The following is a 121,896-nucleotide window of genomic DNA, read 5'->3' as shown; positions in this document are numbered from 1 at the left end:
AAGGTAAAAGAATTCAGTAAAATGTTCATAAATTATGAGCTCCTAACCATCTATCTATGACATTTGTTTTCTTCCATGTATTTGTTTACATTTGACATGTTTACTTTCATGTTGTCGATAATTCTTTAAAGATCTCTTCTTAAAAGTGGAGGAAAAAGTTTTTATAGCAAAAAATATTTTCAAAATAATTTGAAAATTATAGCAAACTACATTTAGTTTAACACTTAAAATCTTTATAGAAGATATTCTACATTTTCCTTTAGTTTATAATAGTAAAATCACTTGCTGGGAGGACTTGATACAGAATTCCCTGAAACTTCTCTATGCTAAACCAAGTATCCAAAAGTGCATATCATATCAACACATGACAATTTCAAACCCATTACTGGGACAGCTTTTAATTACTATTCATTGTGACTAATTTTAAAAGAGAATGTGCACATTTTAATTGGGGTCTCTAGCATACCAGAAATAGGTGGTTTCAGAATAAAAGCTACAACATCACAAAGTTTAAAGAGCAGCACTGTAGCCTGAAGGCACTAAACTTCCATCTCCTTCCCACACATTCACAACGGACTGAAAATAAATAACATCTCATGAGTAACAATGGACAAAAATATATGCATTGATACATTTTGCCCAGAGTGATTAAGGAAAAATACAGGATTCTTTTTGCTTTATTATTTGATAAATTGCTCAGAAAGTTCCTATTAGAAGTTCTTCACACATTACACCAGGTTGTCTTGGTCTTAATCATATATACATTATATATATAATATATATAATATATACATATATATAGACACACACATACACACACGCTTCTTTGTTCAAGTAAAGAAATGTTTAACAGATGTAAACTATTTATTGAATATTTGCCACCAAATATTGTTAAATACATTATCTTGCAGCATATCGCTTTCAAGTTAAAATGTCAGAAACAAACACCAATATTTACAATTCTTTTAAGGAATGTTATATAATGACACATTAAGGCGTAAATTCTTTTGGCTTATAATTCTTCAAAGAATGATAATAGCAAAAGTGATGCAAAATCTTCAGTGTGAGATTATGATTAAGCTACATTTTACAAAAATATGGTGGAAGATGGCAATAATCCCATTCAACATCCTGGATTAGATCCCTTCAGGAGGGACTGATAATTTATACAGTCAAACTTTAAAATTTACAGATAAAGGCAGTTTAACACTGCCACCGAGAAGTACATCTCTTAACATATACAACTTTCAGGCCACAGTTTTGAAGGTCTGAAGTATCAAGTTGGTTTGATGAATTAGTCGGTTGGCACTTATGAAGACATTTATTGCCCTGTTTAAAAAGAGAATAGAACACGCATTACTTTCAATCCAAAAATTCTCTTTTAAAATATTTATACTCATGTCATCTGCCAATAACAGCAATGAAATAAATAAACAGTGAAAACCAGACAAGTTAGTATAAAGAATTACGAATTTAATTCCAGTTTGGGATTTAATGGCATTACTGTCTTTCAAACAGTATCTAGGTATTACTGCCCCCTGGTGGTTGTGGTTGGAAATTAGGTGCTGGAGGGTTGGCTAATGACCCTCAACCACCATACTTATTTATGGGTCAAACAAATAACTGAACAAAGAAGATGATTCAGATACAGTCTCCAGCTGTGGTTGCACTGAACTTAAAATGAAATCAGCTATGTGCTTCAAAGACTTTAACAAAATAAATACTCATATGTCCCCAAAAGAGGTCTGACATGTGGTCGTGGTGGTTTCACAGAAAACCTTCAAGTATTATTCTGTCTCAAGATCTGTACAAAAATAGCATGATCAATACTTAACTGTATCTTGTATATACAGTTTTCTAATTTGGGAAGGGAAAGGATAATAACAAAATGCTGAAACAAGGATACAGGTTGACCCATTGTAACAATGAGATGTACAAGACACTATGTTGAAAATGAACTTTACAACTTGCGGGGGAGTAGGGAGTTGAGGAGGTGGAGAGGAAAGGGATGGAAGGGGAAATACAATGGAAGGGGTAACAATGATTGATAGGAAATGTACTCATTACCTTACTCATGTAACTGTAACCCATCTGTACAGTATCTTTACAATAAAAAATATACAATATACAAAACACGTTTAAGAGGTCAGTCTGTGTTTCTCAGTGCTGTAGCTAAATCTGTCTTCAATCTTGACAATCCTTAGGACTGGGACTGGGACTAGGACTGGGAGTGATTTAGCTGAATCACTGTAAAATCATCATCTCCTTGACGTAAGATCAGGTTCCACTAATGTTTTCCACTTTCATTCAGTAAACAGGCAAAAAAATTCATAGCACATTATTTAAACCCAAGACACTGGGATATAAAGAAGCCACCAAACGAGAAAAACTAGCAGCAGGGAGCCTGAATAATTCATACATGTACACAGAGCAAACAATTTCAGATTATGGAGATTCTAAATTAATTTCTACCTTTCAATGTGCTTATTCCAATGATTTTAATTAGTTAAAATCAGAAGCAATGATACCATCATGTAAATTATACATTTAATGTGTGTGGTTATTCAGGCTGTGCCGGGTGATAAAGAGCACTCTCTCTCAGAACACCCCTGCTGGCTATTTCCCCCAGATGCCAGCAGCAGCACATGAAACAAGAGGAGCCTGTTAGCAGAATTCAGGATCTTTAATTCAGAATTTAAATTCAAATATATTAAACTGTTTGACTATTCAAGTTGTGAAAATTACCACTCTCAGGCGTTCTTTCATACTTTTTTATAATACCATCATAGTACTGGACTGGTGATGAATGTAATATTCTACTGGGGTGATGTAAAGAAATATCTTAAAATGGGAGGCAGAGGTAGAAGAATCACTGTCCAGGACAGCCCTGGGCGAAGGGAGAGACCCTGTCTGAGAAAGAGGCGGGGCATGGGTCAAGGAGAGGAACACTTGCTGGGGAGCACAAGGCACTGACTTCATGCCCAGGCACTGCCAAAAAATATATATATATGTATATCTTAATCTCTGTAGAAATGACCTAGCAATGTCTATGAAACAATAATGCAGAAGACACAAGCTCTGCATCAGCTGATACACATGCACGAGTACGCATGTAAGAACACAAAGAATGTCTAGGTTTTCTATCGTGCTTTATGTGCAGCTGTATGGAAACCTGAGGTTCAATTTCCATATTCTGTCTACTTTTTTTGTTTCCATTACATTTTATTGAAAGATCACAAAAATTTAACAATTAAGAATTTGCTGTTAATGTTATCTCATATATCCTTCCACCGTTAATCATATGAATACAAATCTTAGGAAATTTCCCATTAATTTATATTATTTTTCTAAATTCTTTGTTACTTTTTTTCGTTTGTGAAATTACTTTTATATACAGAACACAAAATATTTTTTGAACAATACAACTGGATGCTATGATTGCATGGAGTTATTGGAAAACTGTTTTTTCTTTGGTGATAATTAGATATTGAAGTGCCCTGTCACTTGAACCCCAAAACTCTAATGCTTTGCTTATAGTCTGTTTTTCAGATAATGTCTCTCAATTTTGCCCTAGGCTTGCCTTAGACTTTCATCCACCTACCTCTGCTTCTTTAGTAACTGGCACTAGCTTACTTTTTTTTTTTTCACCTTTTCCTCTGATTCTGTGCCTCCCCTCCTAACCTCCCTCTTACGTGCACATGTACATACCATATGTGGAGTCAAGAACAAAGAGTCATCTAAAAACGATGCAACAAATTAAGAAGAGGTCTAGTCTACTTATTTCACAGAGTGCCTAACTAGGAAAGCCTATTAAAAGCCTCCCTTCCTCACTCCTAGGAGGTCGCAGGCCCAGCAATATGTCTGCCAGAAGAGGCCCTGGCTCCACACCAGGCAAGTGGAGCCTTGGCAGTGGGCTTTTTCCCCACTGGCCCAGGTGACTGCGGCTCTCAGGACAGAGCAGCACTGCTCTGACCTCCGTGCGCTGGTCTCCTAACACCTCCAGCTGACTTCACATGGAAAGTTCTTACAAATTTTGGCCCACGTGCCAGGTGAAAGCAATAGGCTAGTGGAGGTGGAGAACTGATTTAGCAGTGGGTCCTCATCAGTAAGGAAAGTAAAACGCTTTTACATTTCCAAACAGTTAAACAAGATTAACGAAAGAAAGGTACTGTAATGTGACCGGAGGAAATGGTACAGAATTCAGGCTTTAGTTGATGAAACCCAGCCACACCCAGAAGTTTCCATCCCGTCTGTGGAAACCCCACAGAGGATGGAGGGTGTGGGCAGCAGCCACAGGCTACACGGTCGCCATCTGGTCCTTTCACCTAGCCCTGACAACTGTCCTAGACTGCAGCAGCTGCTGCTGCGGGAGGAACCACTCACGTCCTGCTGTCTGCCTCTGCGCCGGTGGTGGCCTTGTGTATCAGCACAACAGGAAATGGAGGAACGCATGCTTTTGGGACCCTGTCAAAGCCATCTAATTTTAAAATAAAGGCTAACTACAGTACTTACTTGCCATCTTTAAAATATGTTTTCAGGGTATCACTGAAACTTTTGGAGTACTTTACAAATTCTTTCTTTTGGTGTTCGAGTGCCTATATTTATAAAAGGAAAGAAAAAAAAAAAGCAAAATAAGAAATAATACAAAAGACAAACTCAAAGACCACAGAGTGCACAGAATCCAGAATGGACTTGAAATGGTGAGCATTTTTAGGAGTTGGCTATCCAAATATATATAACATCGTATTTATATCTGAGGACAAGCCTGATGATTAATGACACAATTTCCAATGATCAAGCTGCTGTTTTCAAGGAGTGGCAACTAGCAAAGCTTCTAGGAAACTTACCCTGCGGTTCTGGTACTGGTATTTCTTGAAGACATTATTCACTGTATCAAGTAGTTCTTTTATTGCACTAGCTATGTCCCTGTTGGGGAAGGAAAAAACAATCACTGAAACCAAGTACTCTTGAAAGTGTATGCAAGTATACATTATGTATGTGTAATTACCCTCTTTTTCTGTACTGGGGTTGGAAGGTAGGGCTTTACATGTCCTCTGCAAACAGAGTAAATGCTAGCTCAAGCTGCCACTTCCAATTTTTGCTTTTGTTATTTCTTGTTTTTGCTTAAGCCGGACTAAACTGAAATCCTCTTATTGACATTTCCTGGAATGCTAGGCTGTTAGGAGTGCACCAACAGTTCAATTTATTTGCTGAGATGGGGTATCACTACTTTCTTTTGCCCACATTGACTTCCACTGTGATGCTTTCTGCCTCCAGAGTAGCTGGCATTACAGCCATGGGTCATGAGTTCAGCTTAAAGTGTGCTGTAGGTTAAAACAAAGTATACAAATGGCCAATAGGCATAAGGAAAAATGCCCAACACCAGCCCAACTCTGGTGACCAGTATTCAAAGTTCTAGTTTATAACCATAGCTACTTGGCAGGCATAACTGAGAAGATGTTATTTAAAGACCAGCAGGCAACTCTATCTCAACCAATAGCAGGACACACCCAGCTATACAGGAAGCTAACATTGGAGGCAGAAATACGGAAGACCACAATTTCCAGGCCAGTCTTATGAGAACCCAACTCAACACAAAAGGCTGGGTTTGGTGGCATGCATCTGTTATGCAGTTATGGCAGAAAATGTAAATAAAAGAATCAAGATCCAGGCCATCAATGAGACCCTGGTGTCAAAAATAACTAGAGCAAAAGGGCTAGAGGTATGTCTCAAGTGGTGGAGCATTTTTGTAGCAAGTACAAGGACTTGAGTTCAAAACGCAGTAGAGCTAAACTTAAAAACAGCTCAATAGTAATCACTAGTTACCAGGAAATTGCAAATCAAAACCACAATAATCATCTCACCCCAGTAAGAACCATGATTATTAAAATGAGTGAAGACAACATGTGCTGGCAAGGTTCTAGAGACAAGAAACCCTCACACGTTGTAGGCGGAAATGTATGTTAGTACAGCCATTCTGGAAACCAATATGGAGATTTCTTAACAAATTAAAAATTCTCTATAGCCTGAAACTGACACCCCAAGTGGCCATTACTGATGATTATATAATATTATATAATTAACTGATATGGTATATACAACTAATGGAATATTCTTCAGTCATAAAAAACAATGAAATAGTATCATTCAATATGTTAAGTGAAATAAGAAACACAAAAGAAAATACCACATCATCTCCAGGCTTCTGTGGAATCTAAAAAAGTTCCTAACATAGAAATAGAGCTGACTGATTAGCAGCGACTGGGAACAGGGTGTGAAGTTACAGTTAGATAGACACAAACCATTCTGGGGTAATATGGCCATGTCTGTATCTACATCTGTCAATTGTGATGATAGTGACACGGTAGCTAGAGTGACTAACGATAACAAATATGACCACACATTGCAAAAAGATCAAAAGATGTTGAAAGCGTCTACCACAAAAAAATGTTTGAAGAGATCAATGTGTCTAAACAACCACTCGATGCACATGGGTAGCAGCATCACGAGGTAAGGTACCCCATCAGAATGTACTTACATGTTTTTGTGCTGGACTTAAAAAGATGAGAGTCTGTCTATGGTTTTAACAGTGGGAAAGGAAGAAACAAGCCAACAAAACCTCTCCCCAGTTGACTGTACTGACGAATACACTTAAACATCACAGTTGCCTGGCAGCAGCAGGCACAGCTGGCTCAGCTTTCATAAAGAACTCTACCCACTGCGCCTATTTGTCCGTAAGCTTTGTCTTCTTTTTGGACAACAGGCAAATGGCTGCTAATGATATATCAAATTGTTTTTTTAAAAAAAGTTCGCTAAATGTAATCTGAAATAATTGTCAGATGTTACCACATTTGAAAAGCTCTTTCTTTTATAACACCAAGATTTGCACCAGATTAAGCTAAATTACATTAATAATTATCTAAGAATCTGTTTCTTCTAAGAGCAAAAAACCAATACAAAACACACATCTGACAATTAACCAGAAAAAGAACTGGGTTAAAAAGACTATCATGTAATTAAGAGTTTGAAGCAGATGGATTCTGCAGACAGTGTGAGCAGAATAGGAAGGAATTAGGCAAGTTTTAATGAACATGCTTTGGAGAAAATTCCGTGAGCATGAAATGAAATGGTAAATGTGTTAAACGCTAAACCCATACCAAAAACTAGTATGGAGAGGTAGACTTGTAGATTAGCATCATCTATGTTTATGTAAACATAAAGGAAGGAATCCTTGCACTGCATGCTCAGTGCGGTCTAGACTAGACAGCGCTGGAAAAGCTTTTCTGCAGTCCTCATGAAACTCCTAGCTGAAAACAAACCCTCTCTGATGATTTTAGCCCAAGAACATAACAAATGTGCATTCAGTTGTTTCAGATACACTCCTAGAAGCAGAACTGAAATACCAGTGTTCTCACCAAACCTTTCTGTCTAGACCTCTGTCTAGCATGATGGATAAAACTTGTAGTACTTCACCCTCCTAGTGACTACAGAGCCCCACCCCTCAGGGTTCCCAAGTGGGGGGACAGGTATCAGGCCAACAGGATGAGGCCTCCCAACCACATTTCCACCCCAGGCTCCACCACAGCAGCCAGAGTGCTCTCTAGTCCACACAGGCATTCTACGTGCAATGCTCTTGATCACATTTCTTTCATCAAACAGTTGAAACATACCAATCATCAGGTTAGAGCAACTGATTATTGTTGCTGATACTGATTAAATAAATTCTACTTCAGTGATAAGAAGTTGAATCTCGTGTGTGTGTGTGTGTGTGTGTGTATAAATGTATTTTTTTGGGGGGAGGAGAATCATAGGGCTTGTACTCAGGGCGGTCCCTAGTTCAAGGCTAGCACTACACTTTGAGCCATGGCACCACTCACTTCCAATTTTCTAGACTTTGCTGCCAAGGCTAGTTTCCAACAGGGATCCTCAGATCTCAGTTTTCTGAGTAGCTAGGAGATTACAAGTGTGAGCCAGTGATGCCCAGCTTGGAAATACTATTTTAAATGTCAAATCTTAATATAGATAGAATCACTATCAGTTATACACATTAATTTTAACTATATCAAATTAAAAGTTAAACTCCATCAACAGGTAATGGTCTTCTCCTTTCATATAGTTAAGTAGTCTTAGCTCCACCCTCCTCCGGACAAAGATGCGTGCCAATCTCTCCTGACTCTCAATCTCTACCTATGGTTTCATCAAAACACTGCACCGACTAGGGACATTATAGTCATCCCAGCTTGCCTTATTTCCAAACCACTGAAGCTGAAGACAGAGATCAGATACTAGTGTTAACATGCGTATTTCCTATCTATGTTTGGAATTTCACCTTCATCCTTCTACCCATCCCTGTTCCCCTGGGCACTGAAGAGTGCATGACCAGTCTGAGGAACTGCTCCAGAACAATCCACATAGCAGCTCACCAGCCAGCCTCCAACCCCCACACAACGAAGTATTGGTTAAGTGTATTCTAAAAGAAGAGGTCAGAGGGGCTGGGAAGGTGGCTCAGTGGTAGAGCGCTTGCCTTGCATGCTCGAGGCCCTGGGTTTGATTCCTCAGCACCACATAAGCAAAAAGAAAAAAGCTGGAAGTGGCGCTGTGGCTCAAGTGAGCGCTAGCCCTGAGCTGAAGAACTGAGAGACAGCGCCCAGGCCCAGAGTTCAGGCCCCACGGCCGGACCCAAAAAAAAAAAAAAAAAAAGAAGAGGTTAGAGACTCCATTTTGTCATTATTAGAAAATACTATTGGTATCTATGAGCATGACTTATCTAATGGCCTATTTTGGTAATAAAGTTTTTGTATCTCTTATTGGTAACTGATGTTCTTCATTCCTTTTAATCAGTCATTCACATTTTCCATTACTTAAATTTACAAATTTCAGTTTATGCACATTTCTTTTGTTTTAAAATAAAACATTCTAAAAAGAAGTAGTATACTCTGAAACCATTAAGTTAATAAAAATGTAGCATTCAAAAATTTTTACTGCAAATCAGTAATTTAACTTGTGGAGGGCAAATGGTTCCTATGAAGCGATTTTAAAAGATCCAAAACAAAGTCAAACAAGAGCGTCACTTACTTGATTGTCTGTAGAAACCTCACTCTGTCATTGATCTCATCTGGGATCTTACTAAGAATCTGTTTAAGTGCTCGTGCCTTTTCATTTAGGTCCTGGAATTCTGGCTCTGGTCGTTCGATCATATACTCTGATAAAACAAATGCAGAATGAAAAACATGCAACTCCCCAGTAAGTTCAAGCATTTATTATTCTAATAGTTCCCAATGATGTCAAAGGAGGTGGGAGAGGGAGAAGGCCAGACCTTTAGAAAAGAAAATTCTCTCAAGTTCAACTTAATCCAGAAGTAATGTAAGAGCTCTCTCCAGGTAAAATACTACAGGATAAAAGACTAAACAGGCTCAAGTAGGAATAAGTGGCAATACATCATAAGAACTTAAAAGTGAATTCATTAACAGGGAGGTGGCATAATCAAGTCCACCATTTCCCTAAAGCTACATTTTACAGGAAAACCTTAATGGTAAGCTTTATTAACCTTTATACTAACAATTAATTCTTACCAAACCTTATTATTACTAATCCTTAATTAACAATCAAACCTTAATAAATACATGAAAAATAAAAAGGCAACAAGAAGCTATCCATAGGAAAAGTGTTTAACAGTTCAACATACCCATATTGAATATGCCATGACTTACTGTATTAAAACCCCAAATACTCCAGAAACACTTTCAGCGCCACCAAAACAAGGGTTGGGATCACAAAACATTCTAGAAGGGAAGTTCAAGCAGACCTGGTAGGGACAGTCAGCTTTCTCCAGGCTCAATACAGACCTGGAGGCCCTGTAGTGTCAGCAATTCTGTGTTACAAAAACGGATGAGAGCTTCCTTGAAGTCATGGGATGAGTTGAACCACCAATGCTTAATAAATAAGAAATTAGCCTTATACTTTTTTTTTTCTGATTAGCAGACAATGGCTATTTAGTTTCACTGAGACACATTACTAAGAATTTTTTAAAATTATTATACAGAAAGAAAAGAGGAAGAAGAGGTAAAGTAGATTATGTAGCCCAGAACAAATGTTCTTTTCCAAATTTAAAACAAGGTATAAGAACTGTTCTACAACAGTGAAACTGAAACGTGGCATGCCTTTTATTAATGGAAAAAAATTAAAGCATATGGCATCAGCAAACATTTTGCATAATTAAGTCGGACAAAAATATGAACTCGTCCTTTTTTATAGATTATTTCCACTGTCACCATCCTAAGAGTGGGGAAGGAGGAGAGGAGGCAGGAAGGGGAGGACAGAAGCCTCTGGAATGACAATGACTGAGGCAAGTGCTTTTAACAACTAAATAAGGCTCTTCTTTCTGATACCTTCTACATCATCAGCTGCCATACGAAGAAGGGACTCCGTGAAGTTTACTTCTACACTTTTTTTCTCTAAAATTTTCATAATGATGTCTTGTGTGAGACCTGGATTTTCTTTTTCAGCCTGTAAGAAAAAAAATGAGAAATTTGAAATATAGAAATGGATCAACACTTTGAAGTCAATAATTCCTTGTTGATGACTTACTGAATAGCAGAGATGGATCACTCATGAGGACAGTAATCTTTGCTAAAACAAGGTGGCAGTTAGAGATTCTGCATGATTAACTTTGCATTATGTTCCTCAATTTGTCATGTGAACATTAAAAACCTGAAGTATTTCCTACTTGTTCATACATTTTCTTATAAACAAAGCAATATATGCGTATGTATATATATACATACATGTATGTATATATGTACACATACAGATATAAACACATTCTTTTCATCTTTTTCACTAATTAAATCCACTAGTACATTTTAACACTGCAACTCAAGTATCAAGTAATAACTCACTTTGCCAGAGTTTGACAAATTTACTGCATTTAAATTAACAACAAGTCAGAGACACCCAAAGTAAAACACCAGGACTTCTTTCACAGGTTTTGTGAAGGCTATAAAACCCCTAACTACTTTCCTGTACAATGATTTTCATTTCCCATTTTATTTTTGTGACAAGAATGCTTCCTTCACTATCTTCAGATCATCACTGGTCCTTTCCCTACCTTAAAGCTTGTTACACTAATGAACTTGAACTGGTCTGTGTTATGTGGACTATTCAGGGCATTAAATCTACCTACAACAGGAAGGAAGAGTTCAGAGTGTATCAAAGTTGATTTTCAGACTTCACTTTTCCCCAGGAATTTTAAACTATTTCACATTCAAAGCCTGCTTCCTTTTCTTTTCTTCCTTAACATTACAGCAATCAAAAACATGCTTTATGATTCCTCCATCCTTGTGTGGCATGCACTTGGCCTCTACCTTTTCCACACCACTCTGTCACCAAAGCTAGAGCTTCTATTTGTTCCTGCATGTCTTTCCATTATGCTGCTTGTTTCTTTCTTTCTTTCTTTTTTTGTCGGTTGTGGGGCTTGAACTCTGGGCTTGGGCACTGTCCTTGAGCTCTTCAGCTCAAGGCGAGCCCTCTACCGCTTGAGCCACAGTGCCACTTCCAGTTTTCAAGTGGTTTATTGGAGATAAGTCTCACAGACTTTCCTGCCCAGGCTGGCTTTGAACCGCAATCCTCAGATCTCAGCTTCCTGAGTAGCTAGGATTAAAGGCATGAGCCACCGGTGCCCGACTGCTGCTTGTTTCTTATTAGCTCTTAATTTTCAAAAAAAAAAAGGTTGTAGAATGGGAAAGAAAAACATGCATTTTATCTCAGTTCTGAGTTCATTTTAACCCTTGTCAAATGGCATTCAAAGAAATCATTTTGATAGGCGATTAATAATACTGTACTCCATCTCTCATATGACTTATTTTAATTTTTCCTTCTATGGATTATGTTTTAAGTTATAATTTAGTTTTGAAAATTCATTTCAAAAGAAAACTATCCAAATTTGGCTTAATGTGATGTTTATTAATCTCATTAATGCAGTATTTGGTTTAGAGTGGTTTATATTTCCTTCTTTAAGAAGCATTATATCTACTGACATAATTATCCTGTAGGCATGGGAACTATCTCTTACATGTTTGCAGGAAATGTCAGCAGTTAGACATCTAAACGAGGTGCTGAAAGAGTCAAAATGCTTTAAGTCTAAACAAAGTTTTCAATACTAACATTGGGGACTTGTACTGCATTGTCTCACACAGGTCCCGAACGTTCTCAAATCATAGTGTCAAAAGAAATACCTAACACTAACACTGCTATTTATTAAGCAGTTAATTAGTATCCCCTTACAACTTAGAAACCTTAAAAGAATACTGCACATGTAATGAAGAAGATACATTATTATTATTATTATTATTATTATTTACTATTATTATTGCCAGTACTGGGACTTAAACTTAATAGTGGGGCTTGGGTGCTGTCCACTAACTTTTCTGCTCAAGGGTGATACTCTACCACTTGAGCCCAGATTTTGGTTAACTGGAACTAAAATTCTCACTGCCTGGGCTGGATTCAAACTGCGATCCTCAGATCTCAGCCTCCTGAGTAGCTAGAATTATAGATGTGAGCCACCAGTGCCGGGCAGAATTTTATTCCTAACATTAAGTATTTATAATGGGGATGTTTAAACCCAGGGTGCAGTGGACAATTTCTTAAATGTTGGATTCTAGTAGACTTGCCCCCTAGCTTCCTCTTGCGCACTGACTTTCTTGCTTATTATCACAACAGAGACCAACCGTCCAGCTTCAGAAAGATGTGACCTCATTCTGAGGAATGCAGACTAGTCTAGTATGTTGAAACTGCAAATACTGACTCCAGGGTAAATTCACACAGCAACAAGCAGCAGTTGAGTATGACTGTCTGCAGTGCTGAGAACTGGTAAAGTAATTCACAGTACCCCTCTGGGTTGGCTGTGGGGCTTCAGGGTGCCTGGGCACATTGTTTGGGAACAGTAGTCTTCTGGCTAAAGTCCTATTAAACTACTTACTTTAATAGTTTAAATGCATCCAATGCCACTGACTGACAAGTATGTCTGCTCTTAATCCAGAGGCTCTATTCATACCTGGATTTTCTCTCAGATTTCAAACCTGAACTTTGTGGGTACCTATAGTTTTTATAAATCTAGAATGAAAAAAACTGTATTCCAAAGGGTAAAGTCATAGACCTCCGTGGATCAGTCTTCTCAACCTGGAAGACAGGAGAAGTGCCAGAGAGAACAGAGCTACAGGTAATCATGTTGAGCTATATAAAAGATAACATTCAATAGTTTTTCCCCTTGGGGGGAGGGGTGCTATTGTAATCCTCCTTTGCTCCAAATAAAAAGTTAATAAAGTCTGATGAAAATCACTGTTGTGATCTGCTCATTGCAAACACAGATCTAAAAGATTGGCTAAATAAGGTGTTGCAGAAAAAAAAAGACCTCTCACAAAATCTCTGTGTGTTCAATAATGCATATTCCCTCCTTTAATTTCACTTGAAATTTAAGAAACCAAACATAATTAAAAAATGAATCAATGCAGTATTGTCTAATTTGTCTTCCCTCAGAGTAAGTGTCACTATTCTCAATTAGGAATCAATGTTGTGCTGGGCAAGGCGGCTCACGACTGCTATCCTGACTACTTAAGAGCCCAGAATGTCTGTGAGACACTGCCTCCGATGACAGAGCAAAACAGTGGAAATGCAGGTGTGGATTATAGCTGTGAACCACTAACACACAGATTGTGATTTGTTTTGAGTGGCTTAATTATATATGCTCAAAATAATCTTTATTGTATCATGAGTTACCTATTATGCTCAATAATTACACAATGTGAAGGGTACCCATTCAAACTGTAACTGTACAAATCAAACAATAGAAAATAAAAACATAAAAATATACTCTAAAGTGAAAAAATAAACCATCTTTTAAAAAGTCACTATCAAAACCACAGATATGAGAAGGTGTTGTAACTCACCTTTTGAAGGATTTACCACTTTACAGAACATACAACAGGTCTAAAATGCCATAGTTTTCCCTAAAAGAACATTACCTGGCCTGGCCACGATTACACAGTATGCAGATTTACATACGACACACATCTTAAGCATAATAAAGTATTTGTACCTCACCTTAATGAATGCGGCTCTCAGTGTCTGAGCTGCTGACAGATTTACTCGCTCTAGCTGCAATGAAAATGTAAAATCATTAATGACATCAGTTTTCTCATGTTAAATTAAAAAGCACATTTCTGATACCTCATTCTGTGATATCTATACTGATACTCCCATCATTTATTAAGTAAAAATACTTGCTATTTAAGGCAGATGAGCATAATTCTTTACATACACTATCTAAAATTTTCAATGGAAATCTCAGCAAATATAGTTTGTTTCTTTATGACTTTTTTTGCCACCTGGGCCTGGGTACTTCCCCTGAGCCTCTTTGTGCTCACGGCTAGTGCGCTACCATTTGAGTGACAGAGCCGGCTGCAGTTTTTGAGTAGTTTATTGGGGATAAAAGTCTCACAGGGATTTTTCTACTTGGGCTTGCATCAAACCTCCACTCACAGATCTCAGCCTCCTGAATAGCTAGGATTACAAGTATGAGCCACTGGTGCCTGCTCTTAATAACTTTTTAAAAAATAAAATGCACTCTATTTAAAAACTAAATTTGTGAAACAAATAGAATACAAATCAGACAGTACCATGACAAAAAATAAACTTAAAAACTTGAAACTTTAGGGTAAACTCTGGGTGCCTCAAGGCAAATGCATAGCAAGTATTTATATGTCTGACGGATATAAAATGACCAATACAAGGAAACTTGTTCAGAGTCTTTCCCATCTTATTGTAATTTTTTCAGCCCCCCTGGTCTGGAATTAAACTGAGAAAGATCTACTTCATCCTTTAGTACACTGCAGGTCTGAGGTTCACTATTCAAACTGAATAGTGGACCATCAGGATTTCAGACATATTCTATGTCTTCTATTACAACAACATTAAAAAAATGACCACCTAAAATAACAAAGCGAAGCTCAATACAAATGCTTTTCTATAACACATTTTTATATCAAATGTGAGGTTTATAATTTCAAAAGATATACATTCATATGTGTTTCATATAGTTCAGTTTTCGGCGAGCCTTCCAGGACACATGTTTCACTTGTTGAAGAGTTAACTGCCAAGCTTGAAGTAGCCAGCTTCAATGAAATTTGTATTTCTTTACTCCTTAGAGACTAAACCAGCTAACTCAATAAAACTCAACTCAATGTATATGTAGGACAGTATTGGATGTTAGGAAGCAACACAACCATAACAGATTTTCACGCAAGTATTTCTAAAACAAATTTTGTTCCACTTTATAAATAACCTATTTCTACACACACACCTAGAGGATCTCCAATACTTCAATTTTATAAGCAAGATAGAAATGGCAATCTTCTCCAAAACAGTGAACCATTTAGCTTAGCTTAATCAGGCTTTCCAAAGCCGTGCAATGTTATATTATCTTAGTAGGTGACAGAGAAGCAGATATGGGAATTAACTTGAAGCGGTTTTTGAAAAATAAACAAAGGTATGTTTCCAACAATGAAATACTTCCACATTACTCCTATAATTGTAAGTTAATACTTGTTAAACTTGAAAGAACAATTCAGCTCACTGATGAAGAGTTGTGCAGGGGAGGTTAGAACAGACAAACAGACGGAAAGAATGTTTCCATCCTGATAGGAGCCCATTTCCTTTTTTGGGTTTATATATCATCATCTTTTAACAAGGCCTTGACCAGGTTTGAGTCAGATATGTGCCTCAAATATCAGCATTAAACTATTCTGCACCAACCCCACTGGCAAGCAAAAGAAATCCAGAACAGCTAGTCACTTCCAGATTTCTAGAATCCCAGATGAAGTTTTACTAAGAGGTGTACTCATAGGTAGTAGACATCCTTTACTAAATTGCAATGTCGGTGAGCTGTCAAATACCTCAGCAGAGCGTGGTGGGGAGTCATGTGGGGTACACAGAGACCCTGCATCCTGCAATAAATCAGGAGGCATTCATACTGCTTGACTATCAGTAAATTTATCTAAATTTTTGTAAAATCTGTAACCTCACTACTATCAACCCAGTAAGAAGTGCTTCTGTTTGGCCTTTTACTTGTGATATAATTTGACAAAGCTATGATCATCTTACCAGTTCTGCTGACAGTAGTAGTTCTAGTAACATTCTATATTCCATTAACAGCTCCTATTTACTGAACACTTATTATGGGCTTATAAATAAGTACCTATTTACGAGCAGAATAAATCTACTGCTAATAATAAATCTGAAACTAGCTAACATCATGCTCATTTACAGAGGAAGAAATTCAGTCTGTGTAAAGGTAATCATTATTAATTATCTAGTAAGTATAGAACCAGAATTTATACAGATCTGCCTGACTTGTAAACCTGTGAAGAAATTAAAAAAAAAAAAAACTACCCAGATTCTCTGCACTCACTCTTTCCAGACTGAAGTTTAACCATCATCAGATCTCTCAACTGTTGGTTCTTGAGTTTCCTCCATGTACAAGAAGTCAATGTGAGGGGACAGGACAGAATGTGGGATGGAGAGACTGCCGACCCACACCTCCACAGCTACGTGAGAGTGATGGGATTGCCAGCAGCTAAAACTGGAGAGGACATTGAGGATTCCTGGCCTAGCATCTTAAAATCCTCTTTCTTGGAAGTTACGCCACTCAGGGCTTTCTTCAGGTAACACATGACATGATGACTTCATGTAAATTTAAGACAGACTAAAAAAAACTAACCCTGCACTCTGTAAGCTATGTCTTTGATTAGAGTGTCTTTAAAGTGCCCTGGCCTATTTAAAGACTGAAAACAACTGAGTAGAGTTCATAGCACACTCATCACATCTGAGGTCTAATGAAAAAGACATCAATGGGACCAGAGCAAGAAAAAGCACCGCATAGGCCTCAGCTGTACCTGACTCCTGCACCACTAGTGAAGGGTAGAATTTCAAGACAAACCAGAATGAGAGAAGAAGGGTACACAGGTTCTGACTTCAACTGTAAGAAGGCCACATGCCCACTGGAATCACCTGGATGCAATGGCTAAGCAAGGAGTACAACATTGGGCATCAACAAAAACCTACCTTCTCTCTACATCAAGTTTTATGAACTTCTGTAACTTACTCTGGGCAGCTTCTGTGAGAACTTACGAACACGGCTGCACCTGTCCAAGTTAAACTCTTTGGTTCACTTTATAAAACTATTTTAAAAGCTGACATGTAATTTCTACTCCACAAAGAACTCATTTATTACAGTCTTCCCTCTAGAAGGATCTTATTTATACTCCCATATTCTTTTAGCATGGAGTTAGGTTTCAAAACTCATCATTCAAAAAAATCCAATTAGCCCTTCCTTTGGTTGCTCAAGTTTTCAAGAGACTTGCATAGTCTTGCGAAGGCTGTTTTTTAAAAGGTCAAAATAATTAGGTTAATTGGTTCCAAATTGTCTACCAATCTACTTGGTTCCTTAAAATCAAGCAAGATTAGCTTTTCCTATGAGGCACTCCTTTTGGCTATGCCTCCTCCCCTCAAATTATTGATCCTATTTTTTTGTAAGAAATTAAAATGGGTCAAGTTACAAGAATAGAAACTACAGGTAAATCTCTTGCCATTTAAGTGAGAATAAGGTGAGTCTGTTTCATCAAACAACAGGCACATACTGCCAAGGGACAGGAGCTGATGCCTATAATCCCAACTACTAAGGAGGCTGAGAGCTGAAAAGCCAGGCTCAAAGCCACACCAGGCAGACAATCCTGAGAGACTCTCATTTCTGATTAACTCACAAAATAGCTGGGGGTAGAGGTGTGGATCAAGTGGTAGAGCACCAGCCATGATGAGAGGGAGGCCTTGGGCTTAAGCCAAGTATAGAACAAAAGAAAAACCACAACAAAAGTAAACAACAAAAAACTAAACAAACCAGAAGAATACAAAGAGATGGAAGAAGTCATCTATTCGCTTTTGAGCTACCACTGTGAATTTAAGCACAACAGCATTGTTTGGTTCAAGAAAGTTCTATAAACACTCCTTTAAAAAAGTAAGTTTCTAAGTTGTTAATATAAATGACAAAAAAAAAAAAAAGGTAAGACAGGCCATATAACAGACAATCAGAACAAAAATATTCTACTAAAACACTGCCAGACAGAATACAAAACAAAATGGAGGCAAGACTCAGGTAATCAAGAGTTTAGTTAAACACACACACAGACACACACACACAACCTAAGCAAGAGAGTGAGGCCCTGAGTTCATGATTATCAGTACTAATGAATACAAATGAATACAAAACTAATGTATGATGCTAGTTTTGTCAAAAAATCATATATGAAAGATTCCTTACTAATAATGTTGGATGCTAGGTACTATTCTAAACACCTTACAGTTCCTTATTTCATTTATTTTACAGACATTCTGAAAATTAAGTGTATTATTTAATCCTGACTTTAAAATAAACAAATTGAGATAACATTATAATCATGTAATCTCCCTAAGTTTTTAGCAGCTTATTAATTCAAACCAAAAATACTAACATTGCCTCTGTACGGTAACCCTGCAGGTAAAATCCTTATCTAATTGTGATGAAGTAATGCTCACTATGCTCAAAATTTGAGGTCTGGGTAATGTTTCCTCCAATGGAAGAAAATCAAATTGAAGCAGGTAAATTAGAGAAATATTCCCAAATGACTAGGCCAGCCGATAGCCAAAAATTGGCAGAAATAGCTGACTCAGATACTTCTGAATGGAATATTATTTATTCAGAAGACCATTCTTGTGATTTAGTAAGAAACAAATCTCTGATGATCTAATATTTATATTTAGGTGCAAAATTGTTGATTTCATATGCCATATACTATGTCAGGAATTATTTCTTAAGACAATTTCTCTGCACATACACACTCCTTTTTCCTCAAGTAAAACAATAAATTACCTCTTTTTTCCATATACAAAGAATCAAAAGAATAAATAGGTGAAAGCCTGGTATGAGGTTTCTAAGCATTGATTATTCCATTAAGCAATGAGGAAGCCTGTTTCACAGAACATTTATAATATATGCAATATACTTACACTCTGAACTCTGCTGCAGCTGGTTAAACAAGAATATTCCTCAGCTGTCTAGACATAACTTTAATAAGTTTACTAAGCTTCAAGCTCCCAGAAGGCCATAAATAACTTTGCATTGGAAGCAAGAGTAACAATACTAAAATTTCTCCAGCTATACGGATGTCCCAGTAGATAACAACCTTTTTAAAAATTATATTCTATCCATCATTGCAGCTACTATAGATGAAATGTTAAAGTGGAAATAAGTAACTCTTATGATGCACGTTAAATACAACTTAGTGAATCAATTTGCTTCACAGTATAATACTCAACCCTACTGTGCTATTATCTTCTTCTGATTGGTTAGTATGAAGCCATTTTACCTTTAAATCCACACAGAACAGAAAAACAGAACCAAGAACCAGGATAAACTAGATTTCCCCATCAACAGACTTAGAAAAATTGATGCCAGAACTATATTTAAATATTAATGTTTGATTTGTTACATTTCTTATTTACCTGTTACATTCATGTAGTAGAATACCACACAATAATGCTAACATTGAATAAAATACTTCAGCAAACACTTCCCATTGGAGGACACACTAATTTTTTGTTCTGTTCCTAAATCAAGCCTTAAATTTCAACTGTCAAGAGGAAGTTAACAGAATCCTTAAAACCTTGTAGTTTTGAATGTGGTTTATTTTTTCAGTGGTACGGGGAAGAACCTAGGGCCTCCGGCATCTTAGATAAACAATTCTACTACTAAGCCTACCGCCCCCTGCCCCCAACCTTTAAATGTCTGACTACATGACAGAAGCAATTTGTTTTTTCTTTTTGGAGTTTACTTATATCCTTATGCTTATGAGGCAAGTGCTCTACCACTTGATCTAGGCCTCCAGAGTCCCCCCTCCCCCTTTTTTTTTGCTGGTCCTGGGGCTTGAACTCAGAGCCTGGGCACTCCCTGAGCCACAGTGCTGCTTCAGGTTTTTTCGGAATAGTTTATTGGAGATAAGAGTCTCAGGGACTTTCCTGCCCCAGCTGACTTCGAACTACCAACAGTGTCCAGCACAGTGTTGTTGTTTTTTTTTTGTTGTTGGTCATGGGGCCTGAACTCTGGGCCTGGGTGCTGTCCCTCAGCTCTTCAGCTCAAGGAAAGCACTCTACTGCTGGAGGCACAGTGCCATATCCGGTTTTCTAGTGGTTTATTGGAGATAATAGTCTCACGGACTTTCCTGTCCGGGCTGGTTTTGAACCCTGATCCTCATATCTCAGCCTCCTGAGTAGCTAGGATTACAGGCGTGAGCCACCAGCGCTGGCAGTGGCTATTTTTGGAGGTAGGATCTTGCTCTATGCCCAGGCTATGGTCCTACTTGTCTTTCTCTATGTACTATACCCAGCCATTGGTTAAAATAAGTTCTTTCAATTTTTATGCTAGGGCTTGTATCAATCCATGATCCCCTTGATTTCTAGTAGCTAGACTCTAGGTTTGAGCCGCTGTGCTCAGCAGAAATGATTTCATTTGATTAAGTTTCATATTACAATGTTCAATCAGCAAATTCAAATTGAGAATTAGATCATGACAATTTGCTGTAGGATCTTTCAACCTGTTACATTCAGCAATTTGCAAATTTTACTGCTAACAATTCATTCTTTGGACCCTGTATGAATCACAAAACAATGTATTCTAGCCACATATTTTCAGATCTTATCTGGAGAAAATCACTACCTTTATTTATTGGGCCCTGTTAGCATGCCCTCCGTCTCAGTCCTCAGCACCTCCCACAAAACCAGTTGATCTGGACAGATCTGGCTGTAGCTGGCCGTTGGCCCTGGCCATTCCTCCCACTTCACTTCCCAGAGCCGTGTTTTACCCCTGGCCCCCAGCTGCATCCTCAGGGGAATGCTGACTAACTATACGTGTTACAATCAGAAAACCCCACCCTGGCCATATGCTATGTGCCATCTTTAGCAAGGACTTCATCTACTTCCCATCCCTAGCCCCTGACTATAAATTTGACCCTGAAGAAGGGACAGATGTCATTTCTCCCTCTCCTGAGGTAGCCTTGTCAGGCCTGCTGACAATAAAACACATGCGACTGCGTCTGTGTGGTCTTCTTGGACGGTGGCTTTCAGGCCACACATGCTTTCTTTCTCAAGTTATTTGTTTATTTAGAGTCTTTTCTTTTTTGGTAATACTGGGATTTACATTCAGGACCTCATCCTTTGTCACTTATGTATAACAGTTTCCCACAGTTGTTGTTCATCGAGGGTCTCCCTTTTTTCTGCTAAGGTAAGCTGAACCATGATCCTCCTACTTACATCTCCTGTGTGGCTGGGACGGCAGGTGACACCACCACAGCCAGCCAGCCACCTCCTTGCCTTTCAAGTTAATTTCTTTCATAGGCTCAGACAAAATCTATAGTATTAGTTCAAGCAGTTCATTTTACCAGAAACCCCACTCCTTTGCAGAGTCAAGGTTCAAACATGTATTTTTCATAAGTAGGAAGAAGATCATTCAAACTGCTAAACAAAAGTTCAAAGTAGCTAGATTTGGTTTAGTTCTAGGCAATCTGAGAATAGTGGTTTCACAAGTTAGGGACTTCACTCACCACCAGAAAGGTGATTAGCCAATCTCTGAGACACTTCAAAACTAGAACTCTCTATCTACAAGAGCCTATTAATATTAACAACATACTTAACATTAAATATGAGGTAATTCCTCAAATTAAAAAAACAGCAACCATACCCTCTATAGACACAATAAATGCCATCTTTTAAATATCAACTTTAGAAAAGTGCTTTGCCACCACTTACAATAGCTCACTGCAATCTCTGTGCCTGGTGCTCTAGCTACCCTGACGGAGCACTGCCTCTCCAACTGCAGCTCTTATTTATCTCTTGATCCTTGTACAGACATCTGGTTTGGTCCTGACCCCCACCTGCCATTTTCTTTCTCAATGAATGTTTTTGACTTGATAGCATTGGACAATTGTTATTGGAACTGTATTTAATCTATCTCTCCCACTGAAGGTAAACCTTCAGATGAGGGGTGGAATATCTATTTGGCCATGTTTTCATTATTGTAAGTGCTGACACAATGCCTAACACAGACAAGAGTACATTTCATACAAGAATGCATGACAAGAACACAAACGAAAAAAATGAAGCAGATGGTAAGCTGGTAAGAAAATATTACACACTTGCCTCATTAAACACAGGATACATGACTGCATAGAGGGGCATAGAAACCATGGAAGTGGTCTCAGCTTCATTCTTCATCTCTTCCATTGTCATCCTCATTCAAAAGCCAACTACAGTAGAAAAAGCAGTGCTAAAATGCAAAAGAATCTTCATTCACTGCAGTATTTCTTCTCTTTTTTTGTGTTAAAGAATGGGGCACAAAACAGACGCGGACCTGGTGGATAGAAAAGAGAAATTCACCTTAAAAGAAGCCAAAAACCAAGGATACAGGTGGACCCGTTGCAACAATGAGAAGTACAAGTTGTCATGTCGAAAATGAATTTTACAACTTTGGTGGAGGGGGAGAGGGGGAGGATGGGGGGGGTGGGGGGAGGCTGGGAAGGGGAAACAAAGGAGGAGGCTACAATACTTGATAAGAAATGTACTCATTATCTTGCCCATGTAACTGTAACCCCTCTGTACAGTATTTTCACAATAAAAAGTAAATAAAAATTAAAAAAAAAAGAAACCAAAAACCATCAGTCACGTTCCTTCCCAAAATACAGAGCTCCTACCTTATGAAAAGCTAAATTGGTAAGCCACCGTTTGCTTTTCAGCTTAGTAATTTGCCATTTCACACTGCTGTCCTCATTATGCAGGCACTATTTCATGAAACAGTGGCTCAAAGCCCACTCTACCTAAATGTACTAAGGCCTCACAAAATAGCATGCAAATCCAACTGCATTACAACTGTAAAAAGTATCAACTAGATGTGTACTTAACAGTATTTACATGTAATATTGTATGAGCACATGTTAAAATGAACAGTTAGGGTATTTAATATATATAACTTTATTTATAATATTTATAACTTTATAACTTGAAAATAACAACAAAAATACAGCAAGCACTGAAGATCAGGGACAAATCTTAAAAAAAAATTAACCCTACTTCAGAAAATACAATTTTGTCAAGGGTACTTTTTTGATATTTAGAAGAATTCTGGGAATCTGTCTAAATCTGAAAAGAGAAAAACTGTGGTAGTTTAGAACTAAAATTAAAAATTCAACAGTATATGCCGGAACTCTGGGAAGAGAGGTAGAGAAGATCACAAATTCTAAGGCTAGCCTGGGCTAAATTGAAGAAACCTGCCACAAAAACAAACAAAAAGAACAAAAGAAAGAACGGACTAAGAAAGAAAAAAGGGGAAGGAAGAGATTGAGAGAGGAGAGCAGAAAAAGAGGAATCCAGTAATACAAGAAATTTTACTTTGAGAGGCTGGGAAATTTTTTTTGGGGGGGGGAGGGAAAGGTCTTTAGGCTTGAACTGGGGGACTGAGCTGTTTGTGCTCAAGGCTAGCACTCTACCACTTTGAGCCAAAGCTCCACCTCCAGTTTTTGAGTAGTTAATTAGAGATAAGAGTCTCTTGGAGGGGCTGGGAAGGTGGCTCAGTGGTAGAGCACTTGCCTTGCATGCTCGAGGCCCTGGGTTCCATTCCTCAGCACCACATAAGAAAAAAGCCGGAAGTGGCGCTGTGGCTCAAGTGGTAGAGTGCTAGCCTTGGGCTGAAGAGCTGAGGGACAGCATCCAGGCCCAGAGTTCAGGCCCCATGACCGGACCCAAAAAAAAAAAAAAAAAGAGTCTCTGGGAGACTTTTCTGCTGGGGCTTGCTTCAAACCATGACCTTCAGATCTCAGCCTCTGGAATAGCTAGGATTACAGGCATCAGCCATTGGCAGCCAGCAGGAAATTGTTTTTGAGAGAAAAATAACTTGCTCCAGATCATACATGCAGAGAGGCCCAGGGCTTGCTAGATCTAGATCTGATATTCCTACATCACAAAACCATGGTTGGAGCGAAAACAGAGAAATAGAGAGCACCTTGTCTACCTTCATGTACTCAGTCACTGAGAAATGTATGTTTAGTAGCAATTAAATACTAGATGCAAGATACTGTTCTTGGTCATTAAAAATTTAATTATGCCAGATTTTTCAAAGACCTAAACTCTGGAAGACACAAGGTTTTGGCATGCTACCTCAAAAGTTTCGGTCACCACTGTCTAATTAAGACCGGGGTACGAATTGGACTATATCCTAGCAGTGAAGGGGGCACTCAGCAGCTACTCAAGTCCTGTTTCTGATATCTCTAAATAAGGAAAAGCGTTCCTATTTTAAGCCAAAATGTGATCCCTGTCTGAGAGCACCAAAAATGAAAAGAAAAAAAAAAAAAGCTGTATTTTATAGGGCAAGGGAAAACTACTTCTTGATCCTTTGGCTGACTTAAGTAGCTTGCATGAAGAGAAGAATGGAGGGACAAAAGCTAAAGGCTTTTGAGAAACATAAATGATTTTTTTTTTTTTAAGTAGAAAACTTAGAGGACCTAGCACATCCATGTAAGAGATGAGCACAACCAGGACAGTGAGCAAGTAGGATGAAATTACTTAATATACCACTTGACGATCTGTTTTTCCACTTAAATCACTTATATTTAGCAAGTATTTCATTGATTATTATAGGTATGATTCTATGTAGAGACCACAGAGAAAAACAGTGTATTCTGTCTTTGACCCATCAAAGACAATACCATGAAACACAAGGAAAATGGGAGAAAATGAGGGAGAGGGATAACACTGTTAAAAAAGAAATGTACTCATTACCTTACTTGTATAACTGTAACCCCTTAGTACATCACTTTTACAGTAAAGTTTAAAAATAAAAACAAAAACAAAACAAACTTAGGCTATATACTGCTGTGGAGGAAGTAGATGAGAGAACCAGCATTATGAAAATAAGGAGTTTCAAAAAAGGGTGGCCAAACACTTTCAGGCAGGGCCAGGTAGTACACATCTGTATTCCCAACCACTCAGGGACAAAAATCAGGATGATCAGAATCAGAGGCTAGTCCATATAAGAAGTGAGCAAGACCCAATCTCGACCAACAAGGTGGGTGTGGTCATACACATCTGAGATTCCAAGTATCTTAGTTGAGGCTGGCTGGATGCAGGACCACACAGGATAAACAACATGGGAAGGGCTGGGGCACTGGATTAAGTAATTGAGTGCCTGCTCTAAAATCCAAAGATTCAAACCCCAGTACCTCCTCCTGGGAAGGAAGGTAGCCAAGTTTTAAAGGCTATAACTTTAAAACCACTTATTCCTTGATGAGGTTAAGAGGTAACCTGCAAAGAATAGTAGACCTGATTAAGTACAGGGAGGAGGCTTTAGTTAGACAGCGAGTTGGGGAGAGAAAAGATTTTAAAGCCTCCAGTAAACAGGAGGTGGAATCTAACAAGATAGGCGCATGCACACCACCACAGTTGTGGATAAAGGGTGGTAGAGGTCAAGGGTGAGGTCCTGAAGTTACTATCAGAGTTCCTGCTAGTTATCTGAATCTAAGTACAACGTGCTGCTCAAAGGCTTAATTTAAGGCGAGAGCTAGAGCAGTGACTGGCCTAACAACCGCAGTGTAGATATTATGGAAAATGCTCTACAACTCCAATTTGCAATCGAACTGTGTAGAATGACATTGGACAATTCAGACCACACAGTTTCAACAACATTTACATAATATTTCCAACCAATATAACAACAAAGGCTTTTAAAAGATTCAATTATTCTGCCAATATTAATTCAAGTTAAATATGCCCCTGTCATTGCTTCCACAAGCTTTGTCATCTGAAATGGTTCGGTGGACAGGCTGCAATGGCTTCCTTCAGTGGGAAAAGCAAGCATCTCCACAGTGAGCAGGTCTTAGACTCCACCCAGGGATGGAGCAGCAACTCCTAGTCATTTTCACTGTGGCTGGGACCCAGGAGCAGAGCAACACTCTTAACATCTACATCCTGGTTTCTGGAGTGACAGCTAATCAGGCTTGCCCTGACAACTGATCATAGATTCAAAATTTCAAATCTGTAATTGATGAACATGATCCTAGCACAGTACAAACCAAAGCTCCCTCCCCAAGTGTGAATTAAGCTTTCCCACCGCTACAAAACACCTGACACAAACAACCTTCAGGAGAAAAGCCATTACTTTGCTCAGTTGCAGGAGTTTCAGTCCATCAAGACATGGAGGGTGTAGAGTAGGTTACCAGCCTCATGGTGAGAAACTAAGAAGAATGCCCATGCTCGCTGGCTGTTTCCTTTTCCCCTCTTACTGCACAGAACCTACAGAATGGTACCACCCACATTCAGTGGGTATTCCCCCTTAATTACTCTTCTCTAAAAAAAAATCTTACTACATTTCCTAGCCCTTTCCCATCCAATTGGGCTGACAGTCAAGACCATCCCATTTAGTATAGTGATTTACCCATGCTCACAATTTCTAGCTAATAAAAAATAAGTGAAACTACTTAGCAACTATATTAAGTGTGTTGCTTAGGTTAGAGGAAATTTTTTTCAGTTCAAAGTAAGTTTAGTGTAACAACAGCTTAGCAACTACAGAATTAAGAAAAAAGAACTGGACTATAAATAAGAACTTAGACAAAAAGCATATGTTTCAGAGGTGTTTTTATGCTTTAGCTAGGTATTTTTTGTGATTTCAAGTCAGGACCTCCACTCTACTACTACCACTTACACACTAAAAGGCACACATTCAACCATTTTCGTGAAAAATGTTCTGTATGATATGGGAACACCAATATGAATTGTTATACTTTTACTCTTTATTTCCTTGGATATTCAAAACTGCAATGCTAATTTCTAAGATGAATCAACTGCAAATACTTTCCTGGGCTAATACAATTAATTATCACTTGTTTCTGATGAGGAAAGTAAAACACAGATGCCTGGCTACTCCCCTGCCAATTCTTAGTCCTTAGCATTTTTGCTTTGTCCAGCCATCACGAGTCTGCTCAAATAAAGAGCTATCCCTGGTGTATCTCAGGGTTCAGAAGCAGCATTTCCTGAAGCAGACCACTCTACTCCAACTGTGGCATGAGATAACTCTAGAGCCAAAGTTAACTTACTACCAATAAGAGAAGCAGATAAACAGAAGTCTGTGGCACTAGTATAGACAGTTCTGTGGTAGAAAAATGTTCTCTCTGAAAATTCTGTACTTCTGACTACTCAGTTTACAGTTTGGTCATCCTTGCACTGAGCAGGATTCTGTGTGTTTATGTTTCTATTCAGGTGTATTTATTTTCCCACAGAGACAGGAGACAGCACAGTAGGATATGACAGGCATTGGTTAATAAACAAATGAATGACACAGTTTCATCAGTCTTACTAATGGTTTTCAAATACCAACCTCAGGAAGACACAAGAAAACACAGAAATCTATAATCTTACTAATCAAGTTGTGAAGTCATAATTCCAGCTTTTACTTTTGTTATCTCAAGCAGATCATTGCAAATAAAGCAGACTCTGACAAAAATTTATTATATAAATAAACAAAACTAAAGGTAAAACAGCCAAATATTATAAATGCTAGTATCTCATTTGTATGAAGAGTGCTAGGATGTCTTTACACACTAGGGACACAACTGGTTAACATTTATTGAATGGTTAACAACTTCTCCAAGTTTAAGAATTTCCAACACAGGTTAATCTCGCTTAACATACAAGCAAGATCCAAAACACAATTGAACTTTTACCAGAAAGTGTTTCAGTAAGCTATCACAAGCACTTCAGGGATTATTAAAAATATTCCTTTCAGAATTGCCAAGGAAGGGAAAGGAGTCTATTCTTACAGGTAATCTAGATGACTCTCATGAACCCGGCAGGCTAGGAATCGTACAAATTGCTAAGACCAGCCTCAGGAATACAAAGTTAAGTTTAAGTAACTAGGAAGAGGATGCATGGTTCCCTATGGAAACTCCACTTAGTCATTGGCCTAGCCCATGCTCTCATGAGAAACAAAACAGGAGAAAAATTCATTACCTCAACGGTCTGGGTACTCTAAAATTCAGTGATAAAATTTCATTACTGGTATCCACTATAGATTCAGAAAATATTTCATGGGAAATATAAAAAACAAAAACCTCTCATCGGGCCACAAAAATTATTTACAAATCCTCATAGAGGTCCCCTCCTCAATAGTTGGTGGACTCAGTGTCTCAAATAACACCTTCCTTGCTTTCAGTCCATAATGAAGTACCAAGAGTCTTGCTCATCATTACTCTAGCAAAACTGGATTTCTTTCAAGACGAAATAGACCACAGTATAGCTGGAAAGGCTACCATTTGTCATCACAACTTTCATGTATTTTAGAGCTTTCTGAGGTCTCAAGTAAAATGTTATAGCCACAAGCTAGGAAAAAAAAAAAAAAGATGGTAGAGAAACAGGTCATACTTAGGTCAAAATGAGTCAAATCTTTAGCATCACTGTCTTCCTTCTACAAATAATGTTACTTTCTAGTTCAATGCCTATTAGTTCTATAATTTTATTTTTTAGGCTATGTGGAACTCAACCCTAACATGCATGACTGTCAGTAGTTGTAGAGGTTGCATGTAAGGATATCTACAAATGATCTTGTTATTAATTAGTATAGATCTTGTTATTAGTTAGTATAGAACACTTTGGCACTCATATACATGTCTTAACTGTGTATATAAAGATGTACATAAATATGAATATGTCCACCCATACATACAGACATGTATACGCACATTTTATATACACATATACATTATGTATACATATCTATCTGTGTATATATGTCTGTGTCTATGTCTATGTCTTGGCCTGTTCACAGTAACTGATGGACTTGGAGATACGGAGACAAAGAGTAAGAATTAAGGTCTCAAATATTATTCCTAAATTATCTTTGGTTCTGAACAAGTCTCTTCATTAGTTTCTTCTTTAAAATAAATGACAACTAAGTTGTCATTTCGACTTAAAAGATGATATAAACTAAACCATAAAGTAACTATCCAAAAAAGTACATATTTTGCAATGAATCTTCACATCTCTGTAAAATCCAACCTAGTAGGTTGGACTCTATCAAATGTGGAAAAGTGCTTCTGTGTGAAGCCATATTTTACAGATATTTAATACTACTAACTAGTCCAAGCACTCGACCTATGGAATTTATTATTTCATAAACATGGGTTCAGAAAATATGACTGACAGAAAAAGTGTTTGCTGCGCTATGAAGTAACAAGGGTTCTAACTAAAACATCATTGAAAAGTTGAGGTAAAAAGGTCTGTGCAAACAGTCAGCTTTGGCCAATTGGAGTACAATGTCTTAGGATGGAAAAATGTCTAAATGCAAAAGTGTTCTGAATTCAAGTCTAGTCACTTACCATTTGTTGTTCATCTCATTACATCTGTCAGAGGTAATATTCCTTAACTGAAACATTTCACTCTATGCATAGTTAGTAAATCAGTCATCTTAAACTTATAATTTTAGATTATAACCTTAAAATTTGGAATAATTTGGATTTTGAATGTCCCTCAAAGGCCCACGTGTTAAAATCTTGGTCCCTCCAGATATGGTAGTGGCAGTGGGGGGGGGAGGGGGGGAGGGGGTGGAAATGACCCTGAAAGGGATTACTGGCATTACTTCCTCTATCCCGGCCTCCCTAGCTTGGGATGTGACATTTCTGTACTTCTCTCACCACCACAGGTCTAACAGATAGATCAAGGGCTAGAAACTCAAAGTGATCCAAAAGAATCCTTTTGCTCTTTAGTTTACTGTATCTGATATTAGGTGGTAGCAATAGCACTAACAGAATTTGGTTCAAAGAAATGCTGCTGTTGACTGTTAGCTATTCATGAGACACTGTGTAGGAGTCTTTGTAACTGGTTGGCAGGAGTGTGCAGGAGTTAGAGGAGCAGGCTAGAGAAAGCATAAAATGCTGTAAAGCAAAACCTAACTGGTGTTTCCTGTAGAGGTTCAGACCAGCATGCTGAAAGGAATGCAGCCAGTAAAGACCAAGCTCACTTTCAGATGGAAATGAGGCAACTAGACTAGAATTTATCCTTGCCATACTTACTACTGCAAACAAAAAAGAACACATTCTTTTCATTCTCTGATATTCTGTGAGAGATAGGAAGCTTAGAAGTGACGAACAGGTTTATCTGATGGAACTTATTTCAAGCCAGCAAAACAACTCAGGAAATTTGGCTAGAAGCAAAGAGAGGTAAAACATTAAGATTTGAAAAATGCCTACAACTCGCCAGAAAAGCAGCATGTAAAAAAGGTGCATACAAAACTGGTACAGCTGCTGGTGTGGATAAAAAGCTAAGTGCTTTGAACTGGGCAAGCAGGAGAGAGAGCTCAGGGCAGCTCAGGAATCTGAAGGCCGCAGGACCCATCACATGCCCAAAGGCTGTTTGCAAACTTGTAGCAAAGATTTCCCAAGACAGAATCTTGAGAAAAGAATCCTGGACACCCTGCCAGCCCAGAACTGCCTAGGAAACTCTTTTCCCAGGATTCCCTTCCCTTGCTGAGTCCAGAGGGCACAGGGTAGTTGTAAGCTGTGGTTCAAACAGGTCTAGGTATGGGCTCAGGCTAAAGAGGGCCTTGATACACTCTACCTGTCGCCCATGTTCCAGGAAGGCAGACCATAGAAGTAAGTATAGATCGTGAAGTGTGCATCCAGATTTCAAAAGAAGGCTTAGGAAACCAGGCACTGTGCTGCTGGGGCAGAGTCCCTGAAGCAGCACCCAATAGGGCACAATGAATGGAACTCTGGGGCTGAAGCTCTTACTTGTACTGCAGATGTACAATGCTCACCAGGGTCTGAAGCCAATAAAGCAGTGGGGGTGGGGAGTGGGGGCAGAGGGCTGACAACACCTGTAGGTGTTCCCATTTGCCTTGGTGTACGTGGATGCTCAACACGGATCAATGTTTGCCTGGCTGGGTCTTGTGTCTTGTCTGAAGCCTTTCTATTACCCTAGTCTTCGCTTTTGGAATGTTAATCTATACCATTTTCTCTATCTTGGAAGCATATATTAACTTCCTTTTTCATTTAGATACAAAGACTAACAGCTGAGTATCTTGAGTCTCTCTCAGCAGACTTTGGACTATGAAACAATGCTGGAACAGTTAAGACCTTGGGGCTCTTAAATATAGTCTGAGCACATTTTGTCTGTGATACAGACCCATGTCTTTCTTCCCAGGCTTGGTTCCTAATGATACTGGGAAATGGGGGAAACTTAAAGACTCCGGGCTTGATGGGAGGTCCTTAGTTTTGGAGGGATGCCCTTCAATAAGATTGTGGGACCCCAGGCCTCCTCCTTGCTCTTTGCTCCTGGGCTTGGGAGGGCAGCTATTTTGCTCCATCACATGCGAAGGTCATGATGTACTACTTCACCAAAGGCACAAAGCAACAGGGTCAAATAACCATGGATGGAAGTCTCATAACTATAAGACAAAACAGAGCTTTTCTGGGTAAAATTTGAATATCTCAGGATTTTTTGTCATAGTGACAGAATGTCTATCACAAGAGGGTTAAGGTCCCAAGAAAAACTCATGATACCTAAAGGAAAACTGAAATACAACTGTTTCATTTATACTATTAAGAGCACTGTTACTAAAGAAGTGAGCATCATTTTATCATATATAAGATGATAATGATATTATCATTAAGGCTGCTGTGAAGATTGGGTAGTATTACAGACAGAACAGTACATGAGATGCAGTAATTACTTCCTATTAGTTTTGATGACTAAGTAGAGAAAACGAATGAGCAGTCAAATCTAGGATGACATGATTCATCTCTCTACAAGGCAAGCCCACTCTACAATCACCCCCAAAACAGATATCAAGGATTTTTTGAAGCCAGAAAAACTGATAAATGGTTTTAAACCACATGACAGCACTTCTTTATTTCAAATAAAATCTTTCACACCTCAATACATGAGAAATACACATGATAAACTGCTCATTCATTTGATTAATGTGTTAGCATGCACGTTATCCAAGTTACCAATTTCTCCTTACAGCTCTGACCCTCCTTTCCCCCTCTTCCAACACAAGTTTCTCTAGACCCGTTGCTCTAGAATAATAGCTACATCGGCATAGATGACGCAAACGAAGAACAAAGGAAAGTGGCCCTAAAAGTAAGGTTAAGAGCTAGCAGGTGATATCAAGACCCAGAGTTTTCCGTAACTCTGTTTCCAATCTCAACCTTAACTAGTAGTTTAACTTTAGCCTCATCACACGTTAATACACTGAACTAATTTAAATGTTAAAAACCTAAACTTTTAAAGTGAAAATAGCTATATGTTATCTGGTTCAATCTCCCAACATTTCTGATTTAGAAATTAAAAAAAATCCAAATTCACATTAAGAAACAAAACAGAATGACAGACATTTTAATCAAATACAGTACTGTGCTTGCTATTAAAGTCAGTCGTACTGGATGTGCTGGGTAATCTGCCGAAAAAAACTACTTCAAATTAACCTGCTCTGCTTTCTGGGTCACCCAAGATTCAACCAGACAGCACCTAAGATCTGGAAACTCCAGAAGTATCCAAACCTGTACGTGGAATGTAGGTCTGATTCAAGGGTCACTCTTAGGCACAAACTTGGGCATCTTGCTTTTGTTAACAATGAGATCTCACTCACCTTCACAGTTAACTCTCATCATGCTATGTGCACCAATTTAACATATGAGAAGTACTGGTTCTTAGTAGAGATCTGTGAAGTAGTTTGGAAATAATTAAGTTTTCTACACATAATACACAACATAGAGCAGGAAATCAGTGCTTCATCCAAACCAGAAAAGACCTGAGTTAGAATTTTTGCTCATTTAGATCTAATCATCTATTTTATTTAATCTATTTTCCTAACTCTGCTAAAAATTAAAGGGCCTGGGCTAAGAATGTGGCTTAGTGGTAGAGTGCTTGCCTAGTATGCCTGAAGCTCTGGGCTGGATTCCTCAGTACCACACAAACAGAAAAAGCCACCGTGGCTTAAGTGGTAGAGTGCTAGTCTTGAGCAACAGAAGCTCAAGGACAGAACCCAGACCCTGAGCTCAAGCCACAGGACTAGCCAAAAAAATGAGGGAACTTACAACTGAAGCACTTACTCATGTCATAGGGTTCTTAAAGAGTGCTAAGTGTATTTGAAACATTTAATATAGCAGCCAGCATCCAACAAGCATTTAATTCAGTTACAGGTATTAACTAGATTGGGGCCAAAGAGAAGTCTAGAGCCCAAGCTGAACTCCAAGACATGCAGTTTGTGTTTCACATATATGACACAAGCACCTGCCTTGCCACACCTGACTTGGAGCATACATATATGCTGACATCACAGTGTCAAGACACTTACCTAACTCATTCTCAAATCCCTTCCCCTCTCATTTGTCAAAATGGAGGGTCTAAGTAAATCTGAGTCACTAGAAGAAACTCAAGTTAATCCAGGTTTGGGGGCACAAATAGAATTTGGCCATCAGATGCACCTTAAAACTATTTACAAGACTGGTGTCAGAATTATCCTTTATTCTGTTGCCCACACATAGATCAACTTAAAGGAATTTGTGCCCTGGAAGAAGGCTGGGTTAGTACATAAAACTGAGACATAATCAAAGACCTTCTACACAGTTCATAAAAGGAGATAATCTACACAAGATAACTGAAAGTTGACAACCAGAACAAAGAGATCACTACTTCTGAATTGGATCATGGAAATGGAAACAACAATAAAAATAGCAAATGGCTTCTAAGATAGCTGGGAACTGGCTGGGAGGGAGGGCACTATCTCTATAGTTATAGCAGTCCATACCCCCACCCTTCAGTGTAAATCTGTTAAATCTTGACCCAAACAAAATTTAAGTAAAGGTATTTGTTTAAAAAAAGTTCCCTAGAACATGTTAATCTTTTGTCCATGAAGTTATCAGTGTAGCAGCTCATGAATTGACTCCTGAATTGAATAGCCAACTAGTATTTGATGGTATGGGTCATTCAATTTTCCTATTTGTGATGTTGTGCTTTTAGTTTCTCCAATACAATGTTAGAACTTTCCATTAACATCTCTCAGAAAATCAAGTAAACTTAAGCCCTGAGAGTATTCTTAAAAGTTCTCTACACGTCAAAGTACAGCTAAGAGGTCTGTACTAAGCTGGGTTAGGTGTACTAGTGCTGTGTCTCTTAGTATTACATGCCCACTCTTGCACTTAATGACCCCCAAGTTGCCTAAAGCCTTTACAATCTGCAACTTGGATTTTCTTTGCAGCAAAAATTGTGCCACAAGGACTCAATGTTGATAAAAAGTCTTTAAGCCCAATAGCTAGGTAACCCTGGCTTACCTGTTCAACACTAGGCTAACGAGGCCAAAGTTCCACCTCAAGGACTGTCACTGAACTTCATCTTTTGTTCCTCACCCCATCTCAAACAAAGCTACTTGTCACAAGAAGAAATGGGACAAGAGAATGGTTATCTGTAAGGTATCTATTTATACTTCCTTCTACAATGTTGACTGGGCAAAGCTGGAAGGTAGAACCTCAGAATCTCCCAAGTTTTCACAAAATTACCAAAATGCCAATGAAATAGGTAGAAAGACATCCACAAGGACCACAGCATTGTTTAGAATCCTTTGGAATGAAATTTGGAACGCCTTGCTGCAATTGGAACTGCTGGAGGGAGCAGTTGCCTCCTAGAGGCCAGGTCTGACTCATTCAATGTTCCCAGCTGGCTGTTTCAGCATAGCCTTACATAAGTATGAGTGAGCAGTAGGGGGAGCATTTTAGGGTTTGTCATTCCTTAAACTCAATCTCAGCTAGATTCCAGGTCATCCAGAAGAAAAACAGAATAGCTGAGTAAGGCAGAGACAATTGTTAGTACCAGGGATCAGGTGACAAGTTAGAAAAACCATCATTATTCCCCTTTCTATCAGCTCTAGGGTCCCAAATTATCAAATGAACTGACGCATGGGGAAATACTTAATACATATCTTTTTAATATGCTAAGTGCCAAAGAAATGGTCTTTACAAGCCCTCCCTCTACATCTACAAGTGCAGACCCACTAACTGAAATTTTACCCATTTTTCCATCTCCTAGTTAGGACTTTGCATAGTGAAAGCGAGCAAGTGTTGGTAGAAAATGTAGTGATAGTCAGAGACACAGTCTGGGCCCTCAAAGGTGTACAAGCCTGCAAGGCAGTGACAGCAAAGAACCAGCAACATGTCAGATTGTCACTCTGCACAGCACTACAGCGAGTGTACTGCCTCACCTTAAAACAGACATGACCCTAAAACGGTTCAATGGACATGCTTGTCATTTTTTGAAGAAAACACATGAAGGAAAAAGAAGTAGTCGATATGCAGGTGATCACAATTCCATTTAATGTATATTAGAGCCAGAAGGAAAGGGCCAAGAGACTTGGTCTGTTGCCAGTGGCCTGAATCCAGTCACTACAAGAGCCTCTCATCATGTGCAGCTCCCAATGAGGATTCTTGTTTTTCCACACAGTTAACAAATCAAATACTACACCTGGCACTGAAAGGAAAAAATCATCTACTCCTAGGCTACAGAAAAATGGCTCGTGTTAAAATTCCTCGTTAATCCCTACTATGTTAGCTTCCTGATATGTATGTTGTGTTTAAAAGTAAATCTGAGTATTAATTTCTGCCTGCCCAAATGACCTAGCATTTAAGATGCAAATTCCTGGTAACTAACTCCAAGACTAACTGGCCACAGTATCACTTTTACTGCAATGATTAAGTCGCTTTCCATTTAGCCAGCCCAAATTCAAATCCTGATACCAAGGTCATGAGTCCTCTGACCTTATAAAACGGGGATTACAGGGCCTAACCTCTCAGGGCTGTTGTAAAGATTACATGAGATGACGTAAAATGCCTGATGCTGGACCGGCCACTTACTGCTCAATAAGCTGTTATTGTATTGGATTCTGGCATATTCCAAAGTAGATTTAAAACAATTTCACACATACTACATACTCAATTAATATATGATAGATGAATGAGCCCAAGGATTACTGCTATGCAATCTAGCCTTGCTTGTGAACTTAATTTCCAAGAGGCCAGCCTGACTGACTCAGCACGATCTCACTGTTGTGAGCCAATAAAGCTTGCTAATAAAATTCTCCTCTTCTACCTCCTTCTTACCCCTCTCTATCTTTTACACTAAGTCATATTAAGCTTATATTAGAGAAAAAAAATCCTACAAGTGGCTTAAAATTCTTAGTAACAATTCTTAGTAAAATTCTATGATAACAAAAGAAACAGTACCTCAGTTCATCCACGCAAATTACATAAACAGGACATTTCTGCTAAAAGTTCAGGTAACATTAGGACTGCCTAATACTAAGTTTAGAATTTATCAAACACTAATATTTTATAGCCAAATATTAGCAATCACCTTTTGACAATTAGCCTGTGTGGGAGTGAACCAGTAAATCTATGAAAGCATGTAACACTACAGCAACTTACAGCTGCTGAATATATTTTATTCCATTAATGTTGTACTGGAAAAAATTACAGAAATTGCTTTAAGTCAGAAATCTAACCTAATAAATCCCTGAAATTTTGATTGCATGTGTTCAAAATGATGCTTTTACTCTTGTTAAGAGTATTTTGTGGGGCTGGGAAGGTGGCTCAGTGGTAAAGCGCTTGCCTGGCATGCCAGAGGCCCTGGGTTCGATTCCTCAGCACCACATAAGCAAAAAGAAAAAAGCCAGAAGTGGTGCTGTGGCTCAAGTGGTAGAGAGCTATCCTTGAGCTGAAGAGCTGAGGGACAGCGCCCAGGCCCAGAGTTCAGGCCCCACGACCGGACTCCCCCCCCTCCAAAAAAAGAGTATTTTGTTTGCTTTAGGACCCAATGCAAAACTGTAATCATTTTCAAGAGACAAAAGGTAAGTACACCTGAAACAAGAACATCTCAATTTTCCAGTCACAGCAACTGAAGCAAGTGATCCTAAAGGTAAATGTCACAAAGCACCATTAAAACAAGAAAAAGAAGGGAAGTTCAAGACAGATCCAAATTGTGGCTCTAGTATCCTCTCTCAAATTGATTCTAACAATTTAACTGCATTTCTTTGTTTTTGTTTTTGCCAGTCATGGTGCCTGATCAGTTTACTAACTACATTTTCTTACGTCCTTGGTGTCTTCAGCTAAAAGTAAATGTTAATACTACCTAAATGCAGTGAATGTTTTGAGAAAAAATAAAAACAAGGTAACACAGAGGAAGAACAGAATCCACTGAAATTTTCTTTCATGTTTCTATCTGGCTATAAAGAATAATGCCTGCTCAAAGGAGGTAATCAGCAAGGTCTACAGAAATTCAGCTGTAAATAAAAACTACACATTCCCACAAAGGAAACTACCTATTCAGATTTTAGAGATCTCTAGAAAGAATCGGCTCTTTTGTACAATTTTGTACAATTTGCTCTTGGCAACAACACCTTTTCATCTAACCTAACCTAAACTTTGGTTCATTTGTGAAATCTTTCATCCTTCAATTGGCTATAAAGTGGAAGAGCATCAGCTTTATTTATTTCTGTGTTTCTGTTGGGAGCAGAGTGCTGAAGGGTGCCTCTATTATTCATTCATTCAGCAAATACTTACTGTATTCTTCAGCGTCAATGGTATGGTAAGACCCAGGGCAAATAAGACCTTGCTTAGGTGCCTTTGTCTTAGTGATGAAGACAAATATTTATCGAATGACTTCCTCCTGTGAAAGTGGGAAGGAAAAGAGTAGGGGAAAGATTGGACGGGAACTCACTGCGGTGTGTGCTGGCAGGTCAGCATTCCTGAGGTGAAACATCTTACATCTTAACTGACACTTTGCAACTGTACAGAAGTTGGCCAGATTTGGGGAAAGGGAGGAGAAAACAGTCCAGGTAGAGCAACGGTCCCCAAGATAAAAAGTTCCCCAAATCAAGAAGAAGCTGAAAGTCATGATAAATGCCAAAGGATGAAGGACTACATAGGAGACAGAAGATACATTGTCAGCATTAGATACAGTAAGAAGGTAATAACTGAATATACATCACAGTCTTTTTCTTGCATAAAATAATCTATGGGAACAGAAAAACAAATTCTGTACCAACACCAGGGCTTGAAAACTCAGGGCTGAACCTCATGCTCTCACTTGGCTTGATTGTTCCCAAAACTCTACTTAGTTGAGCCACACCTCCAGTCTGACATTTTGATAGCCAACTGGAGATGGAGTCTCACAAACATTTCTGCTTAGGCTGACTTCAAACCCCAATCCTCCAAGGTCTCAGCATCCTGAATAGCTAGAATTACAGGTGAGAGCCACTAGTGCCTGGTTGGGAACTAAGCTTTTACTTCACAATATTAAAAGATCTATAGTCAGAAGAATCTGGACTGTAACTTGTTCCCAACAATTACATATCATAGGATCCAGGGCAAGTCACTCAACTAATCTTCCATTCCCTATAAACTGGGATTCTATTACTCTACCACTGATATAACAATGATAATAATATACACAACAATGATAATCATATATAGTCCTTGTTCTTACAAATTTTGCTACCTTAAGAGAAAGAGACAAAAGTATATGTAAGACATTCTGAGTTCTATATGAGATGATATCCAAAGCTAACATAAGACTCCTTATGAGAACAAATGCAGATGCTAGTGGTCTGTAAACAACAAAAATACAACTCTGGAGTTAGAAAACAGTAAATACAACAGGAACACTTCTTTCCCATCCTAGCATAGGTGAGGTACCATGAACCTCACAGATGAAGAGAACTTAGGAGAAATGAACCAAAGACTAAAACTAATATACACAGAAAAGGTACTCTAAGAATTTTACTTATTTCCAAATTTTCCTTGCAGTTAAAAGGTCTTTCCATAGCCATAGAACTGCATGCCAATTAGAAGAAATCATTTCATTTCCCCAACAAAAGCATTCACTTTACAATGAATTTTATCCAGTTTATGGCCTACCCAAACTATGACACCCTTTACTTATCTACACACAATATTTCCATTTGTTTAGCTGGCTGACTTAGTTAGTTAGTTAGTTAGGTATTTAGTTAATTTATGTGGCCAGTCCTGGTGCTTGAACTCAGGGCCTGGGCACTGTCCCTAAGCTTCTTTTGCTCAAGGCTAGCACTCTACCACTTGAGACACAGCACCACTTCTGGTTTTTTCTGTTTATGTGATACCGAGAAATCAAACCCAGGGCTTCATGCATGGTAGGCAAGCACTCTACCTCTGAGCCATATTCCCAGGCCCCTAGATGGCTCTTTCTTATCTGTATACTTTTTTAATAATTTATCGTTTTAAAATTTATGATTTTACTTCACTCTGTAATACCGTATCATTCCTTAATTTCTACTTGTTTATTTATGTTAAAAATAAGTTAACTTCAGCCAGAAAAGCAAAATATTTTTGATCCTAGGAAATGTTTTCTATTTAAAAAATTTTAATTTTGTAGTGCCTTGAAAATACAGCACATTTTGATGATGAATGTCTCTAACAATAAACCATAATTACTTGCTAACAATACCTTTATGGAAAGAAACTTATCATGAGGAAATCCTAACTTTAATGAACACTCCTACAATCTTATTTTTTAAAAAATCCAACAATTGGATAATTGGTCCATAACTGGAGGCTAATTCTAAAAAAGCACACTACTTCCTGTGCAAAATCAAATGTAAGAATCATGTTAGTGTAAGAATGAGTTAAAATTCAAAGATGTCACTAAGAAAGATAAAATATGCAAGAGTCCAACTTTATTATTGTACACATACACATCCGTATGCTCAAGTAAAGCAAACAAGGGAGAAGGAAAAATCTCCAGCAAAACCATGTTCCAAGAAATTAACCTTGGTTTGTGCTCATTTTTATAGTATTAAAAAAACGATGTGTTCTCCTGGAAGTTGCATTATTTGGGGGGGGGAAGAAAAGTTTAAAGTAAGTTTTGTGAAAGTACCAGTCTCACTGTTCTCAGTCATACAAAATGAAAGAACTTCAGGAAAGGAAAGAAATATTAAAAGGTGGCATAACGCTAGCCCTTATCTAGGCTTAACAATCTGTGAGGGTAGCATTTGTCACTTCATATTCCTCAACTAAAATGAGAAAAAAAAATCTAAACTGAAGCTGATCCCTTGTTTTTGTTTTTCAAATAGATGATAAAGGATCCTTGAGTGAGGGATTTTTTTCAGCTCACTTCAGAAACACAACTTTTCCTCTGCTTGGAAATACACAAAATACCATTTACTTGGCAACTTCCTCCACACCTCAGATTAAAACAAAACGACAACAACAACAAAAAGCCCACTCCCCTGTGGCTCTGGAGCCTGGAGTTCACCCAGACGGGAGAAGCTCTTACCCGGGGTGTGTGACCTTGGACCCGCCACTAACTGCCCGGGTTCTCGGTGGGCAGCCCTCAGTGCCCCGTTAGCCACTCCTCCGGGGGTGTCACGGCCGAGGGACCAGCCTCTGGGCAGAGGGGGGAAATCTCCTCCTTCCCAGAAACCCGGAATTGAATCCGCAGATCTGTCAACATCGGGCTCCTCCTTCCTCCGGCTCCCCTCTTCCCTCAGCAGGGCAGAACCCGGGCACCCCGGGAGCACACCCGCCAGCACCCCTTCCTTCCTCCTGGCCGCCCCCAGCCACACCTTCGGGGCGGAGGACCCCACCCCGGGCACATCCGCCCCACCCCGAGCTCCAGGACACCCAGGCCGGCCTCGCCCTCCTCTCCTGCGGCCCCCGGGGGTCTTCCGGGAGGCGGCCCGGCCCGGCCCGCACCCGCCCGACGCAGCTCGCGTAGGGCGACCTCGGTCCGCCCACCGGGCCCCGCTCCCGGCCGCATTCGCGGCCGCCCCGCCGGCCACCACCGACCGGGCCCCCGGGCTGCGGCCTCGGCCCCTGAGTGACCCCCACACCTCCGATGCTCCTTGCGGATAGTAACCCCCAAAGCACAGCTTACCGGCAACTGAGACCCCGACTTCACTTCCCACCTCTGGAGCCCCCCTCAACTCCCAGATCGATTCACTCCGGCGACGCCGGAAGGACCCGAGAGGAACCAGGCGTTGTCCGGAATCCTGCCCTGCCGGAGTGCGCAAGGGCTTATGGGGACTCGTAGTTCCATTAGCCAGCGTTGTCTACACTTCCTGCACGCGGAAGACTACACTTCCCGACAGGCATTGCGAGGGAACCGAAGGTGATGGGTGGGGATATCTCTTACCAATAGGAAAAGAGTTCCCGGTCTTTGCGGGAGGAGGTGTGATAAAGAAGAGAGGGTGCGTCGAAGAGAGAGGAAGGGCGGGGCCGGCTCTCACCTGCACCAATCAGGGCGCAGGACGGACCCGCAGACACCTCACTCTAGCAGGGGGCGGAACCGCGGAACAGAGGAAGGAAGACGGAAGGGGGGGGAGGGGGCAGCGGTGGGGAGCGAGGGGTGGCTGGGCTGGTCGCGCTGCGCCGGCGGCGAGGAAGCCTCCGGGCAATCGCCGGGTAGCGGTAGGGCGAGGTGCGGGGACCCGCTTGAACCACCAGAGCAGACTAGCTCCATTTCCGGGCGGAGACTGAACTCCTTGCACAGGCGCCCGCGCGGGGCTCCAGGTGCAAGGGCTCTGGGGCAAAGCCCCAGCGGTTGCGGTTGCGTGAGAGCGGGACGGGAAGGTGGTCCAGCAGGCTCACTAGCCCGGACGGCTGCGGCGGCAGGGGGCGGGGCCACGGCAGGGGCGGGGCCAGGGCTCCCCAATTCGCCAACTGGAGGTGTGGGGCGGGGCCTGATCCCTGGCCCGAGCCCGAGGCGCCGCCTGGATGGTAGTTTCCCGGGAGAGACCCAAGCAGCCACCCGATCCGAGCGCGGCGCTGAGCCCTAGCTCAGCCTCAGTATCCCGCCGGGGCGGCAGGTGCGTGGGGTAAGCGCGGTGTGTCTTCCCGGTCTTACCCCGCCCGGGGAAATATCAAAAGCCTTGGGGAAAGAGTCTGCTTGCTCGGGGTTTGGACACCCGTGCACACCCATTCAGATCAAAGATGCACGGGTTTGGACCCTGAAGAGGTGGGCGCGGGAGGGGTGGGGGGAGACAGGGAGAGAGAGATCGCTTGACCCTGAGTCTGAAGGGCGTGGTTGGGGTTTGGGGTTTGAGTAGCCTCGGGAGAACGGTGCTGGGAGATCTCAAGATTGAGAGGAACCTGGCCGTTCGAGAACGAGGTGGGAGGAATCTGGGGAGGTACGTAGTTGGTAACAAGCAAAACATGTCTTTGATAGGGGGTTACTTCGGAACTGTTTCACTAGGAAAAACAACTTTTGCGTTCTGCGATGTCTGTGCTTTGCCTTGGTTTATCCGATTGTCCTGCTCCCGACCTGGTGATGATGATATCCAGGGCGATTGTGTTGCAGGTTTCTCGAATTGCGAGAGACCTGGATGAAAGAAGCAAATGCAAAAGCGCCCATAGTCGGGATCGGATAAGTGCTGGCTGAACCTGTCAGAAGTGTAACTTTTGCTAGCAATCACTTGAAAATAATGTTTGAACAGATGAGCACTTAGCTTTGCTTACAGTGGCTCTAGTAGATCGAAACAAAGACCCGAACTCAGCCTACAATAGGAACATATGGTGCACTTCATTGCCGTTCCCTATCCTCTCATTTGTGTATGGGAACATTGGTACATTTTTTTTTTCCTTTTAAATCAGGAGTCCAGGGAAAGCGGTGTGCGAATCTTTTCTTCTCTTGACAGTATGTCAAGTGATTGCTCTTAATATGTGTTGTTGTAGGTTTAGATTTCAAATAAATGTAGTGTCATGAAATCATAGTTTATTCTCGGAATTAAAACCATGTGTATGTTGAATGTACTTATAATACCTCTGGGTGGAAGTAATGTAGTACGACTCGGGAAAGCTGTGAGTCACACCTGCCTTTGTGTACCTATGACAAAATTGCAGCCTTTTCTAGAAAAGTAGTAAGAATCCATTTGTCCACTTCATTTTCTTTTTGTTATAGAGTTCACTATATTGTATGGTCTTCAATCAAAGGAGCGTATTGCAGCATATTTTACTAGGTAATGCCTTTGTGACAGTTGGAGTATTGGAGAATCTGTCAGGATACTTAAGGTTGTTTTTTTTAAAAAAAACTAGAGTTAATAAAATGCAATTGCATTCTGTTTTCTTCTATTGTGTTTTCTTGATCTGCTTAGCGTTTTGAATTTGATTTCTGTAAAGTACACAGCTCCTTTGTGAGAAGAAATGGCTCAAGGGTATTCTCTTCATAGTCAAAAGTTTAGTCCTACTGTGTGGTACTACTGAAAAGCCTAGGTAACATTTTTTTTTTTTAATTACTAGCTTGCATTAGTTATATAGAGGAGGAAATTTCATGTTACATTTCCACACGTTCATGATGTATATGCCAATCTTACCCCTCTATCTCTTACCCTTCTAGTAACTTGTTAATGCATAGTCCTCATACACTAGAGAACTATATAGACAATTCTTAGAAAAACAGCTGTTTTTAGATCATCCCCAAACAGATATGGTAAGTATTTAAAGAAGCAAATGACTTAGAAGAAAAAGGCAACAGTAGCCACTAAACTTAGTAGCTATGGTAAGACAGGATTTTATCTTTGCTTCATCACTGTAGAATCTGTTGATGCGTGTGAAGTGGTAACTGATTTGGGGAGTGAGGGACCAGGCACTTTGGTGTACTAAGGCTCGGGACAGATTGTGATGATTGCACTTGTTAGTTATGATTAAACGGATTTTTCCGAATAGGTCTCAGAGGCTCAGGATCCACTGCTGATTCATTTGGTGAAATTGAATATTTGTTGTCACTAGGTTTCTCTCCCATGTAATCATCACCATGGTCATCATCATCATCCTCATCATCATGGCTAATTATAATGCTGCCAAAGAAGTTTTTCAGAGCCTCTATTAAATCATCTTTTTCAAAGAGGGTTGTTGAGAATCAGTAAATAACCAAGCAAATGTGCAGTTGAAATTCAGATATACTTCGAATTCCAATTTTGCTTACAGAGCTGCTCTCAAGGATCATCACAGTAGACTATCATTAGGAATAGATTCAAATTCATATTTTTGTTCCTTCCCAAAACTAGATCTTTTTCATTGGGTCAGTGAGAGATTGAATGGTTTTGTATCCTTCGTGGGTAAGAAGATCATGTTTTATTTTATATTGGAGAAAATCATTAGCATGGAATGATGCTTGGGCATTTTGTTGTTGTTGTTGTTGTGAGCTCTTCACACATTTTAAATGATGTTCACATTCAAACTGAATAATATGAAGACTTGTCTTAATTAGTGTTTAGAAAGATCATTAATTTTATGTGAAGTATTTATTCTGCTATTATGTTTAGTGTTTGTGGATGTCAATAAACATACAGTATGAGGGGAAAGAAAATCAACAACATGCACAATGTCTGGCTTGAATGGAAATTGCCCTACAGATACCTCTTTAGCCAAAAGACTTGTCTGTTTTTAATTCCAACACCTTTTTTTCCTTTAGATTTCAAACTCTGATTCTAAGCCTCTTGAGTAAAAATAATTCAGTAGTGTAGATTTCTAGCACTATAAGTGATACCAAAAACACAATACTGAAAAGGTTTCAAGATCAAATGGTTTGGGCATGAAGAAAACTGCTGGAGACACACCCTTACCATGAGAGAAAAGAGAGTTGATATTTCTTGTTAATTCCTTATAAGCAATAGCACAGCTTCCATCCACAATCATAAATTCCTAGAGACGTACATCATTATTTTCACATTTAAATTTGCACTGCTGTCAAAAATGACATGGATTCATTAGATTTTATTAATCATGGATTATTAAAACAAAAGGTCCTGTATGTGTCATTTGTGTCTTAATGAGACATTTTGGACATTTTTAAGAGAAATTAAAAACAAACTATGTCCCCCTCTAATTACAGAACTTGCCAATGAAGCCAAGCAAGAACCCATTTATTTATTTACTTAAACAAATTCCTAAGGTTAAACACTGCATTGGGGATCTGTGTTAATAGACAAGAATTTTGTTTGCTTTGGCTTTTCAATCTTACATCTAATGTTTTCAGTATTTAGTTTTTGGAATTTGGGAATTGCATTTTAATAAACCAGATTGTTGGCTCTTAAAGATCATGTGCTTCTTTTCTCTCTCCTGTTGAGCTCTTGAGCATCTTGGATGACATTCCATATAAAAAGATTTCTCTGGGCCAGTGGCTCATGCCTGTAATCTTTTCTACTCAGGAAGCTGGGATCTGAACATCAAGATTCCAAACCAGTCAGGCAGTAAAGTTCATGAGAATCTTACCTTCAATTAACTACCAAAAAGCTTGAAGGTGAGCTTGGAGCTTTCTTTGGCTCTAGTGGTAGAGCACCAGAGGAGTAGAAAATGCTAAGGACAAACTTGGCAGCTCTGAGTTCAAGCCCAGTACACACACACACACACACACACACACACACACACACACACACACACTGTGGCACTGTAACTGCTTACACACACACACACACACACACACACACTGTGGCACTGTAACTGCTTACTCAAAACAATCAGCTATTTGTTTCTAACGCATTTATAAGATTATTTCTTTGTTGCTTTGTATGGCCCTCCCCCACAGTATAACCCCTGCTTTCACTGTATTTGATGTTGGTATAATTTGTGGAGGGGAAGGGGAAAAACAAGTCGTTTAAATAAGGATACAATGAGAAGTACTAGTTGTCATGCCAAAAACGAACTTTACAACTTTGGTGGGGGGGGGGGGGGAGGGGGTTGAGGCTGGGAATGAATGTGAAGGGGAAACAAAGGAGGAGGTAACAATGCTTGATAAGAAATGTACTCATTATCTTGCCCATGTAATTGTAACCCCTCTGTCTGTACAGGTTATTTTCACAATAAAAAATAAAAAAATATTAACAGTATAAAAAAAAAAACAATCAGCTAGTCCTTAGATAGTCACATTGACACATTTTGTCCTTTGATAGTCAGGAGTCAGATGATCACAGGAAACAATGATTATATATTACTTCTGAGAATGTGTTCTATTCTGCAAAAGTCTTGCAGAAATCTTGATTGAGTCCACTTTGACTCATACTTTGGGGACTTGTGTCAGCATTTCTAAATTTTTCTCAGAGATAGAGAACATAAGGAAGGTGAAAGAGTTTCACATCTGAATCTCCCAAGTCAGAAAACCCCATGTCTCACCACCTTCAATTCTGGAGAAATACCTTTGTTAAAATTTCTCTTTTAAAAATATACTTTAGCTGGGCTAGGAGCCAGTGGCTCACATTTGTAGTTCAAGCTACTGAGGGAGCTGAGATCTGGAGAATCTCAGTTCCAAGCAAACTCTGGCAGGAAAACCTGCAAGACTCCCATCTCCAATTAAACAACAAAACACCACTCTGGAAGTGTGACTCAAGTGGTAGAGCACCAGCCAGGACCAAGAAAACCAAACAAGATGCACAAGGTCTTGAATTCAAGCCCCTATCCTGGCATACAAAAAGACTTCATTGAGTAGAAACAGAATTTGCTTCTGATTTTCTAATCATCTACTCCCATCTCACATCCAGAAAAAGAAGAGAAGAAATTACACTGATTCTATTGAGGCATGTTTGGAGTTGGACATTTATTGCTTTTGACATTCCAGAAACAAATTAATTTGTCTTATGTTAGAATTTAGAATTCAGCTTCTGTTTGCTTTCATTATTTAACACTTGCACGATTCTAGTTAATTATAAAAAGTTCTTGGAAAGTGAACTTTATTAGTAGCAAATATTTAACTGACTTTTCTTTGCTTCTTAATATCTTTTTACTAGTATACTGATGGATATAAGTTGGCTTAGAACTGATGATGAATCTTATTCCTTGGGCATTATTCTTAATGCTTTTCATCAGTATTTTTTGTGTAGTTAGCTGCACTCACAACTATTTGTCCACAAATAGCTTACTATCTTCAGAACTAGAATTCACTGATGCCGATATTTATGTTGAGAATCTTGTACTTAGTCCGTACTTAGTAGGTGATAACAGTTTGTTTAGGGCAAGTATAATGAAGCATCATTTTACAAACAAGTACACATAGAAAAAAAATCTTTAGACATCTGATTTAGCAGTAAATTCAGCCCTCTGCCACAGTTATTGCTTATATTAGAGCTGAATACAAATATTGCTATTTTTTGTTGGATTTCTGAATGATTAGGGCAAGGACCTATTTTAAGCTACTATTAGCTAGGACCGTGTGTGAATGTGTGTGTGTGTGTGTGTGTGTGTCTGTGCTCGTTTATGCTTTAGATAGAATTTATTCATGGCTTGCCATTTGTGTGATCCTTTTCCTTCCTTATCTTTTTAATTCTGCTGTTGTAAAGATATGCCTTTTCCAACACACATACATACTTTTGTTTTATTATATAGCAATAAAGACCAAAATAGATCGATGCAATATGAGGACTTATTTTAACCAGGATGTAACTGGGCTTGGCTGCTCTATTTTTAGTGATGTGCTTGCAAGGGAAGGCCTTCGTGGAGCTTTTTAAACCTGAATTATGCAGGTGTTTGTTACCTTTGTACCAGCCCAGTGAGGGCTCAGTGTAGAGACTGAGCTGTGGTTGAAACTCTCTCAGTACCTCATGCTCCAGCCCCTGCATGGAGGCCCCCTTCTGGTTTACTGCAGGAAATGAATCTTTAGAGCTCCCAGCAGCTCTTAATTTAGTGTGGTAAGCCAAGCCAGTAGGATTTACTTCAATTTTATAACCTCATTTACCTAAGTGCATGGCTTCTCCCAGATACAACTCCTACTATAGTTACCAATTATAGATCTTAGCCGTCCCAGTGTCTCTAGCACAGTCTGTCAATCCACAGAGAACATAAAATCAACTGTCAGTGTGTCTCCCTTAGCATCCTGGAGGGTTTTGTTGTTTGTTTTTAAAGGGATGTGGAAGACTTCACTGGAAAAACATCCGAGGTTTTATTCACATTTGATTTCTTTTGTCTGTTTTTTTTCTCTTGATAACCTAAGTTTTGTTGTTACAGTTGAGGCCTCTGGCCCTATTTAACTTGAAAAGCTAGTTAATTTTCTTGTTTCATGTTTCTACCTTGTGCTGGAAACTTATGAAGTCTCTACAGTGTATGCTATCCTCTTGTCAAATTGGTTGTTGGAACATTTAGTTAGGAAAAACAGCATCAACATCTATTGAGGAATTACTATCTAAATTATGATGCCTCATTAATACAATGACACAGACTCGCCGCTTTGGTGAATCCAGTTATTGCTGGGATCACAGGCCCATGCTCCCCCTTGTGGTACATACAGCCCCTCTTGGACTTTTCTCTGCATGCAGCTATGGAACATCGATCCTCACATTCTGAGCCTCCTTGGGATTACAGGAATAAGCTACTAGCCCATGGCTATATTAAAATTATACTGTATATCAAAATCATTCTAACCCTACCTTTTCCTCTCTATCATGTCTCCTCGCATGAGTGGCTTTTGTAGAGCACGACACTTTACATATGGTCACTTGTCAATTGCTAAATTCTTCTCCAGTCAAGGTATAGTGTGGGCTTAACTGCAAAAAATACAGCAAAATAAATAATGTTTACTGTATGTCATAATCAATAGGGTTAAGAGAAGACTTCACAAGATACATGTATTAACATGAATAAACAAGTGCATGAATAAACAAGTAAACAATAGTTACTGTGGCAGAAACCCAGTGGCAAAGGAAATGATGTGTATGATAATTGGGGAAAGCTAGGAAGGAGAATTATGGCAATATAGTATATCAGTTCATTGCAAAGAGTGGCAAGCTATGACCATCAGGAACATAACCTTTTATAAATAAAGTTTTATTAGCTATTCCCAGTTACTTGTTTATTGTTAAGGTTGCTTATTAGTGCAACTGCAGAGTTGAGTTACAGGATGAAGAATAATGCTTCACAAGCCTAAAATAGTTTTCTGGCTCTTTAAAAAAATACTGTCAACCTCTGGTTAAGAATATCAGTTCTTAGGCTGGGAAGGTTGCTCAGTGGTAGAGTGCTTGCTTCACATGCATGAGGTCTTGGTTTTAATTCGTCAGCACCACATAAGCAGAAAAGGCTGGAAGTGGCTCTGTGGCTCAAGTAGTAGAGTGCTTGCCTTGAGCTGAAGAGCTGAGGGACAGCACCCAGGCCCAGAGTTCAGGCCTCATGACCAACAAATAAAAAAAAGAATATCAGTTCTAGTCAGGTAAATTGGGTTAAATTTCTGTTCCATAATTACTACTGGATGATATTGGATATCATTAACCTTGTGAAAGTTTATCATATCAATTTAAGTCAAAAGTTTATGGGACTGGGAATGTGGCTTAGTAGTAGATTGCTAGCCTTAAGCAAAAGAAGCTCAGGGATAGTTCCCAGGACCTGAATTCAAACCCCAGGACTAGCAAAAATAAAGTTATTTATGCTGCTAAAATGGTATTTCATATTATCTAGAGGTAGTTAATGCTCATTAAATGATATTCAGTATTTGATTTTCTTTATTATAATTTATTATTTTAAGTGAACTGTATAACTTTTGGTTCAAAATGAGGATTTGAAGCTCTACATTTAATTCCACCCCTCATCTCCCTAAAATAAGTATTTCAGAAACTATAAATGGTATAAGACTGAGAAAAAACATTGAATATTATAGAAAAGCATGCTAGTCAATTTTACAAAGGTACAATACTTTCTCGGTACTTAGAGGAAAATGACATTCAAATATGAATCACATTACCACCTACATTATAAAAATGAAAAGTTGTTATACATTATACAATTATACATTATACATTATAAAAATGAAAAGTAGTATGATAACTATTATGAGAAAATACTTTTCTATAATACTAAAGGTTATGAGTAATACCAATAAATACTATATACATTGCAACAAATTACATAACCTAGTTGAAACAGACAGAGACCTCACTGAAACCAGCTTCAGAAATAGAAAATCTGGGGGCTGGGAAGGTGGCTCAGTGGTAGAGCGCTTGCCTTGCATGCCTGAGGCCCTGGGTTCGATTCCTCAGCACCACATAAGCAAAAAGAAAAAAGCCGTAAGTGGCGCTCTACAGCGCCCAGGCCCAGAGTTCAGAAATAGAAAATCTGAATACAAGCTCAAAGATATTTCACTCTTTTGTGACACATATATAGTATCATTTACTATATATTTGAAAACAATGTGCTATGACAAAATAGGAGTTACCTTACACAGGCAAGGTTGGTTTAGCATAAATTCTATGAATATTAGATAAAGGAAGCATGATTGTCTCAGTAGGTAAAGAAAAATATTTAATGAAATCTAATGTGCTGTTTCATGAAAAAATATAGCATAATATGAATAAAAAGAAATGTCCAGAACCTGTACAGAGATATGTAAAAAAATTACAGCTAACAGTATATTTAATGGTGAATGACTGGAAATTCCCTTTTGTAATCAGGAATAAGACAATGTTGAGTATTCTCAGTATCTACCCAGATCTACTCAGTATCAGTATGTGCTCGCTATCATACAGGATGTTCTTCCCACAGCAATGAGAGAAGCAAAAGAAATAGAAGTATCCTAAATGGAAAGACACAGTCTGTATACATAGATGAAATCAACTTATTTGCAGAAAATCCTAAAGAATACACACACACACACACACACACACACACACACACACACACACACACACACACACACACACACACCACCTAATCCAGAAAGGTTTCAAAGTACAGTAAGAGAAGAAATCACTTGTAAAATAGTTAAAGACTATTTAAAAATGCAAGATGTGGACATCAACATTATCAAATGATATACAACTCATTACTGAAAAAAACTAATAAATTGAAATGAGTTCATGGTTTGGAAGAGAATATTGCTAAGATGTTAGTATTCTCCACACTAATCTATACAACCTATGTATCAAAATATCAACTGCTAATTTTTAGCAGAAATTGACCAATAGATATGAACACCTTGTGGAAAATAATGAATCGAAACATAGTTATTCTTGCAATACTGTGAAATTAGGGGGGAAAAAAAACCTTATATTTAGGCTCACTTAACTATGAAGGTACCAAAATGGGGAACACAGTTGAGAATGTTCTTACATTTACAACTCAATATTCATATACCAAAATGTGAAATTGGACCCTAACACCACATACAAAAATGTAACCAAATGGGTTGTACAGACAACATTTAAGAACTAAATTTATAAAACTCATGCATGTGAGTTGTTACCTTGGGGAAGTTAAGTTTTTTAATTATGATAATCTTACATAGATGACAACAAAAATAAATCAGACTTCATCAAATTTAAAACAGTGTTTCAAAGAACAAAATCAAGACGTGAAAAGCCACAAAATAAGAGGGAAATATTTTCTAATGAAATACTTGAAAAGACTTGAATGGAAAATGCATAAATAACTATTACCCCCAATGAAAAGATAAACAACCAAAGGGAGGTGAAGGGTAAACAAAGGAGGAGGATGCAATGCTTGGTAAGAAATGTATGCATTATCCTGCCCATGTAATTGTAACCCCTCTGTACAGTATGTTCTCAAATAAAATAAAATAAAATTAAAAAAAAAAAAAAAAAAAAAAAAAAGAAAAGATAAACAACCAAATGAAAGTCAAAGGCTTTGAGAAGACATTATTTTCCTCTAAAAACACAGAACAGCCATTAAGTAAAGGAATGCTAGACTGCATGATTGATTAGACAGTAGGGAAAATGCAAATCCAACCACAATGAGAAATGCTGTATTGACATTGGATGGCCTGTCAAAAAGGGGGAAAAAAAGTAAGAAGTATCTGCTTCATCCATTCTTAGTAGGATTCAAAGTGGTGCAGCCACTTTGGAGAGCATTTTGGCCATTTCACAAAAGGGTAACCACAGAGCTGTTAAGACCCAGCACTTCCTCTGTAGGTAGTATACCTAAAAGAATTTGAAGAAAAAAGTAAAGATCCATGTTAAAACTTGTATAAAAATGTTCATAGCAGTATTATTTAAAATAGCCCAAGATGGGAAACAATGCAATGTCCACCAAATGATGCATGGAAAAAACAATGTTGTATATCCACATGTGGAATTTCACATGACAGTTAAGAATGAAGAGTTGATTGATGCTATGGCGTGGACTGGTTACATGCAAGCAAAAATGCCAAATACACTGGGCCATATTTTTATATGAAATATTCAAAATAGGCAAATACATAAAGACAGATTGGCAGTAGGAGGCCAAGATTGGAGGTTACTGCTCACAATTGCAGTTGCTTCCCAAGGTATGGAATTTTCCAAAGTGGTAATGATCACATAGCTTTAGAAATGTATTTAAAAGCCACTGAGTTACATACTTTAACAGATATATTTTATGGAATGTGGATTATAAAGTTGTCTATCAAGCTACCAGTAAGGTTGTTGTTTTATCTTTTCTTTTCTTTAGGTCCAAGACTGAGATTCAAACCTGATACTTGATGCTTTCACTCACTGGCTAGCGCTCTACCAATTTAGCCACACCTCCACCCTCGGTTGTTGATGTTGTTTTTAGTGAATATACAAACATTAAAAAAGCAAGGATGGCCAGGCACTAGTGGCTCAGGCCTATAATTCCAGCTACGCAGGAGGCTGAGATCTGAGGATTGCGGTTTGATGCCAGACCGGGCAGAAAGGTCTGCAAGTGATAGATTGCTAGCCTTGAGCAGAAAAAGCTCAGGGACAGGGCGCAGGCCCTGAGTCAAAGCCTCAGAATGGCCACAAAAAAAAAGGGGGGGATGAATTATGGAAGGTTGAATTGTAAGGAAGTAACAAGCAAGAGTAATATAGAAGAATTTTTTAAACAATAGCATTTGGCTTCACAGAATACTAGGTTTAAACTAATAAAAGAGAAACTGAGACCCAGCTACACTTAAAAAAAATTGCAATGAAGGATAAAAAGCAACCTAAGCTTACACATAAAAGTAAATGAGGGCTGGGAATGTGACTTAGTGGTAAAGTGCTTGCCTAGCAGGCATGAAGCCCAGAGTTTGATTCCTCAGTACCACATAAACAGAAAAGGCCAGAAGTGGTACTGTGGTTCAAGTGGTAGACTGCTAGCAAAAAAAGCTCAGGGACGGTGTCCAGGCCCTGAGTTCAAGCCCCAAGTCTGGCAAAAAAAAAAAAAGCAAAGGCAATGAAAATAGCAGCTTTTCAAAAAAATACTCGCTTAATGAACAATATGTTCTGATTTGACATTCCTAATCAAAATGAGCTAGCTCAGCATAGATAAGACCAAAAAACGGATTTTTTTTTCCAGTCAACAAAGGGCAAAACCCACTATCAACACTAATTATAAAAGCATACTTTCTGGCCAAATAGTCAGGAATTCAAGATTACAATAATCAAACAAGATTTTTATAGTTGTTACTATTTTCTTTGAAGGCAATTTAGATGTGAAAAATAGAAGAAAGAATTAGTAATAATTTTCTAGGTCTAATATCCCACGCTTTTTCAAAAACAGAGGAAAACTTATAAGAAAATTATTCTATACCTTTTTTAAAAAACAAATAGTGGAGTCAGCAGATGATGTATTCAATTTGTAAGAGCCATTTAAAAACAAATGTTATCCAAAAAGCTGGGTGCCGGTGGCTCACGCCTGTAATTCTAGCTACTCAGGAGGCTGAGATCTGAGGATGGAGGTTCAAAGCCAGCCTAGGCGGGAAAGTCTGTGAGACTCTTATCTCCAATTAACCACCAGCAAACCAGAAGTGGTGCTGTGGCTCAAGTGGCAGAGCACTTGCCTTGAGTGAAGAGCTCATGGACAGTGCCCAGGCCCAGAGATCAAGCCCAACAACCAACAAAAAAAAAAAAAAGAAAAGAAAGAAGGAAGGAAGGAAGGAAGGAAGGAAGGAAGGAAGGAAGGAAGGAAGAAAGAAAGAGGGAAAGAAATGCAATTCAAGCAAAAAGAAAAATAAGAAGCTTAAAATGGACAACTTTAAAATGACAACTTTCTACACAAATAAATATATTGCAATTATTATAGCAACTATAGTTCCCTTTTTACTGATGCATTTTGGTTGCTTGTTCATATATTTATTTTTGAGACAGATGTTTGCTGTTTTTCACAGATGAGCTGTCCTCCTACCTCAGCCTCCTCAGGGCTACTGGGATTCCACATCTGTGCCACCACACCTGGCTTTAGTTCCTCTTTCAGTAATAACCATAGCAAAACTGTTTAAAAGCAACAAAGTCAAGTAGAATAAATCCAGTGTGATGAGAAAGGGTGGCATGCAAAGCCAAAATTAAATATTGAAGACACCCATTTTCATATAAGCAAACCAGACCAAAAATTTCACTCTGCTTCAAAGTCATATTGATGAACATAGTCCATAATAACGATTTAACAGCTCCAAACCTATTTGTATTACACATCTAGAATTAAGACATATAAAAGTGAACATACAAAATTAAGAATTAGGAATTGGAGAAAAGCAAAAGAGATGGCCCAGAGGTGGTAACAGTGAGACAGGAAATTTCACAGACAGGATCAAGTTTTATCCCTGAAATTAGCTGCAGGTCAGAGGTCAATATAAGTGTGTGTGTGTGTGTGTGTGTGTGTGTGTATATATGTGTGTGTGTGTATGTATTCAATGTGCATTTCCACAACCAACACCATTCTGTGTGTTACATTTTTTTATTTAGCCTACCACCTTGGCTTCTGTGGGCATTTCAGTGTGATTCCCCCAAGATGAGGTAAAAACAATGTCGGTAAAGAATGACTAAGGAAGTTGTAAATCTGAACAATAAGGGAAAAAAATCCTTTACACTTAAAAATGATTAAGATGTTAAATAATTGTAGCTACCTGATATTACCAATAAATAACAATAAAAATTAGATAAAAAGTGATTAAGATGGAAATTCTGTTACCTGATTTTTGCCACAAATACAAAAATAATCAAGTTTAGAATCCTATAAGAAGCAGTCATTGTAAATCTGAAAATACAGTGTGGAATCTTTTTGTCTTGAAAGATTGTATTCATCCATTTCAATGTGCTTCATATTTTTAAAAAATAAATGGTTAATTTGATATTGATACAGCACTATCCTGAAACCCTTTGGTTTTAAATTAAAGAAGCCAATTTTCCTTACAGTACCGAGTCTCATTTTCTCAATTCTGTTGTTTGTTTGCACATTTACTGCTACAGTTTACTCCATACTATTTCCTTGTGGGTTCCCTTAATTGGAAAACTTTGTGTTATACTTTTCCATCTACCCCTTCATTGCCACAAAACATGTCAGGATATCGATGTTTTCTGTTCTCATCACACATACCTAGCTAGCTAGCATGAATAATCCACTGCTGAAAGCCATTAGTCATGCATAATGTGCTACAGTAATTGCTGCCTTTGTGTAAGACAATTGTAAGACCAGAAAGGCTGATTCCCTACAACCACTGTCTCCGGACATATAATACTGCATCACTGGGGATATAAGTCAATGGTAGAGTATGCTTACCTTGCATGTACAAGACCCTGGCCTTGATCTCTAGCCCCTCCCCCAACAAATAAATATGCAGCATCCTAGTTGGCATTTTAGATATTTATTTAAATATTTACTTTAAATATTTTATTTTAAATGAAGTATTTATTTTTATTATATCATATTTTAAATACTTTAACTATGTATTTAAATATTTTAGATATTTATTCATTTATTTATGCCAATACTGGGGATTGAACTCAGGGCTTTGGATGTTGGCTCTGGGCATTTTTGCTCAAAGCTATCACTTTACCACTTGAACCACATCTCCACTTCCAGTTTTTCATTGGTTAATTGGAGATAAGCATCTCAAGGACTTTCCTGCCTCCACTGGTTTCAAACTGTTATTCTTAGATCTCCACCTCCTGAGTAGCTAGGATTACAGGCATGAGCCACCAACACCCATCTTAAGAGATTCATTTTGAGTGGCATAATTGTACCCTTTACTATATCAGGAGTTATATATAATGTCCCATAATTAAACAAGGTGAACTGTGATCCTCAGATCTCAGCCTCCTGAGGAGCTAGCCTGACAGGCAGGAGCCACCAATGCCAGGCTTGGATGGTATTTTAAATAATATTTCTCTTTTTCCCCCTTAATAGTGAGTTAAATGAAAACCACCCAGAAGATGTCCCTAATAAAAATGACATGAAATTCACACAGAAGAGGATCTGAAATTCCCACCAAAAATATGCCTTATAGCTCAGCAATTAAGTGTCCAAATCCAGCCAGATCCCTTGCTGAAAATTTTCCTTTGATAATTAATTAATCCCTTTATCCAGAGCTTGTTTACATTTAGTAAACGGTTCATTTTTTATAGTCTAATGCTACTTAATTTATATGTTTAGACAAATTAACAGTGATTCGGTGCTGTAAACCAGAGCAGGCAGGGAGGATTACAGAAGGAAGAAGGCAGTTAGTAACTAGGGCCATGCCCTGAACTCAGAATAGTAGATCACAGCACCTTGGGCCTAGCTTGGTGCTCAGCCTCATAGCTGGTGGAATGAACAGAGGACAGAAGCAGTAAGTTCACCAAGGTGACCTTCAGATATGAGAAAGACAATAAATGGTTCCATTTCTAGTCTTCTGGGGAATAAGGAGTGGACTGCATATTTTCTCAAAGTTTCATGCAAATGGTTACAATACAAAGAAGTCTTTCTGCTAAACAAGTAACATTCACAGCTGTTGGCAGGACCCTGGACCTGGACTATTTTCAAGGAAATGAAGGATATTCCAGCTTTCCTTTTTCGATGTGTCATTAGCTATATATTTTACCCAAACATCTAAGTCAATGTGGAAATGTTTGTCTGAAAGATGTGCCTATGAAATGATTCATGTGACAGGATCTAAGCTCTGTCCAGGTGGAATTCAGGAAGCTGAAATTCAGGTATTCAGGGTGTTAGATCACCCATGTAGGTTAGCATGGGAAAAAAAATTAAGAACAAGATGGTGACAAAGAAAATGAATGAAATAGAAAAGGAGGCAACACTAGACAATTCAGTGACAAGTTACAATGGTGATTCTATATCTTCTTATGGAAAGAGAAAATGCTTGAAGGGTTTAAGAAGATCAGAGAGGGAAACTCAGAATACTTCATCATTTTTCCACACTACACGTCCTCTTAACTGAGCACTGGACAGCGTACATCCATATGGCCATCCCTTCCGTGTTTGTTATAAACTACTGAGACAGATGTTCCTGTACTTCCCATTACATGTGTGAAGGATGTGAAGCACAGAAAGCTGTGTAGGTTCCCCTAGGTGTCAGTACTTGCAAGTTTATGTTTGCTTCTACCCAAATCAGAGTTCTGTAATAGCATCATTATTTAAATAGGAAGCACATTTTTTGGCATGTATTTCTGTACAATGGCCTCGAGTTGCTTCCATATTTTTAATATATTTTTATTGTAAAGCTGCTGTACAGAGGGTTAGTTACATGAATAAGGTAATGAGTATACTTCCTATCAAGCATTGTTACCTCCTCATTTGGTTTTCCCCTACCATCCCTTCCCTCCCCACCTCCCCAACTTCTCCCTCCCCCACAACTCCCTGAAGCTGTAAACTTCATTTTCAACATAGTGTCTTGTACCTCTCATTGTTACAATGGATCAACCTGTATCCTTGTTTCAGCATTTTGTTATTTCCCTTCCCTTCCCAATTAGAAAAATGTAAATACAAGATGCAGGGCACCAGGATCAAATGCAGTGAAAACAGGATGGGGGAAGAACATACAAAAGAAACAAAAACTTGGGTGGGGGGCGGGGGAGGGGGAATGGGAGGGCAGGGATGGTAGGGGAAACAAAGGATGAGGCAACAATGCTTGATAAGAAATGTACTCATTACCTTGCTCGTGTAATTGTAAACCCTCTGTATGGTATTTTCACAATTAAAAAAACTTATTAATAAAACACACAGTACATTATAAGCACATTAAAAAATAATGGCAACAAAGATAAAATCTCTTGTGTCCCTATCTTGGGGTTCATTTTGCTTAGCATCATCTTATGTGGTCATATGTACATAGCTCTTGACCTTTTCAGCTTGTCTCAGACATATACTAGTTATTGCAAATAAGGGAAACCATGGGACCTATGTTTCTTTGAGCCTGGCTTACTTCACTTAATATTATTTTTTCCAAGTCTTTCCGTTTCCTAACAAATGGGGCAATGTCATTCTTTCTGATGGTGGTATAGAATTCCATTGTGTATATATACCACATTTTCTTAATCCATTCATCTACCAAGAGGCATCTGGGTTGGTTCCATATCTTAGCTATGGTAAATAATGCTGTGGTAAACATATTTGTGTGTTGCACCTTAATTCTCCAACTATGATTCCCCTTGCATTCTTAAAATAACATTAGTAGGACCTTTGCCCTTTAAACATAATAAAATCAACATATAGAAGATTTAAGTTCAGACAAATCCAGAAAAGAGTACAAAAACAATATTCGCTTGCAAGATATTTTAAATCAGACGTTTCAAAGCAACAGCTTGGTAGGCAGAAATCCTACAAGCTCATCACACCGTACTGACTTGGCAGGGCTTATCATTTAAAAACAAAACTTGCTGAGGTACTAGGATTTGAACCCAACTACTTGCTAGGCAGGAACTCTACTACATAAGCCACACCCCCAGCCGTTCATTTTGTATTTGTGCTTTGCTTACTTTTTGGCTAGAGTATGTGTGTGTTTTGTCCAGGGCCAGTCTAGAACCACAACCTTCCCAAGCTCCATCTCTCATGTAGCTAGTACCAAAAGTGCCTGCTATCATGTCCAGCCTGTTGGCTGAGACTGGGTCTCATAAACCTGAATTAAAGGCATGAGCCACGGCATCAGCCGAGAACATTTCTTTAGGTGAGAAATAATCTCTCCAGTTGCCACAGACTTACCACCCAATTACACTGGCATTCATGTCTTCCTTCTAATCCACTGCCAACTTGAGCTTCTCAGAATTCTAAAGTATGAGTCTATGGGTACATTTGATGAATGATTGCATTAGTCATACTTTCCAAGCTGTGACCAAAATGAGAGAGAGAGAGAGAGAGAGAGAGAGAGAGTAGCTCAGTCCATTGCTGTGTACTTGTTTTGAGGCTGCTCATTGCTTAGTAGCTAGTGATGGGGGGTGGTGAGTAACAGGGACACAGGATTAAGGGTTATGTTTAGTGAATATCCCCAGTGGCTCTCTTCATCCAACTGTGACCCACCTTCTACTTTCCTCCTCCCCTGGGACCATGCCTTCAGCACTGGAACCTGGGAACCATCCCTCACCCAAACCACAGCATGCTGTGGAGTTGTTCACATCATGCTTGGAGTATGTGTGGGGAAATGAAGCAGACATGTAATGATGAAGCATCTCAAGCTACATGTGAAGAGATTTCACAGTTTATCCCCTGCCTGCTAAGATCTCATGATGGGGGAGGGGAGTCAACCTCTCTTTGAAATCCCATCAAAAGTGTTTTCTCCTTTGGAAAGTAAGTAGGAAGTGAGATTTTTTTTTTGGCCAGGTGAAAAAACTTGGAGGCATATAAGACTGCACGTGCTTATTCTATTGCCTGTATAGATTTGTTGCTTACCAGGAATTAATGTTGAGGTCGTCAGTGATAAGAACATACTGTTGACGGGTGATATTTTCAGATTGTTAGTGCAGTTAGCAGGGTAACACTAAATGCTAGTAAGTGCTAAGTAGCATTATGTATGTATTTGTCCTGATTGACCTCTTTTCTAAAATATAAGGTTGTCTCAAATATCAGCAAACACATCCCCTTCATGTGTTCTTGGGCACCATTTTAGAATGATCCCTGATATAAATGGGTTTAGTTCCAAATAGTGTTTGTATGCAGTTGAACTTTGTAAGATTGCTGATGATTGACTATTTGGCACCTCTAAAGTTAAAAAGTCATTTCGCATGGTTCAGACTAATCTATTCGCTAGTCTCTACCCGATTATATCCTTGCAGATCCTTGGTGGTATTGGAACCCTTGACACTCTGCACCCTGGTAGCTGTGACTGTGTCCAAAGGCTGGGACAACAAACTGGGAAAGTGGTTTTCAACAGGAACTGAAATCCAGGTTCATTTCTAGTTAGGAATATGCATTCAGGATGGCCCAAGCTTCTACCAGGCCCGGATGAAAACCCATTTTGTCTCTTCATCCTTCGAAGTGTTAGAATTTCCCAGAGGTTGGCCATAGGCCTTTCCCTCTCCCTTACTCCCCAGGAAATTTCATTTATTGGGATAATTTCCAGTGTGTCTACAGCTTTCAAGAGTATCTTTATGCACACCTGGACTTTATGCTTATTTTTTCAACTACTCCCTTCATTCTTCCATTGGGTTTTTCACAAGCATCTTAGGTTTTCCCTCACAAACAAAAATATTTTTCTTGATTCCTTTTCCACTCTTGGTCCCAAGTTCCTCCATCTCAGTGAAGGGCACTTCTACTCCCTCATTGAGTCCAGGAGAAACCTGCAAGGTATACAGACTCCTATCTTTTCCTCTGTCCTGTCCAAGTTGCCTTTTAAATAAATATATTCAGAATCATCTCCATCAACCATCTTGGTCTACAGTGTCTCCTCTCCTTAGATTGTTTGAAAAATTACACCATTTATTCTTAGTCTTTTTTTTTGGTAGACTTTCAATGGGAAGTAATAAAAGCTTCTTCAATTGTACTGCTTTTAGGAACAATGCATTACCCTTGCTATCTACAGGGCCTGGTGTGACTCGTCCTTTACTTACTCAAGCCAGATTCCTCTTCACCTTTAATTTACTATATTCTTTCCATTTTTGACAATCATGAAGCCCTTTTTCTTTCTGGTAGGATATTTCTCTTTTAAGAATAGTGTTTCTGTTGTCATTCTTTTTTATCCTTCAACTCAACTTCAGGGAGTTTCTGAGAACCTTCCCTGATCTCCTCCCTAGTCTAAAGTACAGCCCTATTGTTTCATTCATGTAGCCCACATACTATTGTCTTTTCTTCAGTGTTTACAGTGGGATCCACTGGAATTCTTTTGTCAAGGACAACTCTATGAGGGTAGCGTCCTCGTCCGCTGTGTCTGCCCATTGTGTCCAGTATTGGCACATTGCACGCTGTCTACCCAAAGTGGTTGATGTTGCTTGAAGTAAACGTGGTTGTTCAAAAGAGGGTGTGATGATGAATCAGTCTCTGAACATGTGGAATGGGATTGGGTTCAAGTTGCATCTGTTTGTTGGGCTGACAAGTTCTCTGAGCCCCTAGGTTGTGGGTGTTTTGAGAGCAGCCTACTTTGTTTTATTCACTGCTGTACGCCCTGTGCCTAGAAAAATGCTTGACAAATAGTACACAGTAAAGAAATACTTGTTGATTAAGTGAACTTGTATTTTTTCCCTTAGAAATTTCTTTTTTTTTTCTTTTTTTTTTTTTAAAATATGGAACGCTTCACGAATTTGCGTGTCATCCTTGCGCAAGGGCTATGCTAATCTTCTCTGTATCGTTCCAATTTTAGTATATGTGCTGCCGAAGCGAGCACAAATCCCTTAGAAATTTCTTTTCTGATGACACCAAAAGGAAGAAAGTGTAGGAATTTATAGGTAAAATATTTATGGTGGTAGAGTTTATCTAGAATGAGAAAGGCTAAATTTCAGTCCTTAGCACAGCAAAGAAGAGGAAAAAAAGGAAATGTAGGTATTGCCATGTGCAGAAAGTATTCAATAATTCTCAGTTCTTTTTCCCCTAAGCTTCACCTTTATAAAGTTAAGAAACACATGTCTGATCTTGCCTAGAACCAAAATGACTAGAAGAATGGCTAATAAATGAGTTGTGTTTATCAGAAAACTGTCATTATTGTTTGGCTAAAGGATATATACATATTAAAAAATAAGTAGTGGTGCTACTGCTGTCTGGTAAGATAGATCAATAGGTGCTTGATTGAATGTTCTTCTGCCTATATTGTTTTCATTTAATTCCGAGGACAGTTGCTAGCCCATAATGGTTTTCAAAACAAAGAAAAATAAACTCCCGACTCTCTAAAATCATGTATCAATGTTACTTTAAGTTCCCTTTTCAAAGAAAGTATTCATATTTCCAATGACTGTGATTGGGAAAGATTCAGTTATGTCACATCTGTCTTTATTTGATCTACTTTAGGGATTTATGAGCTCTGGGATCATTTTTATAGCAGTTAATTAGGCATGAAGTCCAGGAAGGAGATAAGAATGAGGGTTAGCATTACTACGGATGTCACTAATCTCAGAAAGTTCAAGTGAGAATTCATCCACCAGTTGTGCCACTCATCACAACCAGACTGGGAACCACAGAGATGCCACTTCAGCTAGTGGAGCTGATCAGAGTGTCTCTTACAGCCCTCTGCTGGTCTATAGTTGTAAAATGTTTACAAGCCTTTTGACAGTTCACTCAGTCAAGCAGTTATAAGTGCCCTGTTTACTTCTCTTGGGCATATATTTTTATGTTACTTATCCTAGCAGAAAACTAGGCTTTCTAAAATACATGGAAACTATTCAAATTTGAGTATTTTAAATATCAACAAATTATATCATTACAGTTTATGATTTGGCTCGAAAGAGCTCCACTGTGCATTCTAGAGTCACATATCACATGAGAAGTGCACTCACCCATCCAAGCTCGATGAACGGACTCCAAGACCAGAAGTACAGCCAAAAAGAGACGTTAAAGGTGGTCTTGCAAGTCAGAGAGTCTGGAAGTCAGGCACATCCAAAGTTACAACAATAAACTTATTTCCCAATGGGCAGATCCCTCCTCTCGTTCTTCAATGGTTGAGTACTACGAGGTATACAATATTCCAGAATGGGGTCTAAATTTCATTATTTTCTATTTGATAATTTTGCAATAGGCACCTGTTGGGACTGGTTGAATTTTAGAAGTGAGCCTTGGTTGTCTACACACACACACACACACACACACACACACACACACACACACCTTTGCTCTCTTGTGGCAAGAAGGCTTTCCTGAGCAGATGTATGATTTCTGGTATGGCTTTTTTTTTTTAATTTTTTTTTATCCGGTGATGGGGCCTTAACTCTGGGGCCTGGGCGCTGTCCCTCAGCTCTTCAGCTCAAGACTAGCGCTTTACCACTTGAGCCACAGCACCACTTCCGGCTTTTTTTCTGTTTGCTTATGTGGTGCTGAGGAATCGAACCCAGGGCCTCATGCATGCAAGGCAAGCACTCTACCACTGAGCCACCTTCCCAGCCTCTGATATGTTTTTAATTACTTTACTATTTCATCGTGGTCCAACCCTCTGCCTGCTATATGTCCTGTTTGCCTACTCTGTTTGTCTGGGCCACTTTCATGTGCTCGGACTTTACGATTGTCCAATCAATAAGCCTTTTAGTCATTGTATCAGCAAGCTCCTAGTAACTTTCCATTCAGAGCAATTGATTGCATACTCCATGACCACTTGTTTAGTTAGAGCCTAACTCAGTTTGAGGCTACTATTCCTTAGGGCTGCCAGAATGGGTGAGCTAAAATAAAATCCTTTTGTTTCCTTCCACTTCACAATTGCTCGTTCTCACATGCCCACAGTGGAATTCTGGGATCAATGACTTCCCCAGGTCCTCCCTAAACCAGTGCATCTACTTCATTCCTTGCTCCAACAAAGATGTTGCTCTTCCATGTTTATTACCCAACCACCTACCTGGCCCTTCCCTGTTACTTCCTTGCTTCCTTCCCTACTATTAAAGAGTATCTGATAACAGCTTCCAGTAGCTCAGATGGAGCATTATGAAGAAGACATCCTATTGTCTGAGCTGATGTTTCTGAAGAATATTCACTCAACCAGTTCAGTTTCTTCTTGACCTTTTTTCTAGTCTTTCAACAATCTTAGCAGGTTACTGGGTCATATCTCTACATAAATTCACATCCTACATTTCATCATGTTTTCTGTGTAGGAAAAATGTTCTATGTTTATCCATTGAGGATTTTAAGATGGCACTTTGTACAGACTTCCTGATTAAAATACCCAGAAAAAAAGTGTGTGGTACTGAGGGAATCACTTTAAGGCTTTTTTGTTTGTTTGTTTTTTTGCTTTTTTTTTTTTTTTTTTTTTGTCAGTTGTGGGGCTTGAATTTGGGGCCTGAGTGCTGTCCTTGAGCTCTTCAGCTCAAGGCAAGTGCTCTACCACTTGAGCCACAGTGCCACTTCCAGTTTTTTGGTGGTTTATTGGTGATAAGAGTCTCACAGACTTTCCTGCCGGGACTGGCTTTGAACTGTGACCCTCAGATCTCAGCCTCTTGAGTAGCTAAGATTACAGACAGGAGCTACCAGCACCAGGCTAATTTTATTTTATTAAATCTGCAATACATCTTCATCTCTGATTTGCAATAGGTAAGTAACTAGAGATACAGGTAACTTCAATATTTTAAAATCTATTTAAAAGAGAACATTTAAAAATATATTTTAGGTCTTGTTTTAAAATAACATAAAATGCGTCTCAGATTATTCAGAAGAGGGTATTGTTACATAACTATACTTTGTAAAAAGACCTGTTGTTTTGGGAGGAGACTGCGGCACTGAGAAATGTGTGGTTGGTACCAGAACCTTGTACATTTCAGACCAGTATCACTGACTGTTCAGATTTGGAACAATAGTACAGATAGAAGGTTAAGTTTGATAAACAATCTTTTTAAGACTCCTGGCATAGTCTTTTAAAAATGTCTTTTTATCTTCTTTTCACTTTCATTTCTGTAACGTCTTGGATTAGACTGCTACTGAACTGGCTGACATTTAAATAAGTAAACTTAAAGCCTGTATTATTATCTAGGAAGGCAAGTAAGTGTTGCTAATTTTCTAAAGTAGCTTTCTTAATTAAACCTTCAAGTAAATCTATCTGGTCATCAGTCTCAAGATAAGGCCTCTTCTTTATTTTGCAATTTGTAAATAAGCATATATACCTTGTCCCAACATTATACTCTCAGCCACGAGAACAATCACTAGACTACCACTACAAATACTTAGATTCGTTATTTGATTCCCTTAATCAAGACAAGACCAGAACACTGCATGAGAGCTCTGATATGCAGCTGAGTTTATTCTCCAGATTTTAAATATAATGTATTCGAGTCTTAGCTAAGTCTAAGTCATATTTTGAAAAATGCAGAGTTGGTGACTGCATGTAAATGAGGATTTCCACCAGGAAGGTATGAGCACGGCAAGTTCAGCCAGTGTTTAAACAGCTACAAAGGATTTAGTAAAAAGAGAAAAGGGCATCCATCTTTGAGACAGTTTAAAGGAATGGCACTTCAAACAGCAACCTTTATGTAATCAATTAGTTAATCACAGGACCAAATGACTTCAGTGCTAAAAAGATCAAATACTAACTCTCATTTTACTGATAAAAAACCCAGTGATTTTTTTTCTGAGACCATCTTTTTGAAAAGACCTCAGATCCAATAACTATAAGATCATTGAAGACTTTTTGCATAGGGCTTGGTGCATATTATACATTCAACAAAATGAGTCAGTGTGATGAATTAATGAAAATCAATGAGACATGAGTAGAGGAATTAATATAACCTCTGTCCTGTTTCATAGAAGGTTGTATTATAACAATCAGACATAAGATTGATTTTTCCTCTTTTTAAAGACTTGGCTCCTTTTATCAAGAAGCCAGAATTAGGGACATCTCAGTGTCATCTCTATGTCTTTATGTCTGTCTATCTCCTTTCTCTCTCTTCTATGTCTCTCCTCTAAGCATAGCCATCAAACCAATAATCATATTTTACTGCCCTCTCTAGATTCAGATGAAGGAGGGGCATAAATACCCTCCAAGTTTCCAGCCAGAGTATAGCTCTTGGAGATAGTCAGCCTCCTGAGCTTCAATAACCCTATTAGGCTTTTGTCTTCACTGTTGATCTTGCAGGTATCTGGATGCAATGTCTTATGTACCCCAACACTTCACAACTTATACTTCTTTAAGCATACTTCTAAATGGTTGCTTCTGTATCATAAATTCCAACAAGTATTTCTTTGGATGGATTGATTTCCATTGGAACGTGATGTGTTGGAGTTAAGTCATCTAAAATACACTAACACGTCTAGGACAATTTCAAAAATAATTAATGATAGCCATATATGATCACCTACATAATAAAATTGTTTGTAGTCCATATGAACACAATTACAAACGTATAAATAAATTAAGGGAGAAAGATCTGCTATTTCTTGAATGATTATAGAAAAAGTAACAGAGGTAGAAAAAAATAACCACAACTTTCCAAACACCATGATAATAATTGTTGGAGATAAAAACTCTCCAGGAGTATTAAAAATTAGTGGCCAAATCTGAGAAAAAAAGCAAGATATTTAACCTTAAACTACACACCCTCAGACTACTTTTTCACATAGCGGGAGAAATTAAGGGTGTGTGATTGCAATGCGGACTCTTAGATAGACTCCAGGACCAGAACAAAGGCCATGCTGAAATAATCAGAAGAATCTGAATTAAGTGTGTCACTTAGCTAATAATGCTACATCAGTGTCAATTTTCTGGGTTTGATCATGGCACATGAGTTAAACCAAGCCATTAGCATTTGAAGAACTAAGTGAAGGGTATTTGGGAACTCTCTTCAACTTTTTAGTCTAAAATGATTTTAAAAATGAAAAATATGGCAGGGTGCTGGTGGCTCATGCCTGTAATTCTAGCTACTCAATAGACTGAGGTCTGAGAACTGTGGTTTGAAGCCAGCCTGGGCAATAAAAAGTACCCACGAGTCTCTTATCTCCAATTAATCACTCAAAAATCAGAAATGGTGCTGTGGCTCAAGTAGCAGAGCTCTAGCCTTGAGCAAAAAGAACTCAGGAATCGCACCCAGTCCCTGAGTTCAAGCCCCACAACTGACCCCCCAAAAAGTTATAAATATGTTTAGAAAGCAAAACAAGAAAATAGCTGTAACCCTTTCTTATATTTGAATGGCCCTTTATAAAAGAAGCTTAAGGAATAGAGACCAAGATTAAGTATCTGAAGTATGGCACAGTGTTTCCTACATCGCATGTACAGTGATGGATTGGGGGGGGGGGAGAGAAAGAAAGAGAGGGAGAGAGGGAAACTTGTCAAAGAGTATTCACATAGACTACTTATTCTCAGATACCATCTACTATTTTCCTCCCTATAGAAATTTCGGTCTTTACTATTCTATCCACAGAACCACCATCATATAACTACTAACCCATCCACATAACTACAAAAAAGGATGGGGGATTCCAGCCAAAAATAAGAAGAGGCTTACTGTAGTTAAAACAACTGACTGAATGATGGCATTAGAATTCAAGCCTTAGTCTTCTCACTCCTCTTCCCCGATGTGCAGTTACATCTCTCTTTTAACGGACACACCTGCATGTCACATCTACTAGTCATAGCCCTGTGCTAAGTAAATGCTGCACATAAAGCACTGGAGGTAACGTTGCAATCATCTTCAGCGAGGTGTTGAAAGACCAAGGTAGAAGTTGTTCTGGAGGAAGGGTCAGCACACCATCCAAACAGAGATTTGTTCATTTTGCCTCCAAGAAAGTATCAGGTGTGTGAGGCTTGGTCTTGACATCCTGGGTTCTTTGACGACTTCCTGTAAACACTTAGTGTCTTTTCCACCCAGTGAAAGGCCACTTATTGCCTACTATTGCAAAGTAAACTTTGTTCTCTTCACATTAACATTGCTCTGGGGATGGTTTCGGTAGCTACTGAAAAGTCTGCTTCACTGAGAATCTTAAATGAGCCTTGCTCCTCACATGTGTGAGTGGGGTGACCTCATCACTTCCTCCTGTGTGCTGCCATCTGCGGAATCTCACCAACGTTTGGATGGGTCTGGGGGTGTGGGGCCTGCTGCAGGCTGGACCACTGATGTCAATGGAAGGTACAGTGCCCGGCTTGGCACTGGAACCCAGATGGAAGAGAGAATCTCTCCAGAGAGTGAGAGCTAATCTCCAATCCTCAAAGACTATCTCTTGGTGAAAACGCCTTCATGCACAAGTAAGTGTGTGTGTGTGTGTGTGTGTGTGTATGCATGTGTGTGTGTGTATGCATGTGTGTGTGTGTGTTGGCTATTTTTACAACCCTTAATCCTGTTTCAACTCCACAGATTGTTTAAGTAGAATGTCTGCCCTGAACTTATTTCATTTGACCCAAGATTGCACAAGGAAAGTGATCTAATTTGTCTTTCCTTTATTGGCGTACGTGTGTTCAGATAAGCCTGCGGGGAGAGGGGGTCTGATATTGCGTGGATTGGAAGGGTAAATGGAGTAAGTCACGTTTCTCTCTCTGTAATGATGGAGGGCTTTGGGCCTGCACTTCCCAAGGACTGGGACTCAGCTGGGTCAACGTGTACAAGTAACCCCAAGTCATGTATGCATGTGCTACCTTAATTGACCCCAAATGTAGTGTTGACACTTGGGTTATGCACATGTGGCCTCATCTGGCCACTTCAGATGCCACTTCTGTCTAGAGAGGGTAAAAACAGGCATCTTGGTGGTACGGTACGCTGCCATTGTGTGATGAGGTGATCATAAGAAGGGGCTAGAGTGTACCTGTCAACAGAATGAAGCTGTGCTGTGCAGAATGCAGGGGTCTACGTGGGATGGGTACTGTGCCCTTGTGCCAAGCTGCCGCTGAGGCTGTGGGATGAGGAGTGTCTAGAAGAAGAGCATTGAATAAGCTCCTTTTGCACAGCATTATCATTCTGTAGCCTGCCCATATCAGAGGAGAACCTACAGTACAAGGCTTAAGGCATTAACTTTTTGAATCAACACATCACCACAATTACACAAGTAACACTTTAGCCAAATACAAGGCTAGTAATGAAGCCAAGTGATCATTCTTGGTTAGTTTGGGTAATGTTTTGGACTATCACTACTTTGATATCAAAAGAGAAGGTATAGACATAAATACATATATATGTATATGTGTGTGTGTGTGTGTATCTGTGTCTGTGCATACACACACACCTCTCCAATCTAGACTAGGGGGAAAGCCTTGCCTGCCTCTTATGTGATTTTCTTTGCTGTGATCTTTTTTTTTAACTAAGCCTGCTTGCTTCTAGACCTTTAAATAACAGACTTTATATATTTTGCATCACTGATTTTAAATAAGCTTATGTGTAACAAGTCAAGCTACTGGGTTGCAAAAGCTTTAAGGCTTGAAGAGGTCAATAACAAGGCAAATATTTAATAACGATGGAAATTTTAGTTTACTTAAACCACACATTGTCCCCAGGTTTAAAAAATTGATCAGTCATGTGTGACAGGACACACCTGTAATCTCGGCAACTTAGGAGGTGGTAATAGGAGGATCGCGGTCTAGGGCCAGCCCAGACAAAAAGCAGGAGACCCTGAAAAGCAAACTAGAGGCAAAATGACTGAGATATGGCTCAAGTGGTAGAGTTTTTGCTTATGAAGTGTAAACTTAATGCTGCCAAAATAAGGAAGGAAGAAAAAAGGAAAGAAGGAAGGACAGAAAAGAAAAGAAAAGAAGAAAAAGAAGGAATGATTCTATTTAATGGCCAGTGCTGTTGTATAGGTTAAGGTTAGTAAAACTGAATGCTCAAGTGTAAGTTTCCAATTATATCACCAAATATATGGATATGAAAATGAAGATATGTTAGCCTTACAGATTGATGTTGGAGGCTGGAGAGCTGCTGAGAAATACCCTTATTAACATGTTTTATATACTATGTTATATTTCAACCTTGATTACTCATTCCACATTAATCCTCTGATACTTGTATATGCTACCAATGTGCTGTAAAACATTAGAGTGATTTCTGTTGCATAAATGATAGCTTTCATTGCTTATAAAATGCGCTTCAACACACCCAATAGCATTTTTTTTCAAACTTATAGTGCATTGATTACATCTGGCAGTCCCAGATGGTGAAACTTAGTTACGACCTTTCCAATTCAATTATGGTTGGAAATCCACTTCTGGGGTGCAGCTCAGCGATCTCCTAAATTTCTCAGTGACATTCAGAACACAGCATAATTTTGAGCGAATAAAGTTGCAGTGCAAGTGGGAACACGAGAGAAGGTTTTCAATCTGTCTTAATTTATTTTTCAAAATTTTATTCCTCAAACAAGTGCTTTCCAAGTTAATTCTAGCAAAAATGCCTGACATTGTCTTGGTAAGAGATGGTATTTAAGATATTTCTTCTATCTGGGTAAGCAGAAATATCTGGTGTGGTACTTATCCATGAGTAGCATGCCATGGAAATGTTCTTGCAGTACATTCTGGGGCACCTCCTCCCAACTTTGACCTTGGCAAAGGACTTTACATGCGATCTCACAAAGGAAAGGAAGACCATCAGAACACCCTTCATGCCTGTCCCATTTCACCACTTCTTCCAAAGAACTGCCTTTGCTCAGTTTTCTAAATCTCTCTTCCTATTCTTCTGAAACTAGGTGTAACCAGGCTTTCACTTACTTTCCTCGTGGTTTCTCCTTTCCATCTCTGTTAGCATCTTGTTGGTCTTTCCTGGCATTTTTAGTTGTTAATCCCAGGCTTCTGACTCCAGATATCCAAGGTTTGCTTCACCTTTTTCTTCCATGCTTTCATTCAAAAGAAAAAATAATCCATGATTCAAGGGTTGATCATGATAGCGTGTGTTTGTAATATCAGCAACCCTGGAGGTAGAAACAGAGAGGATCGTAGTTCTAAGCTAGTTAAAACAAAATTACCACAAGACCCCTTTTTGAAAAACAAATGAAAAGTAACAGCACTAGAAGTGTAGTTAAGTAATAGAGTTCTTCAGCATGAGGCTCTCAGTTCAATCCTCAGTAAGGCTTGGGGAAATTTCAGGGAAGCCTTCCTGATAGAGTGTTAAGATAGTTCAGGTTGTAATACAGGATAGAATCCTTCCTAAACAAGCTTCTTTACAAGGATGTTTGAAGGGTGACAAGGCACATAGGCAGAAGACTAAGCACACTGTGCACTCCAGGACCCCAATGAGATAGTGAAGGAAAGGGACTCAGGCTTAGGAACCAGACATGATGGGACTGTTCACTGTGTGTTTGTTATCGGTGCACACAGAGGCAATCTTCCCTAAGTCTCTGAGCCTCACCTAGCTCTGTGTTGGCAGCGATAATACGAGATCATTACATGGAAATATTGAACACAGGTGAGGACCAAGCTCTGGGCTAGATCCACCTTTTCCTGAATGAAGCACATGAGCTTCCTGTCCCCATGGAGGCTGCATTCTATGGACGGAACAGATGAGCAACTTAGCCCAGAAACAGAGTAAAAAAAAAAAATCACAGCCCTCGGTTGCAAAGGGCCTGGCTTGTTATAAGTGCTGAGATCTTTCCTTCCTCTCCGTTCTTCCCTGATCGTCTTGGCTTGTTTCAGCTAGCTATATTTACTAGCAGTTATATTTACTGGAATATTCCAGTTGATCTCCTACGAACTTGCCTTCAACTTGAGTGTATCTAATAATCACTTGAAATACCCCCTAAGAAGGCAAATAGTGGAGGTTGCTGTCTAAAGTTTCCCAGTCCCGAGTTTGGTGAGACGGTCCCTAGCCTGCAGTTATAAAATGACCTCTCTGGAAATAGTGATGTACAAATCACCAGACCATTGGGAAGTGCTGATTTCGAAAAAGGAGCTTTTATTGTCTCCCTTTTTCATAATAGGTTATAAAAACAGTTTAAAGCCCTGTCATTTCAAATAAATTATGTCCTCCCAGAAGCCATTTAGTCAAACCCTTCTGCCTTACATTAATGATATTAATGAACCATAGCGATCGTATACCCACTACCTAATCTTAGTAGGATCACAATCTTAAAATAACTTACCACCCTGCAGACCCCCATCATTGCCTGAAGCTTTACTGAAAAAAAATCACTTGGAAGAGTTTTCAAATGTTATCCATTTTAACGGCTAAGAAGCAGCAAGTAACAAAGACAGCCAAGGCCCCCAAAAGAAAGCTAACCCAGAGAACCATGATCCATGGATGGTGTGGATTGCAGCAGTTCTAAAACCAGGCAGATTGAAATAAGAAATGTAATGTCACTCTCCTAATTATGCTAATATTATATTTTGAAATGCACTACGTGATTTTAGATCACAAACCCACAGAAGTATTCCTTAATAAGTCACAAGGTTAAAAACTTAGGTGTCATCCAGTTTGGAATTATTGAAGACCCTGACTTGTGTGGCTGAAAACCAAAGCATATCAATGACAATGAATCACCTGCCTCTTAAACCACAGTAGTGTCACGGCCAGCTACACCCAGGAAGAATCTCATTTTCCTTTTTCTTTTTTCTTGGTGCCAGTATTTGCGCTTGAACTCAAGGTGGGCCTTGTAATCTTGCTTGGCTTTTTTACTCAAAGCTGGTCCCTCTACCACTTATGCTACACTATCACTTCCAGCGTGTTGCCAATTAATTGGGGATGAGTCTCCCCGATTTTTCTGCCCAGGCTGGCTTTGAACCATGGTCCTCAGCTCTCAGCCTCTTTAGTAGCTAGGATTACAGACATGAGGCACTATCCTCAGCTTCCCTATTTGTTTGACAGTGGACTGATCTTATGAAATATTTCAGTATTTTGCTTCAGATCATTGCCAGAGATTATCTAACATGTAATTCATCATCTAGGACCTACTGAATAGAATAAATGCATATTTTTAAACTGATTAAAATGTATCATCATGGACATCTGAAGTAAGAAACAGTGCAATAAAATCATGAACAGCACACGAAATATGCTCTTAGCAATGGTCCTGGACTTCAAGGCCTTCTGTGAAGCTTCCATTTGCTGGAGACCAATTTGTTTTTTAATGGCTTCTTCCAGAAGACCTAGTGCCTGACTTCGGGAATACCTTCTCTTACTTTACCTTTACCATGTTGACTGTTCATGTTTAAAAGCAAAACCCCAATTCCCATGAATTCTAACCTTTTCTTTCAATTGTCTTATAATTATCTTTATTTTTTATTTTTTGTAGTTTCTTTCAACTTGTTTCCAAATAATGTCTAGACAGTACAATCTGATGGTGGCATTCAAAACTCTTTCAAACCATTTCTTTTCTTGCTTCCCAAAATGTTGACTCCCTGTATGCCTGCATCTTGTTTTTTGGAACTTGATCGATTATCCTGTGGATGTTTCATTTTGTGAGTCATGTCTTTTGTACCCCATAGTGGTTTTTTACCATGTTCATCTGTCCTTATTTTTGCAGCTGTGCCATATAGGAGAGAAAGTATTCTATCCATGTATTACATCTATTCTTTGGAAACAGCTTAAATTTTCTTTCACTGAAATCTTCCTTATTCCTCTTTGAGTATTTCCTAGGGTTTTTAATGGTATAACCTCTGTGGAGTGCAATTTGGCAGTATTTATAAAAAATTACAAGGACTTGTATCTTTTGACCTAGTAATTTAACTTCTAGGAATTTATCCTGCAGAGATAATTGCATACCTGTGAAATGATGTGTCTCTGAAATTACTTATTGCAGCATTATTTGTAGCAGTAAAAGATTGTCTGATTACATTCCTGTTGTTAGGGGACTAATTAAATAAATTATGGCACATCTGAATAATGAAGCTGACTCAAAGTGAAGTTCTTTATGTCATGATAGGAAATAGTCTCCAACCTAATATTGCTAAATAAAAAATAAGGAGGCTTCAAATGTATGTAATTATTTTCAGAAGAAAATGGGTAAATACATATACAGTAGGATATGCATAAGATACCTCTCGCAGGTGACAATGGCTGGTTCCAATGAGACACATTCACTTATTGACAAGGAGAAAGGGAGTAGGGAAAGAATCTTCACTATATGGCTTTTTACCCTTTTAATGTTGTATTCTGTGAATGTTTTACCTATGTAACTTGGCTAGTCAAAAAGCTTAAGTCTTGTAATGAAGCACATAGTAGGAGAAGATCCAATTAATGTAGTTTGTCTTTATAACTTGTTGCAAAACTATTTGGTATAAGTAGGATTGATAGGTTAAAGGGAATGAGATTTTATTCAAACATTAAGATATACCTCATCAGCAAGAAATTCAATTAATTAACTAATTAATTGCTACTAAAAGCTTGAACTCAGGACATTGAGCTCCCTCAGGTTTCTGGCTAAATATTGGTGCTACACCACTTGAGACATGACTCCAGTCTAGCTTCTTGCTGGTTAATTGAACCTCTATCCTCCAAGATTAGCCTCCTAAGTAGCTAGAATTACAGGCTTCCAGCCTCTGCACCTGCCTGAGTAAGTCAGTTTTACAGTGAGATGAACATCTGGGAAACTCAGCAGAGTCTGCTAAGTAATTCCTATAGATCAAAAGTCAGCACTCATTGACACATCCCATCTAGTGGGGACACAGTAAAACAGCACAGACTTTGGACCCTATAGATAAAAAGTTCAGGTCCCCTAAACATGATAGGCTTCAGCTCTTTGGAGAGTGGGCATCTATTTGCCTTTTGTCTTGATGCTGGATCCATTATATTCTTATTCCTGCAGTAGAATTCCGTGAATTAACTAATTTGTTGCTGGAGGGAAAATTGAGATCAAAGGATGAATTTAATGCGAAGAATGTCTTTGCATTTGGAAACATCAACATTCTCAAGGCTTTATTCCCTGAACACATTGGCCTTAGCCACTCACTTAGAGACTCACCCAGAAATGGTAGAGAGGAGGACATGCGACCAGTATCAGAACAGGTATGTCATCTTGCCTTCGACTTACCTTCAGCTGAACTCTCATGGCTTTTCTTATTGGAATTAGGAAACTATGTAAATATAAACCTATATTTACATAGTTACAGTGAAAAGTATATGGTATTAACAGTTACCCGTGGATACAGCTATGCTCTTCAGGGCCCAGTTGTTTTTGTATTTTTTGTTTTAAAAAATGAAAAAAAAATGCATTTTGTCCTAATATACTTATAGACAAGTCTTGTCCATTTGATAGGCCTGACAGATATCTTGGCATCATGAAGATAGTCTCTGAAACATCTCTGACAGAAAGTAGCTTGAAATATGGTAATACTTAAGATGTGTAAGGAGCAACTAAACAGTCAAGGGGGAGAAAACAGCCAAAAAGCTGGCATTCTTGACTGTATTCCATATTGGCTCTTCAAGGATCTCTTAGTGTTAAATAAGAGGTGGAGCTGTACCTTGGTGGCTCAATGCCTGCACATAGCTACTCAGGAAGCTGAGTTCTGAGGAGTGAAGTTTGGAGCCAGTACAGGCAATCAGCACATGAAACTTCATGTCTCCAGTTCACCAGCAAAAGGCCAGTACTGGTGTCATGGCTCAAGTGGTACAGCATTACCTTGAATTCAAGCCCAGTAAGCAAAATAAATAAGTAAAGAGAAATAAAGGAAAAGAGAAAGAGAGAGAAAAAAAATAGGAAGAAAGGAAGGAAGGAATAAAGGGAGGGAGGGAGGAAGGAAGGAAGGAAGGAAGGAAGGAAGGAAGGAAGGAAGGAAGGAAGGAAGGAAGGAAGGAAGGAAGGAAGGAAGGAAGAAAATGAAGGAAGAGACCGAGTATCTGCCTGAGAGAGAGAGGGAGATATGCAAGCATGTAGAGTACTGTGTCCTTCTCATACTGGAGGATCATGAACAATGACTATTCACAAGAAAACACCCTGAAGCCCTCGCCTAGCCTCCCTGTCCACTGGTGGGAATAACTTTAATCTGCTAAGTGACATGTTTGATAAAGGATCATTTCCTGCTAGTGAGTACTGTTCAATCTAGATTACATTCAGAAAAACAGAATCCATTTCTCTCCTATCTCTGAAAATAAAAGTGATAGTTTACAATTTCAAGTGCCTGGTGAAGAAATACTGTCTCAGTTTTTCTTCCCCTTTCTCTCCCAACATGAACATTGGCCGATTTCCTTGACACATCTTTCTGGGGTCTTTGGAATACTGTTTGTATATTGCAAATTCTGAAAATGACAGGGAAATGCAACCAGGAATATTTTCACAGAGTCTTAATGTCAGCTTATGGTCGACTTATTTGCACACATTAAGCAATAAACATTACCAGTTGTCCCTCTAGCTACTCACAGCAAGGAACAGGATGAGACTTCTTCTAGAAGATGTCTTCTAGAAATCTCACTAGCATAATGTTCAGAAAGAGTTGACAGGTGGATCTTTTCTGGTAGCATGAATTTAACACTAGTCAATGTCAGTGAAATTTCTTGTGTATAGTAGCTTTAAAAAAACAAAGCAACACAATTATTCTTTCTTTAAAGTAATTCTTACTTTAAATTTTCTCACAGTCTCTTGTTTCAGAAAAATTTCCCCACTGTTCAGTCAAGGTGAGCCAGGATGATTTCTGTGATTTAAAAAGCTGTTATTTAACATAGACTGATATTTTCTATCTCAGAATTTTTTTTCTAGTATATTCTAACACTTGCAGTATAAAGGAAAGGGGAAATCATTCTTCAAGGAAATTGCAAGAAAGATCCTCCCCCTACATTTCTAAATGAAAATGTGGTTTTAAAAATATAAAAACAAACTGGATCAAGCCTTATGGTAGATCAAATAAGTAAATAAATAAATATCAAAACACTCTATGGAATATAGGAATTGGATTGAAATTTCTCATCTTCAACTTGGTGCCGAGCAAATAGCAAGTAGCAAGTGAAACCTATGGAGTTGGTAGAACTTAAATACTTAGTGTCTATGTGTGCCAGTACTGGGGCTTGAACTCAGGGCATCGTATTCTCACTCATACTCATACTCTCACTTGACTTTGTTGCTTGAGACTAGTACTCTACTACTTGAGGCCCAGGCCCACTTTAGGCTTTTTTGCTGGTTAATTGGAAATAAGTCTCTTGAATTTGTCTACCTGAGCTAGCTAAGATCCTCAGACCTCAGCCTCCTGAGTAGCTAGGATTACAGATATGAGCCACCAGCACTTGACTATAAGATCTGAACACTCTGACCTAGGGAAATGGCAGTTGCATCAGCTGATAGCTCCTATTCATATTCTTCCTTATTTACCTGGGGTCAGAATCCTATTAGTCCAAGCCACTTTTGTGAAAGACCACTGAGATTGTGGAAACATGGAAATAGCTTAGTGCAGTTTAAATAGATACTGGAGCAAAACAGACCTACACATTTCATCTCAGGAGAGTGCAGAGGTGACTTTGAACCCTTATACATAATCTTATAAGGCCACCAGCTATAGCTAAAGAAGTAAAATTAGCAGGAGCTAAGGATAAGTTTGTTGTAGGGAAAGACACACACACACACACAAAACTAAACACACACACACACATCAGAAGCAATCCAGCCGTATGATTTGAAAACTTGGTTGAGGGTGGCCGACAGCCTTACAAGCTGCTATCCTCCATTGCAATATCATTAATATCATTATACTGCAGTAGTATGTTAGCTATGCGCATGATCAAGGCAGGCTGACTGAATGCTATGAATCTTTCTGTGAGAATTCTTTACAAGTTGGATAACTAACAGCTTCTCTGAAAATTTAACCTCCCTCCCAAGATAATCAATGAACAAACAGGTGTCTCTTTTAACACCTGAATGGTTGAAAAATGAGTCAGGATACAACTCCTTTCCTTAGCGATATAATTAGAAATTACCTCTGGGTAATTTTAGAACTTCAGAGACACAGCCAACTTTTTAAAACTTTATTACACAAGCAACATTTTAGTCATGAAAATCCAATTAAAAAATAACGGGTTGAAGCTCAGTGCCAGTGCCTAGTGCCTGTCACTCTGGATATTCTGAAGGCTGAGATCAGAGGATCTTGTTTCAAAGAAAGCCCAAAGAGGAAAGTTCATGAGAGTCTTATCTCCAATTAACCACCAAAAAGTAGGAGGTGGAGCTGTGGTAGAGTGCTAGCCTTGAACAAAAAAAAAAAAAAAAAGCTTAAGAACAGTACCTCTGTCCCTGAGTTCAAGCCTCAGGACCCTTCCTATCCCACTAAAAAAAAGCCCACAACCAATTGGAAAGCTAAATTTTTTTGAACTTTGTAGATCTTACAGATGGAGGAAAATGTCACTCTGTTACCCTGCCTTCTACCATATCCTCACAGGGTCTGACACACAATGGGCAAGGCTGTGTATTTACTGAACAAATGAATAGAGTCAATTTAATTGGAGATATTGCATTCATGTTTAGCTCATTCTACACCCTTCATTCACAAAAAGTAAAAATAACTGTTTCCCACCTTCAAAATGAGATGAGTCCAGTATGACTGTTAACTAAAATATGAATGGATCACTTAAAACTGTGAATGACTGGCTTCATTCCTGAGTGGCCTTAGGTACCATGTGACTTCAATGAATGAAACTGCTCTCTGAGTCTTGTCTTGGGCTCCTGTGTGGCTGGTAGCTCCTCTGAAACACTTCCAAAGGAAATTATTCATTGGCAAGTACAAGTTCTCTTCAGTTGTGCCAATTACCATTTTATGGAAAGCCCAAATCATATTCCAGGAGAGCTGGGGCTATGCCAGCTTACTGGCTTTTGTTGGCGTTGGTTATATTTTTTCCAGTAGTCACCCGCAATAGCCAAATGACTTTGGAATTCTGAATGGAGTCTCTATCATTTGAGATCTCTTGACAAAAAGAGTTTGTTTTTTAAATAAAAATATTGAGGTACCAAAGCATGTGAACTGGAATCATATTATTAATTTTTCTTCTTTGGTTTTAAATTTCTCTGTGATAGGTTATTTGGTTTAGAACTAACATCACAAAAAGTTGATTTTGTTGAGCAACTTCGATCTCGTGGTGTCTAAATTAGTAGCCATTAACTACAGGTAGCTATTTAAGTGAACTAAATTACAATAAGAATAATGATAACTATTTAAATATAATAAAAATAAATCTAGTAGTTAAAATTTGTCTCTTCGTTTGCACTTGGCACATTAAAAGAATCTCATACCATTTGAAATAATTCACAGGTCCCAATTGTGTTGATAAATGTTCATATAATTTTTTTGGACTTTGTCATAATTTAGTGTCATCTAAAGAACTCAAGTGCAGATTGAATCTCATAGTCTATTGGAAGAAGTTTCCCTTAAAGATTGTAATGAAGCACTAAGAAAGAGTAAAATAATTAAACATGTAATGCAGCCTTCTGTTGACCGGATTTAACAAATACAAGGAACTTTTTAATTGAAGAGTTATTTTAAAATAAAGATGAAAGTGCAAAGAAGAAGAAAAAGAGGAGGAGGAAGAGGAGAAGGAGGAGGAGGAGGAGGAGGAGGGAGAGAGGAGGAGGAGGAGGAGGAGGAGGAGGAGGGAGAGAAGAGGAGGAGGAGGAGGAGGGAGAGAGGGAGAGGGAGAAGGAGAGAGAGAAGGAGAAGGAGAAGGAGAAGGAGAAGAGGAAGAGGAAGAAGAAGAAGAAGAAGAAGAAGAAGAAGAAGAAGAAGAAGAAGAAGAAGAGGAAGAGGAAGAGGAAGAGGAAGAGGAAGAGGAAGAGGAAGAAGAAGAAGAAGAAGAAGAAGAAGAAGAAGGAGAAGGAGAAGACGACAACACAGCCCAGAGTGACACCAGATTGAGCAAGCATGCATGTCACCATTTCTGTGACTACAGATAATTCCATCAGGCAGCCTCTGCAGAGCTCTCTTTAATGAACTTTGGTCAGTCTCCCCTGAACCCTCTGGTCAATTGGGCCTTGGGCTCTGCCCTTGATCAAATCCTATTGGCTCAGCTTTACAAATATCACCCCCTCCACACACACACATACCCTGTTATCTGATCAAATATCTTGTCGTTCATCTTCCTTATCTTACCAGGCTAGGCTGTCTACTGCAGGAATCCAGTCTAGTCAGTGGGAACAGAGTCTTCCTTACTCAGAATGCATCTTGTGGTAACCTTCCTTCTACTCATTCCCCAATCTGCTTCTTGGATATAACTATGCCCAGTGGTTCTTGCATTTGGAGTTATTTCTGATCTCTTCCCATGAATGCAAAAATGCTCATTGTGGAAGCCCTCTTGAATAAAATTTTCCTTACCATCTTAAATAATCTTTATTATAATTACCTTTATTCATATTGTAATTATTATCTTTATTTTTTCTAAGTTTTTAAAAGACAAAGTCACTAAGTATTTTAGCTCTTCATTTGAGAATTTTATTATGGCTTAAGGAGGAAGAAGGACTCCCTAGATCTTTATTTATTTACCATCTGTTTATAGAGATAAAACAATTTCCCAAGAGGCTATGAAAGAGTCCTCAAGAGTTACTGCTCATTTCTTCATCACAAGGGGTGGTTGTAGTCTTGGACATGTGGGCAAAGATTAAATCTTCATAGTAGCCATGAACACTGCCAAAGAAATACAAAGTACATAGTTTAATAGAGACAAAACTGGTCAATACCCAAAGGGGGAAAATCAGGTATATTTTTGCAGAGCAGAATTGCAGAGGGTGATACAATTATTCAAAGAAAGGGCTCCAACCTGCTGTCAGGGTCAGATACCTTGGAAGTCTATGTTTTCGATAACGCATGGCTTTCCACTCAAGACCCCTCTTCATCCTCTCAGCCCATTTCTTTTGTAGTTTTTTCTGGTGAATGAAATCTTTAGAGGGTCTGCCCTTTGGATTTACCTGGATTTTTCTGCCTTTTGGATTTTTCCCAAATTCATTGTTTGAGAGATCACTTGAGAAGCTTGTCTTTTGCATGTCTTCAATAGCACAAGGACAAAGAACATAAACAAATACTGTTGAAAACTTAGTGCCTGGTAAAGTGTGGCTGGAAAATGAAGAACAGATTAAGTCCTTTGTGTGGTCATAAGTACAGAGTCCCTTTGAAGGTGCAATCATTGAAACAGACAGAGTGTAGTTTAAAGGAGAAAGGCCACAAGGAAACATCTTCCTGCACATAAACACAGGAACCATAGAAAAGACTAGAACTCAAAAGGAAGACTGAATGGCTAGTCTTAAATTCTCTCTGCATTACAGAGAGAAAGTGGGGATAGGGTAGGAAATTTAGAGAGGGAATAATAAAATGATTTGGGGAGGAATCTCCATTTCTTGTGGAAAAGACCATCTACGTGGGATTCCATTTCTGTCTTCTTTCTCAGCCTTGGAACTTTAGGAATAGATAGAACACTACTGGGGTTTGCTTTGGTGGTCTGGTCCTGAGACTGATGAGTGAATATCAATAAAGCCTCTTCCATCACCATTAACATTTAAGGGCTTTCAAGTTAAAATAATCACCATATTTTGGGACATGGTTTTCTGAGCCTATAAAGCCTATCTGATACTATAAAGTATCAGATATTTTTTATTATAGAATTAAGGTCCTTTGTAGCTCTTGATTTCCTTGTGTTTTAAGCAATTTCATTTACAAAGTTTTTTTTTCTGGTGGTGGTGGGTAAGAAACTTTGAAAAGAAAAATAAATGTACACATCTTTAGAAAAAAACATTGGAGTGTCACTTATGCATGGTATGACATACCTTCCCTTCAGGATGAAAATCTTTAAATCTAAACCTTGTTGCCATTTCTCTAAAAATCACTTCGGGCTATCACGCGTGGGTAGTGCACATAATGTGATGTCTTTTTGACAGAAACCTTTTTAGCGCTCTTGTGACTGGAAATGTAATCCATAGGCATTTAGAAGAATACTGCAATGTTCTTTCTCTACATTTCCATTTGATAATATCCACCCTACCCCTGATGTTTCTTCCACATAGATCCTCAACTTAATGAAATTATCAGAAAACTTGGATTTTAGCACCTGAATAAGAACAATCCTCAGCACAGCATATTTTCCTGGCTTTGCAAACACTGGTTTATTCTGAGAGATTTGGAAAATTCTCTTGCCTTCTGATTGGCCTTCGATGAGCATCTTGTGGGTATCCCAAGGTTGAAGGGTTTACCCACGTCTCCTCCTTTCATTCAGTATTGGTGTTTAAACTCAGGGCTGCAGAGCTGCTAGGTTGGCCCTCTACCACTGTATCTCCAACTTTTCTTTTTCTACTTCACACCGGTGTTTGTGCCTGAACCATGTCCATCCGCCTGCTGTAGGCTTTTCCTTGTTACTGGGATTTTAGACAGGTGCCTTCACATCTCCTTTCTCTCTGTGGCTATGGGGGCTAGCTGCTTTTCTCTCCAGGCTGGGCTGGTATTGTGGTCTGCCTCTTATGTAGATTGGGATGGTAGGTTCATGCCCCTGTGCTTCAGCTATGAGTTGAGAAGAGTTCTCACGGAAATTTCTGCCCTAGCTAGCATCGGACTACAATTCTCCAGATCTCCATTTCCCAAGTTGTTAAGATCATAGGTGTGAGCCACCAGCACCCAGCTATTCCCTCTGTAGAAGGAAGGATATTTGCATTAATGATAGTAACTTTATATCCCCAAGTAGGAACAAAATACTTTCTTTTCCCTTTTGCATATACAGAATCCTATGGAGAATAATTTCAGATTGATCATCAAGGGAAAAATTTCAGTGGTGAGAGGCAACATCAGTGAATATAAGTCAGCTGAGGGAAGGAATAACAAATAGCCTGCACTTCACACTTCTTGAAGCTGACAAGTGCCAGCACAGGAAATGACACCTGTGTCCCAGCTTGTGCCTACCTGAGTATTAGGGGGTTTCTTTGGATACTTGAAAAGAGCTAAAATGGGGTAGGAAAAACACCATACCTGTTACAAAGAGAAAATTTGCTAAATCACAAACGCTAAACTATGATTCCCCCCCCCCCCCCCCCCCGCTTAAGGTAGTTACTTTGGGGGAAAGGGAGGGAACTAATTCTTTGACATATTTCCGAGCTTCATTCCTCCTGATGTCACATCTGCCTTTCTCTTCATAAATCAGAAAAACAAAAAAAGGAAAAATGCCTGCAAACTTCAACTTGTTCCAAAGTTTATCAAGTGAGCTAGTATTAATCAAAATGAGAAAGAACAGGGTTTCCAAACATTCATGATAGAGTTTTAATCAAACATGGAAAAAGGAATAAATAAGTAGTAAATTTTCATAAATTCAAATGTATCCATCATATTTGCATTTTGCAATGTTTGTTCTTTGATGTAAATGACATTGGAAAAAATATTTCCTTTTTCACCTCCTTCCTCCTTTCCTCCCACTTTTCTCTTTTTCTCTCCCTTCCTCCTTCCTTCCTTCTTTTGTTTTCTCTTTCTTTCTTTGCCTGCCTACCTGTCTTTCTCTCTCTCTTTCTTTCTTCCCTTCTTTCTTTCTTTCTTCCTTCCTTTCTTTCTTTCTTTCTTTCTTTCTTTCTTTCTTTCTTTCTCTCTCTCTTTCTTTCTGTCTTTCTTTCTTCCTTTCATTCTTTCTCGTACCCCCTGCCTCCCTTCGGCCCTGACCCACCTCCAAATAGTATTCTCAGTGGGTTTCCTTGTTCTATTTTCATTCTAACAGTTTTCATCCTCCTCATTCTCCCCCTAGTCCAACCCCAGCCAAAGCTTGTTGTTTTCCTAGGAAGAGGACATCTTTTGGCAATTTTTTGTCAGTTACAAAAGATCCACAATTATGAAAGCATCTTATAAAATTTTCAAATAATAGGGTTATGAAAAACTCAAGATGCATTAGTTAATCATGACTCTCATTACCAGTAAGATTAATTAACAAATAAGTGTCTGTTTTTATTATTACAAGTTATTATCTTTAGTTGTACAAAGGGATTTCAATTCAATATATCAGTTTATGAGTAAGTGCACCTTTTATAATGCTGGAATTGAGTTACACGATTTCTCATAGCTCAGTTATAACAAAGTTTGGTCGTCTGACCTGCATGTTGTTGCAAGGGTGGTTTTGCTGGTACAAGGTATTTAAACCAAGGATTTTAATATGATAGGCAGATGCTCTTCCATCCTATTTTCAGCTCTTTTTCTTTTTAGCTTTTGGAGTGCCTAGGGTCCTCCAATTCGCTAGTCTGGACAACAAACCTCCTATTCATGCTTCCTGCAAAACTGGAATGTTAGGTATCTCCATCATTGAGGGTCTTGTTAGCTCTTTCATTTGCCCAGCTGGCTTCCAACTATAATCTTTGCAATCTTTATCTCCCAGTTAACTTGGATTACTGGGGTGAGCCACCAGTACTCACTTTCTGACCTGTTTTAATGAGATGTTTTCTAAAGACACATATGGATGCAACCTCTACTGCCACAGGAAAGAAGGAAGAGAAGTGAAAGAATTAAAGATAGCTTATTTATAGCTCACCTATGTCCACCTTACTTTCCACTGCAGCATTATCTACTCTTATTTGGATAGCAAAGTCCTTTGTGGTTTTTCTCTAAGAGCATTTCATCTGTCTCTGGAAAAGAATAAATCTCCTAAGTAATGCTCATGTAAAAGTAACTCACTTGAGAAGGTGTTGATTATTATGACTCATAGAGAGGCCCGACATTCTGTAGACTAAAATTAATGCAGTAATGTTTGTAAGTCACCTTTCGTGACCCTTCAAGGTGGTGTGCTTTTTGTTAATACACAGCATGTTCAGTCAGTGCAAATTGTGTCAGCAATGGTGACAGCGCCACTTTGCTGAGCTACAAAGGTAGCCTCATGTCCAATGAAGGAATACTTTGTCAAAGGGGATAAAAAATGGTAATGAGCTACTACCTCTGGGCTCTGATTTAATTAAGCCTCAGGAACTTAGAGGCTATGGCTCCTCTTCTTGTAACTGGTGATCAGTATTAGGTGCTTTTTACATCCTGTGCTGAATTAATCCAACTAACATTGATTTGCCACCTACGAGGTACAGAGCATTAAATGCTCATTCTCATGACTGTAAAATAGACAAAGATGAAAGGTTTTGGGGGTCCCCAAAACCTAGTAAAGGAGATGCTACATGTTTGCGATTGCATATAATGTAAAGAAGTGGTAGTCGATGTTATAGGAAAGGTAGAGATAAAAGTATGCTGAGGGTTTCCATGGAGGTGGCCATTGGTCTTCCCATTGAGGAAGCAGGAAGATGACAGAAGTAAACCAGGACTTGGAGAATTGGTTATAAGTTGAATATATGGCATTGAGCTGGGATAGTTCCAGAGGAACTGGACAAGCCAGAAATATTAGAAATTCTCCAGCTATGTGTTGCAAAGTAGAATCTGGTGGGAGTCACAAGATCCTCAAAGAAGAGTCAGTAGAACATTATGATGCGGCAGGGCATCATGGCAAACACCTGCAGTTCCACTAAATCAAGAAGAACAAGCATCATGGCCTGAAGCCAGCTGGGGCAAGAACACAGGATTCTATCTGAAAATAATTGGAATACAAAAGGGCTGAAGTGACAGAGTGTCTGCCTAGCTCTCTTAAGGCCCTGCATTCAAACTTCAATATTGAAAAAGAAAAATAAAGCACATTAAGCCCAGAGGCTCACACCTATCATCTTAGCTACTCAGAACAATGAGATTGGAAAGATCACAGCTCAAGATCAGCTCGGGGGAAAATAAGGAAGAAAGAAAAAAAAAATGACTGGGAACAGTAGAGTGTGCCTGTCATTCTGCCTACATTGGGAACATAAATAGAAGGATTAGTGTCCTGGCTAGTGGATCAAAACGTAAGAACATGTTCAGTAAAATAATGAAAGCACATAAGGCTAGAGCAGTACTCAAATGGTAGAGAACCTGCCTAACAAAAGCAAAGCCTTGAGTTCAAACCTCCAGACCAAATATGAAAGACAAGAAAGAACGTTTTTGTGCATCACAGTACCAAGGATGATGGTTAAGACAAACGGTGTTGGCCTTCAGTTCACAGGCCTGAATTGGTCTTTGGAGGTCTTGTAAATGTAGGAGCAGGGTACATGAAGGATTAATCTGGAGGCAATTTGTTTATTGGACAGAAGAGGGAGCTAAGCAAGGATTCTGAGCGTGGCTGCATCCTTTGATGTTCTTGAGACTTCATCAAGGAGGAAGATCAGGAGCCTGACAATGACCATGGAGTCTTGTTGAGAGAGACTGGGGATGCAAAATGGAAATTTTACAATTCCTTGAGCATGAGGGATAAAGCCAGGGAGAGGAGGAAAAAGACATACTGGGGGCAAAAGTGATTTTGATTGAGCCACCTGCATTTGAAGTATCCACAGAAATTATTAAAAGAGTAAAAAAAAATCTGAAGAACAATTAACTGCAGAAATGAAGATAAAAATTAAAGCCAGAAGCTGGGTGCAGGTGGCTCATGCCTATAATCCTAGCTGAGATCTGAGGATTGTACTTCAAAGCTAGCCCAGGCAGAAAAGTCAGTGAGACTTTCTCTCTAAGAAAGAAAGAGAGAGAGAGAGAGAGAGAGAAAGAGAGAGAGAGGAAGGAAGGAAGGAAGGAAGGAAGGAAGGAAGGAAGGAAGGAAGGAAGGAAGGAAGAAAGGAAGGAAAGAAAAGAGAGAAAGAGATAAAGAGAAAGGGAGGGAGGGAGGGAAAGAGAGAGAGGAAGGAAGGAAGGAAGGAAGGAAGGAAGGAAGGAAGGAAGGAAGGAAGGAAGGAAGGAAGGAAGGAAGGAAGGAAGAGAGTTGGCAGTGAAGCTGTGTTTCAAATGATAGAGTGCTAGCCTTGAAAAAAACGCTCAGGGACTGTGCCTGGGCCCTGAGTTCAAGCCACACGACTGACACCAAAAGTAAGTTAAAATAAAAAGCCAGAACAAGAACTTTACTTTCATTGTGAATAAGCTGAATGGAGCTCTTCATTGGAATATCTTTGTTCAAAAGTTCAGCAGCAGGCATGAGAAATGCATAAAAGAGAAGAGAAAAGGGCTGGGTTAGATCCCCAGGGACCAGCTACACTTTTAAGATACATCAGAGAAAGGAAATCCTGCCTCTAGCCAAAAAGAAAAAACAAAAACCCTCCACATACTGAGAAGCAGCCAGGAAGCACAGGTCTCAGGAGACAAGCAAGCAATGGGGGTAGAGGATCAGAGAGGCCTAGACCAAGCCAGCTGTGGTAATTTTCCCTGAAAATGGGAAAGTGTGCTTTGCAAAGGAAGAAAGCTCATGTCATCGTGCCTCAACCTGTGTCTTTCCAAGCGAAGTTCTTTTCATCTTTACTAAAACCTCTTCCATTCCCAGCCATGGACTTCTAATCATAGAGCAGGTTTTATAGTGGCCAGCTGTGGGTCTCTTCCCTGGAAGAGCTCCTGCCCACACCCACAGTGGCCTCCTTCCTAGGATCCCTTCCATGCTGAAGCCTATTAGTGGTCTTGACAACTCTGTTTGCCCCCAGAAAGTGAACCCTGCTGAGTTTAAGCCTATCAAACGCTCAATCACAACCATCTGCTGTAGGCCTGGGTGAAGACTCTGAAATCAGTCAATATCCTGGCCTGTAAATTCTGTTATACATATGTATTTGTTTCTCCGAAGGGTTGTTTTATTCTTCTGCTTCTTAAAGAATCTGGAAAAGATTGTATTCTCTTGAGAGAAGCCTCCTGCTGTAATTTTCTCTCTTCATGGTACTTCAAAGCCCTTGCCTAATAATGGTGCCATATTAGATAGGTCAACGCAGGCATGGTGAAATGCTGACTGTGGTTCTGTAGCATCTTGCTTTACCTAACAAATACGCATGCCCAGGGAGTGTGGCTCCTCATAATCATGTCTTCTGTTATTCTCTCATTTCTGTCTAATAGTATTATAGAGCAGGGATTCCGATTTCATTTCCCAAAGGAGGAAGTTAAGGCTGAAAGAATGTAATTTAAAGAATATAATCAGGATAAGTCCTAAACAAATGTTAGCTGGTATTACTATTATCTCTTAATATAATAAACCCCTTGTTATTGATTGGCAATAGACTGGGTTTTGTTTTATATGCATAACATCTTTTTTTGTTACCCTGAAATTTGATATTCATGATAACACACAGCTTTCTAAGTAGTTGTATTACTAAGAAATACAACTCTTATAGAGTAAATCTGCTTTCATAGTAGATACAACATTAAATGAAGTCATGGGTGTCTGTGTCTTTACAGATTAAAGGTTAAAATGGCCAATTAGACTGGTTAGTGTAGTGGTTAAGAGACTAGGCTTTTGAAGCTGACTTGGATTTAAGTTTTACCCAAGAGTATTCTTCTCTATGATTATGAATTAAGTACCAGATTTATCTTGAGGGTTTTTTTTTTAACTTGGAGGTATACCTGCTAAATTTGCATCTGGATCTAGAAAGAGAAAGCTCTATCTGTGTTTCTGTCTGGTCTTAGAGAATGTCACAGTAGGTGCAGCGTCTTGGCTCTTGGCACCTGTCTTCTGCATCTGGTGCTCCACAAATGAGAGCTGACCCTGTCATGAACAGCACAGCTTATGAGAGTCAATATTGCCTATACCCACACCCATACTTACACACGAGGGAGAATTATGTAAACCTTAATACAAAAGCAGCAGGTGTGGGCAGTAGGTAACCTTTCTGACAGACAAACCAACCCAAATAGTACATGAAACACTAAAATATAAAGGATTTACAAAGTGGCCAGGTAGTTCTCTGAAACTAGGATGAGAAGAGCTGCAGGATAAAGTAGCATCTTTTGACTGCAATACCAATTAGAAACACACAGCTCTTCAGTGAAGTGTGTGCTCACTGCTGTTTGATGAATGGAGATTCTTTAATTAAAATACAATTTTGTACAATATCACTTTATGGGTTGTTTTCATGATGAATTTTAAAATGATCAAGGACACAGAAGCAACTTAATGGGTTGAATAAGCAATTTTGCTTTCCCGATGCCTATAGTGACAACATTGTAGAACTGGGGAAAGCAGGAATCCTGACCTCCGTGAGTTCAAACCAGGCTGCTTGTAGGAAGACAGATTCTAGAATAATGGCAGTGGAGAGGCAGAGATATTCAGAGATAGCTGTGCACTAATGCTGCTTTCTTCTGAGGGCAGTAGCTAGGAGAACCAGCAGCCTTTAAAAATGGGTGGAGTCTTTTCTCTGGCTTGCCTCTTCCTGTGTGCTCTATAACCAGAGCTGAAAGAACAAAGCAGGTGTGGTGCACACGCGTGTGGTGTGTGTGTGTGTGTGTGTGTGTGTGTGTGTGTGTCAGCTCTTTACAAACAAGATGGTAACTGCAGGTGCTGTAATCGAACAAACGGTAAAAAATGGGCATGCCTATCTACACTAGCTCATGTCGAGCCCTGGAAGGATCTGGTGGTTTTCATTAGAGTCTATCCTAACCCTGTACAGTCAAGTCTCCTGGGCACTGGAGTAATGTGGTTCCAAATCATGAGCAAGTCTTTGTGATATGATGGTGTGATATTAGTGAGTGCCAACAAGCATGACTTAGAATCACTTGTCATATACTTGCACATACTGTTAACTTCATGCAGTTATGGCAACTTGTTGGGAGAGTCCTCAGAATGTAGAAGTATTATCACTTTATTTGGTTGTTAGTTACAATTTAAAAAGTAGAACTTTTGGGGTTGAGGGTTTAACTCAATTGTAGAGCTTGTACTTAGCACAAACATGACCTTGGCTTTAATTCTCAGTACAAAAGGAGGGGGAAGAGAGGAAGGAAGGAAGAAGTAAAGGAACAGAGGGAGAGAGAGAGAAAGGAAGGAAGGAAAGAAGGAAGAAAGGAAAATCCCAGTACAAAAGGAGAAAGAAAGAAAGAAAGAAAGAAAGAAAGAAAGAAAGAAAGAAAGAAAGAAAGAAAGAAAGAAAGAAAGAAAGAAAAGAGGGAGGAGGGAGGGAGGGAGAGAGGGAGGGAGGGAGGAAGGAAGGAAGGAAGGAAGGAAAGAGGAGGCAGAAAGGAAGAAAGGGAGGCAGAAAGGAAGGAGGGAGAGAGGAAAGCAAGCAAGGAAGGAAGGAGGGAAGGAAGGAAGGAAATTCCCAGTACAAAAGGAGAGAGAAAGAAAGAAAGACGGAAGGAAGGAGAGAAAGAAAGAAAGAAGGAAAGAGGAGGCAGAAAGGAAGAAAGAGAGGCAGAAAGGAAGAAGGGAGGAAAGCAAGGAAGGAACGAAGGAAGGAAGGAAGGAAGGGAAGGAGGGAGGGAGGGAAGAAGAAAGGAATATCCTAGGAGAAGGGGTTGTTATAGTAATTTCATATATGTTTTTAAATATTTTGTTTGCCTTACAACTTTGCCAAGAAGTAATTATTTCATGTTTTCACTTTTTCGTTTTATTTCTCTGGGAGAATAAGTGCTATGTAAATTGCTGTTTTCTAGGCTTGAGACGATCACAGAATGGCTTTGCTTGGACTGTTCTCTTTGCTGCTTTTGCAAAGTCTGGCCACGGAAGCCGCTTTTCCTGATGACCCCATTGCTGAGTTGCCGGTGCATCTGTACCACCACCTTCGAGCCTCAGGGGAGGAAGAAAACATTCTCTTCTCTCCGCTAAGCATTGCTCTTGCCATGGGAATGATGGAACTCGGGGCTCGTGGGTCTACTCTGAAGGAAATCCGCCACTCCATGGGCTACGACAGCCTGAAAGAGGGCAAGTGTTCTTGGCTTTCACGTCTCCAGATGACCTACCTGACTTGAATTTGATTTAAGTTAGATTGTCATACACCAGAGGCAGCAGTTAGAGGAGGATAAAGTATGGGATGATAAAGCTGAGAGAAGGGTTAGGAAAGAAGTGTCAGTTCCTGACTCCAACCATGGCTGAGGGAATTGAAGGAAAAGATATCATTTAAAAATTATTGTTGTTAAGGCTGTGTGCCAGTGGCTTGTGCCTTTGATCTTAACTACTCAGGAGGCTGAGTTTTGAGGGTCCTTGTTTTGAAGCCAGCCTGGACAGTAAAATCTCTGAGACTCTTATCTCCAATTAACTACCAAAATGCTGGAAGTGGAGCTGTGGCTCAAGAGGTAGAATGCTAGCCTAGAGAAAAAAAGCACAGGGACAGTGTCCAGGCCCTTAGTTCAAACTCCAGGGCCAGCACACAGCATCTATTATCTATATCTATATCTATCTATATATTTATCTATAGGTACATGGATATATATGTTTAACCTCTATAAATTTAGATATGTACCTGTTTAAACAAACCGCATTCTGATAAAGAATTACGAAATTGATTCTGAGGTTTCAAATCTAGAAAGAAGGGCCTGTAGTAAATTATCATATAAAACAGAGAACCACAAATGTAATGACTATAATAACTGTTTCATAATCATTACCTTTGAAGAAAGGTAACATGGCTCTCTAAAAATCAGACATTTTGCTTAAAAATCAACTGCATCCTCATTGTTTAAATGACATCTAAGAATTTTTTAAATGTCCTATTATAAAAATGATATGTGTTGGGGTTAAATTTCTGTTCACAAAGTACTTTATACTTATTTTAACATGGTGTAAGGTTTCTATTTGATGTGTCTAATCTGCATATGAATTGATTTATCAGAAAGTTAGGATCTACAATCATTTCTAATGGATTTTGTAGTTATAAATTATACTATTGTAAATCTTTTAAAGATTGAAAATGTCTAATATGAGTAAAATTTAAAGGAGCAGTTAAATTTTAAATTAGGCAATTCAACTAAATTCTTGATAGTTACAAAATATAATACTATGACTCTTCTGAAAATAACCTGAGTACTTTAAAACAATTCAAAAAAGTATTTTGTAAATTCTTCCAAGATAATAACAAAATCAAAAGTAGTAGCCCAGCACTGGTAGCTTACATCTGTAATCCTAGCTACTCAGAAGGCTGAGATCTGAGGATCACTAAGCCAGCCCAAGTAGGAAAGTCCATGAGACTCTTATCTCCAATTAATCACCAGAAAGACAGAAGCAGAGTTGAGGCTCAAATTGATAGAGTACTAGCCTTGAGCAAAAAAAGCTCAACAACAGTGCCCAGGCCCTGAGTTCAATCCCCACAACTGACAATAAAAAAAGTAGTTATTTCTGGGGATATGGCTCAGTAGTACAGTTCTAAGCCCAGGGTTTGATTCTTAGCAGAGAAAAAAAATGGAAGGAAAGAAGGAAGGGAGGGAGGGAGGGAGGGAGGGAAGAAGGGAGGGAAGAGAAAGAGAAAGGAAGGGAAAGAGAAAGAGAAAGAGAAAGAAAGGAAGAAAATGAAGGAAGGGAGGAAGGAAGGGAGGAAGGAAGGAAGGAAGGAAGGAAGGAAGGAAGGAAGGAAGGAAGGAAGGAAGGAAGGAAGGAAGGAAGGAAGGAAGGAAGGAAGGAAAGAGTATCTGTTGATAGTATTAAGCTGCAAACGTTCATTTGAGCCAATTGAAACAATACAAGCACCGGAGTCTCCTTATGGTGTCAGGTAATAACTAGGCAGCCACGCATGCTCCCTTGGGCCCATCTTCCTCTTGTTCCTTGCTTAGTTTTGATGCTCTGTACTCTTTGTAGATCTTCCACCATGTTTGTTTCAATAATAAACTTGTCCTTTCTTTCAGGTGAAGAATTTTCTTTCCTGAAGGATTTTTCTAACATGGTAACTGCTGAAGACAGTCAATATGTGATGAAAATTGCCAATTCCCTCTTTGTGCAAAACGGGTTCCATGTTAATGAAGACTTTTTACAAATGCTGAAAAAATACTTTAATGCAGAAGTAACTCATGTGGACTTTAGCCAAAATGTAGCTGTGGCCAACACCATCAATAAGTGGGTGGAGAATAACACAAATAGTATGTCTTTCTTACTCTAATGTCTTGGTTTCAACCGTCTCTTCCTTTTTTATTATTATTATTTTGGTTGGTCATGGGGCTTGAACTCTGGGCTCTGGGCCTGGGCGCTGTCCCTGAGCTCTTCAGCTCAAGGCTAGTGCTCCACTTCTTTGAGCCACAATGCCACTTTAGCCAGGTGCTGGCTCACACCTGTAATCTTAGCTACTCAGGAGCCTGAGATCTGAGGATCACAGTTCAAAGCCAGCTCAGGCAAGAAAATCCATGAGACTCTTATCTCCAATTAAACAACTCTTACTTTTGGAACAGTTCACTCGGTTCTTTTGCATTTGAAGGGTCCATAGTCTTGAACTGAGTGTCTGGTGATGACTTTCATATTAAGGTCCATTTTAGAAATATTGTTTTTGAATGAGCCTTGAAGAAAGATTTATCTGTTGGAATGTACAGAATTTTGGCTCTGATCATCTGAAATCTATACTTTCTGATCAATGGGTTTTCTGTGTTTCATCATATTAACTAGTATATGGAGTTTTCAGCTATTTAAAAATTAGTTATTATTTAGAATGACAATTAGTGACTCTTTTTTTATTAACTTTATTTCTTTCTTGTGTATGTGGTTCCTAGCCAAACCCAGGCCTCATACATGCTAGGCAAACACTCTACCACTGAGCCAAATTTCTAGCCCCAATTAGTGACTCTTTTAATACCATGGCTACAATAGATGAAGAGAGAAAAAGAAATAAAAATTAGAGTTTAAAGGTATTTATTGGCTTTACAACCAAATTAGTTGGATAAAAACTAAAAAAAATTGAATGTTTCATTTTTTTAATAAGAGCTGCCCATTTTAAGGGCAAGTGAGTAGAAAAGAATTAGAATTGGAGGCGTGTATTATCAATTTAATTTCTAATTCATATTTTAAATGTAATTGAGACTTATATTTTATCATTTTATTTTCTAGTTTTACCAACAAAACAATTGAAATCAGAATCTAAAAACTGAGGCATTTTGAAATTACATTAATATACTTGTCATTAAATGTCAAGACTTCCAAAATAATGTTAGTACAATCAGCTAATCAGATACCAGATATTCTGTATGTCACATGACACTGAGCCATTTTCTACCTCAGGTGACTACTAAAATGAGAAAACTGAGCAAATTTTGGTCCTATATGTTTCAATTATGAGACTAAATTGTATGATGACAAAATCTAGTTTTAGTGTTTTTTGGCATTTAAAAAATAAATCAAGAATAATATTCTATTTTTTTTCTCGGTCATGGGGCTTGAATTCTGGGCTTGGGCACTGTCCCTCAGCTCTTCAGCTCAAGGTGAGCGCTCTACGGCTTGAGCCACAGCACCACTTTCAGTTTTCTAGTGGTTTATTGGAGATAAGGGTCTCATGGACTTTCCTGCCTGGGCTGAGATCCTCAGATCTCAGCCTCTTGAGTAGCTAGGATTAAAGGCGTGAGCCACTGGCGCCCCGGTTTAATAGTCTAATTTAAATGTATTGAATAATTAAAATCTATTCATATTCCAAGTCTTTTAGACACATTTAGCAAAAAGGGAAGATCTGAAATCTTTCTGAGTGGATCTGAAAGGGAAACTTTCATAAGATGGAAAACAATGCATAATGAGTTAAACTGGCTTTCACTCATTTGTTTTCATCTAGTCAAAGGCAGTTGTAGATTGACAGAAGGCACTATGGAGGGGCTGGGAGAGGAATTTGGATTGGATGACATGTGCAGCGTGAAAATGAACTTTGTTGACTGCTTAGTCTGTGTTAAGAGCGTTTTGTTAGTTGCAATGTGTGATAGTTGCCAAGAGAAAGTGGAGAAGTCCAAGATTCTAATGTATGTGATCTGTACTTGTGTGTCAGAATGGTAATACTCTTGTTTTAAATGCTCTTAATTGCTGATTCTCTCCCTCTTCCTTTCTCTGTATGTGTGTGTGTGTGTGTGTGTGTGTGTGTGTGTGTGTGTGTGTGTTTCTCTCTGTAGCTTTTATTTTTCAAAATAAATGTTTTATTATCACTAAAATTCATCATTGTCATTTATACACTCTTTGATGGTAGACTGATGATCTTTAAGTCCGCCCTTTCACTTTTTAATTTAATGTAACTTTTCGTCTGTTCATTTTTTTCCCCTTAAATAGATCTGTTGAAAGATCTGGTATCCCCCAGAGACTTTGACTCTATCACTCATCTGGCCCTCATCAACGCTGTTTATTTCAAAGGGAACTGGAAGTCACAATTTCGGCCTGAAAATACCAGAACTTTTTCCTTCACTAAAGATGATGAGAGTGAAGTGCACATCCCCATGATGTATCAACAAGGAGAATTCTATTATGGTATGGACCCTTTGACTTCTAGGTCATTCTTCTTGTGGCATGCTAACAGATCTTTACAAAATCGTCAGAAATCCTCATTACTCACATCCTTGTCAATATGATGCAGACAGCAATTCAATATTCTTGATGATATTTCAAATGCCTGCAATTAGATGCTGAGGGAATTTTATAGCCACCGACAGTTTTCCAAGGCACTTCTTTAATTTTATACAGCCAATCACACCTGCCGCGTGGCTTGATTCACCTAAAATATCTCACATTGTACAAAAACAATAAATTTTAACTATGATTTTACTTTATAAAATCATTGGCTTTGCAGTGACTTTTACCTATGTGGGACACCAAACACTAGATTAGATGAGGACTCCTTATGACTTTTTGAATTAGAAAATTACGAGCATTCTTCTTACACAACACTTGATATTTCTATATTATTATTACTTTTCCTTTTTGGTGCTTGTTCTAGGGCTTGAACTCAGTGCCTGGAACTCTTGGTTGGCTTCTTGCTCAAGGCTGGTTTTCTACCAGTTGAGACACACCTCTAAATGGAGTTATAACAGTTTTGCAAGTTGTAATCATAAATGTAATTGTAAGCCAAGTGTGTGTTAGAACTAATAGCTCTTTTAAAAGAATACCATAAGTCAGGCATCGGTGGCTTACACCTGTAATCCTAGCTACTCAGGAGGCTGAGATCTATAGATGGTGGTTTGAAGCCAGCCCAGGGAGGAAAGTCTGTGAGACTCTTTCCTCCAATTAAGCACCCAAAAAAGCCAGAAGTAGAGCTGTGGCTCAAGTGGTAGAGTGCTAGCCTTGAGCACAAAAATTCAAGGACAGTTCTGAGTTCAAGTCCCAGGACCTGCATACACACACTAAAAGAATATGAAGAGATGATAATCATACTGCTTAAGTTAGCACTCAAAATATTGTAAGTGTAAATATGGAAAAATGGTTATTTACTGTAATATTTAAAAAATCTGTTTTAGGAAATATCCATAAAAGCATATATATATATATATATATATATATATATATCTACATATATATGTATTTGGCTAAGTTCACAAAGAACACAAAGCAAATTACCTCACTGATCTAATCACTTAGTTTGAGATCTTAATCATCACAAATACTCTGGACAAATACTGGAGGATGCTGAGATTTTATTTTAGCTGTGCAACACTGGCCTTGAAACCCGTGATATTAGAGTATCAGGTGTCATGATGTTCACTGCTGCCTTGCCAGAAGTCAGGTCGCTATTAGTCAGTGTGATTTACACCCAACTCAGAGCCAGGACTAGAATTTTCAGCATTCCAGATGATGTGCTTTAAATGGACTGAATTATCTCATTTAAAAATAAAAAAATGTCTCAACCAGGCACCTGTGGCTCACACTAATAATACTAGCGGAGATCTGAGGATCATGGTTTGAAGCCAGCCGAGGCAGAAAACGCCCCACAAGACTCTTATCTCCTATTAACCACTCAAAAAAGGCAGAAGTGGTGTTGTAGCATTCAGAGCATTAGCTTTGAGCATAAAGAGGCTTAGGGACAGTGCCCAGGCCCTGAGTTCAAGCCCCAGGACCATAAAAAAACAATAAATAAATACTCATAGACATACATACATACATACATCTCCAGAACATGTCATGACAAATGAGAACTAATTCTGGAGATCCTCAAATACAATAAAAATGTGCAGAAATGAGGAATCTCCTTTCATTCTAGTGTTCATTTTCTTTCTTTCTTTCCTTTCTGTCTTGCTTTCTTTCTATCCTTTTTTTTTCTTTACTTTCTTTCTTTTTTATGGTTCTGGGGCTTGAACTCTGGGCATAAGAGCCTTTTGCTCAAGGCTAGCACTCTACCACTTGGGCCACAGCACCACTTCTGGCTATTTCTGTGATTTCTTGGAGATAAGGGTCTCATGGACTTTCCTGCCCAAGCCAGCTTTGAACCTCAATCTTCAGATCTTAGCATACTGAGTAGCTAGCACTAGAGGCTTGAGCTACCAGCACCTGACTCAGAGCTCATTTCATAACAAACTTCTTTTTCACATGTTTGAATTCCATGTTTTCTTTATATTATTTCAATAAAATGAATAACACATTTAAACATTTAAAAAAACCTTTAACTTGGGTCTTTTTTATGGTGCTCTCCTTTTCAGGGGAATTTAGTGACGGCTCCAATGAAGCTGGTGGCATCTATCAAGTCCTAGAAATTCCATATGAAAATGATGATCTGAGTATGATGCTGGTGCTGTCCAGACAGGAAGTTCCACTGGCTGCTCTCGAGCCCTTGGTCAAAGCACAGCTGATTGAAGAATGGGCAAACTCTGTGAAGAAGCAAAAAGTGGAAGTCTACCTGCCCAGGTGAGAATCTCCTAGGAGATTCCCTCCCATAGCACAAAAGGAGGGTTATCAAGGAAGATCTGTCTCAGAAAATCTCTTGGCATGGTGTGTGTGTGTGTGTGTGTGTGTGTGTGTGTGTGTGTGTGTGTGTGTGTGTGTGTGTGTGTGATGTCTGTGGGGGACTAGGGCTTGATCTCAGGGTCTCACATTTGCTAGGCAAGCATTCTACCACTGTGCTTGAACCACATCTTCAACCATTTTGCTTCTGCTTGGGATTATAGGCATACTCCAGGCTTGCTGACCTACTGCCCAATCTGACCCCTGTGATCCGCTTGATACCATATTCTGAGTAGCTGCCACTGATTTTGCATGTTGAATGCATAGTCCGACTCATTCTCTTCCTCCTTCCTTCCTTCGCTTCCTTCTGAGAATTCCTTCATACATATGTGGTCCTGCCCTGGGGTACATGTTACTCATGAATGCACTCAGTATTATATATCTAAACCTACATGTAGAGTTTGGATAGGATTCGATTATTCTTAGCCTTGTTTCAGCAAGAAATCCTCTAAATAGCATTCACATTGCTCGTTTTTTTCTGTTTTATTACTGAAGTTGAAGATAGCTGGATAGAAAACCATCTCTGGCATCACAGGAAGAACTCTAAGCAAATCAGGATGCTCAGTGCTTCTTTAAAGATATAATAAATAACTAATTATAATAATGATAACACATAAATAACTAAAAATAAGTGACAAGAAGGAAAATCAGTCTTGTGACTGAGAGAATAAAAGCTAGGCAAGGGCTTTACTATCCCAACTACCATTCACTTCCTCAGCCCTACCTCTGCCCATCAACGTTTTGTAACCTGCTCTACACGTTTCCTTCTAGTCAGGCCACACGCGGCATCCTCTGCATGCCTCCGCGTCTCCATCGCTATTTCCTAAAGCCTCCCTCCTCACACTCCTTTGCCAGATGTGGGTTTCTTGGCCCTGTGGTCAGCTCTCCCATTAGGTCTTCTTGCCCGCCTTTTGCAAATGGTCTGATGAGCAGATGATGTCACTGTTACCTCCTCGCTGCCCCTCCTCGCCATTACTATCCCATCCCACAGTACCTTTTATGAGCTTGCTTTCCTTCTGTGAGTTTTTCCAGGCTAAAGCCTCTCTTCTCCTCCGCCATAGGGGGCATGCCTGGCAGCAAAGCTACACATCAGCTAACACATCCATATTCATAAACATAATGCATACATTTAGGCTAGGAAACAAGATTAATCTGTGTATATATTCCAACACTCATTCTAAAGCAAGAAGAGCTCAAATATGATTAGTTGCGTGAGTATTGAAAGGTAATAAAGGATTAATAGGAACACTGAATTATTAAAAACTCATTAACTCCTTTTTATGTATTCTAATTTTAGGAATTGTTATTTAGCAGTTCTATCATGTAGATGCTGAGGTTTTCCCAAGCTTACCCGACAGTTTGCTTATGTTAATTAAGGAGATCTTTATGGAACCTTAGGTATTTTGGCTTGAAACTTATGTCATGTTATGTATTCACAACAACCATACATCATGCATAACAAGTATTTCTTAGTCTGCTTATAGAAATTATGGTAATCACAACCCAACACTAGGATAGTTAGCTGCCATGGCATTCCATGATAGTACATTTATACAGAAAGATTCCACTGTAAGTGTATTCTCAAGAAGTAGTCAATGAATAGCTAATAAATTAAGTCAATTTGTAAAATATAGAAATTGATTTTTATATACTTAATATGCAAATAGTGTGTCATAGAGCTGACACACTATAAATATTGGATTTAATTAATATTGAATTTAAATTACTATCTAAGTCAGATCACACCTTTGCAAACCATTTAGTCCATTTTCATCCTCTTCTTTGTGATTTTTTTTTTCTGTTGGTCATAGGGCTTGAACTCTGGGCCTGGGCGCTGTCCCTCAGCTCTTCAACTCAAGGCTAGTGCTCTACCACTTGGGCCACAGCACCACTTCCAGTTTTCTGAGTGATTTATTAGAGATAAAAGTCTCAGGGACTTTTCTTCCCAGGCTTGCTTGAAGCCTTAATCCTCAGATCTCAGCCTCCTGAGTAGCTAGGATTATCAGCATGAGTCACCATGCCCGGCTTCTTTTTGATCTTTTATACTGAACTCTGTGTTTTTCTAACTGTATGTTTCTTTGTCTTTTCTTTTTTGCTACTGGGGATTGGACCCAGGATGTTGCACTTACTAGGCAAGCGCTTTGCCACTGAGCTACATCCCAGCCCTTAACTTTGTATTTTTTTTTACATTTTGTAGGAGATTCCTTTTGAAACTCAATACAATGTTAATGCATCCCTTGTTGAATTCCATAAGCCAACAGCTACCTCTCCAAGAGCTTCAATTCTATGCTCCCGTAAAGTGGCTTTGGAGTATTTTAGCAGCCTTCTAAATGAATACTGAAGAAGTATCATGTATTCTCATTCATCCATGTTCACTAGAAAAATGTGGCCTCTGGGTCCAGTCCACCAAGAAATTGAACATTACAGCGGAAGAAAATTAAATTTTCATTTTCTCAGAGATACTCTTCAATTATGAAATAGTTTAGCTTGCTTCCTTATATTAATGCCTGTTACTAAACTAGGCACAGCTAATTACTATGTCTCTGTCTTCCTAGGAGTTTAATGAACTCTCCTCTCTCTCTCTCTCTCTCTCTCTCTCTCTGTCTTTCTGTCTCTCTGATGGCTACTGCAAAGTGGGAGGCTAAATAACTCAATGAGATAAATTTAGTTTCCCTTTTTAACTCATTGACTGATTTCAAATACTTGTGCGTTATCATAATCATAACCTGGATTCCAGGTTAACTCATCTATTTGCTTTTAACAGGATATTTAGTTTTGTTCATGTAAAGATACTATTCTGAACATTCATATTTGCATTTCTATCATTATTTCACCACATCCCTGTCCTGCCTGTACATACTTTTACTTTCACTTCTACTAGATTATAATATACACAGAGCTTTTAAAGTCATCCTAAAGATTTATAGGGCCTATAGGGTATTTGAGGTACTTTTCCATCAAAAAGACCTTAATAAATTCACATACACATAATAGCATGTATGCTTTCAAATATATTCTGAGACATTATATATTTTCCTAAGAATTTTCCTTTGAGACATACCATAGAACAATTTATTTCACAATCAATGGTTACTTTGGTTTAAAAAAATAAAGTTAAATCAATCCAACTTAATGTAAAATATACTATTAAATCTAGTAATTTTATTATTCTTTGAAAATTGTATTGCATCTCTCAGTCTTATTTGTTTATATACATGAAAATGTTGAAAGCAATATCCTTGTTCCTTTCTCTTTGTGCTTGATTTGTACTTATAACACATATTTACTTCTAGTTCTTCTAAAGACATCAGAAATAACACTAATGAAACTTTTACTGCATTTTGACTGAGCTCATTTAAAGACACAATCTATTGCCTAAAAACTTACATTTATCATGTACACTGAGGATAAATATTTGAAGTAATGTCTGAGAAAAAAGAAAACTTGTGCTTCGGAGTGGTATGCAAGTCTTTTTTCAAGTATTACATGCCTCTAATGTTTGAAAATGTGTTCTCTGTCACAGGCGCGATTGCTTCATATCTTCCACTAAGAAGTTGGGTGGTAGAGCTCAGTGGTTTGGCTTCCATTCCATATTTACCAATCTGGCTTATGGTGGAAACCATTTTAATCAAGTTAAGCTCTCATTGATGGACACTGTGCTTAATGTTTTGTTTTTCTTACAAAGTCATCAGACACTTGTGCATCAAAATTCACAGTCCATTAAAGCAAAAACAAAAAAAGAAAGAAAAGCTATTATTATTGTCAAAGAAAGCCCTACTGTAATCAAAATTCTTATAGTTTTTAAGATGTAATATCAAATGCACTTTCATTGGTAATTGGTTTTTCTGTGATGAAATCATAAGAAGGGATTCTTTATGTTGTAGGGGTTAATAGAGCCATAAACTTCAGGAGCATTTTTAATATGCTAATTTTTATGGAATTGAAATGCTTCATGTATTAGTTGGCCATCAGAACTTGGCTCTTCTGTATCATTGATCTGTTTGGACAGGAGATAAATGAGCAGCAAGAGTTGGCCAAGATACTAAAAAGAAAATTAAATACCTTAGGAGAATTTATGATTAGTTGCTGACACCTTGAAAAATCATGCAGATTACTTAACTGGGTTAAAAGATTTTGAAGATGAGTCATTTATAAGTTGTATATAGTAAAGTTTTTAAATTAAATATCAAATGTTTTTAACTTATGAATTTAAATGTCATTCTCTCCTGTCATTTGCTTATATTTTCTTATTACAGCCAAATGTTTCTTACAGTTCAAAGCCAGTTTTAGCATAATTTACCCTCTATAAAGTAGGTCTTTAAATAAATGATATTTAACACTTATCCCTGTTATGACAGTGTGATAACTAAGTGCTCCACTCCCTCCCCCCAAATATGTTTTCTAGGTTCACAGTGGAACAAGAAATTGATTTAAAAGACATTTTGAAGTCCCTTGGAGTAACTGAAATTTTCATCAAAAATGCAAATTTGACAGGCCTGTCTGGTAAGAAACAAATACCAACACTGGAAAAACTTCCACAAAAGCCTTTAAAAATGACAATGTTTCCATTTGCCTTGGAGTTCTGAGAAAGAATCTGGTTATTATTTGCCAAATAAATCTAGCAAGTAGTATATTTAACTTCAACAAGCGAAGTTATAAATAACACTGATATAATAACATTGTTTGTAATAACTGGTCCATGTTTTATTTTTGATAGTTTATGTTCTCCCAAAATCTTATCTTAAATGCCTTTGAATTCTCCATCCCATCGGACATAATGCTTTGTAGAGTACATAATCAATAAATGTGTTGATTGAACATCTCAATATATCTTACTATAATAAATCATATGGGAAAGAAAGTAGCAAGAGAAGATAAATGAGTGTACCCTGCTGTGAGAAGTAGACCAAAGATTCTGTTTAAAGAATAAAGAATACCCAGTGAGATGAGATAAACCTTTTCTTCAATCTTCAACCAAAACAAAGGTTTTTAAGAAGTAGCTTCAAAGTGTACCAGCACATTGGGATATTGAGTAACTTATTTTTAGCTTCTGCCTTCAACCCCAATCTAGTTGAATTATTGGACTCACGTACCTTAATTTCTTTGGAGAAAAAAGTGCATAAGATATTAGCAACACTAAAGCACTTAAAACTTGTAAAATGCTTTTGGATATGTTTTTAAGTAGTTAACACTCAAGCAATTTATCACTGATGAAAAACCACTTGAGGCTTAGTAAATTTATACAATGAGTATTATTTCTGCCAAACAGAGAAAAAGTAGCATCTGTTTTCTAATAAGACAAAGCATATACATATATATACACACATACATACATTCATACATACATACATACATATTAAGATAAAAGAAGCTCAACCTGTAAGACACCTTTATATGCAATTTTATGGAACCTGATTCCCCAACTAGAGATGACTGGCATGATCAAAGTTCCCTTAGCCATTCAAGTGTCACTGGAGAGAATTCATTCTCCTCTCCTGAATTAGTAGCCTAGAGAAAATCAACTTGATAGTGTGCCCTTGCTTTTCAAGTTGCTTATGTGCATGTAGATGTACATGTGTGTATATGCATGTGTACTCTCGTGAGCATGAAATGTGAGCATGGAGCAGAGAGAGTGAGCAAAATCACAACTTCCAAAAAATTGTAATGCACTCTTAATCCTTGCCTTCCTAGATTCGGCACAGTGCAGGTTGTTTTCTAAATATCACTCAGCTTCCAGCCATGTGTAGATACTGATGCATTTGGTTCTACATCTTCTAGCCCTTGTGTGGAGAACTTATGTCCTCAGCACTAATAGGGCTTTGCTAAATGTCTACTGTATAAATGGTCCTGTCCACCCAAGAGAAATGAATTTTCCCTGGGGAAATGTTTTCAGAGCTCATATTCAAGTTTCCAGGGCTCCAACTCCTCTCTGGTGCTGTCAAGAGAGTAGAACTGGTAGATATTCTAAAGGTCATATCATATCAATAAATATATTCATAGTTGAAGCTGAGTTGGAGCATAATTTAAAGTTGTAATGCTTCCTTCCTTAGGAATGGATAGCCTATCTTGCCATACTGGCTGAATTCCAAGAAGAAAATTACATCTTACTTGTTTTTTTTTAACATAACTATCTTTTCAGTTTGGTCTGTGATTCCTTGTTATTCACCTAAATATCCAGGCAGTTATTTTGCCCTAAATATAATTCCTGCTGAGAGTCACATGCAATAGCAAATCAATTATTGTGGTCAGTGTAACTTATGATTTCTGACATATTTGGAAAATTTATAAGGTAAGATTTAATTGTCTTTGCTGTGGGCTAAAATAATGGGCTATAAATTTACATTATAAATACAGATGGTTTGGAGATTTGTAAATAACAGAGAATCTTCTCAAGGATTCATATACTCTGCCTGCAAAGCAGTGATTTGTTTGATCAAACCTGTATGAAAATGAGATACTACTGTGTCCTGTTCATGGCCGAATTCCTGGTCACTGGCCCAGGGCCTTGGACAGAATGAGCCTACAGCATATATTAAGCAGAGAATAACAGTGATGGAGAGAAGGAAAGAGGTTTCTTTGGGTCCACCTCTACATTCCCTTGCTTGACCTATTTGACCTCCTAAAATGCCATCTGGAAATACAGTATCAGACATTCTTAAACCACCCAGTTCTAACTTTCACCATGAAAGCTGGACAGATGGGAATTCTTTGATTCTTGAATGATTAGTTTGGCCTGCGTGTTCCTAGCTTTTTGCATGCCAGCTGCCCCTACAAACACATCTTTTTACCTCTCTCTTTGGCTATCATTAATTTATGAATCATTCATTCAAGAACAGCTACCACAACTATAACTTGCTAAATTCAGTCGTATTTTATGTCTGCATCATGTATTTAGACATCATATGCCCTGTCTTACACGGTTGGATATTTTCTTGCATGGCTAGTATTTTTGCTTCTCCTAATTATATGAAAACCTTGATGGCTACACTTCCTGTGATTTGTACTAATCCTTGCAAGTATTCCCGAGAATTCAGTGAGAATCTTGTGGTCATGTCTACCCACAGATGAGGCAAGTTGTGTGAGAAAAACAGCTGGCAGAAAAATTAGGAAATGATTAGAATAGTATGCCTGACCTGAAGGAACATGAAGGATTTATGAAGAGACAAATATAACAGCTGGGTTTATTACAAAGAAGGCTGGTGGTGGAATGTGTCAGTGGAATAGTGCTTCTTGACAAATGCAGTTTTGCCCCTACCATGTCTTTCTTCCCAGGGAATACATGGCAACCCCTGGAGACTTTTTTGGTTGTCACAGCTGGGGAATGCTATTGGTACCCAATCGTTGGGATCAAGGTTACCTCTCTACATCTATAATGCACCAGTCAACCTCCCACCAAGAATGTCCCATTCCCAAATGTCAACAGTGAAGGAAAAGAGAAACCTGACAGTAAAAGAAGTATGACAGAAATGGGTGGATCTGGAAAATAGCTTGAGCAAAATAAGGCAGGCACTCAGAGACACAAAGCATGAATGCTTTATCCCATACGTGGATCTTAGACCCAAAAAGCAACCTCTCATATGAACATATATAGAGACATGTTCTTCTATATATGATTTAGTTGATTATAGTATACAGAGGAGGGAATCTCCATGGAATAAACCTTCTGAACAATTAATAGAGTTTAACAAGCTGACTATTAGGAAGTTGAGTGAGATTGAAAGGTGGGGAGTGGGAAGGAGTAGATGAATGAAAAAGGGAACTGGGGACAAATACTTCCAGAATATTCAGTGTGGATATGTGAGAAAGAAAGAGGAGAATGTGAAATGAGTCTGGAGGAGAAAGCAGGCGGGATGGAGAGGAGGCTGGAAGGAATGCTTCTGTACAGGTAGCACTCGGAACACACGACCTACATTACACTATAACCCCCTGTGGACAAATAAATTACTTAATTTTTTACAAAAGGAAATAGAGCCAGGTGCCTCTAGTCTTAGCTAGTCAGAAAGCTGAGATCTGAGAATTGTGGTTTGAAACCAGCCAGGGCAGGAAAGTCCATGAAACTTATCTCCAACTAACCACCAAAATGTCAGAAGTGGAACACCAGATTTGGGCCAAAAAAGTTCAGTGACAGTTCTTAGACCCTGAGTTCAAGCCCTAGGAGGGGAACATTAAAGAAGATGAAGATGAAAAGGAGGAGAAGGAGGAGGAAAAGAGAAGGAGGAAGAGGGGGAGAGGAGGAGGATTGGAGAAGGAGAGAAGAGAGGAGCATTGAAAGATACTTGGCAGAACTTGAATCAAAAGACAGAAGGGAAAATACATGAGTATGTAGGTTCTTAAACACAGAATATTTTTAAAGTGACTGCAATAGTTGGCTGTAGGACACAGGACAGAAGGCTTGGTGAGAGGAAATTTCTTCACATGACCCACTGGGCACCACTAGGACTCTTACTTTGTATATGTATTACTAAGATTTGGGAAACAAAATTTAAGTGTACTAATAGTAGAATAAATTAGTAAATTTGAAAGTATCCAGAGAAAAATTCAGTGCTATTATGATATTGTCATATTCTTAAACTATGTAATGAAGGTTTTCTTTCTCTTCAAAACTAGTACACGTGATTTAGCATTGGGGTGAAACAAATCATCAGCCCTGTTTCGCCTTGTCTTGCTTCTAGAAGTGCTCAATAGCTCAGAATCCCTTACTAAGACCTCTTCAGTCAAACTCTTTCACTTTTTATCCTCTTACATCCACTCTTGTTTCGGAGTCTTATTACTATTCTCCCGAACTATTTCAATCGTTTCCTAAATGGTTCCCATCTATCTGCAATCTAATCCCTTTTACCTATCCCTGCTGAGGTTCATCACGGAAAACTTACCATCAGATCATTGTGTGCCTCAACTATTCCCAAGCCACAGCTCCCTTCCGCCTTCACGGTGGCTGATTCTGAACAGACAGGATTGGGTTCCAGCCATCCTGCATACCGGGTTTCCATTTCATATCTCTGCATCTCCCAGACATGATGCAATCATTCCCTCCTGAAATACTTCTTGAAAGGAGCTCAGAATGGCCCCCTGGTTCACCCTGTCACCACGATTACCCCCACCAGAAATAATCCCTCATGACGTTCTCCAGATCTTATTCCTTTTGAATATTTTGCTTCTGTTTGAGACTACTATCCCCTGAGAGAATTTCACCTCATGAAGAGGGGTCCTTATGTGTGTTCTCGGGGCTTCCCACATCATTCCCTGCTTCTCTCGTGAGGAGATGAGATGATCAGTATTTGTGCTAATTATTCGTCTCATTTGGTATCCAGTCCTTTTGACTCTAGACTCCATTAGCATAAAACACCGTCAAGATGCATACAGTAGACATAAAATAGAGGGAGTGCAGAAAGTCCTTTTCATCGGGGGCTCTCTGTTTAAAATGCTCACCTCCTAGCAGCAATGATCCTGTTATTGAGTAAGGCTATTTTTGTAATGGAAATGAAGGACTGTCAGCATTTGGATTAATGAGTAATCCCCAGAAAGGTGTAAGGGGAAGGCAAAGAGAGTATTAAATCCTTCCACATAAAGCACTAGCTTTAATAAAGGAGCCAATAAAATAAAGGAATTGAAAAGACACAGCAAAAGCTATATTCGGGGCAGACTCACCGGCTGTCGATTTATGGCAGCCTGGCTCCTCCGTTCTGCCCTTGTTTGCTCTCCTTCTCCTTCACCTGGATGCCAGAGGGCTCATTCCTCAGCCATTGCCACCATGCCAATTTCACCAATCAACTTTCTTCCCTGGACCATTGCAACTGCTCACAGACTTGTTCTTCCTGCCTCCAGCTACCTCCTCATCTAAAATCAAAACAGCCTTGGCCCATGATTTCTCCACAAAGCCTAGGTGTTCTAATTCCCCGGCCCAAGCTCTTAAAAGGATATCCCCCCTCTATACACTAGACCTTCCAAAGTCCTCTCTGCTGCTCTCCTCACTTAGCACAGCCAGTGCTATGTGTGATATAACCTTCTCTGATTGACACGGGTCTCCTTATGGTCACCTTCCTGGGGTACCCATCCTCCCCCATGGCTGGTTTCATTTCCTTCTTCTGGCATCTGGCAGTACTTGGCACCCACATTGGTTGGCTAGCATGGTGCACCATTTCTGTGGACTATTGGTCTGCTGTTGTACTGATCAGGGAGCTGGGAGAGACTGCAAGAGGGAGGGGCTCTGTCCTCATCCACCAGTTGGTGTCCCAGGGGCAGATGCTGGGCGGGTGAGGCCAGGTGTACGGGCTGGGTGCTGCCTGGCCTGGCTGTGCTCAGCCTGCCTGCCCTCCTCCCACACCGTTAGCCACACGGGCTCCTTGGGGTTCTTGAGCAGGGCACCTTGTGTTTGCCTGGTTTTTAGCTTTTCTCTCCATCCACGGTGCCCCATGGGCCTTCCATGGCTGGCCCTATTTTTAGGACGTCAGTCTCAGCTTCACATTTACTCTTTACAGACACGCCTTTCCTAGGATACACTCTGCCCCAGTCTCTTCTTCCTTGTTCTAATCACCCATCAACACAGTATGTTTTTATTGCTCTTTTGTATATGACAGCTTTCCCATGTGAGGAGGGATGTCTTTAGTTCCCCAGGCCGTACCCCATGCATAACAGGGTCTGGTACATAGTAGCTGCTCAGCACACGAATAAGCACACGAACAGAACAATAGATACCTGGTCATCTGCTGGTTTTATCCAAAAAAACTCTCCAGAGAAGCAAATGAAAGTTACTTTGAAGCGGTGGAATTCCAGGATGTTTTCTGAATTTCCTGGGTGGGATCATAATGAAAACTACTGTAACAACTAAAGCATAGAGTCCTTTCTGCTGTCTGAGATCCTGTTACACACTTACACAAGGTCTTTGTGTTGTACTTATGTTTGAAGCATGCCCTTGGGCAATGAGGAAATTATTTAAATTAGCTGTGTTTAGGAACAGTGCCCCAAAGGAAGCCATGGCTTATACTAAGGGGCAATGACTACCACCATGCCAACATTCTCCTAACACAGAGCAGTAGCACCCTGCTCTACACCAGATGTGGAAGAGGAACTGATAATTATTTGCTCAGTGAAATAAAAAAAAGAAAGAGGACAGGAAGGAAGGAAGGAAGGAAGGAAGGAAGGAAGGAAGGAAGGAAGGAAGGAAGGAAGGAAGGAAGGAAGGAAGGGAGGAAGGAAGGAGAAGGAGGGAAGAGAGGAAGGGAGGGAGAGAGGGAGAAAGGGAGGGAGGGATGGAGGAAGAGAAAGAGAAAGAAAGGAGATCATGAAGAGCAGAGACCCAGGGAAGAATGACAGCTGAGATGGAGTAGTCTATCCGTAGAATTCCTCTTTGCCTGAAGGAAGTCTTTGTCTCATTAGGTCTTTCAACTGATGAATGAAGCCAATCCATTCACTATGAAGGCAGTTTGCCTTATTCAAATTCCTCTAATTTAAATTTAATCCCATTCAAAACATCTTTATCAAAATAGAATGATGTTTGGGCAACTCCCTGCATCTCATGACCCAGGAAAGTTACTAAGAAATTCATCTTGTCTTATTTTAATATATTTATTAGCATCAATTAGACATCCAAGGGAGTTTCATTTTGACACATCCATGAATAAATATAATGTGCCTTGAGCAGATTCACTCCTTCCATCTCTCTCTTCTCTCCCTTCCCAAACCAATCGCAAAAAGACTCATTGTTCAATTTTCACACAAGTATTTTGACCATAGCCATTCTCCAGCATCCTCTCTCCATTCATCCTCCCCTCCCCCAACAATACATTGTGGGTCATGTTTTACATTCCTGTCATTCATTTTTTAAAGAAAAATCTATTTAACCGCACCACAAAGTCTTGGAGGTGAATACTTCAAGAAATAAACTCAAGGCGAACATAGTTTAGCCATAATGTCCATTAAATTTTTTTAAAGAACCACAAATATATATGCAATTTACTAAAAGTGTGTTATTTCCTCCTACCAAGTGGTAACACATTTGTGATCTGTAGATAAGCCAGTAAGCTAGAACAGAATGGAACTTCATTTCTGAAACAAGCTACAAGTCGATTATATTTTTCTTTGCCAAGGACCTCTCCATTATTGCAATGATCACAGATGAGTTTAAAAAATATGAATTTAGTTATTTCTGGATTTTTACTGATTTCATTATGTATTTTTAATTTCAAAATTAAAGAGCAATGTGTAAGGTATTTTTATCTTGAGTTATGGACTAATTTGAAATCCTTACTTAAATCAGAGTTTCTGCTTTTTCTGGCAATAGAGGAAATAAACAATGGAAAACTACCATTGAAAACAAGAGGGAAAATGAACAAGATTAAAAATGAGAGCAAATGAGAAAAACCCAACTTTAGTGGTCTTCTCCGATCATAAAATGAAATCTAGCATTATCTCTTGTCTTCCATATCAATATTGGCATTTCTCCTATCTCTCAGACTCATTTTGTTATTTTATAATTGAGTTGTAGTAGTAGTAGTAGTAGTATCTTTATGCAGCTGTACTAGGGAGTTTCCACTGAACATGCTAGTTTGTGAGTACGATGCATCTTGTCAGTGTCATGATCCTTGTTTGATTTTTTTAAAGGGTCAGATATTTTCCTAGCCCTAATTTTTTTCTCTCTACAGATAACAAAGACATGTTTCTTTCCAAGGTGATTCACAAATCCTTCCTAGAGGTTAATGAGGAAGGCTCTGAAGCGGTGGCTGCATCAGGTATGTACTAAATCATGTTCCAAACTTCTCTCACCTCTTCTATGATTAAATTTTTAAACAATCAGGGGGTGGGGGAGGGAGGACTGTAATCAATCACTACCAAGACCAAACCCTGCTTGTGAACTAGAAGGCCAGAAAATGGGCTGGAACTGCCAGAATTTCCTAATAGGATAAAAAGTATATATTTAAGCCAGCTCCCTTTTAAAATTCACTTCATTCTCATTTTTTCCTTAATGAGGGACTGGACAATTTGGACCCTCTCTGGGAAAATGGAGTCTCCTGTTGTGTTGTCCACTTAAGTATTTTAAATATCTGCCTACTAGCCACTTAGACATTGTTCCTTCCTCTCTAATTACTTTCAGAAGTTGGTTCTTAATTTTGCCAGTATAAATGTTTTGAATGTTACAAAGTATACACCTAAATAAGAGCATAGTATATAATTTTTGAAACTTTTAACTGAATTGTAGAAATAAAACAATATATTTTGTTTATTTTCCTTGATATCAATTCCATGTCCAGGGTACCAGGACAAATACCCTGGTTTATTCTGATAGTTATGACTTCTCTGGTTAAATGATTTTATTATCGTGAGTTTCTAAAAATTTGTTTTTATTTGCTTCAATCTCATGTTCAACAATTAGCGCCACATTTTAGTAGATGTTTTCTCCTTTTAGTGGTATGTTGGCTTATTTGTACATTTTATTTCTAACTTTACCATTGGCAATAGCATTTCCAGAGGGCAATAGAAATATAGTAATCCCTGATATCATGAAACCTCTTCAATCTGGGTTTTTATTCTGACAACTACGCAGACTGCATCCAGTGTATCAGAATTTGAGAAGGATTCACTATCCCCTCTGAGGACGCACATCACACCTCTCGCTGCTGGATGGCCTCTCTAACTGCAGTCTTCCTGGCCACATCCTACAATCCTGGAGCCTTGCTATGCACAGATACCCTTTCTAGACAATAGAAACAGTGACTCAAAAATGTGCTGAGCACCAGTAGCTTACCCTGTAATCCTAGCTGCTAAAGAAACTGAGATCTGAGGATTTTGTGATTTGAAGCCAACCTGGGCAAAAAAAAACTTGGGAGATTTTTTTAACTCCAAATACACATCAAAAAACCTGGCTGTGGATCTGTATCCCAAGTGATAGAGTACCAGCCTTAAGGAATAAAACCTAAGGGACATATCTCAGGCCCTGAAGCCCCATTATACCAGAACGAGAGAGAGAGAGAGAGAGAGAGAGAGAGAGAGAGAGAAAGAGTTCATTTTGCAAGATTTTTTCTTTTATCTCTTAATGTAAAGATGGTTTGATAAAAGTGCAAATATTTATCTTAGACCAAGATTAAACTTTTATAACAGAATAAACTGTGTACAATTTTGTTTAACAGAGGGGAGGAAACTACATGTTTGTATGTGTATGTATGTGTTTTGTTTTGTCTTTTTTGAAGAATCAAGGGCAAGTACTAGAGGGGGTGAAATGGATTGGGATACAGTGTAAATGTGTGTGGAGATGTAACAATGAAATCCTCCCACATAAGCTAATAAAAAATAAGAATAAACTAAAAGAAAGCATCAAATAGGAAGGTTAATACTCTGATGATGCTCCTCTCTTTAAGCCTTTAAAATCTTGTTTACTGTAGGTGGTTGCCTTTGCGTTGAGAGGATAGATAGAGACGGCGTTGAGAAATGACTCGCTGTTCCCTGCACACCCACAGACATGTAATTACTTTCTCTCTGCACCACAGGAATGATTGCAATTAGCAGGATGGCTGTGCTGTATCCCCAAGTGATCGTAGACCATCCATTTCTCTTCCTTATCAGGAACAGGAGAACTGGTGAGTCTGTTATGGGAACAGAACCTTATTTTTGATAAGCCACAAAGGAACTTCCTTCCATACATGACTTCTTATGCCATAGCATTTATTCCATCAACTTTAGTGTTCAAATGATTCTTTTAAAGAAAACAGAAGTATGTGTTTTATATTTGGAAGTCTGCTTATTGCATGCAAGAGAAGAATAAATATTGAATTCTTTCCTTCACTGACACAGGTATGATCTTGTTCATGGGCCGAGTCATGCATCCGGAAACAATGAACACAAGCGGACATGATTTTGAGGAACTGTAAATGGCTTCATTTCAGTAACAAGGAAAAGATTAATAAAGCACATTACATCCACAGCTGGTATATATATACAGTTAGGATTGGTGTCTTACTATATATCTTTAGGTAATATTTCAAATAGCTCTAGATAGAAATAAATATATGTGAATTATAAGTCAATCTGTCAAAGGAATGTTATCAGTATTAAAGACATGGTCTTGCTCCTGTCCATGTGTGTGTTGTGCTGTTGTGTAAAATAAAAGTACCAATTGAACACGTGAGCAGGTATTTTCCATTTTAGAAATAGCGGTAGTATATAGATAACTTTAGGTGACATTTGGAACCAATGATATTTCATTGGGAATTGTCATGTGAAAATACCATCAGATGAGATTTGGAAAGTGGTATCTCTGAGCATTTTAAATCCTTCACAATCCTCCAGAACTGAAGCACCAAAGTAAATGAGCATTATACGCTTCCAAACAATGAGCAATTACATGCACTGGGAAGGCAAGTACTGCAGGAAACTTCTAGTGATCATTTGTTTACGAATCAGTATGGAAGATAGTATAAGAAACAAATATTTATCTGAAATATTCATCAAAACTTGTTAGAAAGAGAAACAAAAACAAAAAACAGGGCTATAGCTGTAGCATTATTGAACACTGGGTTCCTTCTACTTACAGAAACATTGGCAACAACCAGTATAGGTAATGTCAGCAGCTACCTAACACATCTTTTTACCAGGTGTCTCAGTTGCAGCTAGAGGCCAGATCACGTGATTGGCTGATACTACCTAGGTTTGTGTAGGTATCTCTTGAGATGTTCACACAAAGATGAATCACCTAATAACCCACATCTCAGATCAAACCCCAAAGTTCAAGCAAGCATGAATAGACTAATTATTTAGGTATCATTACTTTATGGAAGACTAGATGGTGAAGCAATGGTATGTGTGAGATCAGTGCTTCTCAAATTTCACGTGTGACACAGTCACCTGGACATGTTATTACGGATGCAGATTCTCATGCTGAGGGCCCTGGAGAGGCCCACCATTGTAAACCTCTATCAAGCTCCTTCGCTGTTCGTGTATGGACTTGGCTCCTTGTTGCTTTGCTTCTGGAGCAACACTCTCCTTAATTTAAAGTTTGCATGTGTAATATTTTTATAAATAAAAAACAGAAAACCTATGTAATTTTCATAAAACATACAAGAATTCCAGGTACGGTGGTAATTTGCATTAATAATGCAATGCTCATTTTTAATGAAAGGTTTGGTTCTAAAGTGTTTATTCCTATTGCATTCTGTCGATGAATGCATTTTTCTTGCATAGTAGAATACTTGAAACGTATTCTTTAAAAATGAAAACATGGAGACATTTATGGGCAATACCCCTAAAATAATTTATGACTCATCCAAGGATGCAATACTTAACACTAAATCTTTTACAGCTTATATTTTCAGAAGACTTATAGTTTGTTCATAAATCTTAAATTTATTGCAGAATAGTGATCTGATTCTTATTTATAATTTATATAGTCTGGATTAGCTGATGTTGGTTGAATATTGTTATTCTGAGTGTGTAATATTCCTAATAACTATATCCCTTCTTGTTAAGTATTATGTAAAGTGTTTTATCTGTATGTATTATCTATAAGGAAGAATAAATGTCCTTGTACAATGTGTAGATTTTATAAAGCAAAAAAATGTAGTTTTATTAACTAATCTAAGATTAAGTTCCATCATACAAAAATGCTTATCTTCAAATATATTTCAGTACTGTGTAGGTGCCATTTAAATGAAAACAAATCTTACTTTGTTATTAGCATGCTTTGGGTATGGTAAAAGATAGTATGTTGCAGTACTAAGTTTTTTCTTGTGGTTTCCCCTTTGCTTAAAATGTCTTTAGTATTTTCCTTCTTGAAAAAGTAGCAGTGTACAGTTCAGTTTGTACTTCATTTAAGATGAAGCATACACATACAACACACACATAGCACATTCAGTTTACAAAAGTGGTTTTTGCTCTCTGAATATATTTTTTGGAGAAGATCAATAATGATTATATGGTTTTTGCTTTTTATCTACAATCATAATTTTACTTTTTTGTATATAGTCAGTAGACTAAATTGAATAGAGAATATAATCCTATACATTTTGACAACACCAAAATGACTGATTGTTAGATTTGACTTGGACACCAGAAAAGGTTGAGTCTGTGAAAATAATGGAAATAAAGAGAAAATATGGCAACCAACATATTTCATTCTCTTTAAATGTGTATGTTAACCATAGTTAATTGATTTGACAAATAACCAGCGTCCTGAATTTATAATGATAGCTATTCTTCTTCTCTGAAAAACAAAATGAAAATAGCCAGCGGCATGTCGAGGATTGGCTATGGTGGCTTGCGAGGCATGTTTGTGAAGCGCAGGTCTTTGTTGTAATCTTGAGAAAATAGGATGGATCATAACACACAAAATGCACTGATCAAAACATCTGTAACTGTCCCTCACTCTCAACATCTCCCCCGATTCCCGCACATCTCAGAGGGCCTCTGTGTAAAACAGGCAGGCTGCCAGGCTGAGCTAAACCACTTCATTTAAGCTCTGTCCCAGGTGATGGACTCAACAAAGCTCATTCCAGCCAAACCCTGATGTAGCTGTTTCCTTGCAGGAAAACTAGCCTGTTAATATTTTAATGCATTTTTTTAATTACTGAATGTCACTCATAACTTCTCTTCAGCTAGACCAGGATATATAACTCAACGGATATTCCACACTTCAATGAACAGGAGCCAAATTAGCTCTAATTCCATTCTGATCCTTTTAAAAAAAAATGGTGAGCTTACTAATGGTGGTCTGCTTTCACTAGCATGCTGTTAGCATAAGGCAAGACCAATGAAGGCGTGTGGTGGTGCGGGAAAATCTCCACCCAGCATCCTACAAGTGTGGAGCTGTAAGACTCAGGGGCTGGTAAAACCACTTCTGGTCCACTACCAGTGATATCTCAGTAACAAGGATTTAGTTACTTTTGTGTCTTGAAGCTGAACTACAAAGCCACTCCAACTAGTTTTCTATCAGGTTGCATGTGTGTGTATGTTTCTGTATATATGAGAGCTTGCAGTGGATATGTTTCATGAGAGCTTTCTTGTGTATTTGCATTTTTCCCTTCATGTTTATTTCAATAGCTTACTGTCCAATTGGAAACTTTTCTCCACAGTGTTATTAATAAATAAGAGAATGCCTTTCACATCCATCATTATTTATTGGGGAGTAGCTTATGTTCCCTCCAGATGTTTGATGATGCTTATTCTAAAACTGGGGGAAGCAATGTATTAATAATATGAAACCCATTCAGACAGAATTTCTATGCTTATGTGTCTCCATGTGGAGCTTCTGACTTGAACTCTCCAACATTTTAAATAGAGTGAGAATAGTTGTAATCTAAAAGACACACCAACATGTCTTTTAGGTTGAGATCAATTAAATGACTAACCAAGTAATATGTAGTTAAGTAATTGAAAAGGGACTAAATATCGATCTATTTAGTCATGCCACTGCCTCAGATACACATATCAAGTTTATCAGCCTTGAGTTTGTAGGTGAATATCTTTTCCAGTATAGACTTTCTTTTTTAAAAAGTTTTTTTATTGTGAAAATACCATATAGAGGGGTTACAGTTACATGAACAAGGTAATGAGTACATTTCTTATCTAGCATTGTTGCCTCCTCCTTTGTTTTTCCCCTACCATCCCTTCCCTCTCACTTCCACAACTACACTCCCCCCACCCCCGCCTAAATTGTAAAGTTTGTTGTTTAACAGTATCTTGTACATGGTACCTTATAAATACGTTAGAAACAACAGCAAGAAAGAAAAACCATTTGTGTCCCTATCTTGGGGTTCATTTCACTAACATCATCTTATCTGGCCATATGTACATAGCTTTTGACCTTTTCTGCTTGTCCCAGACATATACAAGTTATTGCAAGTAAGGGAAACCAGGCCCAAAGAAACACAGGTCCTAGACTTGCTTTTAAAATGACTTCTCTGGGGGCTGGGAAGTTGGCTTAGTGGTAGAGTGCTTGCCTTGCATGCCTGAGGCCCTGGGTTCGATTCGTCAACACCACATAAGAAAAAAGAAAAAAGCCGGAAATGGTGCTGTGGCTCAAGTGGTAGAGCGCTAGCCCTGAGCTGAAGAGCTGAGGGACAGCGCCCAAGCCCAGAGTTCAGGCCCCACGACCAGACCCCCCCCCCCCCCCCGCAAAAAAATGACTTCTCTGCTAAGCCTGACTTGCTAAGAAAACTCACACCTATGGTCTTCCTCTGTATCAGGACTTCCTCTGTACCAGGGAGAAGAGCCAGGAAAGCAAGACCCACAAGACTCTGAGCCAATTAAGTCACTTGAACTTCTCACATTGCCCAGGGCAGTATTATTGATCAAACATTACATTTTCATTGTGCCTTTGTAATGAGACACAAAACAGAAACAGAAAAAATAATAAAGGACAGATATGCTATGTGTCTTCCTATCCTATCAAGTCTGCAATTTAGAACATTTGGATTATTTACTGGAATTATTGATGTATGTATGTTCGGTGCACCTGCTTTATTTTTTCATTCCTTTGCTTACCCTTTCCTGCTTTCATTAGAAATATCTGAATATTTTCCTACTACATGATCTCAATGTATTACCTATTGAATTTTCACTACATCTCTAGGTATCTTGCAGTGATTGTTCCAGAGATTATACAGGAAATTTTATATTCCACTTAATCTTTTCTTTTTCTTAATATTTCTATTTCATGTAGAATGTAGAAACCTTACAATATTTTAGCTCCTTTACCCTACTTCATATTTTAGTTAGCAAATACATTATGTGTACACATCATGAAGAAATACTATAAAATAATAATAATAGCTTTTGTTTCCAACTATTATATATTTTTAAATAGTTGAGAGGGGAAATGTAACTTTTGTTTTATTTGCTCAAATATTTATGTCAATTTGGTGATTCTTCCTTTGTGAAACTTTCAGGTTCTTCTGGTCCTTCTCCCTTGAGAACTTTTCTTTAGCTTTTCTCCTAGGAAAGACCTATTAGTGAGAAGAGCTTTTAGTATTTTCTTCATCTGAAAATGTCTCCATTTCACTTTTATTCATGAACAACATTTTGTAGGTTGACAGTTTCTTCCCTTCAACACTTTAAATATGTTGGTCTATTGGATCCTATCTTTCCTGTTTTTCTGAGGAAAATTTCTTGGTGATTAAAGTTACTATCCAAAGAACAAAGGAAGGCGTGACATTGTGCCAAAAGAAATGTACTCATTCCCTGACTTATGAAATAGTAACCCCTCTGGACACAACCTTTATAATAGCAATAAAAATGACTACCCACAGTATTTGACGTCACATTTGTATTGCCTTGCTCTCAAGATGTTTTTTCCCTTTATTGTAGTTTTTTAGGTACTGGAGTTGTCTTTGATTAACCAACCCATCTAGGTTTGATTTTCTTTGAGTTTATCCCTAAAAGTAAAGGTGCAGATAGACAGACAGACAGACAGACAGACAGACAGATAGACAGATAGACAGATAGATAGATAGATAGATAGAATTAAGAAATATTCAGCTCCTCTTGTGGGACTTCAATGACATCTATTGTAGACCTTTTAGAATTGCTCCACAGATTACTGAGTCTTAGTCTTATTGATTTCTTTAAGATATGTTTGTGTTTCTGTTGTCCAAATTACTCATTACTGTTGACCTATGATCAAGTTCATCCTCTTTTATCATACCTTTGGTGGCCTATTGAAAGTCCATTCGACACCTAAAAGTTGTAGGACTTCTAATATGTTGTACTCTGTGAAATCAATTTCTTAATTCACTTCCAATTATTTTTATACATTCTCTAACCATTGCTTCCCAAACTTTCATAGGCAAAAGAATCATATAGGACTGGAAAGGTGGCTCCCTGGTAGAGTGCTTGCCTTGCATGCATGAGGCCCTGGGTTCGATTCCTCAGCACGACATAAGCAGAAAAAGCCAGAAGTGGTTCTGTGGCTCAAGTTGCTAGAGCGCTCGCCTTGAGCTGAAGCGCTGAGGGACAGCACCCAGGCCCAGAACTCAGGCCCTACAACTGACAAAAAAAAAAGAATAATGTAGAAATCTTTATAAAGTTCAGATTCTGATTTAATAAGTCTGAAGGTAAGAATTAGCATCTTGTATTAAGTGATGCTCATTCTCGGGATCAGTGGACCAACCTCTGAAGAGATAAGCTCTTAAGCTACTATTATAACTCGAATAAGATTTTCTCACTCGTTAATCTTGACAAATTTGAATCAAGCATAAGTTCACTATTTGTTCAGCATCATTGGGAATTAAGATGATTTCAAAAGTACATCTCCAAGGTGTAATCTTCCTTTAAGCTTTAAAATGGTTCACTTCAACCATTTTCTAAAATGTCATAGAGCCTTTCTTACATAGCTAAAAAAAAATATTGCTAATATAATAGCCATTGCAGTAATTCCATATCATCTGTAAGAATCTACTGTCATGTAGATGTGCAAACATAATTGCTAAGATGTGTGGTATTCCTTGTTCCCGCTAGACCTGATCAATTGCTTGTTAAGTTTTATGTCTGCTAGGTAAATATACATGCATGTTGCTCTTTCTTTGGTTATATTTTCTTGTGTCTTTCTTCTTGTATATCATCTCTATTTTAATAGGCTATATCACCCTACACATTTGAATTTGCCTTTTGTATATCCATGGTCAGAAACTCACACATTATTAGAATTTCAAATAAAGTTAATGATAGAGCCAAGTGCCAAGCATTTTGTTAAAGTTAAAAGAAATGTATCTTGAATGCTCAGACTTTCTGAAATATTATTTATTTATTTGGCTTCATTCTCTACTTTTATTTTAAGGTACAGATAGTTATGATCATTCTATATATGTTTTATATTGCTATATATAATATGCCACTATAGAAAAATATGAGGTCTCTATTCTTTTGTTTAGAGAAAGTATTGGCACCATAAAATACAAACAAAATGCAAGGATTTCCAGAGCTTAGTTCTCAAGATCTCTAATTTGTGAATAATTATTTGTTTTTGTTTTTCAACCACATAGCCATGTCTACTATTGTTGGTTTGAAAAAAATGAGATTTTGGATTATTGGTATTTTTTTCAAAATTCATGCAAATTTTGAAAATAATCATAGAACTGTGAAATACTAAAAACCTTTATTTCTTACAAAGAAAAATAAGCTTTCCACTTTGCATGATTTATGCAAACCTAGGGGATATAATGTTTAGCAGAGCTACTTCATTTCAAGTCTTGCCAACAAAGTTATTCTTGAAGGGATGATGAATTCTCTGTAAGCATATAAAAATAGCTTGTGAAAAAACAAATCTGTGTGAGGAAGAAAGAAACAAATTTCCACTGAACCATCCATTGAAGTCTTTACTTATTTTTTCCCCTTAAGTTTGTCATAGGGCTAGAATTCAGGGCTTGGGAGTTCTCCCTGAAAGTTGGTGCTCAAGGTTAGCACTCTACCACTTGACTCACAACCCCACTTCCCGATTGTTGTTGTTGTTTTGGTGGTTAACTGGAGGTAAAAGTCTTAAGGACTTTTCTGCTCTAGTTGGCTTCAAACTGAAGTCCTCAGATCTCAGTCTCCTGAGTAGCTAGGATAACAGGTACAAGCCACAGCACCCAGAAGTTGAAGTCATTATTATTAACTGCCTTGCTCAAGCTATAGAGGATAATCAAATATTAGAAAACTAATCACTAAAGTTGGATGATGTTGATACTGATTTCTGACTTGGATGAGAAAGTATGTGAAAAAGGTATTCATATTTTGAGGGAAATACAAAATGATTCCAAACAAGACCCATTCCTTGTCCAGATCCACTCTTTACTATATGTTAGATAAAGATGCACGTTCTTTCTTTATGAAATCTGTAGAATTTTTGTCTCCTGGGAGGAAAAGTTTGTGACATACAGCATGATCTTGAAAATGGTTCTCAACTGTCATCAGTCCCTCTGACTCCTCAAATAAGTGGTGCTTCATCTTTTCTCTTCTTTTCCACACACATATATATATATATAAAGTATATACAAATATATGTATATTATATATATATATATATATATATATAGCTGACATTTGTTCCTACAGTTGATCTTTGCTGTCTATTATTCAAGGTGGTTATGACCAATGGAGAGATAATTCTCTTCCCTATCTTCGATTGAGTTACCGCCTCTTCTGTATTTCAGGTTACATATTTATAACCACAAGCCTATGGGAAATATGGGTCTTGAGGTGAGACACAAGGGCAAAGAAGCCCCAGTTGTGCCTGTGTCTATCATTGGAGCAAATTATTTAATTCCTACCAATTTTCTCCAATACTAGCATTTGCTCCCTAGGATTATAAACACAGGAATCAAATGATGATTTCATTCTACTAAAGTCGGGCACATTCTATCAATTTGATATGATCAATCATATTGGTTATATCATTAACCTTAGCATAGTTCATCCCTTCTCAAGCAAACCATTTTGAATTTTTATAAAAATGAAAAGATCAAGCCAGCGCCTCCTGGCTTAATTACAACCTCACAGCTGTAATCCTAGCTACTCAGGAGGCTGAGATCTGAGGATTATGGTTCAACGCCAGCCCAGGCAGGAAAGTCCGTGAGACTCTTATCTCCAACGAATCACCAAAAAACTGGAAGTGGTGCTGTGGCTCAAGTGGTAGCTGAAGAGCTGAGGGCCAGCACCCAGGCCCAGAGTTCAGGCCCCACGACCAGCAAAAAAGAAAAAAAAAGTTTTAAGATAGGTGTAGATCATTGGAGCTCTGCAGTGTGTGGAAGGCCACCAGAGCCTCTGGTGACAGAAGAGCAGGGGTTGGGGGAGAGGGAGGGGCGAGTTGGGAAGGGATGGTAGGGGAAACAAAGGAAGAGGCAACAATGCTTGATAAGAAATGTACTCATTACTTTGCTCATGTAATTGTAACCCCTCTGTATGTATTTTCACAATAAAAATAAAGAGAAGATCAGGATCTGGGCTGCCACACAGAGCCAGCCCTGTACAGGGAGGAACGAGGAGCCCAATTGTGAATTCTAGAATTGTTTTATTTTGTGTACACTTCCATTTTAAACTATAGAATGACATGTATTTCTTATCTGTAGGTAGTTGTACAAAAGGGTCTCCATGTAATGGAGTATGATACAAGGCATCTTGATCCATGTCACCCCTTCCATCATTCTCCCCCATCTCTCCCACCCACCCGCTTAAGTTGCTCGGTTCCATTTTCACAAATGTACATTGGATTTGATGGCTGCCTTCATCTGTCCTTCTTCTCTTCCTGTGTCTGCCCTTCTGCCCTACAACCTCTCACGCCTCCCGAGAACACACATTTCTGCTCCCTGGCATTCAGTCTGTTCAAATGTAAGAAATTCGTTGGAGGGAGTTGTACCCTTGCAATCTTCTTCTGGGAATGCCATACTTCAGACCATGTGTTTATGCATATATGCATAAATAAGTCTAAAGGCAGGTTTAATGGTTTCACATAAATTCAAAGTAAGCATTCTACTCCAAGTCATCACAGTTTATCTAACAATGGCTTTTCCCCCTCTCTTAGAGGCACACAAAGCAAAAAAATGTCTTATAACTGAGATGTTAAATCCAATGAAATAGCATATTGCCCACACCAGATCTAAGAA

The 121,896-nt window shown here is 38.7% G+C and overlaps 2 protein-coding genes and 1 non-coding gene across 4 annotated transcripts; 1 reads left to right on the top strand and 2 right to left on the bottom strand.

Moving 5' to 3' along the window:
* Nucleotides 1-845: 845 nt before the first annotated feature.
* On the bottom strand, nt 846-41,199 carry Pdcd10 (programmed cell death 10). Its single transcript, XM_042678876.1, has 8 exons — nt 41,077-41,199; nt 22,279-22,489; nt 14,101-14,154; nt 10,389-10,506; nt 9,076-9,202; nt 4,848-4,926; nt 4,513-4,595; nt 846-1,329 (listed from the first exon to the last, which is right to left on the bottom strand). The coding sequence occupies exons 2-8, from the start codon at nt 22,372-22,374 to the stop codon at nt 1,248-1,250; spliced, it is 639 nt and encodes a 212-aa protein (XP_042534810.1). The 5' UTR covers nt 22,375-22,489; nt 41,077-41,199; the 3' UTR covers nt 846-1,247.
* Nucleotides 41,200-41,864: 665 nt separating this feature from the next.
* On the top strand, nt 41,865-112,447 carry Serpini1 (serpin family I member 1). Of its 2 annotated transcripts, none has more exons than XM_042678918.1 (9): nt 41,865-42,007; nt 90,121-90,388; nt 92,302-92,532; nt 94,682-94,876; nt 97,036-97,240; nt 101,742-101,839; nt 109,978-110,064; nt 111,817-111,906; nt 112,121-112,447. In XM_042678918.1, exons 2-9 carry the CDS (start codon nt 90,139-90,141, stop codon nt 112,195-112,197), a joined length of 1,233 nt encoding a protein of 410 aa, XP_042534852.1. In that variant the 5' UTR covers nt 41,865-42,007; nt 90,121-90,138; the 3' UTR covers nt 112,198-112,447. The 2 variants fall into 2 exon arrangements, with proteins under 2 accessions (XP_042534852.1, XP_042534853.1); XM_042678919.1 differs by having other exon boundaries at nt 41,865-42,016.
* LOC122107309 lies at nt 61,520-61,626 on the bottom strand. The gene has a single exon (XR_006147331.1). It is a non-coding gene; the product is annotated as a U6 spliceosomal RNA (small nuclear RNA).
* Nucleotides 112,448-121,896: the final 9,449 nt, after the last annotated feature.

Source organism: Dipodomys spectabilis, unplaced genomic scaffold (genome assembly GCF_019054845.1).
Source record: "Dipodomys spectabilis isolate Male_0828 unplaced genomic scaffold, ASM1905484v1 ptg000050l, whole genome shotgun sequence".
NCBI classification, from domain to species: domain Eukaryota; kingdom Metazoa; phylum Chordata; class Mammalia; order Rodentia; family Heteromyidae; genus Dipodomys; species Dipodomys spectabilis.
Note: the sequence above shows the minus strand (reverse complement) of the source record. Positions and strands in the feature narration are given on the sequence as shown.

Excerpts from the sequence above, each read along its gene's own strand:
- Pdcd10 (XM_042678876.1), bottom strand. The coding sequence starts at position 22,374 with ATGAGGATGACAATGGAAGAGATGAAGAATGAAGCTGAGACCACTTCC. Across the intron at positions 4,927-9,075 it reads AGGTTTCTACAGACAATCAA|GGACATAGCTAGTGCAATAA; the intron begins GTAAGTGACGCT and ends CTTCCCCAACAG. Across the intron at positions 1,330-4,512 it reads ACATATTTTAAAGATGGCAA|GGCAATAAATGTCTTCATAA; the intron begins GTAAGTACTGTA and ends CTTTTTAAACAG.
- Serpini1 (XM_042678918.1), top strand. The coding sequence starts at position 90,139 with ATGGCTTTGCTTGGACTGTTCTCTTTGCTGCTTTTGCAAAGTCTGGCC. Across the intron at positions 97,241-101,741 it reads GTGGAAGTCTACCTGCCCAG|GTTCACAGTGGAACAAGAAA; the intron begins GTGAGAATCTCC and ends TATGTTTTCTAG. Across the intron at positions 111,907-112,120 it reads TATCAGGAACAGGAGAACTG|GTATGATCTTGTTCATGGGC; the intron begins GTGAGTCTGTTA and ends TCACTGACACAG.